This window comes from Hibiscus syriacus, unplaced genomic scaffold, assembly GCF_006381635.1.
Source record: "Hibiscus syriacus cultivar Baekdansim isolate YM2019G1 unplaced genomic scaffold, ASM638163v2 tig00110123_pilon, whole genome shotgun sequence".
NCBI lineage: Eukaryota > Viridiplantae > Streptophyta > Magnoliopsida > Malvales > Malvaceae > Hibiscus > Hibiscus syriacus.
Genome location: NW_024062599.1, coordinates 1278131 through 1422309, shown reverse-complemented (window position 1 = coordinate 1422309; position 144179 = coordinate 1278131). Strand labels below are relative to the sequence as shown.

The window sequence follows — 144179 nt, the reverse complement described above, 5'->3', positions numbered from 1 at the left end:
GTGGGATTGAGCATACCCAACTTGTTTCCAAAACTATGTGATATTCAGGAAACAATTAACAATCATGCACCTTAAAACAACTGAATCAGCAACCAATTGCATTAGTATTATACGATTAAATATGTCATAATTAAAAGTCAATCTACAATCAATCGCGATTATTGCAATTTTAAGCAAAACATTCAAAAAAATTGCACACTCGCGAGAATAAAAAAAATATATCGGCAATACAATCAATTGAAAATAAATTAGAATTGCATGAAAACTAAACGAACCACAAATACTTTTCATACAAATACTAAAGTCATTAACTATAATTCACAATAATATCATATTAAGGCTCAATCCCACATAGTATTGAGAACAAGTGTGGTATGCTCAATCCCACATAGTATTGGAAACACTATTGGGAATAATATTTAAGGCTTGGCTTTCCCACTTCCTTGTTGAGTGATAGAGAACAAGGGAGACTCTCGCGCGCCGTCGCCGCCGTCGTCCGTCTCGTCTCGTCTCGTCTCGGGTCGTGGTCGTGGTAATACGTGTCTTTGACACGTCCGCGCGAATACTATCTTTTTAGAGAAAATTCTTAAGAGACAAATTTGGAATAAATCGCAACGCGAACTTCGACTATCGCAACGAACTTGGACTAGCGTTGCGAATCTGGAAACTGATTTGCGATACCGGAGATCGCGTTGCGAATTATCGATCGCATTGCAATTTAGTTGGTCATTTTGGCAAATCCAAAAAAAATTGGTTAAAATCGTATATTATTTTAAGGCATTTTTTGTCATTGAGGTTATTTTCTCTTTGAAAAATTAAAAGTTTAGGTACTAAAATGGACCAAAATTGATAGTTAAGGTACTAAATGCATTAAGTTTTTAACGGATCATACTAAAACGAATTAGATAGTAAAACATACCAAAACTGATAATTTAAGTACTAATGTGTAGTTACCCAAGGTTAAATCATTCGATCAACTCTCTAGGCTCTTTCATCAAAATACAATTGTTGAACCTATAGAGTGTCTTAGTGGAACACTAAACCAGCAAATTTCAAACCATCGATTCCTTCAGGAGATCAGTAATTATTTTATATCTACAGCATTTTTAATTATTTTTAACATAATTTTCTACTTTTTATTTAAAAATAAGTAGATAAATTAACTTGTCGAATAGATGAATGTTAAAGAATTTTGAAGAAGATGAATCTGATAAAAAAAGGTTGTTCGATTAAGTTATTGTTTGAAATAATCAATTAATAGGATTAAGTTAAAAAATACTAATCAAACAGATTGATTTAACGGTTTCCTCACATCTCGTTCTAAGAAAATTTTCTATTATTATGTTTTAGAGTTTTTTAAAATTATTAACAAAAAAAACATACACTTCAGATACGTAATTATTCGAATTCAAGACCTTAAGATTATGAAGAATAATACTCATTCTTACTATATCGGTCTATAAATTTAAAAATAATGTATTCAAATATATTCAAATAAATATTTAATCTTTCACTGATCGAATAAAAGGTCAACATTTTAAAATCTACTTAAACAATGACTTAACAGTTTTAAATATGCTCAAATAACCGTTGACTTGATTAAATTAAATGGTTCGATATTAGTTTTTTTACATAACATAAATTTAACTCCTAACATTGATCACTTTTGTCATGTTAGTCGTAATTATTTATTCATTGTTTTAACTCCTAATCTTCATTCTTATCATATCAAGTATGATTAGCCATCCAAGGAAAGAATCAAACTAATTGATGTGATGAGATGGTGGTTTGGGCGTCTTCCCTTAAATAGGGGATTTGATTAATAGATTTTCCTTAGATACAAAGATTTGTAATTAATAAGGATCATCTTAGCCTTCGATGTAAATAGATCTAGACCATTGATTTAGAGGGAGCTCAACTATAAATAGAGAGCCTCCCCCTCATTTGTAACATCTCATTTCATTCATTCTCTTGAGGGAGAAATAAAGTTCTGAGGCATTTACTCTATCTCTTGTGTATTTTGTTCTCAAGTCTCTTTGTGTTGTTGCCTCTCTTGGCGGCTAGGAGTAACCACGCTTGTGTTTGTACTTCCACACCATAGTCCAACCTTGGTAGTTTGGAGTAACCACGTTGGTGTCAAAGCTTCCGCATCCTAGAAGTCTTGAGGGCTTGGTTTCAACCTTGATGAGTTTGCATGCTCAATAGGCTTGGATAAGGCTTACTTAGTCGTAGAGAAGACCCAAAAGTGTCAAGAAGCGTCTAAGGTCGCACATCCCGTTATACCTTAACTTTGATATTGTAACAGTTTGGGCTTGAAGGTTCTGGGCATGACAATATAGATACTTAAAATGTATTGAAATATGTTTGAACGTCACGTAATAATCAAAAGAAATTTTAATTAGTAAGTACTAATTGCGTTGTCTACATATTCAACAGTAATGCCCCGCATCCAAATACTTCGTATAAAATATGAATTGCAAAATTGCAAAAGTGTTTGATCTACCTATAGAGTCTTTTTAATAATAATAAATTCATTTTTATTTTAATACAAAAAAAGTTAATACTTTATTATCTTTTTAAAAATATATATTTTATTTTTAATTTTACCTATAAATAAATCAATTTAAATATGTGAATAAAAAATATAAATTAACTGGTGTTAGGAGGATATGTTAATTGCGTACTAGAAGAGTAAATGAATTCAACGTTCGATGAATTGTTCGTGAATCGTTCGTATAATGTTTTTCTAGTTTGTTTATTAAGTTAAATAAAAAAGTATGAACAAATTTTTTTATGTTTATTTTATCATTTGAACGAACACATGTTATAATATCATAACGATTATTTGCAAATAAATAAATACAATAGAAAAACAAATAGCACAAAGATTTACGTGGAAAACTCAATAGGGAAAAACCACGAGTAGAGGAGAATAATTTCACTAATATGAAGAAATATGATTTTGGAGAAAGAAAAAAAATCTAACCCTTACCCTTAGTATCTATTTATAGGGATAAATACTTGATTACAAAGGAGGTTTATAAAGTTGAAATCTACTTAAAGTAGATTTTCTACATAAAAGGGAAAAAACAAAGTTTATACTTCTAATCAAACTAGGTTTCTTACCTTTTTAATCAATTTTGTGTTACTTTGAATTTAAGTCAAACTCTAACAAATCTTTACCTTGATGCGAATTCTAAAAGTGCGGTTTTGATATAAAACACTCAAATTCGATGAGACATACAAACTCAACAAAAACAATTCTTCACTTCAACAAATACATTCTCCGCCTCTTCGACAACATCCTTCAAAGGGAAATCTTTAGTAATGAACACCGACCGAATCCAAGTTTTTTTTAAGCTTGGGTTTAGTCTTCACATCGACATGGTTATCATAAGTGCTAACTTTTCTCACAAATGTATCAGCAAGGGCAATATCAAGCATAACACAATCTTGATTATCAATGATAATTCTATATTCAAATTCACATGCTCACGAAATTGAACTCTTTTCTACTTCACATAACCGTTTTGCCCACAATTATCTTGTTCAACAAAAAATATTTTTTGCTTAATTTAGTTAAGATGTTTTTACTAGTAACAAGTTATTTGACGTAGGGAAAAAAACATTGATTGCATAAAATTGTTAAACCATGTAGAAAATAAAACTTGACACTCTTTCTATAACATTTCATAACAAAAAGAGAGTCATTGCAAATTTTCATAACTCCACCTTCATTGGAGAATTTCTATCCTTGTGAATCAAGGATACCTAATAAAATTAAATTTCTGCTCAAATCTAGAATATGTTTTCACATTACCAAGTGTTCGCCATCAAACATCTTAATTTTTATTATGTTAATAACTGTGACTTTACAAGGGACATTTTTTCAAAAATATCAGCTGGAGATGCAACTTTATACGTCACAAACCAGACACGATTGTAACTTGTCACACCTCAAAATATGGGTCAAATTATAGGTTTTTGAAACTTATTGGCAGATTTAGAAAGTTACAAAAAATACAGGGACCTCATCTATAATTTGCCCATTTTCTGTTAATGGGAAAAAATAAATCGGTTAAATTTCCCCTGATTATTTCGTCGTCGTCGTCCACCTACGCCGCTACCCCAAATGATCGTCGCCTCGCCCTGACCAAAAGCCCTCTTACCCCTCACCCGAGATCAGCCGCCGTTCGATTGGATCGAACGTATGAAGATTCATCAAAACCTCGCGGCCGCTGCTTGGATTTGCTTCGATTTTGATTGCCTCGGTTGTCGCCTCACCTCAACACCGTCGCCAATGTGATCCCCGACCTATTTCGCTCAAAACCCGATCGGTGGGTCACGTCAACATCACCGGTTTCGTCTGATCGCCGACGTAGGTAAACTCTTCGAACTTATTTCCATTATTTTAAGTTGTTTTGGCTGAATTTTGATATGGTTTGTGTTTAATTTGACGTAGGTAAATGCACCAGCAGTGCGCTTGGGCTTACTCTATCTGCTCTGGAAATGTTCTAGAATCGGTCTGGACCAACCCAACCCGAAATGGTCAACCGACCAGTCTGCCTGACCCGCTTGACCCGACCCGAACTTATTTGACATGACCCGAACTGTTGACTGGTCTGACCGTTGATCGGTTATACCGTTGACTTTAACCGAGTCAACCCATTGATCGTTGATTTTGACTTTGACTAAAAAGTTAACTTTTTCGAAAAAGTCCTATCTTATGTTTTTCGACGTCCTAAGTCCAAAGTCCGTTTTACTAAATTCGCACCTGGTAAGTCATTTTTCGATGTTTTATCTTCGGATTCAAGTTGGTTTCTCAGTTAAGTTCAGTTTATAACGTAAATTTGTTTGCTATGTATCCGAGGAATTATTGGACATTGAATTAAAGTTTGAGGAAGATCGAATGGAGTTTGAATGGTCGATCGATTTGTCATAAAAATTGAGGTAATACTCTACTACCTTTTGTAAACATCCAAATTACTTTGGAAAACTCCGAAGTAATCAGGATAAACTTGACTACTAAAGAACTAAGTAACCTCAATAACTGAGGATTAAGTAAGTGGTTTAGATATGTCTGGAAACGCGGATGAACTTTCATGATGTACTATCCCTATGGGTTATAAACCACGAATCAAGTACATTGACATTTTTCTGATATTGTTGTAACATGAAAATGAAATAAAGACCATTGGGATATCTGTTCGTTTCCTTAAGATCTATCCAACGATGATTCTGAAGATGATATATGGAAAAGAATTGTTGGTATTAAATAGTAAATACCCTGGAATGGCAACAAATTGACCGATCGACATGCATTAGTTTCGTGAGTTGTTTAGCTCGAGTTATTCGATATTCCGATAGATCGACACAAATCGTAAATTCCGTTCTGAATCTTCGTTTCTACCTTATCAGCTCAAATTACTTGAATCCTCCAAGAATCTAATGCCCAAAATGATTATGAGTTTCCTGAATAATGAAATCATTATGGTCATACCTGAAAACACAAGTAACTCAAATGCAAAGGATTCTGAATACCTTTCTGATTATTTAGTGCCTCCGAAAAATGTCCCAAAACTATATGAGCCTGATAAATCACATTCTGAATAATTGATGATCCCGTTAGCTAATGAACTCTTTCAATAGTGATTTTAATTTCCGACATTCTATCAGTATACTAAAGATCTGTGTTTCTCTGGCCGATAAGATTATCCAGTATATCCGGATAACATCTGGAACCTCTAGTGTGTTCCCTGGTCACATGGATGTTTTCTCTGATTTCTGTTCTGATCTCTGCTCTGATTTTTGATATCTCTATTTACTGACTGAAAATGCTTTATTTGGGTTACTCTGGGATCTGGTATGAAGACTCTGACAGGTTCAGTTGTTGCGGGTTATTCCTTGTATAAGTTCTGCACTAACTGGTAATTCCAATCTCTGGCAAGTTCAGTTGCTATTGGTAATTCCTTTTATAGGTTCATCATCGACTGGTAATTCCTTAAGGACCTAAGGCGACCCATGGGTAGGCTCTGAGGCCCCAAGAATCTTTTTTGGGTAGGCTCTCAGGCCCCAAGGTGTTCCCTTAGGTTATGCAGTTCTGGGGAGATACATATGGCGTTCGGTTGGAGGGACTACTATGGTTTTGAAAACATGTTTTAAATGGTTACTGTTTTAAAAAAATCTATATATTTTCATTGGTTTTGTGAGAACACACCAGACACCCTATTTTGATCTCCTGAAACCAAACATCTGAAATATTTCCCTCTGAACTGAAAGCTTATTGTATATTACTACCTACGATATCACTGGGACCTCAGCTCAACATAAAAATTTGTATATGTCTGAATCAATAAAGAAACATATTATTATATGTTATATGCATGTTCTGTAGAATCAATTGGTAGTACTGTATTACAGAGTTTTCCAAAGCTCACTCTGTTACTCACTATTTCAGGTTAAAAGGATTGTACCAGTGCAACTATCGACATCGGTAAGGAAGTTCCACCGGCGTCGCTTTCGGAGTATGGCGTATGTGTTTAGGGGGCATGTAGGTTGTATTTTGTTTTTATATCTGAGTCTGGAAATCTGTTTTACTTTTAAATATTGGTAAATTGTACTTATATATTTATAAATGGTTTTATGACTTTATGTGTTTTAACATACATTTTAATTTTTTCGTGATTTTTACGGTGGGTCACTCCGGTGGCCCTAATGTGACACCCCGGATCGGATCGGGTCACCCGTATCAGTCTGAGGGAGTTACATGACTCATATGAAAATTGCTACCAGAGTCAAGTATCCACTCATCACTTGTTATAAAGTTGTCGTCAGTCGTATCTAAGAGTTATTTGTCATCGAACTCCTCCACTATACTAGTCTTACCAAATTTTTCAGTGTTTTACTCTTCAAATTCTCTTTCGATTTAACTCTGTAACCTATAACAGTCCATTTTAGTGGGACCTTTCTTTTTATAAAAGTGGCAAGTTTTACCAAGTAAGAAGATTTTGATATGTCCCTTCCTTTACTACCATAAGAACGCTCGTCTTTTCTTACACTATTTAAGCCAATTGATCCAAACACCACAAGACCCTTTAGGTTTGGAACCAAATACAAGATGTTTTATCTTTTCGAATGAGTGCAACACATTGTACACCTCTTCAAGAGTGAGTGTTTCGTGACTATACAAAATTGTGTTTCTGAAAGATGAGTACGAAGGATACAACAAGATTCTCCTATCCCGAGTCTTTTTTGTCATACTTTACTTCTAAGGTCTCTAGATCAAAGAATATTTCCTTGAATGCGGTCAGGAGCTCTTCAAGATATGAACCTTTTGCCAACTTGAATAAATAAAGATGTTGCTTTAAGTGTAACTTGCTTGTCAGTGATTTCTGCATGCATAGTTGCTCCAATAAGCATCTATTCTATTTTTTTCTTTCAATACACATACAAGATTTAATTTGATAAGTTTGAATATATCTAAGATAGGGCCTTATGATCCTTACGTTTTTCTTCGTTCATCCTATCTGAATATGTCTTCTTATCAAACTTTTTCAATGTATCATCTAAGTCCAAGTACTATTATCATACAACGAGAACTTCGTGTTTTGATCCAGCAACAGAATATCATATTTCATTATTGCTATAATCTTAAACCTAAAACTCTAATACCAATTTGTTATATTATCAAAAATGTCACACCCCCAAGTTAGGGCTCAAATTGTAAGCTTTTGAAACGTGTAGATCATTTTAGAAAGTTATAGGAAATTTGTGGATCCAACCATGAATTTGCCCATTTTTTGTTAGTAGAGAAAAAATATTTCCCCAATCTAAAATTGAACTAAACCCTAAATAAAAAAATCCCAAACTTATTAACTATCGGCGTTGCCTTCGTCGATCACTTACCTCCGGTCGATGGCGGCTAACACCGTTGCTAGTAGCAACTTCAGCATCACCTCATAAGCATACCCAACCGGTAGATCATCGTCATCGCTCATTGTTCGTCATAAAAGAAAGAATAAGTGTTCAAAACCCTAAAATCAATCTTAACCACTGCTCATCGCTAGGTGCCACCGTCTGTTCTATTCGAAGTGTGCCCTCATCCCGATCAAAACCTTAGTGGCCAAATATCGAAACTCATCCCCATTCGTTATGAATAGTAGATCGAACGTTCTATGGAAAACCTTAGTGTCACCTACTGTTTTAGTTGATTCCAGCCACCATGATCTTCGATTCATCACAATGCCTCTCTCGTTGAGTTCCCAGTATTCTTCCGACCAAAACCTAGGTAGACCCGTCGTTCACCATCGTTACAATTGCCGTTCATCGTTAAGGGTAGGCCGATTCATCGTTTCAATTGTTTTACACCATTTTGGATGAATATTGATATTGATTTGGATTGATTTTGGTGAGTGTTTAAACAGAGAGTAATTGGCCGTTTGAAACAACTTTCGTCGTCACCGTCACACATCACCGTACGCGCGTCGGGCTCTTCCCCATCCAAGGAAACCTTCTAGAATTAGTTCAGGTGGACCAAACGGGCCTAACCAAGTTTCAATCGGGTCTGCTCGACCTAAACCAGTCTGACCGTTAACTGGCCTGATCGTTGACCGGGCTAACCGTTGACTTTGACCTAAAAAGTCAAAATTTTTGAAAAGTCATATTTTATGTTTTTCGACATCCTAAGTCTGAATTCGAAGTCCGTTTCCCCAAATTCAAATCCAGTAAGCTATTTTTCAACAATTTACCTTTCAATTTGATATGTTTTTTGCAAATAAGCCTCATTTCTTATGTAATTTCTATTTATATGTATCCAAGATATTATTGGAAGTTAGATTCAAGTTCGAGAGTGACCGGATGAAGTTTAAATGTTCGATCAGTGGAGCACAAAAATTGAGTTAATACATTGATACCCTATGTATGCTTTATGGAACATGCTAGCATTGGTTAATGCATAGATGAATAAGTTTGGTTATATGTGTATAATTAATATATTTTTAAACTCGTTCCAAATGCGATGAAAAGTTATTAAACTGAATAAGACTCAAATTACACGTATAGGACACTATAATACTGACAAGCAATAGTTTTCAGGTTCAGTGATTAACCAATAAAACAATCAACCTCAGAATCTTTAAATTCTAATTATTTTCGTTAAAAGGTTTAATAGATGAATCATATGGTTAAGAAATTATAAAATTACCCCTATAAGGTAAAAATGAACGGGACTGACTCTAATAGTAAAAGTACCCTGAGAATTAATTTTTAATATGATAAACTACAAATTCACCTATTAAATTCTTGATCCTTTTAGAAATACGCTAATAATCAGATCTTAGCATCCGATAAGGTACAAGACTAAAAAATATTGATTTATTAGCAAACAACTAAAGGCTAAAACATCAGGAGCATTATTTATGTTTGAATTGTTCATAAAATTGAATTAAATGGAAAGACTAGATTGAAGGAAATGACTAAAATGCCCCCGAAGTGTAAAATGACCAAAATACCCATAAAGTGTAAAATGACCCAAAGTACCTCCAAGCCCTGGAATGACTAAATACCCTCTATCTCCGAAATGAATAAATCAATATCGAATTCTAAAATAACCTAGAATTTCTATTTCTTGAGCGAACACCCGGAGACTAAATTACCGAAGGTACTTTACATGTATGAATTTCTTGAAATGACTATATTATATGAACAAGTTGAAATGAATGGAAGTATTGTATGTATCTGAATTGTGGAAACGAACGAATTACTCTAGAAACTCCAAAGTGATTGTTATAAACTTAACTACTAAATTACCTAAGTACCTTTAATGACCTAGAATTAAGCGAATGACTTAGGTAAGTCTGGAAACACTGATGAACTCATATGTTGTACCTTCCATATGAGTTTTAAACCATGAATCAAGCACATCAACATTTCTTGATACCGTTGCAATACAAAAATGAAATAAATACCATTGGAATACTTGTTCGTCTCTCCCTAAGATCCATTCAATGATGATTCTGAAGATGATCAGTTTGACTAGTGATGTCAGTATTATAGTGTGAATATCCTTGAAGTGCATCGATTTGACTGATTGAAAGGTATCGTAGTTCTGGGATTTGTTCAGTTTGAGTTGAATCAATATCCTAATAAATTGACATGAATCTTAAATAGCATGAATCATCATTTCATTCTTATTAGATTAAATTACTAAGAATTCTCCTAGAACCCAATGTCCAAAATGCCTTTGATTTCCTGAATAATGGAATCACTCGTGTTATACCTGAAATCTCAAGTAACTCTGATGCAAAAGATTCTGAATATCTTCCTGATTACTTAGTGCCTCCAAAAAAAATCTGAATACTATATGATCTTGATAAATCACTTCTTGAATAAATGATGAATATGTTAGCTATCAAACCCTTTTTTTAGGGATATTGATTCTGAAATCCTATTAAATTACAAAGTTTCATGGTTTCCTACCTGATAAATACAAAGTAACTCCAAAGAATAAATTCATCCTCTAGTGTGTTCACTATCTGACATGCAATTGTTTTACCTGTTTTAAAATGTAAATTTCTAAAATTTTGGATTTATTGATGTTTTGATTTACTGTTAATGAACTATTGCTATATGATATGTGTTCTCTGATTACCTGTTTTCACTGGAAAAATATAATCGTTCTTGATTTATGGATCATGGGATCTATTGGTTACTTGAACTGTTTTATTGTGACATTATCTGGTAGGCTAGATTATGGAGGTTCAGCTCTGATCAAGCTGGTAATTCCTTACGGACCTAAGGTGACCTTGGGTAGGCTTTAAGGCCGTAAGGCACTCTTTTGGGTAAATCATGGGACTGCATATGGTGTATGGGTAGAGGGAAATTATGTGATATAAATAACTTTATTGTCACTCTTATGATATTCTATTGTATCATGATTTTGATATTAAAGTCATTGCTCAATCGGATTTCTACTGGGATATTGTACGGGTAAGATTATGGAGTATGAAGATTCAGCTCTGATTAAGCAGGTAATTCCTCACGGACCTAAGGATACCCTTGGGTAGGCCCATAGACCCCAAGGTATTCCCTTAGGGTGGTTCTCTTGCTATGTTCTTAGGGTAAGTCTTTGTGGATGTAATTCTGGGGAAACTACATAAAGGTGTTTGGTTTGAGGGTATTACTGTGGTTTTAAAATATGTTTTAAACTACTAACGTTTTTAAAGGATCTTTATACATTACTTGGTTTTGTAGGAACACACTAGACATCCTATTTTGATCTCCTGAACTTGGTCCTCTTAATGTTTCCTCTGAACTGAAATCTTCATGTCTTTTTCTAGAAGAAATATCAGTGGAACTTCAACTCATCCCGAAAACCTATAGACAGCAGAATAAATAAGGGAAATTTATTCTTTTTCATTTATTTGCATGTCCTTCAGTATCACTTAGTAGTTATGTATTACTAAGCTTCATAAAGCTCACTCTTACTCTACTTTTCAAGTTAAAAGAATTGATCCAGTGCAGATATCGACATCTGTAATGAAAGTTTCTTTGGATTAGGTTAAAGAGTACGGTACAAGTGTAATTAGAGGTCATGTATATCACATTTGATTTTTATACTAAGTATGAACTTGTATGATTTTAATTTTGTTTGTAATACATGAATGGTTTTTCTGAACTTGTATTTTAATTATAAATTATTTTATGATTTTATGCACTTTAATAGAATTTTTAAAATTTTCAGGGATTTTTATTGTTGGTCGCTCTAGTAGACCTAATGTAACACCTCAGATCAGATCGGGTCACCTGCATTGGTCTGAGAGTATTACATTTAGTGGTATCAGAGCTTAGGTTAAGTCAAGTTTTCTGGGTAAATCGACTGATCGACTGTTATAGGATGTCTGGTCTGTACATGCACGTAGATTATGAACGTACTCTTCTGAGCCAGAACTATAATGTCAATGAATCATTCTGTAATAATATACTAAAGTATCTTATCTGTTATGACTCAATCTATGCAAAAAGGGAATAATATCAATATTCGTTCTAATCTTGGAAGTTACCCCGCGAGTAATACGAGAGATTATTTGTTTGAGGATTTTGACTCGACTACCGACCTGAATTTTTGTTGTTATCCCCCCAAACACTATGTGATGATAAGCTTGTAACCAAACTTTATAAGTAAAGATTTGTTATCAAGATATGCTACCCAAGTAGATTAGAGAACAATGTATTTGGTCATATTTGGTCCAAAGTTAGATAAGATGTTTTTCCCTAAAAGGTTTTGCAATGATGTACTGGATTGAAGAATTTTTGGAACCATGTTTGTTCAAATTTTTTGAGTTTAAAACCAAATAAGTGATAAGCTTTATACCCCAAAGATTTGACTTGTATGAGATTAAAGGAAAATTTTTGTGTACTTGGTAAAACCGTAAATCTCGAGATGATTTCGTTACGTCTGAAAGAAAATGGTTATGTCTACATGTTGTACTGAAGTTAAGCAATATTTATGCTGATTAAGGATTGGTATTTCAGGTATGTTTGGTTTTGTAATGAGAATTCTATTCAAATTTTGGAATTTTGATAAGGAAGAGTTTTGTCGAGAACGCTTATTCAGCTGGTTAAAGTTTAATAGAGGAATCGTAATCCTGTAAAAGTTACATGGAGATATTCAAGAATTGAGGAAACCTTCATTTCTATATTTATGTGACTCAGGTGAATTTCAAGGAAGAAATTCTTTTAAGGGGAGGAGAATTGTCACACTCTCAATTTAGGGGTCAAATTATAAGTTTTTGAAACTTATAGGCATTTTTAGAAATTTGTAGGAAATTCGGGACCCAACTCTGAATTTCCCATTTTCTATTGGCAGAGAAAAAACTTATTTCCCCAATCTAAAATCGAGTTCAACCCTAAATCAAAAACAAATCCCAAAATTATTGACTATCGGTATTGCCTTCATTGATCACTTACCTCTGGTCTATGATGGCTTACACCGCCGCTAGCAACAACTTCAATATCACCTCGGAAGCGTACCACAACCAGTGGATAATTATCATCGTTCACTATTTTTCATAAAACAGAGAAGAAGCGTTTGAAAACCTCAACACCGATCTCGATCACCGCTCATCGGTAGGCGGCACTGTCTGTTCCATTCAAAGTGTATCCTCATCCCAATCAAAACCTTGGTGGCCAAATATCAAAACTTAATACCGTTCGCAGTGAATTGTAGATCAAAACTTTGATGGAAAACCATAACGTCACCTACTATTTTAGTTGATTTCGACCACCACGATCATCGGTTCACCACATCGCATCCCTCATTGAGTTCCCAGTGTTCTTCTGACCAAAACCTAGTTAGACCTGTCACTCACCATTATTGTAATTGCCATTCGCCGTTAAGAGTAGGGCTGATTCATCGTTTCAATTGTTTTACACCATTTTGGCTGAATATTGATGTTGATTTGGATCGATTTTGGCGAGTATTGAAATAGGGAGTAATCAACCATTTGAAACAACTTCTGTCATCACCGTCATGAGCCGCCACGCATCGCCGTACGTGCGTAGGGCTCTTCCCCAGCCAAAGAAACCTTTTGAAACCAGTTCAGGTGAATCGAACCGCCCTAACCTGGCCTGAATCGGGTCTGCTTAACCTAAACCATTATGATCGTTGGCCATTGACTGGTATGACAGTTGACCCAAAAAGTCAAAAAAATTTAAAAGACATCTTTTATGTTTTCGATGTCCTGAGTCCGAATCTGAAGTTCGTTTCCCCAAATTCAAATATGGTAAGTTATTTTCAGCATTTTACTTTCCGATTTGATCCATTTTATATAATTAAGCTTCGTTTCTGATGTAATTTCTGTTTATATGTATCTGAAATATTATTGGACGTTAGATTCAAGTTCGAGAGTGATCGAATATAGTTTAAATGATGTTCGATCGATAGAGCATGAAAATCGAGGTAATACATTACTACCTTATGTATGCTTTATGGAACATGCTAGCATTGGTTAATGCATAGATGAATAAGTTTGGTTACATGTGTGTAATTAATGTATTTCTAAACTCGTTCCAAATGTGATGAAAAGTTATTAAACTAAATAAGACTCAAATTACACGTATAATACACTAGAATACTGATAAGAAATAGTTTCAGGTTCAGTGATTAACCAATAAAGCAATCAACCTTAGAATCTTTAAATTCTAATTATTTTAGTTAAAACGTTTAATATCGGAATCACATGGTTAAAAATTATAAAATTACCCCTATGAGGTAAAAATAGATCAGACTGACTCTGATAGTGAAAGTACCTTTAGAATTCATTTTTAATCCGACAAACTATTGATTCACCTATTAAATTCCTGATTTGTTTCGAAAGATGATGATAATCAAATCTTAGCATCAGATAAGGTACAAGAGAATTATTGATTTATCACCAAACAACTACAGACTAAAACATCGGGAGCATTACTTATGTTTGAATTGTTCAGGAAATTGAATTAAATGGAAAGACTGGATTGAAGGAAATGACCAAAATGCCCATGAAATGGCAAATGACCAAAAGGCCCCTGAAGTATAAAATGACTCAAAGTACCTCCAAGCCTTGGAATGACTAAATGCCCTCAAGCTCTGAAATGAATAAATCAACCTCGAATACCAAAATTACCTAGAATTTCTATTTCCTGAGCGAACACCTGGAGACTAAATTACTGAAGCTACTTTACACGTTTGAATTTCTCGAAATGACTATATTATTGACCAAGTTAAACTGAATGAAAGTATTGTATGTATCTAAATTGTGGAAATGACCGGATTACTCTAGAAACTTCGATGTAACCGGGATAAACTTAACTACTAAATAAACCTAAGTACCCTCAATGACCTAGAATTAAGCGAACGACTTGGATAAGTCTGGAAACGCTGATGAACTTATATGTTGTACATTCTATAAGGGTTTTGAACCATGAATCAATCACATCAATATTTCTTGATACCGTTGCAATACATAAATGAAATAAATACCATCGAAATTCATGTCCGTCTCCCTAAGATCCATTCAACGATGATTCTGAAAATGACCAGTTCGACTTGTGATTTTAGTATTAAAGTGTGAATATCCTTGAAGTACATTAATTTTACTGATTGACAGGTATCAAAGTGCAAGGATTTGTTCAGTTCGAGTTGACTCGATATCCTGATAAATCGACATAAAGCTTAAATACCATTAATCATCTTTTTATTCTTATTAGATTAAATTACTAAGAATTCTCCTAGAACCAAATGTCCAAAATGCCCCTAATTTCCTGTATAATGGAATCACTCATGTCATACATGAAATCTCAAGTAACTCTGATGCAAAAGATTGTGAATAACTTCCTGATTACTTAGTGCCTCTGAAAAATATATGAATATTGTATGATCTTGATAAATCACTTCTTGAATAACTGATGAATCTGTCCCTATATGACATGTAATTTTTTTACCTGTTTTAAAACGTGAATTTATGAAATTTTGGATTTACTGATGTTTTGATTTACTGTTAATGAACTATGGCTACATGATATGTGTTCTTTGATTACCTATTTTTACTAGAAAATATAATCATTCATGATTTATGGAATATGAGATCTACTGGTTACAACTTGAGCTATTTTATTGTAACATTATCTGGGTAGGCTGGAGTATGGAGGTTATCCTCTGATCAAGCTAGTAATTCCTTACGGACCTAAGGTGACATTGGGTAGGCTTTAAGGCCTCAAGGCACTCCCTTGGGTAAATCATGAAACCGCATATGGTGTATGGGTGGAGGGTAATTACGTGATATAAATAACTTCATTGTCACTCATACGATATTCTATCGGATCTTGATTTTGATATTAAACTTATTGCTCAATCAGATTTCTACTGGATACTGTATGGGTAGGATTCTGGAGTACGGAGGTTCAGCTCTGATCAAGCTGATAATTCCTTATGGACCTAAGGAGACCCTTGGGTATGCCCTAAGGTATTCCCTTAGGGTGGCTCATTTATTGTGTGCTTAGGGTAAGTCCTTATTGATGCAGTTTTGGGGAAACTGCATAAAGGTGTTCGGTTGGAGGATATTATCGTGGTTTTAAAATATGTTTTAAAATACTAATGTAACACCCATATCTCGTATACCTTTCCGTACACTAGATACATATGTCACATAACTTTAAAAAACCTTTTGTCATTTGAAAACCCGTAAAATTTTGTTTCAATTTGAACAACTACAAAATATGATATTCATAATCAACATACTAAACTATCATTTAAGTACATTGCAAATATTTACTATAGTTTAATTACATGACAACTAAGTTCTCAAAATAAATAAGATTGTCATACTGTTACTGATGAGTCAACCTTTAATTGATGAAAGCTATTGCTGCATTCCTTACGCAACAAATCTTTGCCTTTACCTATGCGTGAAATCAACACACGTTAAGTGTTTACTTAGTGAGACATATATGTAAGGATATTACAATTATACTATAGTATCTTATGAATACTGAACGAAGAATTAAATTGTATCATTCATAAGGACCAGTTAAGCCCTTCTCAGTTAAACCATAATTCTTTCATACCATCATGAAAATTATTCCTAGTATGCTCATCACCAATCCTTTTGTATATTTTCCACGTTATTCTTTATTTGCTCTATGTACATTAATTTAGAACGTACCATACATGTATTGCACCAAAGTGCCAATTGATCATGTATCTTTTATAATCATTATGGGCAGCACCTTAACTACTGTTAATACATCATTTTATATTTTCATTTGGGCATCATTTCATACCCATTATTTATTGTTTACGTTTTTCCTTTATGACATACATTCATACCAATTATGCATTGTTGTACATTTTATACCTATATGACATCCTTTTATACCACTTATGCACATTTTATCCAAATGCACTGTAATTCCTTTACTATTTTACCCAAAGGCATTTAACTTTTCATCTAACTCGCATGACTTACACTTTTCTACCAAATGCACAGTTAGGCCATTTATCTTTTACTCAACAGTCTTTAACCGTTCAGTAAACTGGCATAATTGACACATTTCTTTCAATTGCACTGCTATGCCACTTATCCTTTACTCAACGATCTTTAACCGTTCATCTAACTGGGACAATTGACACATTTCTGTCAATTACACATCTAGGCCATTTATCTTTTACTCAATGGTCTTTAACCATTCTTCTAACTGGCATAATTGACATCTTTCTGTCAATTGCACATCTAGGCCATTTATCTTTTATTTTAGACCAGTTTCTACTATAATAATTATTCATAACATTAATTAACTCTTTTAAACATTACACATTCTATGATTTACGTTGCTAGTGCTATTACCATCATTTCTCAACCATTACTAAAACATGTGTGGTTTGCATACTCATTACCAATACCACTTCTTTATTATAAATTTCTTATGTTTATACACATATATTTCTCATACGGAAATTCATACACTTAGTATGAATTTCTTAACAGTTTTTCACACAAAGTGCCCAATACAGAAATTCATACACTTAGTATGAATTTCTTAACATTTTTTCACACAAAGTGCCCAATACGGAAATTCATCCACTTAGTATGAATTTCTTAACATTTTTTCATACAAAGTGCCCAATACGGAAATTCATCCACTTGGTATGAATTTCTTAACATTTTTGCACACAAATTGCCCAATACGGAAATTCATCCAGTTAGTATGAATTTCTTAACATTTTTGCACACAGTGCCCAATACGGAAATTCATACACTTAGTATGAATTTCTTAACATTTTTATGCACTTAGTGCCATTTGGTAATCACCATACATACATCAATAATTCCAACAATTATGGTTATTATAACATGTACGTTCATCATTAAACCCACTCACCTAGATTACCTCGTTATCATATCCAAAATACAAAGTTGATCACTATGATACTTTACCTTTGTCTTTAGTTTTGCTTTACTCGGGAGCTTGATTTCGATCTATTCAAGAATCTAATAACGACACGTACAATATCAATTGTTAGTATATTTCCTAACAATTATACTCAAACGTTAATCAAGAGTATATATTAGTAACCTTCTATAACAATTTCAACCTAATTGGTTGTTCCAAGCTCAATAGTATCGATACTACTACCCTAGTATCGATACTTATATACTATGGTACCAATACCCCTTTCTGGTATCGATACCAATTTTAGATTAGATGTTGTCTGGTAACGATACTCTTACCATGGTATCAATACTACCTCGTTGGTATTGATATTGATTGAATCAATATCGATACTACTTAGCTAATTCATCCCATTTTAGCCTATATTATCATTATTGTTCTATTAGTACCGATACCCTTGCCAGATTTTCCAGTTTTCAACCCGATTATTACATAATGGGGATAAAATTTAGTTATATTTACATCATACAATTCTACCAAACTCTTCTTTAACTATCCATACTAACATTCCTTCATTTTAATACTTAAAACATCTAGTACCCCTAAAGATCATTGGATTCTAAGAATCACACTAAAATTTCTAACTTGTTTTTAAACTCATCAAATGCTTCTAATCTCTTATTTACTACTTTGACAAGTCAATTCCACCAATGAACATCAATAAACACTCATATATCAACATATCATTTAAAAGCTCATTTTCTTAAAACTCTAATATTTCCTCCATTTCATAGTTTTAATCTCATATAACCTTTCCTTAAGCTTATCTATTACTTAAGGTTACAAGGACCAACCAAAATACCCCGAAAACATGAGCTAAATGAAGCTTACCTTAAGCTATGGGGGAGCACTCTCACCCACGGGAAAAAGAAAAAGAGAAATAAGTGTTTCACATTCCTCTTTTTCTTAAATCCCTAATTTAAATGGGTTTTAAATTCATTTCACATAAAAGACCAAAATACCCTTTCAATAAACTATCTCTTACAAATTGGTCTTACTTAAGCCATTTCTTATACTTTACCAATTACTCAATTTAGTCCTCCAAAATTTTAATTCATTTCAAATTAATCATTGACCTATTATTTGGGGTATTACAATTCTCCCCCTTAGAAAATTCGTCATCGAATTTAAAGACTTTATGCGTTTACCACAATACTTCAACCAAGGAACCATTTTTTTACGCGATTTTTGGCTTTCTTTAATCTAGATCTTTATTGATTCTTTTTCATTATTCAATTCTAATTGAATCTCTATTTTCCCTATGACCCATTTTTCTATTCATTAATCAAGATTGATTGAAACAATTTAGAAGATACTTGATGTTCAACTTTTCCTCTAATAGTGCGTCAGACATTCAAAGTCTCCCATAATACTATGAAAATCTATCGAACCTGACCTCCAAAAGTTCTTAATTTCTTTATTTTCTACTTATAACATTCTTATCCAAAAAAATTTCTTTTATTCCTTTGTAGTATAATCAATGATCACTTCATACATCTTTAGAGGTTTCGTACATCTTTACTATCTCATGTTCACTCTCTTCAATTTCCACAAGTATTTAAGGCTCGTGTGATTAGTACCACTATAGTACCACTCAATATACCAATAATGATGTCAAATCTTTTAAGGCAACTCTACTACTGCCGACTCTAAATCATAAGTAAATAATTACTCTTGATTCATTTGATATTAAATCATAAAAACATGTTCAATACTTTAATAACCAACAACCTTGAATTCCACCTCTCGATCTGGAGGTAACCAAAGATATTGATCTGAAAAGACATCTCTAATTTCCCAATTTTGATGAAATTATCAAACAATCCTACTTTTCTTATTTGAGTATCTATCACATTAACCAGACATCATTCTCTTCACAATCATTATCAATGTAACTTTAAGCAATGATCTTAACTCATCAATTTGTAATTCCATAATATTCACCAAGAACATAGCCCCTGGAATCTTCATTAATTATCTACTACCTTTCCAGTCACATTCATACCATGACTCATTAAGGTTTACGGCTATCATTTTACTCAAGATTGGTTCTACAGGAATTCCTCTAGCTTTAGCCAACCCTGTACTAATGTATGAGTGCATAGATCAAGGGTCAACTAATACCAATACAGGCTCATCAAAAGATAAAAAGTACCTGTTAAAATTTCTGGATCATCCCGATCCTCATTGGTCATAATATTATAGATTCTGGCGACTCCCCGAGTCTCTTGTCGTAATAATAAGTCATCTCGTCCCCTTGATCTTTTAGAGGTTGCCACATATCTTTTAGATTGCACTAAATTGTCCCTAGATTTCTTTGGAAAATTTCGGGCAAAGTGACTGGTCTCACCACATTGGAAGCAAGCTCCACTAAGAAGTCTGCATACTCCCTGATTCACTTTTCCACATGTCTGACATACAATTATTTCTCCAACTGCTCTATCTGAGCTAGCAATAACTGACTGGGACTGTTTTGTTTTCTGTGAAATTATAACAGAACCCACTTTGTCCAAATCTCTCAAACTTGAGACCTTGTCTCTCTTAACATAATGGGGAGTTGAATGCGTTCCTACCCTTTTCCCCATCTGCAAACTATGCTCTGCTGCTAATGTCTCATTTTGAGCTCTTTCGGTAGCTTTGGCTCGGTTAATAACTTCTTGCAAGTTAGGCAAACTCAAAGCCAACATTATTTCTTTTAATTTTGGCTTCAACCCCTCAATAAACCAATCGCATTGGGCCTTGTCATTTGGAACCACCTCTATAGTAAAATGGCTCAACTTATTATACTCAACCTCATATTTATATCCTATTCGATCACCTTGCTTCAAATTTAGGAACTTTAACAATGTTGCCCGTTTGAACTGTTCATCCACATACTTGTTCTTAAATTATTCAAGGAAGAATTACTAGGTCACTTTCTCGTATGGTGCGTACATCGTAGTATTTGACAACCAAACTCGAGCTGATCCTCTAAGTAAAGATACAACTCCATCTAACTTTTCTATATCCGAACAGTGAAGATTTTTTAGCATTAGTATAACATCATCCAACCATAAGTCAGCCTCCAAAGGACTTTCACCCTCTTCTCCCCGAAACGCTGGAGCTCCCAAGCCCTTTAGCTCTTTTGGGATTAACATTCTCGATATTGGAGGAGTAGGGGGAGGCGGAGGAGGTTGAAAATAGGTCAACATAACGTTAAGAGCTTGCATAAAATCTCCATACTCTGGTACCATCATCCTTTGATGTGCAGGCGTACTAGCATTTTTCAGATGGAATCGGTTACTCACTATTAGTTTCGTAACTTTCGCTATCAGTCCTTTCTTTTATCTCTTATTCCCTTGCTCTACGCGAGTTAGAGGATTCTGACATTTATTAGAACATACATAGTAATAACATTTATTAGAACATACAAATTAAAAACATTTTAGATAATAAGGAGTGTCATCAATTACACTTTAATGACACAATATCAGTAACCTTGACAATCTTAATGGCATGTAATCTCATTTCTCTCATTTCAATTGAACTCAGTTTCGGCCGAGAATCGGCTAAACCTGTAGCTCTGATACCAATAAATGTAATACCCATATCATGTATACTTTTCTGTACACGAGATACAGAGGTCACATCACTTTATAAAACTTTTTGTCATTTGAAAACCCGTAAAATTTTGTTTCAATTTGAACAACTACAAAATATAATATTCATAGAATCAACATACTAAAACTATCATTTAAGTACATTACAAAATATTTACTATAGTTTAATTACATGCCAACTAAGTTCTCAAAATGAATAAGATTATCATAATGTTACTGATGAGTCAACCTTTAATTGATGAAAGTTGTTACTACTGCTGCACTCCTTACGCAACTAATCTTTGCCTTTACCTATGCGTGAAATCAACACACGTTAAGTACTTACTTAGTGAGACATAATATTGTAAGAATATTACAATTATACTGCAGTATCTTATGAATACTGAAAGAAGGATTAAATTGTATCATTCATAAGGATCAGTTAAGCCCTTCTCAATTAAACCATAATTCTTTCATACCATCATGGAAATTATTCCTAGTATGCCCATCACCTATCCTTCTGTATATTTTCCCTATTATTCTTTATTTGCTCTGTGTACATTAATTTAGAACGTACCATACATGTATTACACCAAAGTACTAATTGATCATGTATCTTTTATAATCATTATGGGCAGCACCTTAACTACTGTTAATACACCATTTTGTATTTTCATTTGGGCATCCTTTCATAACCATTATTTACTGTTTACATTTTTCCTTTATGACATCCATTCATACCAATTATGTTTTGTTGTACATTTTATATCTATATGACATCCTTTCATACCACTTATGCACCTTTTATATCCAAATGCACTATAATTCCTTTAGTCTTTTACCCAAAGGCATTTAACTTTTCATCTAACTTGAATGATTGAAACTTTTCTGCCAAATGCACAGTTAGGCCATTTATCCTTTACTCAACGATCTTTAACTGTTCATCTAACTACATAATTGACACCTTTCTATCAATTGCATAGCTAGGCCACTTATCCTTTACTCAACGGTCTTTAATCGTTCATCTAATTAGCATAATTGACATCTTTCTATCAATTACACAGTTAAGTCATTTATCTTTTACACAATGGTCTTTAACCGTTCATATAACTGGCATAATTGACACCTTTTTGTCAATTGCACAACTATGACATTTATCTTTTATTTTAGACCAGTTTCTACTATAATAATTATTCATAACATTAATTAACTCTTTTAAATACACATTCTATGATTTACGTTGCTGGTGCTATTACCATCATTTATCAACCATTACTAAAACCTGTGTGGTTTGCATACTCATTACCGATATAAAAATCCACTTTTTTATTATAAATTTCTTATGTTTATACATATATATTTCTCATACGGAAATTTATACACTTAGAATGAATTTCTTAACATTTTTGCACACAAAGTGCCCAATACGGGAATTTATACACATAGAATGAATTTCTTAACATTTTTTCACACAAAGTGCCCAATACGGAAATTCATACACTTAGTATGAATTTCTTAACATTTTTGCACACAAAGTGCCCAATACTAAAATTCATACACTTAGTATGAATTTCTTAACATTTTTGCACACAAAGTACCCAATACGGAAATTCATACACTTAGTATGAATTTCTTAACATTTTTGCACACAAAGTGCCCAATACGAAAATTCATACACTTAGTATGATTTTCCTAACATTTTTGCACACTTAGTGCCATTTGGTAATCACCATACATACATCAATAATTCCTACAATTATGACTATTATAGCATGTACGAACATCATTAAATGCACTCACATGGATTGCCTCACTATCATATCCAAAATATAATGTTCATCATTATGGTACTTTACCTTTGTCTTTAGTTTTGCTTGACTAGGAAGCTTGATTTCGATCTATTTAAGCATCCAATAACGACATGTACAATATTAATTGTTAGTATATTTCCTAACAATTATACTCAAACGTTAATCAAGAGTATATATTATTAACATTCTATAACAATTTCAATCTAATTGGTCATTCCAAGCTCAATAGTATCGATACTACTACCCTGGTACCGATACTTCTATACTATGGTACCGATACCCCCTTCTGGTATCGGTACCAATTTTAGATTCGATGCTGCCTGGTATCGATACCCTTACCATGGTATCGATATTTCCTCGTCGATATCGATACTGATTCAATCAGTATGGATACTACTCAGCTAATTCATCCCATTTTAGCCTATAGTATCAATATTGTTCTATCAGTACCGATACCCTTGCTAGATTTTCCACTTTTCAACCCGATTATTACATAATGGGGGTAAAATTTAGTTATATTTACATCATACAATTCTATCAAACTCTTCTTTAAATGTCCATACTAACATTCCTTCATTGTAATACTTAAAACATCTAGTACCCCTCAAGATCATTGGATTCTAAGAATCACACCAAAATTTCTAACTTGTTTTTAAACTCATCCAATGCTTCTAATATCTTATTTACTACTTTGACAAGTCAATTCCACCAATGAACATCAATAAACACTCATATATCAACATATCATGTAAAAGCCCATTTTCTTAAATCTCTAATATTTCCTCCATTTCATAGTTTTAATCTCATATAACATTTCCTTAAGCTTACCTATTGCTTAAGGTTACAAGGACCAACCAAAATCAACCGAAAACATGAGCTAAATGAAGCTTACCTTAAGCTATGGATGAGCACTCTCACCCACGGGAAGAAGAAGAAGAAGAGAAATAAGTGTTTCACTTTCCTCTTTTTCTTAAATCCCTAATTTAAATGGGTTTTAAATTCATTTCACCTAAAAGACCAAAATACCCTTTCAATAAACTATCTCTTACAAATTGGTCTTACTTAAGTAATTTCTTATACTTTACCAATTACTCAATTTAGTACCTTCAGATATATAAAACTTGGTTTGAATTGAAGTAAAGAAATAGGAAAAATAATTCGATCATTTTTTATTAGAGACACCATTTGAAAAAGGAAAAAAAACAACTATGAAAGTAACAACGGAAGTTATTAGATTCTTTAATATATCATGTCAGTTGTCATTAATAATTTAATGATCTAATAATTTAAATGAAAGTTTTTTTTTCTAATGATAATAACATCAATAGAATAAATTCAATTTTGATGAACAAAGTAAAAATGTTCTAAAATTTTAATAACTATTAGTGTAGTTTATCCTTTTTATGATGAAAAAGGAAAGGTTTTTTTACACTTTTAGGGGGCGTTTGTTAAAAAAATCATTGTCAATGGGTATGACTTTTTTTCGAAATTGTATTACATGTTTAATTTACGGAAAAGATTATTATTAGATAATAACATATTATCAATAGTAACATTTTTTGGTTAAAATGATGGTATCAATAGTATCATTTTTGGGTTACAATGGTGGGAATGTCATTACCTCTAAATTCTTAGGTAATAAATAATTCCCACCACTTTGGATACAAATGTCCATTAAATAATAAAATTTTTCATATAGATATTTCTCAATTCTTATTATTCGTACTTCACTCAAAATTATAAACTTAATAATAAAAATAATACACAAAAAAGTTTAATTTAGTAAAATATTGATAAATTTGAGTAGTTATAATTGTTTTATATTTTTAATATTTATTATTTTAATTATTTTATAATTTTATAATTTTATGAGGTGAAAATATTATTATTGTAAAAAATGTAATTATTTAAAATAATATTTAATTTTGAGTTATTAAAAATATATCTTATATACTAAAAAATAATATATTTGTCCACTCGAGATCATAATATTATTTTTTATATTATATTATATTTTATATAAATAAATATGATACTTATAAAAATTATTTACAATTATAAGTTTTATATACTAATTATATCAATTATATGTTAAATGTATTTTTTTCTTTAAACTTAGATAATATAATAATTAAAATATTTTATAAATTTTCATTTAAATATTTATAATTTAATATTAAAATTTTAATTGTTAAATATATATATATATCAAGGATAATTTGGTAAAATATGAATCAAAGTAATCCTATATTCTTTTAACTAAACGCTATAATTTTACGTTTATGGTAAGCAAACTAAACATGATAATACAACATTCACAAAGTAATATTACATTCCGGTAATTTTATTTCAAAACTTAATTTTACATTCTATGAACCAAACATATCTTTAGATACTTAAAGTACACCTCAAATTGATTTTTTAATATCTAAAATAATTTTCGTTAAAAATATGTATCTAATGTTTTTTTTATACTTTTAAATATATGCTGTAAGAAAAATAGTTAAATGATATTTTAATATGTATTAAGCCAAAAGAAAACATAAATACTGTAACAAAAACTGTACAAGCAAGCAGCTAACAGATGGAAACACAATCAGCCAACAGATACGCAGATAGAGAAAATATATCAACGACACTTGTACGAAAGGTGTCGGCACCGAACGACAAAATCCCATTTTGTTTTTGGCTTAGTGACCCTCTATAAGTCTCTCTATTTCCTTCTTCCTTTGCCAGCTGCAACCTTTTTCCTTCCGCCATGACCGCCATAGCCAATGTTGGTGCTTTGTTTCTGCCAGTATCTTTAACAAGATCACGCTACATTACTTCTTCAACAAAGGTAGTGCTTTCTTTCTGCTTTTAACACGGGATTAGTTTTGCACCAAGGAAAAACAGTATGTTGAATCTATCTCAATCTGGGATTTAAGTTTTAGTTGTGATTAGAGTTTCAGTTGCGGACATAATACATACTATTACGGTTAGTACAATCGTATAATAACGATCTTAATTAATGTTATTATTATTATATAACGGTCATTATTCTGATAGTTTAGTGAACTGATATCTAAATCCTTATTTAAATCCTTGATATCAATTGTATCTGCTTTGCTCTTCCAGCAACATATACAATAATAGATTTTTATATTAAGTTTTAGGAGCTAAATATCAATGGTATTTGCTTTGTTCTTCCAGCAACATATACAATGATAGATTTTTATTTTAGGTTTTAGGAGCTAATATATTTAGGGTCACTTTATAACGATTTTGAAAAGTAATTTTTAAAAGTGCGGTAGAATTTTTTTTAAAAGTGTTGTTTAAGAATACAATTAAATTTAAACGGTTTGAGATTATTATTAAAAAAAATGAGTTTGAAAAAAATGTCAATTATAAAAATTATTTTTAAATTAAAATATAAAATTTAAATTATATTTATACTTATTAATATTATGATATATAAAATATATCATTTAAATTATAATAAAAAATATAATTATAATAAAAATATATTTTATAATAACTTATTATTAATATTTCAATATATAAATTATTAACATTTTAATATATAAATAATATATTTTATTTATTTTTAAATAATTAAAATAAATTATTAGGTAATAAATCATTTTCAAGGATTTTAATATTAAATTATTAAAATAAAATATAAATACATAATTGTGTGGATTTCATACATTAATGAGGGTAAAATTATAATTTGTTCTCAAACATAAAGTTGAAAAATGGAAAAGTTATAAATTCTAATTTTTGTGATTGGTTTGAAATCGTCATTTCATATTGATTTTACGGTCAAAACGAAATTTTTACTAAAAACTGCTTTTAAAAAGCCATCCAAACGACACCTTTGTTTGTTAGAATAGAATAGAGAGTAAATCTTTTCGAACAAGTTTACGTATATTTGTTTTTAGTTTATTGGATATAATACTATTTTAATCAAGATATCATATTATATTTTATCAATATAAAAATATATAATAAGTTTTACACTAATAAAATATCAACTCGTAAAATCATAATTTATATTAATTCATAAATAGAATTACAAAAACACTTAATTTTCTATATTGATAACACTATTACTTATAAGAGACTTGAACATTTTTACTTTGTTATTTTTTTAATACCAGTTTTATAAAAAAATCATTTATAATGATATAAATTTTAAGAAGGTATAAAAGTAGAAATTTCCATAATAGTCTAAATATAAACAACCAAAGCCTAATTCTTAATCACTATATTTTTTTTATAAATTTTAAATTTAATTCTAATCCTGCCTAATTTTTTTAAAATTTAATAATAATTCTACTTAGAAAAGACGAAAAAGAAAAAAAAACTCTAAGAAAAAAAAAGAATACTACTCTCGTCGTGAATTTAAAATCCATAACCTGATAAGATAAGAGATAATAAATACGATTAGTTTGACCAATCACTCAAATATATGCTTACTCTAATCTCTACAAACTTTTATATTAACCGCCAAAATAAATATATCATATATGTTTTAAAAAAATATCATAATAACAAAATAAAATAAATTATCAACCACCAAACTCACTTCTTAATCACATACAAGTAAATAAATACAAGCTTTAATATTAGTTGTGCATTTTATCCCATTGAAATGGCTTGATCCAATTAGAGGATGACACCTGTAATAAAAAAAATAAAAAATACATATTTAAAAATCCTTAAAATTCTTTTTTTGAAACTCAACTTTTTATAATTTCTGATTTTCTCATTTTTATGACTTTTACGTTTTTAATGACTTTATATGTTTTTATATTTCAAAAATAAATTAAGCATAATAATATTTTTTTTGGGAAATATCAATTCAAAAAATCAATTTTGTAAATTAGAGTTTGTTGCTTTTAATTTTTTTTTTTCTAAGGTTTTTTCATATTTTAGGATTTTTTTACTTTTTAAAATTTTAAAATTTTTATTATACATAGCACGTTTGATTGGGGTTACACATATCTTAAATTTAATAAAATAAATAAATAAAATGATAGTAAAATGGTCAAACTTATGAAAAATACTACAGGGTCAAATACTGAATTAGACTAAAGTATATTAGAAAAGGGTAAAATTACTTGATCTATGGCTTATAATTTGTGGTTGATTTATTTCAGGGCATTAAAAAGGGGTTTAGAGTATTTGCTGTGTTTGGTGGGAAAAAGTAGCTTGGGGAACAGGAGGAGCCACCGGGAAACTATCTTTGATGTCGAGGATCCAAGGTCTAATGCTCCACAATGTAAAGGGGAGTTCATCGATGTTTATCTGGCACTGGAATGTGTTGGATACTATATTCGGTATTGCGATTGGCGGGCTCGCCAAGATTTACTCACAATCATGCTTCTTCATGAGAAGGTGGTCTTCAATCTCAACATGTTTATCTTACTTCCTGAGCACTTTGAACTTGTGCAAGTTGTGTTATTAGCTACTTTACCTGTGTTTTCAAACGATTGATTTTGCTTTTAGTTATCAAGAAAACCGTGTGTTGTAGGTAGTGGAAGTGTTGAATCCTCTAGCTCGTGAATACAAGTCGATCGGAACCATGAGAATAGAACTTGCGGAATTGCAAGGAGAATTAGCACATGCTCACCAGCAGGTACATGAATCAGCATTTAATTAAACTGTGATTTGTATAATTTACTTACTAGTATGCATTGGTTGTTATTGACAAAGGAGTAACAAAAAGAGGTCCTTATTTTGATATCACCCAAATTTGATTCTGATCCAATAACAGGTATATATAACTGAAGCAAGGGTTGCTGCTGCTTTGGGTAAACTACCTTGCATGGAGGAATTGGCTTATGATAAGCTGTTCGAAGATAGAACCGCAACAGAGTCCAATGTAGCATCCACTTCTAGCACATCAAAACAATCTTTGGATACTTTGAAGAGGAAGTCGCCCCGAGGAAGCTTCGATGTGTCGGGTCCCGTTCAACCATATCACCCGCGCTTGAAGAATTTTTGGTATCCCATTGCTTTCTCCACTGATCTGAAGGATGACACTATGGTAAAACATATTCAAAAGTATAATATTGCTTATCATCCAATTCCACAGCACATTGACATACTAATTCTAGATTATGATGATATTCATTATTTCTACATTTGTATTCGGCTTATCAAGCAATATCATATAGCTATCGATTTCTACGGACGGTAGTGAGTTCGCACCCTTTTTATCAGTGTTTCTATTACTTCTCATTGCAGATTCCAATTGACCTCTTTGAAGAGCCATGGGTTCTTTTTCGTGGAAAGGATCGGAATCCGGGATGCGTCGAAAACACATGTGCACATAGAGCATGTCCTCTTCATTTTGGTTCGGTTAATGAGGGTCGAATCCAATGTCCATACCATGGTAAGTATGAGTTTAGGAATTGTACATTTTAAAAGCAAGACAGATATCAGTGGATGATTTAGACCTAGTATATCAGGCTGGGAATACACAACTGATGGGAAATGTGAGAAAATGCCGTCAACACGATTACTTGACATGAAGATAAGATCATTGCCATGTCTCGAGCAAGAGGGAATGATCTGGATTTGGCCCGGTGATGACCCTCCTTCAGCAACCCTTCCTTGCTTACAACCTCCTGGATTTGAAATTCATGCCGAGGTATGCTTTCTTTATAGTAATTCAGCGAAAACAATGGACAACTTTTAGTAATAATCTGCACTATCTCTCATCATATGCTTATAAATGCCAGTTTGCCATGGAACTTCCGATCGAACACGGAATTCTTTTGGACAACCTCTTGGATGTCGTTCATGCACCTTTTGTTCACACTTCCACATTTGCCAGGGGATGGACAGTTCCAAGGTTTGTTTTAGCAATCAATTTGGAACATGGTTTACTGCTGTGTGATTTTGATCTTACTTGCCGTGTGCAATGTGGACATCGCAGTTCGGTGAAGTTCTTGACGCCTGCATCAGGTCTCAGAGGTTACTGGGACCCATATCCGATCAATATGGAATTCCGGCCACCTTGTATGATGCTATCAACCATCGGGATATCAAAACCGGGAAAAATGGAGGGACAAAGTACCCAGGAAAGCGCAACACACCTTCACCAGCTTTATGTATGCATACCTGCAACCAGAAATAAGACGAGACTGTTATATAGAATGTCACTGGATTTCGCACCCGTGTTGAAACACATTCCTTTTATGCATTATTTATGGAGGCATTTTGCAGAGAAGGTCCAAAATCTTTAATGTCCACTTTCCTCTGTACTACCATTTATAGTTTTTTTAATAATTTAAAGTAGTATTTATCTTATATGTTTGATTGATCGGTACAGGTGTTGAACGAGGACATGCCACTCATAATCGGGCAGCAGGAACGTATGTTTAAGGGGGCAAACATCTGGAATGTGCCGGTGGAATATGATAAGCTGGGATTTAGGTACAGATTATGGAGAAAAGCTGTTGAACAAGGAGCCAAAGAATTTACCCTTCAACCAGCCTACGCAAAATTCCAACTTTAACCTCTCACTTTCGTTTCTTTATTAATGCGGTTTCTTCATTTTTTTCCTTTTCAAGTGCTATAAGTTTATTCGAAATTTTATAAATTGTTTAGTAGTTTTATGTCGTTTTCGAGGGCTTTCTGTAATTTTATTTTGTTCATATATTTTTTTTTTCTTTTTGGCTACCACTCCGTTAATTGAAGTTTCTTGCTTTTGATTTTTTTATATTTTTTATATTTTTAATTTAAGATAAGTAAGATTTATTTAAAATTTAATATCATTTAAATAATTTATTCTAACAAAATATGATAAACTCAAAATACTAAGCTTATGTGAAATTATATTAAATAATTTATAATTTATTGAATTAATGTTATATTTCATAAACCAGAGACTTCCTTGATATGTATTTTAATATTTTTCAATAATTTTTATTATTTACAAATATTTAAATTGATTTACACGGTACGCTTTTTCATATTTCGATTAAATCTAGAGTAAAGTATACATATAGTTTTCGAATTATATGATGATATTATTTTACTGAGTCTCATGGTTATTAAAAGTTATAAAATGATATTTGATTGTAGAGCGTTTCTTTGTTGAGTTTTTCGATTGTTAAAAATTACAAAAATGGTTATCAAACTAATCATTATATTTAAATCTTGTTTTTTTTGTTAAAAAATTGAAGATCGTCTAAAGTGAACGTTAATATGATGATTGAGATATGATAATCGTTTGAGATTCTAAGATCATATTTTATCATATCTTACTTAGTAGATTTACGTTTAGCTTCATATATCGTTAATTTTTTTTAACGAAAATGATGAATTTAAAACACAATTAATTGTTGAGCGATCATTTTTTAACATTCAAACAGTGTATTCAAAATAAGTTTAGATCAAAATCCTATAATAAAAAAAAGGTAAATATAACACTTTTAGAAGGGGAGCATCTGACATTGACAATCTATATGACAAAACAAAAAAACAAAACTAAAATTATTTAGCATTCAAACGTTGTGTGGTAGAGAGAATTTGACAGAAGAAAATGAATAGAGTTATAGAGAGGAGAAGGAGAACAGTGCGGCAGCAAAATAAGAGAAATAAAACGAATAAAACTAATAATATAGTTAAAATATCTTGGTCAGGTCAGAGATTTTTTACTCTAAGCCTGACTCGAAATTAAAAATTTTACATAATAAATCCGACTCAACTCGAATTGAATCCGATTTTTTTTTAAATGATTCCTATCAAGTCGGAATATGTCGGATACAAATTAAATTGTCATCCCTAACTTTACCCTTAATCTAATTGATGAATACATTTAAAAGACAATTTGTATAATAACCCAAGAATGTGATCATGACATTGTACATATAAGTGTATTCATATTTGCATACATAACTTGAAAATTGTCTTAGTATATTTTCTAAGAAAATCATAATATAATAAAGGCTAAAGCATATAAATGATCCCTCGACTACATGGAATTATTTTATTAAGTCCCTCGACTATTAAAAGTTACAAAATGGTCACCCAACTATTCATTATATTCTAAGCTCGTCTTTTTATGTTAAAAATTAACGATATTATAAGATAAACGTTAACATGTTGACTGTGATATGATAAAATATGATCCCAAAATCTCAAACGAGTATCATATTTTAGTCATCACGTTAACGTCCAACTTAGACAACTGTTAATTTTGTAACAAAGAGGATGATTTTAGAATATAATGAATAGTTAGGTGACCATTTTGTAACTTTTAATAGTCGATGGACTTAACAAAATAATATTCCATAGTTAAATGAGTATTTTATAACTTTTAATAGTTGATAGACTTGATAAAATAGTACCCTATAGTCGGGGACCGTTTGTGCACTTTACCCTATAATAAAATATAAATGTGGTGATATTAGACGTGTATGGTCCAATAAGAAGTTAAGAGTAAATTTTTAATATAATCGAAAGAAATTATAGTTTTTAATATAATCGAAAGAAATATTTGTTTTTTAAAGTCTTAATTCACACTTAATGTTTTTTTTTTTCTAAAAAAATCTTAATTTAATATATCATATAATGATACCATGAATCAAAATAAATTAATAATTTTGAAAACAGTAATATTAGAAAAAATAATTATTCCATGAATGGATATTTGAGCAAGTGAGAGTCATCGTTCATTTAAAAAATTTAAATTTTAGATATTTTAAATATTTTTTATATTTTCGATTGAATATTTGTTTTCGTCTTTTTAAAATAATATAAATTTATTATCCTTAAAATTTTATAAATTCATCATTAAATTTTTATAAATTTATCCTTTAATATAAACGTATGTGTATGTACTAATTGATTCTAAATATAATTAAACTTACTTTAATTTCTAAAGCACATTTCAATATTAGCAAATAGTGTGTGAATTCTAAAGTCAACACTCCAAGTCCTCCCCTGGTTGCTTAATCCCTAAGTTGAAGACCAAAGACCCACCAACTTCATCAAAATAAAATCAAAACTAAAATGATTTTCAGTAATTAATATGACAATATGTATAGTTTTGTCATGTTCATGATTTATGCTGTTTTATATACTTTTTAAAAAATAAATTATATTTAAAAAAAATAAATTAGAATAATTATCATAAAATTTTAAAGTAGTTCTATTTTGATTATTAAAATTGAAAAAATTACTAAAGTTATTGAATTGTTAATTATTAACCACAATTATCCTAATATGCAAACATATTTTTTAACAAAATAATATCACCCGATAATATGATAAGACGTGTAAGCATCTTATTAATAGAAAATTAAGTTAAAAAATGTGCGTGCGCGTTCAATGAGGACAAAACCTAGGATTTTTATGAAAAAATATAAAATTACTAATCACTTGGTCAAGTAAAAAATGTTATACTATCACCAAAAAATAATATTTAGTTTAAATTAGGTTTGAAATTAATTTTATTCATTTTATACAAATATATTAATTATAATATAAATTTCAAAATAATATGAGAAAATTTTTAGCATCAATTAGAATAAATTAGTTTTATAAAATTTAAATTTTAAGGTAATCTTATATTATAAAATCTTAAAATATATTTAATTAGTTATTTTTATAATAAAAACACAATAAATAAAATAAAAGGTTGGTACATTTATTATAACAAATATTTTATGGCTGCAGTGGACAAAATTTTCAACTGATAAGCTTTTCCGCGTGGAGAAACGCGTAAGGCCTAAAGCAGTTGAATTGAAAGTTTGAAACTACCAAATCCCTAAATATTCCTTACGCCCTTTCTAAATTCTCTCCCTTTTTAATCTTTTTAATCCTAAAGAAATCATTTTAAACAAAAAAACTGAAAAGAGCGCGCGTATGTAGTCAGCCTCAACAAAGTCGCATTTCGACCCTTCCTTACCAAGTTCTTCAAGACTTTTCAATGGTTTATTAGGCACCCTTTTGCTCTCTCATTATTAAAATTCCATTCTTTTTCTCTAAGTTGAAATGGCTAGGCAGGAACTGAAAGAAAGAGGAACAGTGTCATTGATGATCAACGTGTTGATCTTTCAGGTTGTTCTTTGTGCATCTTTACATGGCTGTTTTGCAGCAATCGGTCAAAGCCCACCTCCTAGGAAGAGATCCACTGTTCACCCAACGGCTGTTAATTCTCTTGGCTCCTCTGTTTATCTTCCTGTTTCTGGCAATGTCTATCCTCTCGGGTACTGCTTTCCTTCTTTCTTTAACCCCCTTTTTTCTTGCTCTTTTGATTTGATGGGTTTGTTTAATTTCTTGGATTGATGGGTTTTATCTATTTACTGTCTTTGTTATGATTTTTTTGGCCAAATCACCAATTTCCTCGTTATTAAATTGATAGGTTTCTTGGGGTTTCTAGTTGTTTTGCTAATGGTTTCTTTGAAATTCATGGAGTTTCTGTTTATAATCAATCATCAGGCATTATTCTGTGACAGTTGGGATAGGCAACCCACCTAAGCCATTTCAGCTCGATATTGATACTGGCAGTGACCTCACTTGGGTCCAATGTGATGCTCCTTGTACTGGTTGTACCTTGGTAAAATGTCTTACTATGATCTTGCCATTATTGATGATTCACAGTGCTAGGTTGTTATGATGATTTTGATCTTCGTTTTTTTTTGGTAGCCTCGTGACCGACTTTACAAGCCGGCTAAGAACAACTACGTGTTTTGCAAGGACCCCATATGTGCCGCGCTTCAATCTCCGAATCCACATCAATGCCGGAACCCTAATGAAAAATGTGGTTTTCGGGTTGAGTATGCTGATCATGGTTCGGTTCTTGGTGTCGTTGTCACGGACACCTTTCCCCTACGCCTTGTCAATGGCTCGGTTTCTTATCCTCATTTGGCCTTTGGGTTGGTATTTGGAAACAACTTGTTAATTCCGATATCAAACTGAAAAAGTCTGGAAGTTTGTATAATTTGTGTATTATGTTTGTATGGTACACTCACTTGTGTTTCCCTCATCAACAGTTGTGGATATCGTTTACAAAATCGCGGTCCGCACCCTCCTCCTGCCACTGCCGGAGTACTCGGACTTGGCAGAAGTAAAGCGAGCATCTCGTCACAATTGAGTAGTATGGGTGTAACACGAAATGTGTTTGGCCATTGTTTCAATGATAAGGGAGGGTTTTTGTTCTTCGGAGCTGATTTCGTCCCTAAATCGGGAATGACTTGGACATCGATGTTATCGAGTTCCTCCGGGTAAGGCGCAATCAGTCAATATCTTCTTCTACCCTCGTTTAACAATTCCTTGTTAGCTCTTAAAGTATATTTCTTTCTTGTTCAATTTCATTTCAGTAAACATTATTCTTCCGGTCCGGCACAACTATTTTTCGGTGGGAAGCCTACTGGTATTAAGGACCTCAATGTTATCTTCGATACGGGAGCTACCTACACTTACTTGAATTCGAGGGTTTACAAGAATGTTATTAATCTAGTGAGACATCAACAAATATAAATGCATAAAACCTTATGAATGCAAACACAGTACATGGAATTGAATCTTTGCTTTGTTTTTCAGATAAGGAAAGATCTCAGTGGAAAGCCACTACAAGAAGTGAAAGATACAGCTCTTCCAATCTGCTGGAAAGGCAGTAGGCCCTTCAAATCCGCGCTCGATGTTCGGAACTATTTCAGTACGTTCACGTTGAGTTTTATGGGCTCGAGTAACGTTCAGCTACAACTACCACCTGAAGCTTATCTCATTGTCACTGTAAGTAACTCCGAAACCCTGTACAAGTAATAGAAACAAACTGCAGTTTCAGGAAGTTAGATGATAGAATTCGGAGAATGCAAATGTCATGAGCTCACGCTTCTCAGGGACATGGAAATGTATGCCTTGGAATTTTGAGTGGCGCCGAAGCGGGACTAGGAACTAGCAATGTGATTGGAGGTAAGCGTGTGTAGATATATGTATATATACTCATTCAGATAGTTAATTTTCTTCTTAACTTGGCGTTGTTTGCTGTCCAGACATTTCATTGCAAGGAAAACTGGTGATATATGATAATGAGAATCAGAGGATCGGATGGGCTTCTGCGGATTGTAGTCGAAAGTTTGGCTGATTTTGAATATCTTTTCATGTAATATGGAATGAGAACTTTTATGCAGATAAACTAAATAATACCAAAAAAAAAAGCTCCTTTCTTTACTAGAGGTGTACATAGTTTTTGTTTATTTATAGAAAGCCTCTCATTCCCATGATTCATCACTGTTTGGTCATTTATAAGGTGAAGAAATGGAGTTATTTATCAGATATATATCAATTGTGGAATTTGTAATGTGCATTGTTATATTTTATGCAGCAAAGTGAGGTGAAATTCCCATGTCATTCGCTGTAAAAAGTGAACCTTGTTGATTGGCACATGCTTATCCATTGTGATCAAAGTAGAGGAATTCTCTGTTTTGTGGCCACCTCAAAGGCAATCAGCCAAAATGTAAAGCGGATGTCATGCTTGAAGTGAAACGAATCAGATTCATTTTAATTCAAATACAATGACCCATCCACAGCTAAAAAATGATCTGGGTAAACTCGATCCCATTTTAACCAAAAGCTCTCATTTTGATTCGATGTAAATATTAGACGGTTAAAATTCAATCGATATGATGATGTGAATGGATCTTTTGAAAATTAACTATATATCTTCGCTCTGGTCATCTTCTCCAACAATCAGCGACATCGTAAACTCTCGAATTTCCCTTTTAATCACCCAAAAAAAACCATCCATGTCATCACCGAGCTAAACTCTCACTACCTTTCACCCGTAATCATCATCGTCCTCACTAATTAACCATCCACCAGAACATAAACCCAACAACCCTACAACAAAACCCAACAACCCTACAACAAAACCAAAAAGCAAATTTTATCTCAAATATGTAACGTCCTAAATCATATGACATTCAACTATTAAAGTGATCCAATTTTTTTAAATCAATACAAATCAAAATATCATATTAAAATGGTGCTACAAAATTAGAAACTTCTTTAATTTTTAAAACAACGTTAACAATAAATTATAAGTTGACCCAATACCAAAAATAACTCTTACATGTCCACTTAAATAATCATTTATTGTACTTGATATTTTCACTGAGACCGTTCCGATGATGCTATTGTCCCATCACAATCCATAAAACATGTAGTCTATACACAAAAACAATCTGAACGCTGAGCTAATAAAACTCAATGGTACGCATTTACTCTACTATATTTAATGAAGTTTATAAGTAGGTACATCATATATAAACATAAAGACACTTGGTATAATATATTTCTTTCCAAACTAGTTATATCATATGTCATAACATTACCATTCTATGGATATAATATCATCAACGTTCATCTTAAACTGCTCAAGAGTATTATCAATCACCTACTAATTCATGGCCCTATAACTTATTCTCATAATCGTTTTATTAACTATAAATTATATGGTGTCCCCTAACGCCAGATAAAATTAATTATAGTACATGATCTTGCCTAACATCAAATGCTAGAATTCATAAGGGTAAATTACATGATTGATCACTTTCGTTTAAATTTTGTACAATTTTTTTCATTGAATTCAAAGAATATAATATTTTATCATTTTCGTTTTTATTTAATTAAGATTTTGTTACTTTCATTTTTATTAAATTAAGATATGGTCATTGAATATTAATTGTTGTTAGAATTTTAACGGATTGTTGATGTGGCACAGTGAATTTATAACATTAAAATGGTAAACTACACAAATGATCATTAATGTTTAAGTAAATTTTTATTTTATTCATTGAAGTTTCAAAAATAATAAATTAGTCACTAAAACATTAAATACTTAAGTACTCGTAGGCTACTACTCCACTACTCCAAATCATGGTCATCATAACCTCTATCTCCACCATCACCTCCATAATTTCCATCTTCACCAATATCATATTCTATCTCATCTTCATCATCATCATCATCATGTACCAAGACTTTATGAGAAGAACTACGCTTTTTTCTTTATCAAATCTAGAATGTGATCTAGAACTTTCGTCATTGATCCTTCATGCTCTAGTTAAATAACTAGGATCATGGGGTTTCGAAAACTCTATCAATTTGATTCCATGTCCTACCATCACTATCATCAAACACAAATTCATCTTCATCATCAGAAAAGTTATTCTCCATTTTTCCAAGTAATCACTCATTGCTTTCATCAATATCCTCCAAGCGAATAGAATTAATGATGTCTTTCTTTGATATTGACATCTCAAAACACGATTATATTTCACAAGGACTAAATCATTCAATTGATCTTGTATTAATCTATTTCTCTTATTTTTATGAAGCTTTGATAAGTAAAAATTTAAATAAATTATTAAAAAAATTGTTATGGTACAAAGAAAATATAGAAAAAAAATTCTTACAAGCTGAAAATTTTCTCAATTCCTCTCACATCCAATAACACTACAAGTAAGACTAAGGACTATAATAGCAAACTTTTGGAGGTTTGGAGTTGAAGATCCAAATGAAAATCACCACTCCGTTGTGAAAAAAGACAAAATATTACGAACTTGTAAGTTAATAATTTTAAGCAAAAAATATAAAATAATATTACAAATTGTATCATAACTTTTAATACCTGGAGATTAAGTTTTCTTTAGGCTAATTGCCATCGGTAAGCAAAAAGATCCTGAGTATTTCGATATATATATCGATTTTTGTGAGGATTTTTGTCTTGAATTTCAATCTTCAGATTCAACCTTGCAATGCATTTATATAAATCTTTCATAACTTCTTTACAAAAGATAAAGTCTCGGGATTATCATAATGGAACTCCGGGTTTAAAAAATAGCCGATAATATGCAAAGGTTGGTGAAGTTGACAAACCCTTCTTTTATTGATATATTAAAAAAAATTGTAATTCTCCTCCTTCATTGCAAAGCTCTTACAAATAATCTCTTTAGCTCTCTAGCCATGACTTCATAAATGTATCCCACAAGCGGTTTCTTCTCTGTATCAACTATTCTCAAAACCTTAACAAGATGTTCCGTTAACTTAAGCGTATAGAGTACATTTCTCCAAAAGGTATCTTGTAGAATGCCACCTTTTTTTCTTCCGCTTTCTTTGGCCACTTAGATTCGCTCCATTCTTCAAAAAAAATAATCATCTTTCTTATATTATTTCTTTGTTTATAGAATTGGACAAGCGTGGTGAAAGATGTCGTAATTCTAGTGACTCTGACCTATGCAAATTTCTCTAATTTGTGAACCTTCTCATCATATTCACAAGAGAAATGTGATTATATATATAGCCATTCATGAACATAAACTTTTTTATAATCCCCTAGACATGACCTGAACGTTATGTCCAAATCTAGGCGGTCACATATTGCATTTAGAGATTCTTTTTGTATTTAAAACAACGTTAAAATTCATATAGCAGTATAATATGAAATTTATCCATAATAAGGATTCATATGATAAACATATATATACATATATTATAAAATTGTATAAAATATTTATGGAACAAGATACTGGTAATACATATATATATCAAGACGGTAGTAAAACACGTGTCACCAAAGTATAACAAAGGCATATAGAGATATACATTAGTACAAAAGTATGAGAAGTCGATCCTCCTGATGCCAAGTCTGCTATTATCTGAAAAGGTTAAAATTTACGAAATGAGCTAAAAAGCTCAGTGTGTTCCTTACGATGTATAAAAATATACAAATAAAATACCTTAGTAAAAATTAGTTCATCAAACATGCTTTAAAACATGAACACTCTCCCCGTCCGATCACCAGAATGTGTAGGTTCCCCAGAACCATACACCCACCTGTACACCCACTAAGGGCTTACCCTATGCACAAAACAGAGGAGTCCGCGGTAAGGTCTTATCCTGTGTACAAAGTAGAGGAGCATGCAGAAAGCGGTAAGGTTTTACAAGTCATAGACTAGGCTTGAGATACTTCTTCCAATAAAACTCCCAATGACAGAAATAACATGCATGTAGTCGAATGAAAATGGTAGTTTAATCCATTAAAACATGAAAATATTCCATTTTCAGAAATTAGATACAAAAATACGGTAATCCAGAGATCATATAAAAAATATACAGTAAAATAGATATCATATAATGTCTTAAGAAAATCATGTATTGTGTCTTAAAAATATTTAGTATTATCATAAGCCTAAAACAATTCAAACAGATAGTTGAAAATAGTAATGTAACACCAACAGGAAACGCATCTGTACCGGTCTGGTAATCTAATAAGAAAGCTTATTAGTGAGTCTGTCAATCACGATCAGCGGCAGCGCTAGATCATACGAATCGGAAAATCCAAATCGAAATCGTAATATGAATAATATCAACCTCTATTTAAACAATTTACAAACACTTACAAGTAACTCTCGAGGAACACAGATCGTGTAGATCTGACCAACGAGAAACACCGGATCTAATCAACCCTCGGTCGGGTGAAACACGAGTATCTTCATAAAAATATATTCTCGAATCAATTCCATAATCAAATCCTAAAAAATTAAACAAAATGCTAAAAACACTAAGCATTTTAAGATTAATGGCCTTAATTCGGGGCTTTCGGGTCAGAATTTGGCAAAACAGACTTTTGAATCAGACTCAGGAAGTCGAAAAACATAAATTATGACTTTTCAAAAATTTTAACTTTTTGGGTCAAAGTCAACGATCAACGGTCAACAGTCGAACCAGGTTGGGTCGGGTCGAACACGAGTCAGCGGGTCAAATTAGTGGGTCGGGTCGAGTTTGAGCAGGCAGGTCGGGTTCGGATAGAATCTAGAAACCACCAGACGGTGGGACTTCCCCATGCACAGGCGGCGGCGCGTGGGGCACGTTAGATGACATACAGGGTCGATTTTAAAAAAAAATCCTAAATCTATTTTAAGGGGTTTTGAGACACTTACCAAGCTTGGTTCACAACGATGAATGGTGGAGAGCTCGATTTTGAAATTTCAAAAGCTTTATCTTCCTCACCCCTCACACGATGGCGACAACGGAGACAAGAATGACATCGGTGGACTCGGGATGATGGAAAGAACACGATGGTGCAGGAGGTGTAAAAAACGAAGCAACAATCAGTGAAGAAACGATGATCAAATATTTCTTTCTAAAAGAGGAAAATATGAAAGAGATAAAATAAAATAATTTGAAATTTTTCCAGATTTTTTGATATTTTCTGAATTTAGATTCGAATTTAATCAAAATTTCACTTTAATCCCCGAATTTAATTTAAAATTTTAATTTAGTCATCGGAAAATTTTAGGCCCTGATTTAGGGTGTGACAACTCTCCCCCTTAAAAGAAATTTCATCCACGAAGTTTACCTGATGGAGATAGATATGGAAATTGAGCCTTCATCGACTCCAATGTCTTCCATATAGCTTCTGAGGGTCCATGGTTACTCTATTGAACTTTGACCATTGGTTTATGCCTATTCCGAAGAAATCTCTCATCAACAACAACAAAAACAACAAAACCCAATTCCCATATGCAATGGGGTAAGGGGGAGGTAGGGTAGTAGGCTGCCCCCAACGCCAGGTTGAGAGTAGCTTCCATGGAAGACCTCCGGCAGTCAGAAAATTAAAATATAGATAAAATGCAAAGCATGTATAAATAAATACATAAATACATAGTTGAACAATATTCATATGCAGTCATAATATCATTAATATTATATGCGCGTTTGAAATGGGAAGTAATCCCTGTAAATAAATCCCTGCAAATAAATCCCTGCGAAAAAATCTCTGCATATAGATAGAAACGTAAAACCCGACTAAATTTAAAAGTGAAGAGAATATTACACAGAAGTCCACGATAGCAAGCCCAGTTCTAAGCCTTCATAAATACCAATAACAGAAATGTATAAAAAGTAGAATTCATGGAAATTACTACAAATGCATTAAAAGAAGACAGAGATGATACACCCTAGAGATGTGACCCACACTACTTGACTACCCTAGTCTTTAGTCTCCATACTTTCCTATCAGAGGTCATGTCCTCGGTAAGGGCTAAATCCATCAAATCAGATCTCAAGCAGTCTTCCCACTTCCGTCTTGGTTATCCTCTCCTTCTGGCACCGTCGACTGTAATCGACTCTACCCTCCTGACCGCATCCGATGGTAGTCGCCTAAGGACATGCCCAAACCACCGTAGTCTTCCCTCCCTCAATTTTTCAGAAACAGGCACCACCCCCAAGGACATCCTAATAGTAGAGTTTGTTGTCATATCCCACAGAGTCCTACCGCATGTCCATCGAATTATTCTCATTTCTACAGCCTCTATCCTCCTTACATGATCCTTCTTGGTTGCCCAGCATTCTGATCCATACAACAACGCTGGTCTTATTGCCATTCTATAAAATTTTCCCTTAAGTTTTAGAGGCACCTTCTTGTCACACAAAACTCCAGTAGCAGCCCTCCACTTTAGCCATCCCGCCTTTATACGGTGTGTTACATCATCATCTACACCCCCATCTTTATGTATCATAGACCCTAGGTACTTGAAACAATCATTTGAGGGAGAACGTGTCCTTCTATGCATACTTCTACATCTTCATCGTTTAGGTCCCCACTGAAGTTTGAACATAAATACTCTGTCTTTTCAATATTGATCCTTAGACCTTTTTCTTCCAAAGCAGTCTTCTAGGTAGTCAGTCATTTTGTTTCAGCAACTAGGACAATGTCGTCAGCGAAAAGCATAACCATGGTACACCGTCTGGTATCACACAATAGATGTCGTCCATAATCAAGGCGAAGATGTAAGGACTAAGAGCCAACCCCTGGTGGAGTTCGATTTCCACCGGGAATGCCTCGGTGTCGCCAACTGTAGTCCTGACGTGTGTAGTAGATATACAATACATATCACGAATCGCCCGGATATAAGCAGTTGGGATCCGTCTCGTTTCCAAAGTCTTCCAAATCATATCTCGGGGAACACTATCATGAGCCTTCTCAAGGTCAATGAACGCCATGTGAAGATCTCTAGACTTTTCCCTATATTTCTCCATGAGTCGTCGAAGTAGATGAATCGCCTCCGTGGTAGACCTGCCTGGCATAAATCCAAATTGGATACATGAAAAACTTCATGAATGCGACTGAGCTGGGGAGGAAACTCAAGCTGATAAGCACATGTATGACTTTTTTCAGAATACGGTATGACCCAATAAACCTCGGACTCAACTTACCCTTATGTCCAAATCTCAGCACCTTCTTCCACGGAGATACCATGAGAAAAACTTGATCCCCAACCTCAAACTTGATATCCTTTCGTCATTAATCTGCGTATGATTTATGTCTATTAAATGCCTCTCTCAGGCAATCACAGATCAATCGGACTGTAACATCCAAAAACCAGGTTAGTGACTAAAATGTAAGTTTTTGAAATTTGGTGATCAATTTAGAAAAAATTAAAAAGTTCAAGGATTTAATTGGGAATTTATTTAGGAGAACTTAATAATAAAGTTTGAAAGATGAGATGGTATAATGGTCTTTTTATAAGAAAGATTTTTATTTTCCTTTTATGGGATATATAAACGTGGCGATGTGAGGAAATGAAAGAAAAGTCTGGAGACTCTTGGTTCAACTATCTTCTTCTTCTCTTCCCGTTTAACCATGAATAAGGTAAGTTAGTCTCCAGCTAAGGTTTCCTTTCATTTTTAAGTGGATTTTGATTCTGGAGATTATAGAAAAGCTTAAAGAAGCTTAAAGAGAATTAGAAACTAAAAGATTTACAAGTTATGAGAGATTAAGTAAAAGGAGTTTTAAGTGAATTGTTGGGAGAGAGTTTATATGTGGATTTTGAAGTTATATTTGATTTGTCAAGGGTATAATTAAGAAAATTGAAGTAGTAGAAGTGGATCAAAAACATGTTGAATAATTGGTATGATTTTTGGTTCCAAGTGTTCTATGAGAATATTGGATGTTAAAGTGTGTTAAAGTGAAGTAAGTTAGTCTGGGAGTGTATAGTTGAGTTTAAAGGCTTTATAGAAGAGTAAAATGGGGAAAATAACAAAGTTTTGGTAATTTTTGGGTTAAAAGAAGTGTAATATGGGATAGTAATATCGGTATTAGATGAGTAAGTACCGATACTACAATGCAAAAACAAGTGAAAATTTGGTATAGGTATTGATAATGCATAAACAGTATCGATACCATAAGGTAAAATTGGAATAATCTTCATGGGGTATCGATACTGAGGTGATAATATCGGTATCATAGGTATCGATACCAATGGGAAGGTATCGGTACCATTTTGACGATGAAATTACAGAATCCCGAATAGGTATCGATACCGTGGGATGGTATCAATACTACAAGAATGGAGGTATCGATACTATAACTGTAGTACCGATAGTACTTAAGTTGGTATTAAGAAATTAAGCTTTGTTTAGTTTATATTAGTAAGAATCTTTTAGAGTAATTTGGATCACGATATTTATTGGATTGTATATTCGTGTAGATATCGATCGAAATCGAGTATATGATGAGTCAATAAGAAAAGATCGAGCAAGAAAGAGATAAGCACATGACTTGGACTAGTGAGGCTAAGGTGAGTGCATATTAGTTAGTATATGATGTTTAATGGAAATGAGACTTGCGACAAGTCTATTTCCTATATTAGAATGCATGAACTCATGAATATAAATATGTGATTGATGAGTATATGTGTTATATGTTATTGTACATGTGATATGATCTGTGTGAATGCATATTATATGATTATGATATAAATCATGTAATAGGAACTATGTGAACATATGAAAAGTGAAATAAGCTAAATAATATTAACCTAGGTGACTATATGTAAAATGGTATCAGCTGGGTGATTATAAAAGTATGTGAATACATGTTTATGAGATAAGCCATGTGATTATGAGCTACATGATATGATACTTATATTGTAACAACCCGAATATTTACAAAATAATATTTAATTGAAATTGGAGGTTAATTGTGAAAATTGGTGTAAATTGGGGACTAAATTGAAAGATATTAAAATTTGGAGCTTGTTTTAGAGTTAAAGGAAATTCAGGGACTAAGCCCTGAATTTACCCAATAAAATTAGGTAAGTTTAGTTTTAGATGATATATACGTGGGGTAGTTTTCTGTTTTAAAACAGAAAACCACTCCCCAAATCCCTTCCCCCTATGCCGGTTTCCGACTTAGATCCCGACGCCATCCGAATTTCGAACGTCGTTTTGAAATCACCATCGTGTTCGTTATTGAGTCAGGAACAATCCCTTAAATTAATTGAAGTGAAACGCTGCCAAACGTCAGGAATTTCAAGTCAAAGCATCGACTTTTTTTTAGCTCTATCGCCGGGAAAATCTCAAATTCACCGCCGATCGTTGCTCGTTTACGACACCTCCTGCACCATCGTGTTCCTTGTGCCGTTTCGAGTCCGCCAGTGTCAACCTTGTTCGCCGTCAACGGCGGCGTGTGAGGAGGTGGAGCAGTTATAGATTCGGCCGAGTTAAAATCGAGCTCTCCGCCGTTAAAAAATTTGAACCGATTGTTGTAAGTATCTCGAAATCGCTCAAAATAATTTTTAGAAATTTTTCCGTAATTTTTAGGGCCCCGGAAGACGTCCAGGCGCCACACGCGCCGCCGCAGAGAGAGTGGAGAGCTAGAAAATCGGTCTGACAGGTTTTCAACCGGTTTTGACCAGTTCAACCGGTTTGACCCGACCCGACCCGACTCGACCGACCGACCGCTGACCCGACCCGACCGTTGACCGTTGACCGCGACCGTTGACTTTCTTTGACCAAAACTTAAAATGGCATTGACCGACCCTTAAACGACCGTAAATATTTTCCGAGTATACCTATCCTGATAGTTTTCGACGTGCCGAATCCATTTTCGTAGTCCGTTTTGCCAAATTCGAACCCGAAAGCCTCCAAATCGATGGTCAAAGTGGTTGACTTTGACTTTGACCAAGAATCTGAATTTTCAAAAAGTCATACTTTATGTTTTTCGATGTCCTGATTCCGATTCCACAATCCGTTGGCCAAATTCAGACTCAAATACCCCAAAATGATAGTCAAACCCAAAAATGCTTATATACTTAAGAATTCTAGCTTTGAACAATTAAGTAAGATTTGGGGCTGATTAATTATTATTGTTTGAAGGTACAAGAGACTCTCCGGATCGTTCGACAGCTCGACCCATCTCTTCTAGATCAGTTAAACCACGTATACCAGTATTCACCCGTTCAAACTGTAACAGAGCGTGGTGAAACCAGCAATCAGTAGATCTACTATTGAACCCATTATCGAGGTGTGTTCCTGTTTACTACATAATGGTTTTATATGTTTTGAAATATGGTACATTGAAATCTATGGTTTATTATTGTTGGTACACTGATTTATTGTTTATGATTTATGGACTTGATGACTGTTATATGGATATTGATTTTGGGATGGATTGAACTACAATTGTATAGCTCTGATCAAGCTAATAAACGGGCCTAATGTGACTCTTGAGGGCCCCAAGATGTTTCATTAGGTCGTCTTTCCTTTGTTGTGTGCTTAGGGTAAGCTATATGGACTTATTGACTTAGGCTTAAGGATACAAGCTTCATAGCCTATCCTTAAGTCGGCTTTCTTTTTGCTATGTGCATAAAGTAAGCTATATGGAAAATAATTTTGGGAACTACTGATGGTGTACCAGAAAAGGGTTTAAACTATGATTTTCAAAAGTTAAACTCTTTACGAATTTGTGAGATTTACTGGACTATGATTTGTTTAATGTATCTATTGTGATTTTATGGTAATGTTAGAACACACTGAGCCTAGCTCACCTTTCGAAAATGTTTTTCCTCTTTCAGATACTGTTGGTTAGATACCTCGGTTCGAGCACTTGGAGGATCAATATATCTCTTGAAGTATATCTTATTGTAATGTTTTATCTTGCAAGTTGACTTTATTTTGGTGACATGGACCTTATTTTAAAATATCGGATTTTTATAATGATGACACTTTTGCTATTACTGTTTGGTTTATCGTGATTTTGAATTTGAAGACATGTTTTAAATTAATTTATTACTTATTGTACTATATTTATGAGTTAGATTTTGATAGTATAATTTGTTTATAATTTCATGTTATTTATAATGTGATTTTTATTAATTGAATAACGGTTTTGGAAAAATGTCTTTAATAATTATAATGTGATCCACTAGACTTAGTCGAAACGCATAGGTCGGGTCTAGGGTTACATTTATTGGTATCAGAGCCTTTGGTTTTTAAATCTCGGACTGTGTATGAGTCCACATTGAAATACGATTTTGAAATATTTTACAAAACAAGTTACTAAGGCCATGTCACAAAGTTATTAAGATTTTAACTGTGTTCGAGACTCCAATATCTAACCATAAGTTTTATCTTTTGTAGTAAACTTGAGATCCATCAAAATGAGTGCTAGACGTAGTCGTCGAACTACCCGTGGACGAGGTCGAGTGGCTAGATTTGCAGATCCGATTGATGAGATACGGGTAGATCCCCCACCTCCGATAGGTGATCCTGCTCCTACGACCCCAACGAATCTGCCTCATGCCGCTGGTATTGGCATGACTACACCGATCATAGGAGCGACCAATATTGAGTCAGAGTCTACCGGAGTTGCTTTGGATGAGAATTTTGGTAGATAGTTTCTGCAGTTGATACAGGGAGCGTCAGAGCTACTGGTGTTGTATCAGAGATTCCTATTTCGCAGACTTTGATTGTCAATGGAGTTAGAAATTTTGGGGGACAGATTGGTGGAGCTCCTACTGAAGCTGAGGATTGGCTCTAGGATCAGTTGGGTTTAGACTCAACTAAGAGATATTAGGGTGCTGTGGCGATGTTAGATGGCAATGCCTACACTTGGTGGAGTCAGTGACCAGTAGTGTTCCTACCGATCGTTTGACCTGGAATTTCTTTAAGGATCGCTTTCGGAGTCGTTTTCTGGGAGAGCGCTACTTAGCTCAGAGACGTCAGCAGTTTCAAGACCTGGTTCAGGGAGATATGACTGTTTTTGAGTATGAGATCGAGTTCTTGAAGTTGCTGAAGTATGGATTCAGTATGGTACCTACTGAGAGAGATCGATGTCGTAAATTTGCCCTTGGACTCATATACGAGCTGCGTAGGCAAGTTGTAACCCATCAGGATGAGATATTTGATGTGCTGGTGGGCAGAGCCAAAGATGCTGAAGAGGTGGAGGTTTTATCTTCTGGTAGAGAGCGTGTTGAACAGGAACAATCTAAGAAATTTTAGGCCCGATGGAGTCATCAGCACAGTCCGGGAAAAGGACTCGTACTTCAGTCCCTCAGAGAAGCAATACATTTCAGGCCTGCAGCATCCTCACCGTTAGTTGGAAGTCGAGGCGGTTCCTCGTCGTATTATCATGGGTTCCTTTATGAGTTTTGTGGTAAAATAACACACAGAGAGTGTCGTAAGAAGATGGGTCTTTGCTATCAGTGTGGATCTAGTGGTCATTTTTGGAGGGATTGTCCTCAGCTAGCTTTGTTTGAGCAGACCGCTACTCAGACTCCTGTGTGTTCTCAGACTAAAGTACAGACTCCAATTAGAGATCGTAGCCAAGTAAAGGCTCGTGGTTCAGCGTCCAGGACTGACAGTAGAGCCCGACCTCAGCAAATAGAGGGCCAACAGTTTCTGAGGCTAGACACCACTTTGGTTTATGCCACTAGACGTCGGGACAGAGATGAGCCTGAGGTTATTGCATGTACATTTACTATTTATTCTATCCCATACTTTGCATTACTGGACAATGGCTCCACTCACTCCTATGTATCGAGCTCGGTATCTCGAAACCTTCAGATTCCGATCGAGAACACTGAAAATACTGTTATAATTACGAGTCCAGTAGGACAAGCAGTATTAGTGAATAAAGTATTTCGGCGTTGTCCTCTCGAGGTTCATGGAGAAATTTTTCTCGCTGATCTTATGGAACTTCCTTTAGAGGAGTTCGATCTAATTCTTGGGATGGATTGGTTGAATAAAAACAAGGTAAATCTGGATTGCGAATACAAGCGGGCTACTCTAAATACTTCAGATGGTCAGATCGTTGTGTTAATCGATGGAAATTGATCGTATGATACGGAAGGGGTATGAGACTTTCATTGGTTGTATTTTGAACACTAAGGTTCATTGTCCACGATCGAAGAGATCCGTACAGTTAGCGAGTTTCCTGATGTCTTTCCAGAGGAGTTGCCTGGTTTACCTCCTGATAGAGAGGTAGAGTTCGAGATAGAGACTTATCCGGGATCTACACCTATTTCTATGGCACCTTATCGCATGGCTCCAAAGAACTTAAGGAGTTGAAGGTCCAATTGCAAGAATTATTCGATCAAGGATTTATTCGGCATAGTACTTCACCATGGGGAGCTCCAGTTCTGTTCGTGAAAAAGAAGGATGGGTCGTTAAGATTATGTATTGACTATCGGAAGTTGAATCAGATGACGGTCAAGAATAAATATCCACTACCTAGGATTGATGACTTATTTGATCAGTTGCGAGGAGCTACTGTATCTCTAAGATTGATCTTCGTTCGGGTATTATCAATTGAAAGTTAAAGGATCTGATGTTGCAAAGACGACCATTCGCACTAGATATGGTCATTATGAATTATTAGTGATGCCTTTTGGTTTGATGAATGCTCCTGCAGCTTTCATGGATTTGATGAATCGGGTGTTCCGACCATATTTGGATCAATTTGTGTGGTATTTATTGATGATATTCTGATCTATTCTTGTACTGAGGCAGAGCATGACGAGCATTTGAAGATCGTTCTGCGGACTTTGAGAGAGCATCGTCTATATGCCAACTAAGCAAGTGTGAATTTTGGCTTCAAGAAGTGTCGTTTCTGGGGAATATTATTTCTGCGCGAGGTATTCAGGTCGATCCAAGCAAGATCGAGGCTATTGTGAATTGGAAACGACCCAAGAATATCTCTGAAATTCGTAGTTTCTGGGCTTGGTTGGTTATTATCGACGTTTTGTTGAGGACCCATTAGATGTCTGAATGGCGGTGGTCCATATGATATGTTATGCTATAGTCGAGTCATACTGATCACGTGCTCCGTCATTTGGTTTTGTATAATCTATTCTGAAAGCACCTAGAATCTTGACGATATACATATCATCGATAGATGGGGCAAAAAGAATTTCAATTATTCCCTTTATTTATTATTCTTCTCTTTACTCTTGATATGCCCCCAATTATTTATGTTTATCTTTGGAAACTTGATTCAAAATGCCCCATCTTGTTTTCCTCACGGGAAGATTCACGTATAAACATACATCTCATTGTCATGTCTTTAGGTTTTATTGGGGTTGAAAAAATGTGGTTTAGCTTATAAGAATGCAATAGTGTGACTTTGAAGTCATATATTTGGAGAAAGGTAATGATATGGAAAGATCAACTCTACCTGAGAAGGTAAGAGTTTGAATTTAGTGCCTCGGAAAGGATATGGTATGAAATAAAGAAATAAACAAAAAAGTTCAAACAAGATAAATGTTTTTTCATGCAAGTGTAGCAAAGCTTCACGATGGATGCAATGACTCTATTCAATTAGAATGCCCCATTACTCATTGAAGGTCCATGCCCTAGAATCAATCAAATTTTGAACCTTACATTTCAATGCCCCACAATTCTCAGTAGTGTGATCTGAGCTTCCTATGGTAATTAAAAACAATATTTTCATAATAGCCATGACCAAAATGGTTTGGCATTACTTTCAACAGTTTCGGAGTAAGGTATAGACTTTTAATCAAGTAGGGGTCAGAACCAATTCAATCAAAAACTTTATCTTATTATTCGATGTTTTATTAAATGAATGAATGTTATAATGCTTCGATAAATGTAATACATATAGATGTAAGTACAGAGATGCAATGATGTGAATGCAAATACAAAGATACAAATGCAAATGACATTAATCCCAATGATGAATATCATAGAACAAGTTCCATTAGAGATTAAAGTTTTTGCTTTACAAAGTAGCCCATTTTACAGACATGCCTTTACTTGAGCACTTGGTCTAAGGTATGTCGATGCTTCATCCTAGTGCTTTGTCTTCAAAGACTAGATCTCTCAAGTGCTCCATAATCATTTGAGCTTGTGAAGAGGTTTCATTAAAATTATGGCTCATCGCGGATGATGTCAACTCTGACGCTTGATTCTCCAGGTGATCTTTCTCATTGTTCTCTTTAAGCTTCTCTTAGCCATCAGTGCATGTCTGTGTATGTAACTACTTGATTGAGAACTTCTTTCTCCCTTTGAAACATTTTCACTTAGATATTCAATTACGGATCACACCTTTGCATCATGTGATGATGTTATTATGCAAAAAGGTAAAAATGAAAAAAAAAGAAATAAGTTAGTACAAGAAAGGCAATCGATAAAAGTAAAAAAATGATATTCAGAGATGAATTTAGCACCTAGCCATCAAGGTATCTGCCCAACATGGTTTATTGAAATAGGTCCTACCAGACATGTTTTCTACCCGCCAATGCTTTATTTGAAGAAATTAAACCTAACCGCATGGTATCTAACTTTCATGCTTTCTATGAATTTAAAGTAAATTGTAATGGTTTAGAATTGTTCCTCCTTTGTGAACACCTATTTGGTACATACTAACGGATAAAGGTTCGGTATGGCTCTACCTAGGGTGACCAGTCTATGGTTCACTATATGCAGGTTTTGGTTCTATAGGAAAAGATCCTTGAATTTTCCTTGATGTCGGTGCCCTTTGGGTTGCCAAACCTTCGATCATCACCCATCACATTCTTCAAATGGAATGAATTTAATTTTAGAAGATCCACCTCCTTGTACCCATAGGAGAGAAAATAAATTCCCACGGAGGTACAAGGTATGTATCTCATAGGCTAGTAGCTATAGCTCATACGGGAATAAATTCACCATGAAAACATAACATTCATCTCTATTTAATCGGGACAGAGCTCGGGTATAAATATTATGTCATGTAATGCAAATGAAGTGTCTGAGAATAACATTCAAACCTTTGACCAAACATAAAACAAAGATAAACACTTTTTGAAATGAAAATTCAATTAATCCGTAAACATGAATTTAAACATCAGTACAACTATTTACATAAATAATGAAAAATAAAATAATCAATGTTCAATGAAAAGGACTGCAAGCTAATTTTGGACTCGAATCCATAACTTCCATGACTAAGACAACATACAAGACATATAACACCCATAGACCGATACGAGTGACTCGATCCGATCCGAGGTGTAACATTAGGGCCACCATAGTGACCCCAGTAAAATCCCAGAAAATTTAATTTTTTGTTAAAAACATGTAAAATCATAAACCATTTAAAACACTAAAGTAAAATTTAAGAATATTCAGAAATAAAACAGATTCCAGACTCAGATAAAAACAAAATACAAGCTACATACCCCCTAATCACATGCACGGTTTATTGAAATAGGTCCTACCAGACATGTTTTCTACCCGCCAATGCTTTATTTGAAGAAATTAAACCTAACCGCATGGTATCTAACTTTCATGCTTTCTATGAATTTAAAGTAAATTGTAATGGTTTAGAATTGTTCCTCCTTTGTGAACACCTATTTTGGTACATACTAACGGATAAAGGTTCGGTATGGCTCTACCTAGGGTGACCAGTCTATGGTTCACTATATGCAGGTTTTGGTTCTATAGGAAAAGATCCTTGAATTTTCCTTGATGTCGGTGCCCTTTGGGTTGCCAAACCTTCGATCATCACCCATCACATTCTTCAAATGGAATGAATTTAATTTTAGAAGATCCACCTCCTTGTACCCATAGGAGAAAATAAATTCCCACGGAGGTACAAGGTATGTATCTCATAGGCTAGTAGCTATAGCTCATACGGGAAAATTCACCATGAAAACATAACATTCATCTCTATTTAATCGGGACAGAGCTCGGGTATAAATATTATGTCATGTAATGCAAATGAAGTGTCTGAGAATAACATTCAAACCTTTGACCAAACATAAAACAAAGATAAACACTTTTTGAAATGAAAATTCAATTAATCCGTAAACATGAATTTAAACATCAGTACAACTATTTACATAAATAATGAAAAATAAAATAATCAATGTTCAATGAAAAGGACTGCAAGCTAATTTTGGACTCGAATCCATAACTTCCATGACTAAGACAACATACAAGAGACATATAACACCCATAGACCGATACGAGTGACCCGATCCGATCCGAGGTGTAACATTAGGGCCACCATAGTGACCCACAGTAAAAATCCCAGAAAATTTAATTTTTTTGTTAAACATGTAAAATCATAAAACCATTTAAAACACTAAAGTAAAATTTAAGAATATTCAGAAATAAAACAGATTCCAGAGATAAAAACAAAATACAAGCTACATACCCCCTAATCACATGCACCGTACTCCACAAGCAATACCGGTGGAACTCCCTTACAGATATCGATAATTGCATTGGTTCAATCCATTTAACATGAAATGGTGGTAACATAGTAGGCTTTGGGAAACTTAGTAATACAATAATACCAAATGATACTAAAGAACATGCAGATAACATGTAAGCATAAAACTTCCTTATGATCTAAACGTCTATAAGTTTTTGGAATGAGTTGAGGTTCTAAGGATATTTATTTGAGTAACATGCATGAAGATTATAATTTAGATGAAACATCCAGAGAACCAAGTTCAGGAGATCATAAAGGGTGTCTAGTGTGTTCCCGCAAAACTTGTGAAAAAATATAAATATTTTAAAACAGTAACAATTTAAACATATGTTTAAAACCGTAGTAAAACCCTCCAACCGAACTCTATATGCAGTTCCCTAGAAATGCATAACCTAAGGGGAGCACCTTGAGGCTTGAGAGCCTACCCAAAAGGTTTTGGGACCACGGGGCCTACTCAAGAAAGATCTCAGGGCCGTAGAGCCTACTCAAGGGTCGCCTTAGGTCCATAAGGAATTACCAGTCGGTGTTGAACCTATACAAGGAATTGCCAGCATGATTGAACCTAGCAGAGTTATTGAGTTAATCAATTGACGGAATCGGCCAAGAGGAGGGTGAATTGGCAATTAAAAATTTGGTGGAAGCTTTTGCAGAAAATTGAAAGTAATTGCAACGATTTAGAGTGGTTGGACTTTCTCAACCAAGTCTACGTCCACTACCTTAGCTATCCACACTAAGGATTTTCCAACAAATTCACTAATTTGTTCTTTCTTTTGAGGATAAAGAGTAACCTTAAAAACCCTCAAGAGTTATACCCCAAATTCTTGAGAACACTCTCTCCCAAAGAGAACAATACAAATTTTGCAAACTTACAAGAAAATCCTCAAGACAAGATGTTTGCACAATTCTAGAACAAAGAAAGAACACTCAAGAATAATACAATTGAGAATAGTAAGTGTCTTGAAAGCAAAGATGAATATTGAATGAAATTTGGTTTGAAATTGCTCAAACTTGAGGTTTGATGATTTCTCTTTGATTCTTTCTTAATTCTTGTTGATTGTTTCTTGTTATTGATCAATGGCTTCTAAGCTTGTTTAAATACTCCTTCAGTTTATTCTGAACGTTGGGGATGATTAGTGGAGTCAATGGGTCGTTTAAGTATGAAAACAATTAATAAAATTAGTGGGAGCGTCTGGTGCATCGATGCATAAGGCTAGTGCATCCGTACACTATGTGTAAAATTCAAATATTTCGACCGTTGTACCCTTAGTGCATCGATGCATAAAATGCATTGGATGTTTTAACAAGCCAGAGTGCATCGATACTGGTCTGTGCATCGATACATAAAATGCATTCGATGTTTTCATAAAACTTGAGTTCATCGATGCATGGTAGTGCATCGATGCATAAATTGCATTGATATGGTGAGTGCATCAATGCATCAATGAGTGCATCGATGCATCCTTCCCAATTTTGATTTTTGGCTCGTTTTTGGTTCAAAATACTTTGTGAAAATTGTTTCAAAAATATTTTAAGTATAAAACACAATTTACACATTAGTAAGGATTGAAATTGAACTTGAAAGACTTGGAGTAATATTTTGATATTTGAGTAATTAAATCGAATATACTTAGAAAATCATTGTAAAATCTTAAAATTCATTTAACTTAATTGTTATATCGAAACATCAAAATGTTTTCAACAATCTCCCCCTTTTTTATATAACAAAATATTTTAGTAGTTTTAAGATTTTCTAATAAATTTTGAAATCAAGTTTGAAAAATTACTCCCCCTTACTTTAACACTTCTCCCCCTTTTTGTTAAATCAAAAAGACTTCAAAACTCTTTAAACAAGGTTGTGAAAAACATATCCAATTGATTATACTAAGATCAAAGATCAAGAGAAAGGTTAACCATTAGTTCATAGTTCAATATTCATAATAAAATGTGAAATGACATAATTGGTCATAATGCAACTAATATGTAAATGATGCAAAAATTAATAACATTAAGATAAAAAATAAAGTTAAAACCAAACCAAATATATATATAACAAGTTCAAACATCCAATCATCCAAATCATAAATCCAAACAAATTCAAACACTCAACAACCAAAGTAAAACATTCCAAAAGCATTCAAAATGTTTAAAACAATAAGATCTAAGTTTTTATCCAATAAAGCTAAGAAAGAAACAAGATCTAATAATCCATCAGTGGATCAGGAGGAGATAAATGTGTCCAGATCTTGGTCACATCACGTGAAAGAGCATCGACCCTCCCGTCCAAAGTGTCGAAATGACGGTTCATCGTCTCGTTGGTAGCAGTCAGATTAGAATCGATGGATGCGAGCCTCATATCAAGATTCTCCATAAATGATCAAAAGTATGGAGACATTTGATCTTCTTACTGTACTGGTTCCGGAGCAGGCTCATCGTCTGGTACGTGATCGTTAATATCTTGCATAAGCTGTTGAAGCTCGAGATCGTCGTCAGCAGCCGGTGCCGGAGGAGGAGGAGGAGGAGGAGCACGAGAAGAGCTAGGAGCTGCTCGTGAAGAACTTGCTCCAGGAGTTTGCTTATTGGGTCGAAAGACCCATTGACCAGTTTCCTTGTCCTGTTTCCATCAGCTTTCTTCAAGGAAGTGAGATTGATTTGATTTTGAAGAGGATTGGATTATCGATAGAAACTCTAAGACCAAGTTTGATAAAAAGATTATTAAGTAGACATCTATAAACTAAAGTTTGACATGTTTAGAAGGGACAATATTTATGGTATCTACTAGTTCACTAAAAATGATTTGTGGCAAATTTATCTTTCTATTATGCTAGATACAATGCATCCATCATAATCCCGGACACAAAGAGTGGAGTACCTACCTCTGATGGTCGAAACCACCAAGAGATCTTAAATGTAGAAAACGATCGTGATATGTACGTAAGGTACTAACACTAGCATTAGGAAGATAGGGATATGCCACAGTTTTCTCATTGTATAAACCATTGTCATCTAGCCTAAATTGTTTAGCTAAAGTCTCGGAGTCAATAAGAATATATTGTCCTAAAAGGTAGGATCTAATTCCGATCCCACATTGACTCGTTTTGAATACATATTGATTAGAGTAGAAAATGGGGACCAGCTGATGATAGACAATAGGTTTAAGGTGAAACAATTTATCAAACTTCCAAGACTTGAGAGTCGGTAGGTATTGAAAGTTGATATCTACCATGGCTTGAACAGAGGGAATACGTTCTTCCCGAATTTTATAAGATTGGAAGGAATCCATGTACCTATGGTAGAGTTCTTCTCTACGACGCTCAGGCATATAAAACATGAGTTTAGAATGGTCATATTGGGATCATTTGGATTTGGAGCTTGAGGAGGAATAGGATTAGGAGGTCGGTTAGAATGATTAGAAGAAGTCCTAGGGTGTTTAGGGTTTGACATGGTTTAAGAAATCGAAATTGGAATGTAACTGCATTTTAAAACACTGTATGCACAATAATCAATCCCAAAACTCAATTGAGTCCGTAATAATTCAAGGTTCTCTAAATCGAATCCTAATGGGCATGTTTTTGAAAACTATTTGAAAATAACATTGGAATATCATATACATATAGTTTTCATGAAAACATACAATTAAATCAAAAACATCAATAATTTTCGAAAATAATTATATTATTATTATTATTTCGAAAATTCAAAAATAATGGTGAAAAAATTGTTTGTTTTTGACGAATTGATTGTAAAATCTAGTTTAGAATAATACTATAATCATGCCCGATTTAATGTTCATCCTAGAACTAATCTAAACTTGTTCTAAAATCAAAAGAGGTTTTTGGAAAATACCTTGAAAATTCAGATTGAGTGGAATATGATGATGTTTTGCACGATTTAATGATGTTAGTAGGATTTGGAGATGTAGTATGAATGATTTCCGATCAAAGATGAAGGATTTAGAACAATTTTGAGAGTGAGGAGAGGGAGAGGAGCGGCGACCTTAAGAGAAATTAAGAGAGTTTTGAGAAAAAGAAGAAAAAACAAGGTTTTTATCCAAAAACCCGATAGATGTATCGATGCATGGCCTGTGCATCGATGCACAGTCAAGGCGTGCATCAGTGCATCTTCATGATGTATCGATGCACATTCAAAGGGATGCATCGATGCACTGTCATAGTTATCGATGCATTATGCACCAAAATGTCAAAATTCGTTTGAACACTCAAAATGCTAAATTAATTAGCTCTAGTGGTATTGGCAACTCATATATGAAAATTAATCATGTTCAATCAATCAATTTAATATTTAAACTACATTTGAACATAAAATTATTTTCACCAAAGAACATAAACTCCCCCTAACTAATAGCATGAAATGCAATAAATAATTATTATTATAAATTTTTCATTTATTCTTAAAAGTGCTAAAAATTATTTTAAACACTAAGTGAAGATAGGTCAGTTAAACCTAATTCTCTTCTAAGTGTCCAAAATCTTTCTTTGTCTAAAGGTTTTGTAAATATATTTTCTAATTGATGCAAGTATCAATAAATTCTAGATACATCTTCCTTAGTGACATGATCTCGATGAAGTGATTTCTAATTTCAATGTACTTAGCTCTAGAGTGCTGGATGGGATTTTTTAGTGAGACAAATAACACTAGTATTGTCACACTTGATAGGAATGACACCTACTTCAATTCCATAATCAAAAAGTTGTTGTTCATCCATAAAACTTGTGCACAACAACTACCGCTGAAATATATTACGCTTCAGTGGTAGATAATGCAACACAATTTTTTTTCTTTGAAAACCAAGAAATCAGCATATTTCCAAGGAATTGGCAAGTACCAGAGGTGCTTTTCCTATCTAATTTGCATCCTCCATAATCGCATCAAAGAAGGCATGCAAGCTAAAGCTAGAGTCTCTAGGATACCAAAGTACTAAACTAAAAGTATCCTTAAGGTATCTAAAGATTCTCTTAACAGCTAGTAAATGGATTCCTTAGGGAATGATTTAAATTTAGCACATAAGCAAACACTAAACATAATGTCTGGTCTACTTGCGGTTAGATAAAGTAAAGAGCCAATCATTGACCTATATAATTTAACATCCACACATTTACCTCCTTCATCTATGTCAAGCTTTGTCGATGAGCTCATTGGAGTGTCATGAGGTTTCCCATTTTCCAATCCAAACTTCTTGAGCATATCATTGACGTACTTAGCTTGATTGATGAAGATGTCATCTTTTCTTTGTGATTTGGAGTCCTAAGAAAAATTAGAGCTCCCCCATCATGCTCATCCGAATTCACTTTTCATTAGCTTAAAATTCTTGGCAAAGAACATCATTAGTAGAACCAAATATTATAATATTATATCATCAACATAAATTGAACTACTAATAAATCTTTACCTTTATGCTTAAAAACAATGTAGTGTCAACCTTCCCTTTTGAAAAACCTTTTTCAATTAAAAAGTTTGACAATCTTTCATACCAAGCTCTAGGAACTTGTTTTAAACCATAACGTGCTTTTGTCAATTTAAGAACATGATTTGGAAATTTTGAATCTTCAAAACCAGGGGGTGTTCCATATACACTTCTTATTTATAAAACCATTTAAAAATGCACTTTAACATCCTTTGATATATTTTACAATGGGGCCTACTCAAGAAAGATCTCAGGGCCGTAGAGCCTACTCAAGGGTTCGCCTTAGGTCCATAAGGAATTACCAGTTGAGTTGAACCTATACAAGGAATTACCAGCAGTGATTGAACCTAGCAGAGTTTTTGAGTTAATCAATTGACGGAATCGGCAAGAGGGGGGGTGAATTGGCAATTAAAAATTTGGTGGAAGCTTTTGCAGAAAATTGAAAGTAATTGCACAACGATTTAGAGTGGTGGACTTTCTCAACCAAAGTCTACGTCCACTACCTTAGCTATCCACTAAGGATTTTCCAACAAATTCACTAATTTGTCTTTCTTTGAGGACAAAGAGTAACCTTAAAAATCCTCAAGAATTATACCCAAATTTTGAGAACACTCTCTCCCAAAGAGAACAATACAAATTTTGCAAACTTACAAGAAAATCCTCACAAGGCAAGATGTTTGCACAATTCTAGAACAAAGAAAGAACACTAAAGAAAATACAATTGAGCATAGTAAGTGTTTTGAAAGCAAAGATGAATATTGAATGAAATTTGGCTTGAAATTGCTCAAACTTGAGGTTTGATGATTTCTCTTTGATTCTTTCTTGATTCTTGTTGATTGTTGTTTCTTGTTATTGATCAATGGCTTCTAAGCTTGTTTAAATACTCCTTCAATTGATTCTGAACGTTGGGGATGATTAGTGGAGTCAATCTAGTCATTTAAGTATGAAAACAATTAATAAAATTAGTGGGAGCGTATGGTGCATCGATGCAAGGCTAGTGCATCCGTACACTATGTGTAAAATTCATATTTCGACTGTTGTACCCTTAGTGCATCGATGCACTAAGAGTGAATCGATGATAAAAGCATTGGATGTTTTAAACAAGCAGAGTGCATCGATGCATGGTTAGTGCCGATGCATAAATTGCATTCGATGGTGAGTGCATCAATGCACATGAGTGCATCGGTGCATCCCTTCTCAATTTTGATTTTGGCTCGTTTTTGTTCAAAATACTTATGAAAATTGTTTCAAAAATATTTAAGTATAAAACACAATTTACACATTAGTAATGATTGAAATTGAACTTTGAAAGACTTGGAGTGATATTTTGATATTTAAGTAATTAATCAAATATACTTAGAAAATCATTTGTAAAATCTTAAAATTCATTTAACTTAATTTGTTATATCGAAACATCAAATATTTTCAACAATCTCCCCCTTTTTGATATAACAAAACATTTTAGTAGTTTTAAGATTTTCTAATAAATTTTGAAATCAAGTTTGAAAATTACTCCCCTTACTTTAACACTTCTCCCCCTTTTTGTTAAATCAAAAAGACTTCAAAACTTGGTGAGTGCATCAATGCATCAATGAGTGCATCGGTGCATCCCTTCTCAATTTTGATTTTGGCTCGTTTTTGTTCAAAATACTTTATGAAAATTGTTTCAAAAATATTTAAGTATAAAACACAATTTTTACACATTAGTAATGATGAAATTGAACTTTGAAAGACTTGGAGTGATATTTTGATATTTAAGTAATTAAATCAAATATACTTAGAAAATCATTTGTAAAATCTTAAATTCATTTAACTTAATTTGTTATATCGAAACATCAAAATATTTCAACATCTCCCCCTTTTTGATATAACAAAACATTTAGTAGTTTTAAGATTTTCTAATAAATTTGAAATCAAGTTTGAAAAATTACTCCCCCTTACTTTAACACTTCTCCCCCCTTTTTGTTAAATCAAAAGACTTCAAAACTTTTAAACAAGGTTGTGAAAAACATATCCAATTGATTATAAATAATATAGCTTAAGCTGCTAATATAAAGATCAAGAGAAAGGTTAGCCATTAGTTTCATAGTTCAATATTTATAATAAAATGTGAAATGGCATAATTGGTATAATGCAACTAATATGTAAATGATGCAAAATAATAAACATTAAGAAAAAAAGAAAGTAAAACCAAACCAAATATATATATAACAAGTTAAATCATCCAAATCATAAATCCAAACCAATTCAAACACTCAACAACCAAAGTAAAACATTCCAAAAGCATTCAAAATGTTTAAAACAATAAGATCTAAGTTTTTATCCAATAAAGCTAAGCAAGAAACAAGATCTAATAAGCCATCGGTGGATCAGGAGGAGATAAATGCGTCCAGATGTTGGTCACATCACGTGAAAGAGCATTAAATGATTTGTGGCAAATTTATCTTTCTATTATGCTAGATACAATGCATCCATCATAAATCCCGGACACAAAGAGTGGAGTACCTACCTGGTGGTCGAAACCACCAAGAGATCATTAAATGTAGAAAATGATGATATGTACGTAAGGTACTAACACTAGCATTAGGAAGATAGGGATATGCACAGTTTCTTTCTCATTGTATAAACCATTGTCATCTAGCCTAAATTGTTTAGCTAAAGTCTCGGAGTCAATAAGAATATATTGTCCTAAAAGGTAGGATCTAATTCCGATAGTCCCACATTGACTCTCGTTTTGAATACATATTGCATTAGAGTAGAAAATGGGACCACTGATGATAGACAATAGGTTTAAGGTGAAACAATTTATCAAACTTCCAAGACTTGAGAGTCGGTAGGTATTGAAAGTTGATATCTACCATGGCTTGAACAGAGGGAATACGTTCTTCCCAATTTTATAAGATTGGAAGGAATCCATGTACCTATGGTAGAGTTCTTCTCTACGACGCTCAGGCATATTAAAACATGAGTTTAGAATGGTCATATTGGGATCATTTGGATTTGGAGCTTGAGGAGGAATAGGATTAGGAGGTCGGTTAGAATGATTAGAATAAGTCCTAGGGTGTTTAGGGTTTGACATGGTTTAAGAAATCGAAATTAGGAATGTAACCTGCAATTTTAAAACACATGTATGCACAATAATCAATCCCAAAACTCAATTGAGTCCGTAATAATTCAAGGTTCTCTAAATCGAATCCTAATGGGCATGTTTTTGAAAACTATTTGAAAATAACATTGGAAATATCATAATACATATAGTTTTCATGAAAACAATACAATTAATCAAAAACATCAATAATTTTTTAAAATAACAATTATATTATTATTATTATTTCGAAAATTCAAAATATGTTGAAAAAATTGTTTGTTTTTGACGAATTTGATTGTAAAATCTAGTTTAGAATAATACTATAATCAATGCCCGATTTAATGTTCATCCTAGAACTAATCTAAACTTGTTCTAAAATCAAAATAGAGGTTTTGGAAAAATACCTTGAAAATTCAGATTGAGTGGAATATGATGATGTTTTGCACGATTTAATGATGTTAGCAGGATTTGGAGATGTAGTATGAATGATTTTCGATCAAAGATGAAGGATTTAGAACAATTTTGAGAGTGAGGAGAGGGAGAGGAGCGGCGACCGTAAGAGAGTTTAAGAGAGTTTTGAGAAAAAGAAGAAAACAGGGTTTTTATCCAAAAACCCGATAGATGCATCGATGCATGGCCTTGTGCATCGATGCACATTCAAGGCGTGCATCAGTACATCTTCATGATGTATCGATGCACATTCAAAGGGATGCATCGATGCACTTTCATAGTGTATCGATGCATTATGCACCAAAATGTCAAAAATTCATTTTGAACACTCAAAATGCTAAATTAATTAGCTCTAGTGGTATTGGCAACTCATATATTGAAAATTAATCATGTTCAATCAATCAATTTAATCTTTAAACTACATTTGAACATAAAATTAATTTTCACCAAAGAACATAAACTCCCCCTAACTAATAGCATGAAATGCAATAAAAAATTATTATTATAAACATTTTTCATTTATTCTTAAAAGTGCTAAAAATTATTTAAACACTAATTGAAAATAGGTTAGTTAAACCTAATTCTCTTCTAAGTGTCCAAAATCTTTGTCTAAAGGTTTTGTAAAGATATCCTCTAATTGATGCAAAGTATCAACAAATTCTAGAACTACATCTTCGTTAGTGACATGATCTCGAATGAAGTGATGTCTAATTTCAATGTGCTTAGCTCTAGAGTGCTGGATGGGATTTTTAGTGAGACAAATAACACTAATTGTCACACTTGATAGGAATGACACTTCAATTCCATAATCAAAAAGTTGTTGTTTCATCCATAAAACTTGGGCACAACAACTACCGGCTCAAATGTATTACGCTTCAGTGGTAGATAATGCAACACAATTTTTTTCTTTGAAAACCAAGAAATCAGTATATTTCCAAGGAATTGGCAAGTACCAGATGTGCTTTTCCTATCTAATTTGCATCCTCCATAATCCGCATCAAAGAAGGCATGCAAGCTAAGCTAGAGTCTCTAGGATACCAAAGTACTAAACTAAAAGTATCCTTAAGGTATCTAAAGATTTTCTTAACAGCTAGTAAATGTGATTCCTTAGGGCATGATTGAAATTTAGCACATAAGCAAACACTAAACATAATGTCTGGTCTACTTGCGGTTAGATAAAGTAAAGAGCCAATCATTGACCTATATAATTAACATCCACACATTTACCTCCTTCATCAATGTCAAGCTTTGTTGATGAGCTCATTGGAGTGTCATGAGGTTTCCCATTTTCCAATCCAAAATTCTTGAGCATATCTTTGACGTACTTAGCTTGATTGATGAAGATGCCATCTTTTCTTTGCTTGATTTGGAGTCCCAAGAAAAATGAGAGCTCCCCCATCATGCTCATCTCGAATTCACTTTTCATTAGCTTAGAAAATTCTTGGCAAGAACATCATTAGTAGAACCAAATATTATATCATCAACATAAATTTGAACTACTAATAAATTTACCTTTATGCCTTAAAAACAATGTAGTGTCAACCTTCCCTTTTGAGAAACCTTTTTCAATTAAAAGTTTGACAATCTTTCATACCAAGCTCTAGAACTTGTTTTAAACCATAAAGTGCTTTTGTCAATTTAAGAACATGATTTGGAAATTTGAATCTTCAAAACCAGGGGGTTGTTCCACATACACTTCTTATTTATAAAACCATTTAAAAATACACTTTAACATCCATTTGATATTTTAAATTCATGAAACATGCAAATGCTAATAACATTCTAATTGCTTCCATCCTAGCTACAGGAGCGTATTTCATCATAGTCTATGCCCTCTTCTTGAGTGTACCCTTGAGCAAAGTCTAGCCTTATTTCTCACTATTACCACTTTCATCAAGCTTATCCATAAATACCCATCTAGTACCTACAATAATTTATTACTAGGCCTTTCAACTAATGTCCATACTTTACTTCTCTCAAATAGATTTAACTCTTCTTGTATAGCGATAATCCAAAGTCATTTAATGATTCTTAAATATTCTTAGGCTCTATGCATGAGATAAATACAACATAATTACAAATATTTCTAAGAGAAGATCGAGTTGTTACCCCTTTGGATGGATCACCTATTATTTCACCATCCTTGACATAATTGTATTCTCTTGGGTAAGATACTTCCCTTTCTTCAATGGTTGGATTCTCAAGAGGATCATGAGTTTCCTCATATTTCATTTCTTCATTTGATGATGGTTTTCCAACATCATGTCTAACGTCATTTGTATTTATAATACCTATATCATCATTCAAACAAGAATCTTTCCTCGGAAGGGGATTATCATCGAAAACAACATGTATAGACTCTTCTACAACTAAAGTTCTTTTATTAAATACTCGATAAGCTTTAGAATTTAAGGAATAACCCAGAAAAATTCCTTCATTACTTTTAGCATCAAATTTGCCAAGATTGTTTTTACCGTTGTTTAAAACAAAACATTTACATCCAAAAGGATGAAAATAGCTAATATTAGGCTTTTTATTTTTAAAAAGTTCATATGGAGTTTTATTCAAATAGGCCTAATCATTACCGATAATAACATAACAAGCTGTATTTGTGGCTTCCGCCCAAAAATATTTTGGCAAATTGTTTTCAAAAGCATGGTTCTAGCCATTTCTTCTAAGTTCAATTTTTCCTCTCAACAACTCCATTTTGTTGAGGGGTTCTAGGTGCTGAAAAAATTATGGCTAATACCATTAATTTCAAAATTCAGTAAATCCAAGATTTTCAAATTCAGTTCCATGATCACTCCTAATACTAGTTATAGAGTAACCTTTTTCGTTTTGGATTACTTTTGAAAACTGATAAATTTTTCTAAGGCTTCATCTTTAGTACTTAAGAATAGAACCCAAGCATATCTATAATAGTCATCTACCAACACAAATGCATGTTTTCCACCCAGCTAGTAGTTCTAGATAGCCCAAAAAGATCTAAATGGATCAATTGTAATACTCTACTAGTAGATACATCGTTAATGGATTTAAAAGAAACTCGCTTTTGTTTTCCTTTAGCACAAGCATCACAGATTTTATCATTATCAAATTTTAGATTAGGCAACCCTCGAACTAAATCTCCTTGAATTAACCGTTGCAAAACACTCATACTAGCATGTCCTAGTCTCCTATGCCATAACCAATTATCATGCTCATCTTTAGCAGCTAGGCATAAATTAGTCATATCTATGGAATCTAAATGCACCATGTAAATGTTTCCTATTCTATTACCAACAAGCACAATCCGATTAGATGCAATGTCAATGACTTTACAACCATTAATATCAAACATGACATTGAATCCTTTATCACACAATTGACTAATACTCAATAGATTATGCTTTAATCCATTCACATATAAAACATTCTTAATTTGTATGGAAGAGGTATTACCTATAGTGCCTATACCTTCAATGTGACCTTTTGAGTTATCACCAAAAGTCACATCTCCTACATTTTTGGCGTTGAGCTCTATGAACCGACTTTTGTCACCGGTCATATGTCTTGAGCATCCACTATCAAGGTACCATGAGTTTGAATTTGTTTCTCGTGCCTTGTAGCAAAGCTCATTTTCTTACAAACATAGATTAATTTTTGATTTTTTGGTACCCAAATTCTTTTGGGCCCATATTCATTAGTTTCCAAAATCCTAGTCCCCTTAGGTATCCATTTGTATAGGATATCCTTATCTTTACTAGTAATGAGTTCTTTAGGAACTCATATACTTCTAACGATTTTTCCATTATGGGACCTCTATGATTATAATTTCTAAAACTTTTTCTAACAAAGTTGGTTTTTGAATTTTCTCGTTTTTCAAAACGTTTTGATCCACTTATCAAAAGAAGCTTTAATATCATCAATTTCCTTTTGATGATCATCATTGACTCTTGAAAGTAAATTTTGCAAATAAGAAATTTTCTTTTCAAACTCTTCTAGTTTGATTTGTAAATCTTTGATTTTACTTTCAAGATTATTGTTGGTCTTGGATATGAGATTATTTTTATTTTTCAATTTTCAATTTTGAAATATCATTTTTGTTTTAAAAACAATTTCTCATAATCCGAAGCCAACCCATTATACTCCTCTAATAACTCATCATAAGATAAATCATCTAAATCAAATGAGTTAGAGGTTACCTTAGAATCTTCCCCCAATACCATCAAGCACAAGTTTGCTACTTCTTGTTCCTCTTCATCGGAACATTCTTCATCACTCCATGTAGCCATGTGAGCCTTGTGCTTATTCTTTGATTGAACATTTCTCTTCAATTGTGGGAAATCATATTGACATGTCCCGGTTTCTTGCATTCGTAGCAAATGGGTCCTTCTCTTTTGGTTCATTTTTGAAGCCTTCATTTCGTTTGAATTTTCTTCCTTGATTTGGCCTCATCATTCTTCTGAACCATTTGACAAAGAATGCCATCTCCTCCTCATCATCATCATTTTATCCGAATCACTCTCATCTTTTGTTGATTTAAGAGAAACTCCTCGTTCTCTTCTTTCCGTCTCTTTCTTTGGCTTGTCTCTTTTCTCAAGGTCTTCCTCTTCTTTAAGCATCATTTCATGTGTGAGGAGAGAGCCAATAATCTCATCGAGAGTTAAAGATTTTACGTTCTTAGCCTTTATGATTGTCTTCTTCTTTGATTGCCAAGCTTTTGGAAGAGAGTAAACTAACTTCCTTTCAAGCTTGTCATTTGGAATGATTTCTCCATATGACTTGAGACTATTGACAATCGTGGAGAATCTATCCATTACAGCTTTGACATCTTCATCTGGTTTCATCCTGAAATTTTATAGCGTCCAAGAGCACAAAAGATAATATGGATAGCTTTGGAGTTGAGGTGGAACATTCTTGTCTCTCATTCACTCCACAATCTTGGATGAGTAGAGGGTTTGATGTATCTGTCTTCTATAATATTCCATGCTCCCATGTCACTTGCTTGAATGAAATACATCATCATATTCTTCCAATAAGCATAATTAGCTCCATTGAAGAAAGGAGGCTTGTTGACAGACAATGAATCAAGACTAAAGTCGGAGTTTGAAGTAGAGGCTATTGATGACTTGATTATCGATGTAACTCTTCCCGAATTGACTCAAGAGGCGATTAAACCTTCAAATGAGTGAGACTCTGGTACCAATTGTTGAGTTAATCGATTGACGGAATCGATCAAGATGGGGGTGAATTGGTAATTAAAAATTTGGTGGAAACGTTTGCAGAAAATTGAAAGTAATTGCACAACGATTTAGAGTGGTTCGACTTTCTCAACCAAAGTCTACGTACACTACCTTAGCTATCCACACTAAGGATTTCCATCAAATTCACTAATTTGTTCTTCTTTTGAGGACAAAGAGTAACCTTACAAATCCCTAAAGAATTATACCCCAAATTCTTGAGAACACTCTATCCCAAAGAGAACAATACAAATTTTACAAACTTACAAGAAAATCCTCACAAGGCAAGATTTTTGCACAATCATAGAACAAAGAAAGAACACTCAAGAATAATACAATTGAGCACAATAAGTGTTCTTGAAAGCAAAGATGAATATTAAATGAAATTTGGCTTGAAATTTCTCAAACTTGAGGTTTGATGCTTTCTCTTTGATTGTTTCTTGATTCTTATTTCTTGTTGTTGATCAATGGCTTCTAAGCTTGTTTAAATACTCCTTCAATTGATTCTGAACGTTTGGGAAGATTAGTGGAGTCAATGGAGCCGTTTAAGTGTGAAAACAATTAATAAAATTAGTGGGAGCGTATGGTGCATCGATGCATAAAGCTAGTGCATCGATACACTATGTGTAAAATTCAAATATTTGGACCGTTGGACCTTTAGTGCATCGGTGCATTAAGAGTGCATCGATGCATAAAATGCATTCGATGTTTTAAACAAGCCAGAGTGCATCGATGCATAAAATGCATTCGATGTTTTCATAAAACCTGAGTGCATCGATGCATGTAGTGCATCGATGCATGGTAGGCATCGAATAAATGCATTCGATATGGTGAGTCCATCGATGCATCAATGAGTGCATCAATGAGTGCATCAATGCATCACTTCTCAATTTTGATTTTTGGCTCGTTTTTTGTTCGAAATACTTTGTGATAATTGTTTCAAAAATATTTTAAGTATAAAACACAATTTTACACATTAGTAAGGATTGAAATTGAACTTTGAAAGACTTGGAGTAATATTTTGATATTCGAGTAATTAAATCGAATATACTTAGAAAATCATTTGAAAAATCTTAAAATTCATTTAACTTAATTTGTTATATCGAAACATCAAAATGTTTTCAACAAGAGTCTTCAGTCATACCATAGTCCCAGAGTACCCCGTATAAACATAATTTCAGTCAATAAATAGAGATATCAGAAATCAGAGAAGATATCAAAACAGAAATCAAAGAAAACATACGTATGATCAGGGAACACACTAGAGGTTCCATATATTATTCGGAGGTACTCGATAATCTTATCGGACAGGGAAACACGAATCTTTAGTATATTGATAGAATGTCGAAAATTAGAATCACTATCGAAAGGGTTCATTAACTGACGGAATCACCAGTTATTCAGAACATGATTTATCAGGATCATATAGTATTCAAACATTTTTTGGAGGCACTAGGTAATCAGAAAGGTATTCAGAATCCTTTGCATCTGAGTTACTTGTGTTTTCAGATATGACATGAGTGATTCCACTATTCAGGAAATTAGAGGCATGGGCACTATGTTCTTAGATAATTCTTAGTGATTTGAGCTAAAAGGGAGAAATAAAGATTCAGGGCATATACGATTTGTGTCGATCTACCAGAAATCGAGTTAACTAAAATTATACAAGTCTCATAAATGATACCTGACAACCGTCCAAATCGTTGGACTTTCAGAGTATCAATTTTTAATACTGACAATTCTTGTCGAATTGATCATCTTTAGAATCATCGTGGAATGGATCTTAGGGAGACGAACATGTATTCCAATGGTCTTTATTCCAATTCGACATTGCAATGTTATTAGGAAATGTCAACGTGCTTGATTCATGGTTTAAAACCCTTATAGACGGTGCAACATATGAGATCATCAGTGTTTCCAAACTTATCCAAGTTATGCACTTAATCATAATTCATTAAGATACTTAATTCAATTAGTATTCAAGTTTATCCCGGTCGCTTAGCAGTTTTCTGAGTAATTCAGTCATTTCCGCAAATTCAATTACATAAATTACTTTTATTCAGTTCAACTTGATCATAATATAAGTTCTCATATCGTATGCTTATCATAGTCATCCATAATCCTTTTTTACATTTTAAGGGTATTGTAATTTCATTCAATTATGTCAGTGGCATTACTTCGGATAACTTAGGCTTGAAAGTATTCTAGTTCCTTTAGAGTTTAGATTACTTTGTTCATTTGATCATTGGATGTTATTTTCACTACTAGGGGATGTCTTGGTCCTTTTACAATACAAGGACATTTTCATAATTTTACCCCATAGTGCTATTTTATGTATTTTCTTATCCAAATATTTCCAACATTTAACCTGTAACGAGATTAATCAAAATTTACGCATTCTGAGATTAATTGATTTACTGATTAAATCATTCAACTAAAATTTGTTTTCGGTCAGTCTACCATTTCTTTTTCGAGTCGTCAGAGTCTTATACAATGTTTCGTCTTTATTCCAATTTTTGTCCGAGTCTAATGATCATTAACTACACCTAATGGACCAATCTTTTGCATTCATGCATTTACCATTTATCAGTGAGTTTCGAAATGCATACAAAAAGGAAGGGCTAGAGTTTATTAGTATAAGAAGAGTACATCTCTTAGGTTCAAGTGTAAACATCAAGAAAAGGCAAGCCAATAATATCTTGATGCTCAGTTCCTTATCACAAGATAAGTGGATTATTTCCCTTCAAGGACATAAAGAAGGTTTTTCCTTGACATGTAAACTTTTTCACTCCTAAACTGGTATTATTCAAAATTATGATACAACAAACCCGGAGCTTAGCTAATTGCTTCATGCATCCATCATTAAGAGGTGAAATATAGGTTTAAAGTTAAAATCCGGACATTTGCAATCCATCCTCTATCCCCAGGGTGCAACCTCTATCATACAAAAAACTCCTTTTATTGTCGTAACTCACAAGTTATTCTTTATTAATCAATTTCTCTCCTGTTACATTTTTTAAAAATTAATTATAATTCCAAGCTAATCAGTGTAAGTATTTGGCTGTATAAAACATAACTAAATCTTCCCACTTCTCCCATTAATCTTAAGAACTAAGCTGACGACCTGAAATGTTGAAAAGAAGAAAAATCTAACTTAGCCAAATATCAAAGGTGTGATGGGGGGATTTAAACAAACCTTTTCTTGTAAAGAATAGCTGAAACAAGGTTAACAAAAGTCTCAGGTTTCATGTCCCTTTCTCCTCTTAGCTGATACAACTTGTGCCGAAAGACAAGCCTTTGGTACCTTTCAATTAGTATTATTGAAAAACCTCAAATATTAGTATATATCGTTGTTTTTTAAAGGGGAAAAGAGAAAAATAAGGAAAGCGTAAAAGGGGGGAGAGGGGAATACAAGGTTTGAGCATTTGTGGCGAGGCCAGAGAGACCGAGAAAGAGCTGATCATGGATTTTAGAAATCCTCTGGAAGTCAATGGCGATAGTTTGGAGTTGAACTCCGAGTCTCCGATCACTGGCAATGGCGAAGCAGTTCTTTCCTACCATGGCTACTAGGGCACTCCCATTGTACTCGAAGATCTGCACCATCATCCACAATTAAAACAATAAGGTTGTCCCTTGTTCCCATATGTAATGGGGTAAGGGGAGGTAAGATAGTAAGCTGCCTCTAACATTAGGTTGACAGCAGCTTTCGTAGGAGATCTCCAAATTATGAAATGCCCTCCATGGGACTCGATCTCACGACCTCAAGGTTAAGAACCTTGTGCTCTACCAACTTAGCTAGATGGTCATTTCCCACCATTAAAACAATAATTCTTTTTAATTAAATTTGGGTTTCAATAATTTAATGTTATCATTTGACAATTTTTTTTCGTTATTTGATAATACTGTATTTATGTGACAATTTATTGTGAAGACGTAACAATCTATTGTACTATCGTATCAATCTATTTATCATATTTGAGTTATCAATTTAGTTCATCTGTCATGCTATCCACCACGTTATCAACCATCGTGGACTATCACATCAACACTGTAGATTGTCACGTTAGCACCGTGAACTATCACGTTAGTACTGTAACAGTAAACGACAAAAAACGTTGATCATATTGTCACATTAAACTTATTTTATGATTTAGAAGGTCTCATTAAATAAAATATAATATGAGAATTATATTGAGTTTTTTTTAAAAGTACATAGACATATGATGTCTTTTTTAAAAAGGTTTATATAACAGATAAATACCTAAAATATGTTCTTTTTTCATTTAAGTAATTAAATTATTTTTTTATCAAATAAGTACTTAAAGTTATTTTTTAGTAAAAATAAGTATTTAAAATATTTTTTTTTAATTAAAACAGGTACCAAAAGTAGTCAATTTTTTAATCTAAGTACTCAAAGTATTATTTAATTAATGTCATAAGTAAATTGTTTTAGAACTTACATGAAAAAGTTTGAATAATTTATACACCTATCTTGATATAAAATACTTTAAATATTTATTTTGATAAAATATAACTTTATGTACTTATTTTGATAAAAAAAACCTAAATACTTATTTGTGATATAAATCTTTTAAAAAATAATAGAAGAAGGCTTTTTACTTTTGGATAAGTGTTGAGCTTCTTCTCTATCCTTAGGCCTCGCCCAATACATATGTTGGGATCTTTAAATAGTTGAATTACCTTTTTATTGTTATTGCAACAATAGTAATATTTTTTTAATTTTAACAATATAAGAATTGAAGTCTCCGTTTGTTTCAACAAAAACTAAAAAAATATTTTCATAAAATAAATTATATTTTTAAAAAAGTAATTTTTAAAAAATATTTTCAGTGCGTGGACGATGATGTATACATTATTTTCTACTGATTAATATCTTTTTGAGAAATTATTATTATAAACATCGAATATAAAAAAATAATATTATTTATGTTACTCTTTTAGTGAGGATGTTCGCTATCAACTTCTCGTAATCATAAACTTGATCCATTATATATTTATCATATATCAAAATAGAGTTTCGACTCGAATATACATTAAGTCTATAAATAATGCATGCCCACTAAAATATCCAAGATGTACTCTAATAGCTCAATCCAAGCTGAAATCACAATCTGACGATAAGTTCCTCGATCCGTCCACCTAAGAACCTACTGACAAAAATATATATCGAACGTTAAACTAACAAGCACAATGTCATACAAATAACCTTATTGTACTACATGCATTCATCATATGTGCATACTAACATGTATATTCATGAACACAAAAAACAATCAAGCATACAAACATGGGTAGGCATCATGGTGTAGAGCAGGGTCAATTAGCATTCGGGATTCACACCCCTTTAGCCTACCTAAGGTACCTATATAAGATCCGAGTCACATACATCAAAATCTTCATCTAGAAAGACCCTCATTACCTAATACTTAGGGTGAGATCTAAGTCACTTAGCATCAGAAACGTACACCCAACTAGTCTACTCCCCATGAGTATCTCTAGAAGAATTTGGACATATCTAGATATGAATCAATCAAACAAGATGATCATCACATACACATAAGTAACTCAGGTGTCTTGAATATTTCCTGAGTATCAAACAAAGGCATAAGTTTTATGGCATCTCACCTCATATTGTTCTTATGCTTATAACATAATTATTCAATATTTTCACTTGTAAGCTTTATTGAGAGGTTTTGGTGGTCCTTGACACCTTTATGAGCCCTTAAACTAAAATAAGACTTCTTGCATTTCTTAGTCTGATAGTATCGATACTAAGCCCTGTAGTATCAATATTGTCCCTTGAGTATCGATACTCACCCTTGGTATCGATACCATTTTCACATTCGATGTTTTAGAAAAACAATATAGTATTGATACCCTTATAAAGAGTATTGGTACTATCCTCTTGATGTATCGATACTACCCCTAAATATTGGTACTGAAATTGTATTCGATGTTTGAAAATTTTAACCCATTGTTGTGTATGTAAATGTAATGCGCAAACTATTAAGTATACATGCCAATCAAATAATAAAGTGATGAGTGAGACAAAAATGTTGTGATTAAAGTGTAACAAGTGTTGTGGCAAAATTGATGAGAACTAGGATTCACAAGACAAAAAAACAAAACCTCACACATATTGAGTTTTAAAGAGGAATAAAAGGTTAGGTTTACTATGAAATCATATGTTTTTTCTTAAAGAGATGCCTAATAACTTCCATTAATGCATTGCTCGATAGAGGTTACTATTATGCCTCTCCACTATTCCTAGTAAAAGATTGATAATAAAAAGCTACAACTATATATTCTTACCTCAACCCTAGCAAGTTACTATCCCTTAAACTCTACTCTTTTTAGTAATTGAAACTCTTTTCTTATTCCTAAGGTGAGTTAGGGTTAAGCTTTCCAAGGCGAGTTATGATTAAGCTTTCCAACTCAACCTCATCATTCATGTAAATCTAACTTTAACTCATCCGATCATTAAGCATGTAACTAGGTTAAGACTAACTTCTGAGAGCTCTTACAAACCTAAACAAGTAAAACAATGAACGAAGCATGTATTAAACAAAAAAAATGCTTAGACATTCATTCAAACAAAAATGTAATCATCCAAAATAAACTCAAACCAAGTTAAATCAGTTAATGGCTAGGAAAGAAACATCCATAGTTAACAAATATCCTAAGAGAAATGGTAAACAACACAATAAAAAAAAACAAAGGTAAGAAGAACTCTTGTGTTACCGTGAGCTGATCCAAGCCTTGAAAGCTTCTTTTGAGAGTTGGCGTGATATCCTTTGAAGCATCCAAAAATGAAGGTCGTCCCCACAAAGAAGAATATAAGAAAAGAGAGAAGAGCCATATTTTCTCTTTGCTTATCCCATTAATTCTGACTTGGTTTAAATGTGAGTTTTCTTTTCATTATATAGTAAGGACTCCTAGGATTTTGTTCCCTTAATTCTTTATTGTGTGCCTTAGGGAAATATTCCCTTCATGTGTAAGGATACGACAATCTACTACTTCTCGTCCTTCCTTGTCGACCTACACAAAACATCACCAAACAATAACCAAAGTAAAAAGGTATGAAATATACCCTTTTTATGTGGTTACACTCCCAAGACTTAAGTTATTGTTTATCCTCAAATAATGAGAAATAATCAATAGTACAAATTCTACGACATAGTTTATCTCAAAACAAGCTATGAAAAATTTCTAGTCCTTATAATAATAGGCTTCAACATGCTAAACATATCAAGATTCTAAGAATTTTCCTAAGACTAGGATCTCTGCATGTGTAGCGTAATTACATCTCTATGTTTAATAGGGTTATAAAATTTCTGAGCAAGTTCTCTAGTCTAACTTAGCATTTTGTTAACCATTAAGCACACTTTTACTCTCATTAATTTAACAAAATTTAGCACTGTTTTGTTGGGTCTTCAACTTATCACACCTATTATCCTAGACTTGAAGATGAAGTGGAGCATACACCAATCTTTAAGACTATTTAAGTAGAGTCATCCTGTGAAGACTTTTATTCACTCATGTGCAATTGTTGTCATTTATTCAAAGGGGGTTTCTTGGCAAGCAACGCAGAAAGGAGTGTCCCTAAATAATTTATGCTATTGATATATATTCACCATTCATAAAAAAATTCAATAATCATAGGGGAGTTTAAGTTAAACCTTTTATGCTTTCATTAAGCATTAACGCTCATTAATTTATTTCATACTAAGGAATGCAAGAGTTCTCATAAAAGTTTCCTAAAATTCTTAAGCATAGAGAACATATAATTGTATCGGTACTGGAAGAACAATACAAAAAATGTTCTTCAAGTGTTGTAAACAAAGGGGTTTTGGGCTATAAATATCGATATTCAAGAAATGAGTATCGGTACTGTAGGTGAGGTATCAATACTCGTAAGGTGGTATCGATACTGAGTTCACCTAACATATTACAATGTATAATTTTGGTACCGATACTCATGGGAATATCAATAATAGTACGATTAGGGATGGGCACGGGACCCGAAGCCGACGGGTTCCAACAAGATCCGAACCAATCGTGTTAGATTTATTTAAAAAATTTGGGTTCGGATTGGGTTTTTTAGAGAATAGTTTTGGGTTCAACCCGAATCGACCAAAAAAATAATATAAAAATACCTTATATATTTAGAGATAATTACAAGAATACCCCTCTTTATATTATTTTTCAATCAAATCCTTATTTATTAAATAAATAAATAGTTTTATATTATATTGGGTCAGGTTTTATCTCAAAAGTCAAGTTGGGTTTCGAGTTGGGTGGAATTACTCTAAACTAAGGTCGTGTCAAGTTTCAGGTGGAGGTATAAAAATTTTGGGTTGGGCAGGGTTAGCCGAAAACCTGACTTGACCGGACCCTACCCAATCTATGCCCATCTCTAGCACCGATACTCCCAATAAGGGTATTGATACTTAGGTATTTTTCAAAACGTCGGAGCCAAATTTAGTATCAGTACCCAGGGAAGTATCGATAACACAAACCAAAAGTATTGATACTCAAGAAGGAGTATCGATACCAACCTTTTGTTATCATCCTTCAATAAGTTAATAGTATGGATACCCAAAGGTTAGTATCGATACCCAGAGGTCAATATCGATACTGAGGAGCTTAGTATCGGTATACACGAACAATTTTGGGTATGAAACCCAAGGATATTAAGGGGTAGAGTTGAGGGACCTAATTATACTAGAATGCCATGAAATAAGATTGCAAGTGAAATAGTAATGAACTCAGAACAATTAGAAACTATAACAACTAGGATAACATAAAACTAGTCTTATTTGATGCTTGGGACATAATTAAGACACTCGAGTTACTATAGCAAATACGATCGTACATTCAGATATCTAGCTAGTTCCAAAATACTTCAATCACCAGTTGGGCGAAGATGCCCCAAGACTCGACGGAGTAAGCTGGTCGGGTATACGTTTCTGGTGTAGCTCCAGATCTCTTATAAATACCTAAGGGTATTTTAGAAAGGTTAGTGAGGTGTGTGAACTTTAAGATGCAGAACCCTGTCACACCATGATACATATATCATCATGTTAGATTAATATTTCCATGTCTTTATACTTGTTCCCATAGCATGCACATGTAGTGAATGAATGCAATATAGTACAATTATTAATGAGGCACTGAGCTCCTAAGCTCAACATTCGAAATGTGTTTCTGTGCACAGGTTCTTAAGAGGCCGTCCAAGGAGCGTTATCGTCACTAGATATTCTAGCATAGTCGAAGAACTAAAGTACATCTTGATTTAGTTTAGATGACATGTGCTATTATAGACCTCTTTGTATTTATATGTAAAATTATTTTGATTTTAAATTCAATGTATTTATTTTAGATGATTTGGGAGCTCCCCCATATTTTGTAAACTTTAAATTATCACATTTTATTTTATTTTACTTAAGATGGATTTTATATGGTATTTTAAAGAAAAAGTTTGGGTTAGTCACTCTGGTGGTCCCGTGTTACATTATGATCCAATGATCTTCAGGTCAGAATGGATTAGGGTATCATATTTAGTGGAATTAGAGTGTCGGGTTTAGTTTCTAAGACCCCACGAGTTAAAGTTAGTCAGTGTCTACATATGTACATGCCTCTAGAGAGTTAGGAGTACTATATAGATTGGAATAAGGATAATAACTTTTAATTATTTCTAATTTTAGAGAAAACCCATGATAGACGACCAACATATAGTTAGGATGGAAGAAATGAGAGTCATGCCTTATTAGCAGCCGACACAGGTAATAAGTTTATCCTAGATACAATTTAGCAAGATATTTTAGTAGATGTGGAAGTCGAGGATGCATGATTCTTTGGGGACCTTAACTCTTTCCTGAAGCATATAGTCAGGGCTATACCCAATACCTCAACTACACCACCTCTCCCAACAGCACCTCGAGCCCAGCCGCACCTCGAGCCCAGCCTATAGTAGTGCATTAAGAGTCGATAGTATAGAGGCTCCGTAGATACAAGACCATTGAGTTCTTTATTTTAGGGGATGGTGATCCCATATTAGGAGACCAGTGGCTTAGGGAGACTCTCTGCTCCCTCAGACAGCTACACCTTAACCATAAGGTAAGCTTGAGTGCGTCACTGCCCTGTTCAAGGGTGACACTATAGATTGGTGGGAGACTATAGAGTTGGCGCTAGAGACAGAGAGCTTATCTTGAGAGTATTTCATAGTTGAGTTCTGTAAGAAATACATCAATGAGGCTCACAACTGATGACTTGAGGGATCAATTCCTACACTTGACTTAGAGGGACATAATTATAATGGAGTACGAGAGGGAGTCCCTCAGGATGAGCATATATGCCCCAGAGTTGGTATCGATAGAGGATAATAGCTTTCGTAGGTTTAGGAAGGTTCCTCGACATTCTTTTTTACCTTACAACCGACCCTCCCAGGGTCTTTGTCCAATTGTCTCAACAAGTGAAGGTGGTGGAAAGGGTCTTGAGTAGGAGGGACAAATATTCTAGGGAGATTGTGGGAGAGTCTAGGAGGGTTACTGAGACAACAAGGACATCTTAGACTTTGGCCAAGAGGGCCAGAGATAGTCAGGGTTCATGGAGACCTCTAGCAACACAACCTCGAATCTAGGGTTAATAGTTTTGGGTTAACCTAATATAGAGTTTAGACAAACCATTAGCTTGTGGGAAACCATGAACCAAGTTTTAGTGGATTTGGGCTTGGTTTGAGCCCAACATGAGTTCAAAAAGGCGTTCTTAAGTGGTGACTAAAACTTGAAGGACTAAAAGAGCTATTATACCAAATATTTTTTACAAAGGATGAAATCCATTAAAACTTGATGATCTCACGTCTACACCTCTCTCATATCTCATTTTCATCACCCTATTTTTTCTTCTCGTTCTCAATTTCAAAAGCTCTTAGCCTCCATTAGCACTTAGAGAGAAAAGTGGGAACTTTACATCATTGAGACCATAGCCATAAATCTTTAAATAAGAACCTTAATAGTCTCTTCTAAACTTTCATTTAAGCTCTCAATGATAAGTTTTGGTCATGTTACCAAAAATGGGTTTAGTGGGGGGTTTTAGAAGCCTAGGTGATTTCAACTTCTTTTTGAGATATTCAAGCCTCAAGAAACATTCTAAACTCCTTTATAAGTTTCCTAGCAATGTTAGTAACATTTATGCTTGATTCTTGTCTAGTGAGAGAAGTTACAGAAAGCTCCAAATCTAGGAGAAAGGAGAAGATCACTATTGGTTGAACCTTGGGTGTTTACAGCAGCTTAGAAATCCCAAATAACTCACTTTTAACTCAAATCTACCACATGTAGGTCATTGGATGTATTTTGGTAGGTTACATGAGTTATGAAGTATGTTCATGGTATATTTTAGTGTTTTGGAGTTTTAACATGTTTATAACCTTATTATGACTCCTATATTTATACTTAACCCTCTATTAACAATTAAGGACCTCAATAGAATGTTTAGGAGTGTTAGAGAGGTATTTTCGTGCCCAAAACATAGTATTTATGGGAACAAGTATCAGTACTAAAAGAAAAGTACCGATATTATTCTTTATATGTCAAAACAAAGGGGTTTTGGGCTAGAAGTATCAATACTCAAGCAATGGGTATCAATACTATATGTGAGGTATCGATACTCGCATATTGGTATCGATACCGAGTTCACTTAGAAAATTCCAGTGTACAGTTTTGGTATCGATACTCCCAATACAATATCGATACTTAGGCATTTTTCAAAACATCAAAGCCAAATTTAGTATCGATACCCAAGTAAGTAATATCGTAGACCAGAAGTATTGATACTCAATAAGGAGTATTGATACCAGCCCTTTGTTATCATCTTCCAATAAGTTAATAGTACAATACCAGATGTTAGTATCGATACCCAAAGGCCAGTATCGATACTGAGGAGCTTAGTATCGGTACCCACAAACAATTTTGGGTAAGAAACCTAAGAAAATTAAGGGGTATAGTTGAGGGACCCAATTATACTATAATGACATGAAATAAGATTACAAGTGAAATAATAATGAACTCACAACAATTAGAAACTATAATATATAGGATGACATAAAACAAGCCTTATTTAACGCTCGGGACAAAATTAGGATACCCAAGTTACTCTAGCAACTATAATCATATAGGTTGGATATCTAGTTAGTGCTGAGATACTTTAGTCACCAGTTGGGTGTAGATGCCCCAAGACTCAACAGAGTAAGTTGATCGGGTGTACATTTCTGATTTAACTTCGTATCTTACCCAAATACCCAAGGGTATTTTAGAAAATCTAGAGGGGTATGTGAGCTCCGAGATGTATAACCCTCAGCCACACCATGATGCCTATATCAACATGTTAGATCAGAATTTCCATGTCTTTATACTTGTTCCCCTAGCGTGCACATATAATGAATACATGTAGCATAGTATAATTATTAGTGAGGCACTGATCTCGTAAACTCATCGTTCAAAATGCGTTTTCATGCACAGGTTCTTAGGAGGTCGTCCGAGGAGTGTTATCGTCAACAAATATTATAGCATAATCGAGACACTAGAGTACGTCTTGATTTAGTTTAGAGGGCATGTAATATTGCATACCTCTTTGTATTCATATGTAACTCTATTTTTTATTTTAAACTTAATGTATTTATTCTGGATGATTTGGCAGCTCCCTATATTTTTGTAAACTTCAAATTATCACATTTTATTTTATTTTACTTGGGATGGATTTTATATGGCATTTTACAATTTTTTTTAAATATGTTAGCCACTTTGGTGGTCCCGTGTGACATCATGATTCAATGATCTTTGGGTCGGACTTGATTAGGGTGTTATATTTTCTTTAAGGGGGATCATCAGATTATATTAAAGGGTTGTCAGGATAGTGTTATTGTAAGGGTGCTCAATAATAATAAAATGCAAAAATTAGCGGCTAAGGATCCAAATTTGAATGGTGTAATGTTTATGTTGGAGGGTGTTGAAGTGGAAAAAGATATTCCTCAGGGAATTTAGAAGTTTTTGAACTACAAGGATGTCTTTGCAGAGCCTACTGGGTTACCACCAGTAAGGAGCCATGACCATACATTACTTTGAAGCCTGGATCTGATACTGTGAATTTGGGACCCTATAGGATGTCTTTCCATCAAAAAATTAAAGTGGAGAGATATGTGGTTGAGATGTTGGCTGCTTCCATCATTTAGACTACGAAGATTACTTTGCTTCCATCATTTAGTATTGTTTCATGAAGAAGATTGAAATGGAGAATTGTTGGTGACATGTAGTTAAATTCCTTAACTATAAAGAATAACTTTCCAATTATATTGTGGATAATTTGTTGGTATAGTGGATGGTGAAAGTTTTTTTTTTCTAAACTAAATATAAGATATGGGTATTAACAGATAGGGTTAATCTTGATGACATTCCTAAAAAAGCTTTAGAACTCATCATGGGCTTTTTTTTAAGGTGAGCCCTTTGGGTTAACTAATACTCATGCTACATTCAGGCTTTGATAATGATCTTTTTAGTACTTAATTGAGAAGTTTTTCTTGTTTTTTTATGAAATCTTGATTTATAGTCATGATATGGAGGAGTCATGAGCATCATCTAGGGGTTGTTTTAGAAATTCTTTCTAGAAATCAATTATTTGTCAAAAGGAATAATGTTTTTCTTAAGGTGAGTATTTAGGCCACATTATTTCGGAGTTGCTACTGATCCATCTAAGATTCAGGCTATTCAATATGGCCTTTTCCAAAACTTTGAAGTTTTTAAGGGAATTTTTTAGACTTACTAGTTTTACAAGAAATTTAAGGGATATACGGAGACCAGTAGACCCTTGACTGCTCTAGGGGGATTGGTGTTTTTCTTTCTCAGGATGACAGACCAATAGCCTTCCTTAGTAGCGCTTTGAGTTCTAAACATATGGATTTGTCCATTTATGAGAATGAATACTTGACTATTTTGATGGTTGTTTCTAAGTAGAGGCATTATTTTTAGGGGAGTCCTTTTGTTATTAAGACAGATCATGAAACTCTAAAACATTTATTAGAGTAGAAGTTGACTACTACTATTCATAAAAAATGCTTAACTAAGTTGTGGGTTGGATTATGTGATTCATTATATGAAGGGAAGACATAACTTGCTGCTGATGCTCTTTCCAAACAATTTGAGGATGATTCTTAGTTATTTCAGATGATTTCTACCACAATTATTTCTGCTTGGGTTATGGAGGTAGAGGGTAGTTATAAGGAGGATTCTCTTACTAATAACTTGATTCCTATGTTGATTGTGTTACAACAGATTGTGGAGGACTGGTCTTATGTTAAGGAAGTGTTGAGGTATAAAACAATGTTTATATTGGGGGTATTGGGTCTTTGAGATAACATATCCTTCAAACACTTTATGAATCACTTCAATGTGGTCATTCAAGGATTAATTCTACTTATCACAAAGTTAAATTGTATTTTTATTGAAAGGTATGAAAACATTATACAATAGTATATATAATAGTGTGATGTGTGTCAAACAATTAAAGGGGAGCATGTTTTACAGCATGGGTTATTACAACCCTTGTTTATTCCTCAATAGGTTTGGTAGTTTTTCACCAAGGATTTTATTGAGGTTTTGCCTACTTCTGAAAGATACAATTGTATCTTAGTGGTAGTTGATAAGTTTACTAAGTATGGGCATTTTTTTGCCTTTGGCTTATCCCTTTACTGCTACTACATTTGCTAAGGTTTATTTGGATACGTGTATAAACTGCATGGTCAGCCTTAACTTGCCCACTTCATCGAGATAAAATTTTTACTAGTGATTTTTGGACTAAGTTGCTTAAGTTTTTTGGTATTACTACCTTATTTACTATTGTTTATCACCTGGAGACTGATGGTCAGACAGAGAGGATGAATTAGTGTTTGGAGTAGTATTTGAGGAGTTTTTTATTTTATTTTTAAGCCTACTGCCTAAGCTAAATGACTATCCCAAGCTATATGGTGGTACAATACCAGTTTTCACTCAGCATTGGGCACTACTCCATTCCAGGCCCTCTATGGTTATACACCACCTACCATGACTTGGGGGACTGAGTCACGAGTAGCTGATGTTCAGACTCACATGCATGAACGAGAACACATTAGCAGTTTGTTACAAGAGTTAACAAAGGCTCAACAATGTATGAAGCAATATATAGATCTCAATTACAATGACAGAGAATTTTAGGAAGGGATGAGGTTTACCTTAAACTTCAGCTTTATTGGCTCTTCGAAATAATTTGATGCTTGCTGCAATATTTTATTGACTCTTCAAAGTTCTTCAGAAGATTGGGTAATACTTATAATTGGATTTGCCCTCTCATTTGAAGCTTCATCCAATTTTTCATGTTAGTTTACTGAAGAAGAAAGTAGGGGATTTAATGGTTACCTCACAAGATCCACTAGATTTGACTGTTGATGGATAAATTAGGGTTTATCTTATGATTATATTAGATAAATGGATCGTTAAATAGGGGAACAAGGCAACAACGCAACTACTCATTCAATGGTTGAATCTAGGGTAAAAAACACCACTTGCGAAGATTTTATAGTGTTGAAGTCTTAGTTCCCTGACTTCGATCTTTGGGGATAAGCATCGACTACTGGAGGGGTATTATAAAAAACACCACTTGCGAAGATTTTATAGTGTTGAAGTCTTAGTTCCCTGACTTCGATCTTTGGGGATAAGCATCGACTACTGGAGGGGTATTATCATGGCCCAAGATGAGGAATTGGGATGTGACTAGGAAATGGATAGAGATTTGATGGAATTGGGAATTGGGGAAGAGGTTGGGAAGAAAACTTCTCTTTACAATTTGGTAAAATTTTTGTATCTATAATTGAAGAAAATAAATAATTTTCATTAATTAAAACATTTGGTTTTACAAAATACTATGAGAGCATATTCAATACAATTCTCTTAGTATATGCCAACTAAATATAACAAGGTACACATGATTCAAAATTCTTTTCTGATCTGAACTTCGTAAAGGAGTGGCTAACCTGTCTTGCTCCTCTTAGTTTCTCTTCTTGCTTCTCGGAACCTACGTGTGAAACATTCACACGCTAAGTCGAAGACTTGGTGAGGCATTAAACTTATAACGAAACTCTAACTACTTCAACATATATGAACATATCATCTCATGATGTCACAAAAAACAATATATCATTATATATAATGTAATGTACACATATACACATCACACATTATTTTCATCACTAACCTTATTCCACTATCAATATTATTATCATTTATATCTTTTAATCATATCCTCTTGTACCTAACCTTTATAATCAACATATGACTTTTTTAACCAAACAATGCACACATCATCATATAAATCTTATAATACAATTCATATCACAAAAACATATACATCACATGTAATATGTTTATTGTTATCTCTTTGTTAGCCCATGTACACATGTGAGAACTAAAGATATGCGAGTACATAGAGGTTGTGCACATATGCTGTCACCACAGCTCGTAGAATTCCCACTAGGGGCAAGTAGAATTTGTCCCGAATGACCACTATGTCCCGAATGACCACATATAACACATATCACATATGTCTCGAAGGACCACTCCTTAAGAACCATATGCATATTCCAATGGACCAAATATGTGTCTCAAAAGGCCCTATAAATGCTTTAAAGGATACATATATGTCCCGAAGGACCACGTAGAACCCTTGACTCTTGGCATGCCAACTATACCTCTAGCTCTCCTGACACATAACATGGGCATTATCTTTCATATTTATCATATATTCACATAGTCACGTAGTTCACTTACACGTAGATCATTTTCATATAATTCACATGTCACATATATCACATAGCTCATCATATGTACTTTCTTTCATATATCACATGTCACATCTCATATCTTGTAATCATACCAGCACATTTCCTATTTTCATATAGCTTATTATTACATGTTATATATCAAATATACTTATATAGTTTAATATCATTGAACTTAGTTCACTTCCTCATGTTATCACACATACATATAATCTTCAATGAATCCTATAAGTAAATACTACTTATCTTATCTCATTTTCCCTTTATTCCAGTTTACATGATTCATTATACTAACCCATATGATAAAATATAACTGAAATTACTTGTCTCACATTATTTTTAAATACTAGTTTACTCTATTTATTTACTACAGTTACACATATTCCTATAATCTTCTTATAGGGTTTGGTAGTTCTTTATTCTATAACTCCTATATTATAGTTTCCTTTAAGTATATATCTCATCCCTATATCGTTTATCTTATAGTTTTGTATCATCATTTGTGTTTGTGTCCCCTAATTTATATATTATTCTCATAAAGTCTCATAACCTTTCTCGTGTAATCACTTACACCATATAATATAACTTATACTTGGTTATCTTATGTTCTCATATCTATCAAATGATTCTTTATCTTATATCTTATGTCACATGTTCCTTTCATTCCTTATGTCCTTATCACATAACTTATTTCATATTCTTATATAATCATATAAATAATTTGTACTATTTCACATAACTTATCACACTAACATATATTTACACACAAATCATGTAACATACACACAATATATCAACGCATATAAATCATAACAATCATATGCTTATATCTATGAACTCATACATTCTACTGTAGGAAATAGACTTATCACAAGTCTTATTTCCATTCATCATCATATAATAACTAATATGCATTCACCTTGCCTCACTAGTCAATATCAAATCTTTATCTCTTCTTGATGACTGTTACTTGACACCTTGTCAGGACATTGCTCTCGATTGATATCTACACAATCACGTATAATATACATATCATCATTCCACTTGGCATACTCTAATCTTTCATTTCTTAAATTAAAAGAAAGATCTATTTTCATTTTCCCTTTGAAATGTATCGGTACATCCCTTCATTTGTGTATCGGTACATCCCTTCACTGGTGTTTGGTACATCCCTTCACTGGTGTATCGGTACACAGCCTATGTATCAATATACAAATTACAGTAAAAAAATTTCATTTCAAGGAGGTATCGATACACTGCCTATGTATCGGTACCCTCTGAATATCTTCCTGAATTTTACTCTTGAGGTATCGGTACCTGTTGAATGTGTACCGATACCCCCTTGCCCAGAAATCACTTCTTAAGCCCGAAAATTCACTCTTATTCACTCAAACCTTTCATACTTTAATCCCATTCATATTCTTAACTCAAATATACATGTTTAAATCCATTTATACTCATCTAACACATCTTTACCTTTAAAATTCTATCCACCACATGAAATTCAAAAATCATACTAAATTTCCAACATGTTTTAAATCAAATTCTAACACTTCATATCTCTTAATTCAACCATTGACAAGTCAATTTTAGTTTCAAATTCCACTTATCAACTATATTCCAAGTTTTCATTCAAAAATTCTTAATCTTGAATCTCTCATAACTCCATCTTATGATTTTAAGACAACCTAAGCTTTTTTTAAGCTTATGTATCACCCAAGGATCATAACCCAACTTAAAATTCAACAAATAATCAATTAAAATCAAACTTACCTTGTTGCTATACCAAACGAGAGGAGGAAAGAAGGAAGAAAGATTCTGGATAATTCCCCCTTTTTACATGTATATCTCTTAAAAAAGGAATAAAAATATCTTTTTAACTGAAATTACCATAATGCCCTTCACTCTTTCCATAATCATAATTTAATTCAATTCTAATATATTCATTCTTAAGTCCCTAAACATTTAACTTATTTCAAAATTGAGCACAAAGTTTCTAAAATTTACATTTTAGTCACTAGTTCTGATTTTGGGATGTTACAGGTCCTGTTGTGAATAAATAATAAATGTGACTGTTAGCTATTGTGTGTAATGTTTTTTAAGGGTGCTAGGTGTGCTATCAGTTGAGTCAGCTTATGTCATATATGGGGATTGTAAAATATTAACAACCGTGAATGAAAATGTCGAATTCTTTTCTTCTAATTTCCCTCTCCTATTCTTCCTATTTTTCTCTCTAGATTCCTTCTTCGTTCTCGACATTTAACATGAAATGTTAAGGTTGTATGTGATCATGAAGTATTGTGGGAATTCATGAACGTTGTCTTCAAGGCGCTGCTTTACCTAAATCTGGAAACTGCCGAGTGGGTACGCATTGCATCAGCATGATTTGGACCTGTCGAGTCACTTCACAAATCAACTCAGTGTTGCTTCTCCTACGGCTAACAATAACATCGGCAACAACAGGCAACATGTAATGTCAACCTCCGCAACAACAGGCAACATGTTGCCCTAAACATTGTTACTCTGTTTCTGCACTTCGAAGAGAACAGGATACAAGTTACCTGAACCAGTGTTTAGGGCTTGTAACATCATCTACTCTTATTATATTATCAACTATATAGAACACAAAACAGACGAGGAAAATATCAAATACAAGATTTGGTGCACCAAAGTGTTCTCACCATACAAATTTACAATAATCCACATGCATATTTATATTCCTTAATGTTATGCAAGAAAAGCTTAGAATCATACACCACATTGAGGCTTGGCTAACCCTGATGGTTCAACCTTGGTGCTTCGGCTCGGCATTTCATTCAGCCAATGACAATCCTCAAAAGCACACTCAGTCTTCTTCGGCCACTCCACGTCGACCGTGTCGATGTAAAACGGAGACCATGTAGGGGTACCATCTTCGTAAGAATTGTAGGTCAGCCTCTTCAAATCAGAACCATCCAACTTGATGGTGTAAATCTCACCATAGGGTTGATAGTGGTGTGGGAGTGAGATTGGCTCAGCTGATATTCCTCCATAATCTGTTGTAAATGCTATTAACTTTCCATCCGGACTAAATGTCGGGTGGTTGGTCCGGCCGGATGACCCACTGCTTATCAGCTTTCTTAGTCCGGTACCGTTCGGATGGATCAGATATAGTTCAAAACTACCCGAATCTGGATTGTGTCGATCCGAAGCATAGGCGATCCAATCACCGTCAGGTGACCAATCACACATTGTGTCAGTCCATGGACCCTCTGTTAGTCTTTCAATCCCGCCTATCTCCCCTTTGATTGCATCCATTATATATAGATTCTTGTAACCCGATCGACTAGACCTGAACACGATCTTTTTTCCATCCGGTGATGGCGAGGGAAATGCATTATTTTTACCATCTAGGGTCAACCTTTTATAATTCGATTGACTAAGATCATCAACGTCAACGGCTACAATATCAACTTCAGTAGTCACACTCGTAAACTCCGGTCCGGCACTTGTGTATACAATTCCTTGCCGAATCGGGTCCCATGCGGTTGCAAAAGCATTCAAGGAGAAAACCTGGCGTAGGTTTGAACCGTCCCGGTTCACAATATAAATACCAGGGAACTCCACGTAGGCTATTCGGTCGCCCGTTGGTGAGAAACTAGGAAATGAACCCTCGACTCTAAAAAGAGAAAGATTTGGCACTAGGCTTGCAACGTTTTCAAGCAATAATTGGGAAGATTTTCCTCCGTTACTTCCTCCCCTACACTTATGGTACCCAACTCGGGTTGAGTCGGGTGATATAAACGGGTTTAAGTGATGACTTGTAGGAGAAACATGCCGAGTTAGCTCAATGAACTCGTTCTTAACAGTGTCAAATAGCTCAATGTGGCGAAAACTATAATTGGGTCTTCTTGTAGCTACTGCTATGAAATTATAGTTACCTGGAGAAGTAGCTGGGGTGAAAGCGTGGAGACCCGGTGGTGTGACGCGTTGAATTGTCACTGCCTCGATCGAAACCGGTTTGTGTTTAGGTAAAATCGCTTTATAAACACTTATCCACTGGTCTTCACTTCGCCTATGGAAATACAGAGTTGAGTCATCAACCCAGCAAGGCCACCCACCATGTTCAACAATCTTGACTCGGTGACTCCCATCACGAGTCAAGAAAACATATACATCGGTACTCAGTTCTTCCACTTCCCCATCCCAACCATCTCTCCCATACGAAGCAACGGCTGTCCAGACCCCAGACGGAGACACAGCGGGGCTAAAATCGGCGATTCCGTGAGGAGTGAGTCGTCGAGTCAATCCGGTTCCTAAATGAGTGGAGTACACAGCAGCCCAACTCGTCCTGGGTTCACCCGGATCCTCATGATTTGACACGTAAATCAAATTCTCCCCACTCAAACTCGGCTTATCTTTCATCGAAACCCGATTCCTGTTTTCTTCTAAACTCAACAAAGGTGCCTGAAGTCGGACGGGAATTTCAAGTGCCGATCTCGATCTAGTACTTCTCGGCGTACTGTAATAAAGCGCGTCATAGTAAATATTGGACGTACCGTTGCGTTCCGTCACATAGATGAGCTGAAGCGCCGGCAGCGGAGCTGTTGGGGCTTGAATTAGGCTTCGGTTGTGCAACAGCGAGATAATAGAGGAAGGTGAGGACGAGGGGAAGTGGCCATTGAAGTTAACGGATTCACCGTCGGTAACCCGGAGTTCATTTGAAGGACTTGGTGGGTCGGAAGTTGGAAGCGTGAAGATGTCCCAATCGTAATCCGGTCGGCCAAGTGTCGTAAAAACGATGGTTCCCCCGTTGATCGAAGCTTCATTCTCTGGCGCCGCTGTGCACAGCAAAGCGAAGAAGAAACGCAGAAGAACGGGGGCGTAAAGTGATTGGGGTTTCATAGCTTAGCTTTACTAGCACTGAACTGCCTTTCCCCAGTGGAGATGGGTTTAGTGGCGTTTAATTCCAAGGGAGATCTTTTAATGTGATAAGGGATGACATGGTTTCTTCATTCATAGACACGTGTCAGTACACTGAATCATTAGATTAAATTAGTGCTAATCTTATTTTTAAATTTTTGTTTTTATTTGTTTTGTCAATTTTTATCCAGAAGATGCAATCAGTATGATGTTAATGTTCTCCTTTTTTGCCCCCGAAAAGAAGACCTTTATTTTTTTTGTGGGTCTAAATTTTTTTGGGTATTTGTTGATTTCTTTAACATATATATGGAATTTTCTCTTTTAAAATTTTTTAAAATCACGAGTTACGTTGTTTCTACAACATTCTGCATACAATTTTCAAAAAATTCAAAAACTATACTGAAATTTAGTGTGTAAAAAATATCAGACATACATTATTTGATCCGTTGATTTACTTATTCAGTTAAATATTCGAATTTAAGGGTTTCGTTATTCTTTTTGGATTTTCAGATCTAATTTGAGTCACAAAATTTGTCTTAGTCGAGTACCCGATTATTCAATATTCAATTTTTTTAATTTTTAATTTTATATAAAATATATCGCTCTCCATTTTTAAATAATTTCACATCAATTTTTAAATTATTAATTTTTTAAATCATTACATCAGAATATTTGATTTTTTTAAAACATTTTAAATTTAGTTTTATTTTTCGTTCTACTTTTATATTTTAAAAGTATATCTTTATATTATGTAATCTGAACTTTTGGATTTTGTGTGGATTATATAATATATATTTTAAAAATTTAAATTTCATATTTTTCTGTGGGTTTTTTTTATAAAAAAAACTGATATAATTTAAAAGAGTATAAATTAAATATGAATTAGATACGTGATTCAAAAATACCGAGTTCTGTAAGTATCATTCTTCCGGATATATAGAGTTGAAGGGCAGGATGATACTCAAAATTTCCAATACCAAACATTTCAAATATCCAAAAATGTGGACACCCGGTTATAAATATCCCTACAAAATCCACATCCTTCTTTTGAATCGGGTTAATAAAACTCGAATCGATTATAAAATTTGATTTTTTGAATTGAATCAATTAAAAAAAACTTGACTTGAATTGATTTTAAGTCTTAATTTTATAAACTCGACCCTACTCGAAAAAACTTCAAGTTTAAATCGAGTTGTACTCAAATAATTCGGATAGTAACTTAAATTTTTTAGTAATTAATGGATTGATTTTCAAGTTTTAAGCTAGCCCCTTAACTTTGTATATCACATATATATAAAATATGAATATATCTATATATCTATATATATATATAATGCATATGTTTATAAAAATCATTTAAATTGAAATCAAATAATATCATAAATATTTATAATTAAATTTAAACATAAACTTTAAAATTCGACTCGAATTGAATTTTATAAACTTGACTTGACTAAAAAAATTTTAAGTCAACTTCGAGTTGTAAAATATGACTCATAAACTCAAATAACTCGAAAATGTTTTACTCGACTTGACTAAAGTCGATCATACTCACCCCTACCTTCCTCCAACAGTAGAGAGCTTATCTCCCATTCCATTATGTCCTGAGTTTAATACCTAATATAATAAAAATAAAAATAAATTACATGTTTAATCCTCAATTATTATTTTTGTTTCGTTTTAGTCATCCAATTATTTTTTTTAAATCATCCTTTTCAGTTACCCATAATATAAAAAACAACTGCAATACCGAAGTGGGCAATATAAGGTAATGACACGTCATCATTAAAAAATAAAATGTCACTTCAGTAAATTTATTAATTTTTAATGGTAGGTGACCAAACTGAATTAAAAATATAACATTAGGTATTATTTCGAAAAAAATAAGTGGGGGACTAAAATGAAACAAAAGTGATAGTTGGTGTGTAGTTTATCCTAAAAATAATAATATCCCAAACCATATGCGGTGTTTCCCACTGCTCTATTGTCTAAATGAACAAAGCTTGAACGAACAAGGTTATGTTATTTTTGAAGTTGTTCATGTTCGATTCGTGTTCGTGTTTTATTGTTCATGAACATGTTCATTCATTTAATGTTTACAAACATGTTCATTTGTAATTTCACGAACATGTTCTTTTAGCGTTAGTTTATATGTTTAATTTTTAGTTTACCCTTTCATTTGTAAGCTAAAGAAAAATGATAAAAATTACACCACCAATACTTAAAGTCCTTAAAATTCATAATTTAAAATTTAACTTTTATCATGTGTTAAATTTAGTCCCTACCTTCACTAATATAAAAAGTAAAAAAAAAGGAAAAGGAGAACTAGGTAAACAAACTTTTACATGTACATAAATGAACGAGTCAATAAATGAGCTCATAAACGAGTTTGTTTGTGAACATAAATGAACAAGTCGATAAACGAGCTTGTACGTGAACACACTAGTGGAGATGGACTATAACAGGGTTGTCATACAACACCCCAAAATTTTTTGGAAAAAGAAATATATATAAATTTAATATAAAAATATTAAAAAAATAAAATTAATATATTTTTAAAAGAATATTGACAGAAATGACCATCCAGCTCAGTTGGTAGAGCACAAGGTTCTTAACCTTGAGGTCGTGGGATTGAGTCCCACGGAGGGCATTTCATAATTCGGAGGTCTTCTATGGAAGTTGCTCTTAACTTGGTGTTGGGGGCAACCTACTATCTTACCTCCCCTTACCCCATTACATTTGGGAATAAGGGACAATCATTTTTAAAAGAATATTGACACTCTTAAACATAAATTGACACATATTATTCATTTTTATTCACTTAAAAAAATCTTCATATAATTTCTAAATTTGACACCCTACAATTAATTTTTTTTCTAAATTTGACACCAAAAATAAATTTTCTAATTCTGTCATGCGTGAACATAAATGAACGGAACACACCTTTGTTCGTGTTCATCTATTTATTAAATGAACATAAAATATTTTGTTCCTACTCGTTTGTTTAGCTTAACAAACAAACATGAACGAACGTCATTGATATGATTTCGATTGTGTTTTTACTGAATCATATGATGTTGCTCTATCGTGATTCTAGTAAGTGCTTGCACTTGCTCGCTTAGAACCTGAAATTATAACTTGTAACATGATAAATAAAGATAGAAATGTAAACGATGTTGAAGGATTGGTGATGTGATGGTTATAGTAATTTGGAAATAGTGTGGAAGGTAATAAACTTGCTCCAATCCTAAACATGATGCATCACATTCAACTTCAAAGATTTTAGTAAAATCAGGTAAGGTAAGTAAAGGGGCATGAGTTAAACAATCTTTAATGGAATTAAAGGACTTCTCTTGATCTTCACCCAAAAGAAGTTGAAATTCTTCTTGATAACTCCCGTCAAAGGGGTGGATAAGGTGCTAAAATTGGGTATGAAACGACGGTAGAAGCTAGCGAGTCCGTGGAACTCCTAAGTTAACTAATGCTTGTGGGTCATGGTCATTGTTTAATTGCCTTGACCTTCTCTTGATCCACTTCTAATTCTTTAGAACTCATGATAAAACCTAAGAAAAGAACTTTGTTAGTGCAAAATGTACACTTTTGTAAATTGGCATAAAGCTTTTATTTCCTCAAAACATACAAAACTGATATGAGATGTAGAACATATTTATTCATAGATTTGTTATATATGCTAATATAATCAAAATATACCACAAACAACTTACCCAAGAATGGTCTAAGGACATGATTCATTAACCTCATGAATATGTTTAGTGCATTAGTTAAGCCAAAAGGCATAACTAACCAGTCATAAAGTCCTTGCTTTTTCTTGAATGCAATTTTCCACTCATCACCTTCTCGCATTCTTATTTGATGGTAACTACTCTTAAGATCAATGTTACAGAAAATGTTAGATTCACTAAGTTCATCCAACATATCATCTAAACGTGGAGTAGGATGACGATATTTTACTGTGATTTTGTTTACTGCACGACAATCTACACACATGTGCCATGATCCATCTTTTTTGGCACAAGTAGAACCAACACGACACAAGGACTAACATATTTCCTCACATAGCCATTTTCCATCAATTTGACTGCTTTCCTTTGCAACTCTTTAGTTTTTTCGAGGTTACTTTGGTAAGCTGGTGGATTCAGAATGGTAGCTTTAGGAACAAAATCAATTTGATGCTCAAAACCATGAATAGGTGGCAGCCCACTTGGAATCTCTTCTGAAAATAAGTCTTCAAATTCCTGCAATAGTAAAATAATAGAATAAGGCAAATTTGGGTTAAGGTCATTAGTGTTTAAATAGTTTTCCTTGTACACGAGTACAAGTACCATCCTTTATGAAAAAAATCACTTTTTATTTCCTTTCCCCTCGTAAAGATACTGATTTTCTTTCCCTCATCTTTTTTATTCTCTTTTCCCTCGACTTTTCCCTCACTCTTTTTGGCTTTCCCAACACTATCGCTCAAATGGATTTGGTCTTTGTGGACTTGTTTTGGTGAAAGTGGGGCTAAGGTGGTATTCTTCGCTTAATGAGTGAATGTATATCGATTGCTATATCCATCATGAATCACTTGTCTATCAAATTGCCATGGCCTTCTGAGTAGTAGATGACCAACATGCACCGGAACGACATCACATAACACCTCATCTTTGTATTTTCCAATGGAGAATGAAATGAGAACTTGCTTGGTGACTCTAAGTTCCCCTTCATCATTAAGCCATTGTAGCTTGTAAGAATGTGGATGCTTTGTTGTTCCTAGGCCAAGTTTATATACCATCAAAGTACTAGCAACATTAGTACAACTACCTCCATCAATAATGACAAATCATATATCCCATTAACATGGTAGCTAGTATGAAATATATTCTCGCGTTGTTCATCCCCATTTAACGACTTGCACACTTATGCTCCTTTTGACTATAAGGGCATCTCATTCAACAACATAATCTAACTTTTATTCTTCTTCGTCTTTGATGGGAATGTCTTCTCCTTCATCCTTCTCTTGGTCTGTTTCAATCTCCCCATCATCTCAAAGGAGCATAGTATTGCGGTTTGGGCATTGGCTAGCAATGTGCCCTAGCCCCAAGCACTTAAAGCATTGTACATCACAGGACCAAGCGGGATTGGCCGGACTCTTTTCTTTGCTTGTTTCAGAAATAGGCTTGTTTCTCTTGGGTGGTCCCTCTATTTCATTAAAAGGAAATAGAGAACTCTTTTGTTAGGGCTTTGTCCCCATTTTAATGTAAAACTCCCATAGGTAAGTGAAGTCCTCTTTCTCTTGAGTTGTTTCCCCACCTTCATGGCCATATGCACCATGTCTTTAATCTCCACATAATGTTGCAACGCCACAACATTGGCAAAGTTAGGATCAATACCCGCTAGAAATATTGCCATTGTGGCTTCTCAGTCTTCGTCTATGTTGTTGGGATTGCCGGTACACCCCATGATGCAACGAAAAAATTATCAGACGATATCACCAGTGATTCAACTACAAAAAATCAAATTTGGGAGGAAATGATGCGAAATTCACCTCGGGTTCCTGGAATAACATCAAACCAACAATCATGTCACAAACATATCAAATCCTAAGCCTCCACGAAAAAGTGTCTCAGCCTTTACTCAGTTCAGCGGATTGAGAGCAAATTTTTCTTTTCCGAAAATTGTTATGAAGAAAACAGTGTAAATAGTAGAAACGACTGCTAGGCCATTCTTTTTCTTTTTATAATGTTGTTGCCCTAATCCTTAGGGTTTAATTTTGAATTTTATTAAAAGAAGTATAATTACTCTAATTATATAATTTTAATATTTTATTTAACATGTTAAGTATAATATATATATATATATATATATATTAATGTCAATCATACATTTTATTTATGTACAATAAATTTGTACATGTATAACTCATTTATTATTTGCTCATCTCAACTCTAGGGTGTGACCCTATAGGTTTCTTTATTAGTAGTAATATTAGAACCATTCTAATATTACAAACAATGTGTAAGATCTAGCAATATATATTTGTTGTCTAAGTTACAAGAAGTCATGATTCTATGTAACCTCTTCGTGACTAACTTATTTATGTATTATATCATTTTATTCTTTATATATAAAATAGGAACAAGTCCTGGAATAATCACACGTGTATAGCCATTTAATATTTCTTGATATCTAGAGTAGATTACAATAAACGAACAACTTATGACATCTCATATCAACCTGTTCGAGCATGGTCATGTGTTTATAGTCTCACTCAATCAAGTGGCCTGTGATATAACTCCTATTACGTAAGATGAATCCTATCTTTATCATTCAAACCCCACTACATATATCATGTATGTTCAACATCAGTCTTTATAGTGCAACCAATTATGGAGCGAGTTTGACTGTATCAAAACACACGACTATATATGTTGAGATAGTAATGATCTTAAGTCTGAAGATATACATTTAGTCACCACCATTAGCAATGTTGTGACTGTCACATCATAATCCAATAAATATGCTTATAACGGGTCAGTCAAATATGTTATTCTCTAACAACATAGTCTTGCATCGATTTTGACATCTCTATGTCAATGACAACTCATTCTCATCAATCAACATGTTAGCCTTAAATGTATTATTATTGTCCATGCCCATAATAATACTTGACTAAGGACCTTTCAATAATAATCATATTATTATATGGACGTTATTATCTTTTATTTTATTTACTACATAGAAATATAACTAAAGAAAATTAAAATATTTCTTTATTCAATAAATCAGGTAAAGAAAGTATATCAATACAATCATCACATGATTGATCTTTGAGCATACTCTGACATATGTTAGCATGAATCATGGCCACCTCCATCTATTTGTAATAGTCTTCCACGTTCCAATTTCCTTGCGTGAGATTTTGAAGCATATTGAACAACTCACGATGATAGTGGGTTAGAATGCATCACCACTTTCTTCTTATTCCAATTAGAGATAAAACATTCTCCATTTATCCTTCAACTAGTACTAATTTGATCCCACCAAATTAGTGCATAATCCGTAAACTCAATAGCAGCGAGTTTGACCTTCTAAAGTTCATAATAGTTGTGGCACTCAAAGATGTGCTCAGCCTTATTTTCCCATGCTAGGTAAGCCTTGGGATTTGTCTTGCCTTGGAAAGGTGGAATGGAAATCTTTATGTTGCTAAGGTTGTCATCCATTCGTGGATGAAACCTTTGAGGTCTCACACCTTGATTTCCTTGTAGTGAGGTGTGCTCTACTTCTGGCCCTCCAACTTCTTCTTGGTAGGCATCATCTCCTTGATCTTGCCTTTGCCTCATTGGAATTTTTTTATCTTTAATTCGATCTATTATTTAATAAATTGGCTTCAATTCTTCCCTCAATAATTTAGTCAACTCAGGAACCATTACTTGCATTTGTAGATTAGGTACACCACCATCAATTTGGTCGTCATCTTCTCATGAAATATGAAAAGTGTCTCTAGAATGGTGAGACATGATTAGTAATAAAAATGAATAATAGCCTCCCCAACACAAAACCTATCCAATTCACTCCAAAAGAAAAGTCACTCCCACTCGTGTTTCACTCGGGATGGATTTTACCCTTGATGTGCTCTCTCGCCTTTTACCACTCTTGCTCAGTTTTCAAGTCCTATAGGAACTTCCTCAAGGCTTGACAATGCCTCTTTTAGAATTCGACTGAAACAAAATGGTTAGTTAGTACGAAGAAGTGTGTAGGGAAAAGAGTGACTTTACTTTTTGTATTTTCCTTTTTTTGAAAATTCTTTTTTTTAATTTTTTTACTAACCCGAGAGAGAGAAAATCGATCTTACCGAGTCTTTGTAGCTCTAATACAAAATGATATGATTTTGGTTTTATTGTTACTGAATCATATGATGTTACCATGTTGTGATTCTAGTAAGTGTTTTGCACTTGTTCGCTTAGAACATGAAATTGTAACTTGTAAAATGATAAAGAAAGATATGAATGTAAACGATGTTGAAGGATTGTGATTTGATGGTTATAGTAATTTAGAAATAGTGTGGAAAGTGATGGAAGTTGTAGTTTAACGAAAAGGAAAGATGGTGAAGGTGATGGATGTTAATGGCGTGGAATATGTAGGGATGAACGAAAGGTGGATTGTGACTCACTAGCTATATGGAGCTAGGAACCAACAATATAAAATGATGGTTTGAAATAGTAAGGGATGGAACGTGACCCTCTAGTTATAAAAAAGCTAGAAACCAATGTTATAAACAAATGAAATGGATAAAGACCATAAGAACAAACTTGAACACGATAAAGTTCTTTAAAAGAACTAGAAAGAAAGCAACTCTCAAAGAGGAGTTTTATATATCAAAGTTGTGTGTTTTAAAATGAAGAAATGGTGCCTATTTATAGTGTTCAAGTCTTAATATGAATACTCCAAAAGAAAATGAATGCTTTATCTTAATGGTGATGAATGCACTTAAATGGCTTGTCTCTTCTCTTCTTCCTTGATAGTCGAATATTCTAGAGAAAAAAAGATGAATTTGGGCATATTTTAGGTTGAATGTAGCCACATTTTTTTCCAAAAGGAGGAAGATTCTTGATCTTCCATGGCTTGCTTTCTTATGAAGGAAGAAAGGATGAATGTGGACATCTGAATAAATGTAGACAACCTCACATCTAAGGGGGAGTGTCTCTTGGAATTATATGCTCATCCTCATGCTAATTACCCTTATTGAATGTCATAATATTATGAATTAAGAAGGCCTTTATTGCATGTCCCTTTTTAGAATTTGAAAAGTCTCCAAAGTGGTGATAAAGAAAGGCTTGAATGATAGAATTGAATGCACGTCTCTCATGTAGAATATAAAAGGTGAATCTCATCCCAAAACGTCCATGTACCTAGACATAAGGTTAGTACACATTCAATCTTGAAAAAAATAAAATAAAATAAACATGTCATGCAAACATTAAAGGAGCTAGTTTAATTAATGAACCAATTTAATGAATGAACTAGTTTAATTAGTGAACTAGCTTTATTTAATGAATAAAATACTTGAGTGAAATAGTTAGCTTAAAGGAACTAATGCCTAATGAACTACACGCTTGCATTAAAGAAACTACATGCTTTACTGAACTATGTGCTAAATGAAGTACATGCCTGAAAGATGTAACATGTTTATTTATTTATATGAATTTATTTTATGCAAACTTAAATACTCCTGCAAGTTCATGCACGAGTAAAAGTTGGTAGTCCTCCCTTAAACATGGTGTTTTCTTCCTCACGACCCAAGCTTGGCAAAATAAAATTTCCATGCCTAATAAATATTGTTTACATAGAATTGAGAGTTAATATGGAGAAAAGGCCCATTGATATAGTAGGTTGTAAAAATCGACATATTGTTTAATAATTTTATAAAGATGAAAGGTGAGATCCTAAGCTCGAGCTCCTGTTGTTTTTCATGAGTCGTCTCTGATAGAAGTGTGGTTTAATAAATGAAATTGATTTGGGATCATGGGTTTTCGACGAGGACTTTTATAGGATGGAAAGAGGGTTTCTCAGCCCATCCAAAAATATATTCCAACTCCTATATTAATGTGGTTATCAATAAATATTATAATAGGAACAATAGGAGATTCATTGGAAAACTTGATGATCACATGAGAGGAGAGTTGTGAGATCTTTTGAGACAACTAGAGTAGAATCTGTTGAAACTTTGTAACTTTGACATGGTGGTTGGAGGTTGCCAAACGATAATAGTCAACAGAGTGAGAGACCATCGACTATGGGTTGCTTAAAGGGTTAGGGTTTATTTTCAGAAAAGTTAAAGAACAAAGCGTAAACGTTAAAAACCAATTCAAATTTTACTAAATGAAACTATCAAGTACCATACGCGACCCGTTACATTTGTGGCTTTTGTAACTCAATACCATTAAATTGTAATTGACTCAACAAACTTCTAACTGCTTATTCAGCAAATTAACTAATTCATTAACAATCCAAATATTTTATTTATCTAACATTCACCCTACTTCTTCAAGTTTCTTTTCTTTAGGCATCAACCATACTTGATGCCAAACTCAAAACATGAAATAACAACCATGCATGATAGTAAACCAAATCAGTCAAATATGAACCAAAACATGAACTGAGTTGAAGAACTAACAAATTAACAAACAAAAAATACACTTATACTACAGCTCTCTCTGCTCTCAAGATCAACACTAGCAACAAGTAACTTTCAACAACAATCATAACAAACTAAGGTCACCCGTAAAAACAAATTGCAACTATGTGAATGAACACGTGCATCAAACATCTGCATATCAATAAGAAAATATCCAAATTCTCTAAGGTAGTTTCTCAACAAATTCACAATTAGTACTATAGGAGTTGATCAAGAGGGCATTAATCCATAAGCTTGAATTGATGCAAGATTTGACATGTGAGCCAACTAAACCTTATTACTATCTAATTGTAGATTCGAGCAACAACTTACTACCAATATTCACAAAGGAAAATAGTATTACACTAAAAAACAGACGCGATAAGTCTCACCATAGAATTGCACTGAAAAATGATACGACTGTGAAATTTGATGTAGCGAACCTCTAGGTTTGTAACATTATCCATGTACACCAAATTAACGTATGCGAAATCGAAATTTGAAGATCTGAGACTCTAATATAAAATAGAGAAACTATGAAAATAATGGAGATGACATTTTCGAAAGAGACAACATCATACCAGCCCGTTGAACGACGTTAAAAGCATCATCTCAAACATAGGTAAACGATGAGTGCAAAACAAACAAAAAAGAGTTCATCGTCGTGATGCATGTGTGCCTCAATAACTGGAGCAAAATAGACAAACAAAACATCAATCGACGACGAGCGAAGCATGAACAAACCACTCTCAAAAGACAAATCAAAGATGTGAAGGGCAATGATGATTCGATGGAAGAAACAACAATGACCGAATTAATTTAGAATGGCAGAAGATGAAAATAGCGGCAGCGAATGAAGAGATTATTTGATTGAGAAGAAAATAGTGACAGTGAATTAAGGTAACATTCAATTAAGAAGAAAATAATGGCATTGGATGAAGGCGAGAAGGAAAAACAATGAAGAAAGAAAAAATAGCATCGGTATCTTCGACAAATGATACCATGTTTGAAGTCAATTTGCCGAATGCACCAGTGTCTGATAGCTTCTATTGCCAGAACTATCCGAATTGTAGTAGCTCGAACAACTGGGCTAAAGGTTTCTTTGAAGTCACTACCCGCCTTTTGAGAGTACCCTTTAGCAACCAATCGAGCTTTGAGTCTATTAACAGAACCATCAGACTTTCTTTTTTACTTTAAAAGCCACTTATATGCTACAAGCTTTCTATTTGAGGGTAAGTATTCCAGCTCACAAATTTCATTTCGTGAAGATTATCATACTCTTCTTGAATGCCTATTTCCAATCAAGATGTTTGAGAGCCTTGAAAACATCACCAGGTTCTTTGTTTTCGACTTCAGTGATAAACACCTTTGACATAAATACTCTTGCTTTCCCCCTTGTAATCATAAGATGATTTTTTGAACGGTAGTTTGTTGAGAACGCATAAATGAAACAATTTGATGAGAATATAGAATTAGAGGACAAGAAGATGATGATGGAGAATATGGTGAAAAATCAGAAGATGGTGAATGAGATTGTATTGCAGAAGTTGATGATGGTGGATGTAAAGGTGATGGAGAAATTGATGATGATGATGATGATGGATGTAAAGGTGATGAGGAAGTTGGTATTGGAACATTGAGAAGATAGTAAATAGAAGAATAATGATGAGATGGTAGAAAAAATTATGTGGAAGCATTAGTGGGTGGTTGAACAAAAGGTGAACTAGGTGAAGAACATAATGTATGAGAGTCATGCACATGTTAAACTATTACTGCTGGTAAGGATGGTGAGGCATGTTGGGCTGTTAAGGGTGAATTAGGTGGCTGATGGGAAGATATTGGCTGATAAGAAGATGTAGACATAGAACTTGACAACAATAAGGGGAACACGTCTAGGCAAGCTATGATTATTACTTGTGATGGGAAAGGCAATACATTTTTTCAAGTATTACCAATGTTTGACTCATGTTGAGGAGATGCAAATGCCTGTTTAGCACAAAATGGAAAGACATTCTCATCAAACCTAACATGTCTTGAGATATGAACACCTAGATTGTCTAAACATATATACCCTTTATGAAAAAATGAATACCCTAAAAAAGTACACGGCTTAGACCTATATTACAGCTTGTGTTTGTTGTAAGACATAAGTAAGGGATAACACAAGCACTCAAAGTTACAAAATCAACCCCATCATTTGATTGTAGTACTATTTTGAGCTGATGTGTAGGGGTAGGATAGTCTGTGCACTATGTCTTATTCTTTGAAATACCCTTGTAAAGCTACAAAAACAACCCCACCATTTGATTGTAGTACTTTGAGCTTAACTCCAAGTTGCCTTTCCACTTTCTAGTGAAATTGAACAAACACACTTTTGACTTATGATTTCTGCTTCAAAATATAAATCTAGGTACACCTTGTGCATGCATCAATAAATGCAATATAGTAAGAAAAACGTTTTTAATAAACAGGAGCAGCTCCCCAAATATTAACAGTAACTAACTCAATAAGATTACTATACACTGTAGATGAAGCAGAAAATGATAGTTTATGCATTTTTCCAAACTGACATGCTTGGCAAAGATGTTCATCTTTATTTCTAGCAACATATATATTATAGTGTTTAGAGAATTCAATAAGGACACCTTGTGAAGGATGATAGAGTCTTTTATGCCATAAATTGAAAGATTCTACATGAGCATCAGTAAAAGAATAATTTTGGACACTACTATATTCATTAGACTTATTGATACTACTATAGTAGCAGAGAAACAATAATTATGCAGATTGACATGATCAACAGACTTATTATTGTGACCAATAAGATTATATACACCATTACACTTAACACCTTTGAGCATTGTTTTCTTTGTGTGCAAGTCTCTTACTTGACAGCATTTGGGAAAAAACTCAAGAAAAAGTTGATTATCTTGAGTAAACTTAAATACAAAAAGAAACTTTTTAGCAGTTCCAGGAACATATAATAAATTTCTAAATTTAAATTTTTATCACAAGTAACAAGATAGACAATCCACTAAATTGTATAGGTAAGAGATTATAATTTCTAACTTGAATAATTTTAGAAGTAGAAGCAGTAGTTTCAAGTTGTAAGTTGGAGAAGTGATTTGTTAGGTCATGAGTGACACAAGAATTTGGATAAAAAATATTTTCATCCATTACTTCTAATGTTGCAATAAAAGGTTAAGGATTGATATGAGGTTGAGAGGATGTTGCTGCAGTGAGTTGGGCATTAGTTGAACAAAACCAGGTTGAGAACTAGTGGTGGATGGTTTGAAAGTATAACTGGATGAAACTAAATTGAAAGTCAGCATTAAATGATTGGCTTGAGTTATTATCTAAGTAAAGTTCTGTGAACTATTTAAAACATGAGTTGGTGAGTAATAAACAACAGTGTAGAGAGATGCAACAGTAGGAGAATTTGTACTATAAGAGCAATTATTACCTTGAACAACATAGTACTTCCTTTCACTATTATTTAAGTTGCTCCTAAATGATTCATTCCTAAAGGATTCATTTTTGAAATTCATATCGAATCTGTAATAACAATGTTCTACTAGATGACCCATCCTAACACAAAGTTGACAGTCATTATCTCTTTTAAGCTGATTAGACTTAGATTCATCATGAGTTTGAACATGCCCCATATTACTTTTAGAAGTCAAAACTTGTAAGGGCAGAGAAGAGAAAAACTGTCACACTTGTTGATAAGTAGCAATATGAGTAGAAGATACTATATGGCTACTCAAATTAGTTTGTCTAGTATCAACATCAAACAACACAATCCTAAAAACATTTACATTAGTGGGTACTGAACCAACAATAAGAACAGTGATAACAGAATCATACTCAGGTGGAAGTTCATTCAAGATGACAGTCACATACTCATGTTCAGATATACTCTGTTATCACCACTATACATTATGTATAAAGTACTCCATATCTTAGAGTCTGTATTGAAACCAATTAAATGAGTGGGTACTGAACCAACAATAAGAACAGTGATAACAGAATCATACTGGTGGAAGTTCATTCAAGATGACAGTCACATACTCATGTTCAGATATACTCTGTTATCACCACTATACATTATGTATAAAGTACTCCATATCTTAGAGTCTGTATTGAAACCAATTAAATGGGGTAGGACATTTTAACTCACAGTAGAGAAGAGACAAGTAGCTAGAGCTTCATTTTGTTCCTAAAAAAGACTCAAATTAATAATTGATTCTTAGTTAATTATAGGGGCATATACTGAGGTGGAGGAGACACTTTACTGTTTATGTACCTTTGCAACATATGAGTCTTAATAGAAAAACAAAAAAAAAATGTTGATGCCACAACAAGTAATTGTTGTTATCTAACACCATGTTAATTTTCTTTGTAGCAAGGAGTCTAGAAGCACTGTAACCCTTTAATCTAGCCTGACCAAAAGATTGATGGATTATGATCTCACACAAGATCACCGAAGTGGTTAACCTAAAATTTTTCTTTTTAAAATAACTACAAACCGTGATACCTAAAAATTCATCCATAGTAATATAAAATAAAACTGAGTTACAAGTACGGGGGAGCTCTTAAATCATCCAAATAATACAATATCTTTAAATCAAAATAGAGTTACGTCTGAATACAAAAAGAGTTTACAATAGTACAAGCCCTCTAATATAGATCAAGATGTACTGTAATGATCTTTGCTTAGTTAGAATATCCGGTGATGATAAAGCTCCATGAACGATTTCCTAAAAACCTGCGTATAGAAACACATTCCGAACGCTGAGCTTACGAGCTCAGTGCCACGCTAACAACTGTACTATAATACATGCATTCACTAAATTTGCATGCTATTTGTATAGGTAAGAAGAAAAGGAAATACTAATATGACATGTTGAGATAGGCATCATGGTGTGGCTGAGGGTTCTACATCTTTGATCTCACACACCCCACTAACCTTCCTATATACCATTGGGTATCTGGGGTGAGATCTGAAACTGCATCGGAAATGTACGTGCGATCAACTTACTCCATCAAGTCTTAGGGCTTCTGCGCCCAGCTAGTAGATGAAGTGCCTTGACACTAACTAGGATACCTGAATAGTATGGTAATTATATGCTAAAGTAACTCGGGTGTCTTGACTGTATCCCGAGAATCAGGAAAGGCTAGTTCTATTTCATCCTAGTTGTTATTGTTTGTAGTTGTTATGAGTCTATTACTATTCTCACTTGTAGTTTTATTTCATGGCATTCTGGTATTATTGGTTCCCTCAAAATTATCCCCTTAAAACTCTTAGGTTTCTTACCCAAAACTATTCGTGGGTATCGATATTAAGCCCCTCAGTATCGGAACTAACCTCTAGGTATCGATACTACTGACTTATTGAAAGCTGATAGGAAAAGGCTAGTATATCTTGGGTATTGATACCAAATTTGGCTTCGATGTTTTGAAAGATACCTAAGTATTGATACCCCTATTGGGATTATCTATACTATACCTCGATATCTATACTTCCAAAAGTACTGATACCAAAAATGGATACTAGATTCTTCTAGGTGAACTTGGTATCGATACCACCCTACGAGTATCAATACCTTACCTAAAGTATCGATACCCATTGCATGAGTATCAATACTTCTTACCTAAAACCCCTTTGTTTTTAGCGTATTAAGAACAAAATCAATATTTTTCTTCCATTACCACACTCGAACTTAGAAATACATTGTTTTGGGTATGAAAATGCCTCCCCAACACTCCTATAAGTCTTATTGAGATTCTCAAATGTTATTAAAGTGTTTGACATATTACAGGGGTTATAATAGGTCCATTAACATGCTGAGAAACACTAAATGTTGAATCTACCATGAACATGCTTCATAACTCATAGAAGCTAACCAAACGCACCTAATGTCCTACATATGGTATAGTTGAGTTAGAAGTGAGTTACCTTGGAATCTTAAGCTGCTGGAAACACTCAAAGTTCAACCAAACACTAATTTCTTCTTCCCCTAGACCTTGGAGATTTCTCCAACTTCTCTCAGTAGGCAAGAGTCAAACACTTGAGTTACTAGCTTGATTTAAATGTTAAAAAGAGTTTAAGAACACTTTCTAAGTCTTAAACTCTCTGAAAACGGATTGAAACACTTAATTTCCATAAACCCCCGTAAAACCATATTTGGCTACCTTAGTGAAATGAAGAGATTGAAGTCTTGATTGATTGCTTGGAGGGAGTAGATTAAGATTCTTACCTTACATTTTCCTTGTTACACCTGGAAATCAAAAGAGTTACTACCTTTTCTAACTTAGGCTTGAGCAAGAAGATGAAGCTTTTGGGAGAGCAAATGACAAAGGATGGGGGAAAAAATGTTTAGGTATGAAATCATCCCACATAAATGAGATTCAGCCTTTTAAATAGAGAATGTGTAAATCTCACTTTTGGTCATTCAAACTTTAGTCACACTTTAAAAACACCTATAATCGCCAATTTTTACCCCTATATATATTATCATTAATTATGATAAACTTAACAAAAAGAGGAAAAACAAAAATCAATATACAACTTCCAAGGCATTGAATGCCTGGGTGTTTCTGCCATATCTACTATGCTGTCATCAACAGTGGCCACATCTCCCTTCCATTATTGTCACTACTATCCCGATTCCTATACCACCACTTGCTCCAAAAACTCCAAAAAATCATATCAATGATGACACGCATGAAAGAAAAAAAGGAAAATGTAATATTTTATTTGTATGATGGGTTATTATATACCAAAACCAACCAATATAAAGGGATCCTCTCCCTTCAATTTTTACAGAGGAAAATAAATACAAAAAAGTATTTTTTTTTCATTTTCCATATTGGAATCTTCAAAAGAATAAACCAAAAACCGAAACACATTCGAAAACAAAAAATAAATAAAGAAAAGAAAAAGAAAGAGAAGCTACCTCTCGGTCGAAGTTTCACGACGGTGGGAATCTCTATCGGTTAATCTGAGCGGCGAGAAGGTTCTTCGTATCCCCAGGAGCAACATATTTCAAGATCGACTTGTTCTAAAGGTAGACAGAGGAGATCAGAGCATTGAAAGTTGAAGTGTTCATATCCATTTTCGTGGAGTTAAAAGTCGATTCTTGTAAAACCAAGGTTGGATCCATGTTGTCGATGTCAAGGCCAACCTCCCCGTGTTTTTTTTCCCAATGGTCATCAATGATGACGGCTAGTGATGCTCGATGCTACAGTAGGTGGCGATGCTCTCTATGTTTTTTGGAAAAAGAATAAATAAGGGTTGAGAGAGTTTAAGTTTTTTTAAGATTTCGGGTTGAAAATGAAAAAAAAGAGTTGGGCTATATACTAGGAGTTTAGGGTTTAAATACTCACAAGCCACTAAACTTTTACCGCCTATTTGCATTATAGTCCATGTTTTTTTAAATTCTATTCCAAATTTAATATCCTCATCCTATGATTTGCCCCTGTTCTTTTGTTTGTTGACATGATAGGTTAAAATGGAAAAATACATTATAGTCCCTCTACTTTACCAGTGTTTTACATTTAAGTCACTAGATCCTTTTTTATTTGCTTTAATTTCGAACAGATGTTTTGTGTTGTTTTAATTTAGTTATACCAATACACTTATATTAACCACATTATAGTCACATATATGGAAATAGGTTATAAACGTAAATATTATGCATTAGACATTTATACTATAGGATCTATACTTTAAATATAATTATGATAATTACATGGAATGCTATATTTTATAATATTTCTTTTATGTTTTAGTTTCCATATCTTTGTGTTGGGATTTTTAGATGAAGCTCAATGATCAACCAAATATTTTGCCAAGAGGGGTTGAAGTGGATTTGAGAGAAATTTAGGGACTAAAGAGATTTAAGGATGAGAAAAATGATGCACAAATATTTATAGTGGTTCGACTTTCTCAACCAAAGTCTACATCCACTACTTTAACTCCTTACCAAGGATTTTCTAACAAATTCACTAATTTGTTCTTTCTTTTTCAAGGACAAAGATATAACCTTTACAAATCCCTATCTTTTCAAAGGAAGATAGAACCACTCCCCTTTTACAAAAAATAAAATATGTAAACAAGAAAACCTCACAAGGTAGGTGTTTACAAAATTAAGCTCACTTAAAACACTAATATTTACAAGAGAAACGAAAAACAAAATGAAAAACTCTTCTCTTATGTTTGATTGCTTGAATAGGTGTTTTAAATATTCTTCAAGTGTCCTCAACTTGTTTTTTATAGGTTGGAATGTGTATATGGCCGTTTCTAGCCGTTGTGGATGATTTGGAGCTGATGAGGAATATTTTTCTGCAAAATAAAACTACCCAGAATAGGGAGCATCGATACTACTTTAATGAGTATCGATACTACCTTTATAATTTTTAAATCAACAAGCCGTTGGGCTTGACTAGTATCGATACTATGCTCATGATATCGATACTACAATGTAAAGTACAATGAATTATTTTTGAAAATTTCGAACAAATTCAATCAAGTCCAAAAACATTTTTCCTTAATTTGTTATATCAAAACATTATAAAACATGGTTCAACAATTTCCCCCTTTTTGATATACCAAAACATTTGAATTTTTTTTGGCAAAACTCGCCTTAATAAAGTATTTAATAAAAAAGAGCAATGTTTGGAAAAAGTTAATGCTCCCCCTTTTTCATTATTGAAATTGAATTTTTCAAACCCATACTTCTCCCCCTTTTTTGTTATATAAAAAATAATTCAACTTTAAAGTTAAAAAATAACAATGGAGAGTAAGTGGTAAATTTTAATAGAAAATCATTTGAAATCAAAAGCTCCCCCTCAATAAAATCATTCCAAACAAGAATTTTACTTTAAAGAGCATGACACTTAAAAAAATTGAATTTCAGCAATGATGAACAAACATGTAGTAGCATATGAAATTCAGTATATCCAAGTCTAATAAACTTTATGCAATACCAATTGTTGAATTTAAGTGCATGTGCATAAAGTTATCCAAAAATGTTATGCATTTGAAAAATTGATATCAATAATTAGAGAGATATTATTTGCAATGTAATCATATGCATAAGCATTTAAATTAAGATCAAAAATTAAAAATTCATAAACAAACAAAGCATTAAAACCAATTTTGACCAAAATGCATTATGATGAACAAACATTTATGAAAATCATTAAAACTTTAGAAAATGTTCATCACAATTCTTTTTAACATACATGAGATAAAAAATCAACAAAAAATCATTTAAGTTTAAAACCCATGTATGCTTAAACTAAATGAGCAACCAATTAATCAAAAACAAAAGCATTAAGCGTTGTTCCTTATCAAGTGTGGCTAGAGCATTTGAGTATCTTCACTTTCATCAACATTGCTCCCACACACCTATAAGACATTTAATTGGATTTTGGTATCCAAATTGCTTTGAATCCTTGGACGTTAGTTTAAATGTCCCTTATCCCCTTTATAACCATACTTGTTTGATTTTAAAATGTTTTCTTTTCTTTAAAGGACAAGTATGTTCCAAATGACCATGGAAATGACAATGTGAGCATTTTGCCATTTTTAAATATGATGAATATATTTGAGAAATTAATTCTTTTTCTTTTATTAAGATTTCAAGCTTAACTTTAAAATTAAGATTTTTTTCCAAATCATTGATTTTGATTTTAGAAAGATCAAAATCATTTTTCAAAATTTCATTTTGTGTTTCTAAATAAACTTTTTCTTTCAAAATCAAATCATTTTCAACTTTAAATTTTGAAACTAATTTCTTATATTTGGAATTCATGGTCTCAAATTCCAAATACAATTCATCATAAGCAATGTGTAGCTCATTAAAAGAGTAAGAATTTGGTTCACTAGAGCTAGAAGGTACCATTGAATCTTCTTCGATGGCCATGAGGCATAGATCGACTACTTCATCTTCATTATTGGAGTCATCTTCATCACTCCAAGCCGCCAAAATGCCCTTTTTCTTAGTTGGCCACTTCTTCATTAGAAGGGGACAATTATACTTGACATACCCCATTCTTTGACATTCGAAGCACACCGGGTGGCCCTTCTTTTTCCTTGATTTATGCTTCACTTCCTTAGAAGTCATGAATCTCTTGAATCTTTTAAAGAGCTTGTCTATCTCTTCTTCATCATCATCATCATCATCTACATCTTCACTTGAATCTTGATTGCTCTCATTGGTGGATTTGAAGGCAATGCCTACCTCCTTATTCTTCTTATTTTTCTTTTCTTAATATTCTTCTTCTTCCTTCACCGTCTACTCATGAGTGAGAAGAGAACTAATAAGCTCATCAATAGTGAGAGACTTTAGGTTCTTAGCTTCGATAACTGACATCTTCTTTGATTGCCAAGACTTTGGAAGAGAGAAGATCGTCATTCTCACAAGCTTCTCATTAGGGTTTACTTCTCCAAATCCCTTGAGACCATATCAAACACGAAAAATCTATCTGTCATAGCTTTGATGTCTTCATCCGGTTTCATCTTGAAATTCTCATAGCTATGATTACGAAGACTGATTTTGGTTTCCCCCACTTCACTGGTTCCTTCATGAGTGACTTAGAGCTTGTCCCAAATCTCCTTGGCATTAGAATAAGAGGAGACTATTCCATATTCATCCGGACCTAATACATAAAATAGAATGTGCATAGCCTTTGCATTGAGTTGGAAATTCTTCTTCTCTCCATCACTCCAATCATCCATCTCATCAGTTGGAATGGAGTATCCTTTAATGATTGAGTTCCAAGCTCCTAGATTGTTGGCTTGAATGAAGAGCATCATCATATTCTTTCAATTGGCATAATTTTCTCCATTGAAATAAGGTGGCTTGTTGACCGGTTGAGAGTCTTCAATGTAGTAAGAGCAGGAGGTTGAAGCAATCTTCTTGGTTGCATAAGGAATTGGTAGAACTTCTTTAAGGATCATCTCAAGGTTGTTAAACCTTCTAATGAGTCAAACTCTTATACCAATTATTGGGATTTTTAGATGAAGCTCAATGATCAACCGAATATTTTGCTAAGAGGGGTTGAAGTGGATTTGAGAGAAATTTAGGGTTTAAGGATGATAAAAATAATGCACAAATATTTATAGTGGTTCGACTTTCTTAGCCAAAATTTACATCCAATACCTTAGCTCATCACCAAGGATTTTCTAACAAATTCACTAATTTGTTCTTTCTTTTTCAATGACAAAGAGATAACCTTTACAAAGCTTTATCTTTTCAAAGGCTAAGATGTAACCACTCCCCTTTTACAGAAGGAATAAAATATGTAAACAAGAAAACCTCAAAAGATAGGTGTTTACAAGAGAAAGGAAAATAAGAATGAAAAACTTTTCTCTTCTGTTTGATTGCTGAGATATGTGTTCTAACTCTTTTTTCAAGTGTCCTCAACTTGTTTTTATAGGTTGGAATGTGTTTTTGGCCGTTCCTAGCCGTTGGGGATAATTTGGAGCCATTGGAGAATATTTTTCTGTAAAATAAAACTGCCCAAGACAGGGAGTATCGGTACTCCTTTAATGTGTATTAGTGCTACCTTTATAATTTTTAAGTCAACTAGCCGTTACTAGCTGTTGGGCTTGACCAGTATCGATACTATACTCATGGTATCGATACTACAGTGTAAAGTAGTATCAGTACTCCTTTGAGTATCAGTACCTATTTTGTATTTTGGAATTTGAATAATTTGGAAAGCATTGTTAGTATCGATACTGCCTAGAGAGTATCGATTGTAACACCCATAACTCGTATACCTTTTCGTATACGAGATACATATGTCACATCATCTTTAAAAGTAGTTCCTCATTTGAAAACCCGTAAAATTTTGTTTTTCAATTTCTTAAAACAAAACAATTTTTAATATATTATGAAGTTCTACTTGATTACAATTCAGAGAATTTTTAGTACTTTAATTACATACCAATTAAGTTTTTCAAAATAAATCAGATTGTCCTATTGTTACTAACGAGTCAAACTTAATTGATGATCACCGCTGCTATAGCTGCACTCCTTACTTAGCTAATCTCTTCCTTTACCTACGCGTGAAATCAACGCACGTTAAACATGTACTTAGTGAGACATAGTATTGTAAAGAAACAACAATGTATACATAAGTATATCATAGTTATTTGGTTTCACAATAATTCGTATCATCCATAAGGATCAAATAATTCCCTATATTTAAAATCAACTTTGTTTCATACTATCATCATAAACATTCTTTGTATATCCAACATACTTTTCTTTTTGTATATTTTCCCATTTTCCTTTAGTAATTATTTATTATTTTCATTTATGGCATGCTTTAATGCCTTACTGCACCGTTATACTTTTCATTTATGGCATCCTTTCATGCCTTAATGCACCATTATGCATTTCAATTATGGCATCCTTTCATGCCTTAAAGCACCATTATGCATTTCAGTTATGGAGTCCATTCATGCCTTAATGCACCATTATGTATTTTAGTTATAGAATCTTTTCATGCCTTAATGCACCATTATGCATTTCAGTTATGGCATCATTTCATGCCTTACTTCACCATTATGCATTTCAGTTATGACATCCTTTCACGCTTTAATGCACCATTATGTATTTCAGTTATGGCATCCTTTCATGCCTTACTGTACCATTATGCATTTCAGTTATGGCATCATTTCATGCCTTAATGCACTATTATGCATTTTAGTTATGACATCCTTTCATGCCTTAATGCACCATTATGCATTTTAGTTATGGTATCCTTTCATGCCTTAATGCACCATTATACATTTCAGTTATGAATTCGGTTTAGAGCAGTTCATACTCTGAACTCATTCATAATATCCTTTCCATACATATAATGATAACGTATTCAATACTATAAAATATACTTTAATTTAAAACATTCTAATTTGAATCATTATCAATCTTCTTCATCTCAGATAATTACAATAAATGTACTCACCTAATAATCCCCGCTAATAATATGTAGAGATGTCTGGTTAATCAACAACTTTATCTTTCCCCTTTTTCTTGCTAGATTCAGGAGCTTGGTTATGATCTACACAAGTATCCATTGAAGACATATATCATACCAAATGTTAGTATATTCCCTAACATTTATACTTTAATAATACTCAAAAGTACCATTATTTAAATTTCTATAACAATTCCAATCTATCTTAAAATTTCGGCTCAATAGTATCGATACCCCTACCATGGTATCAATACTTCTATACTATGGTGCTGATACCTTTCCCACAGTATCGATACTACTACACTATGGTACCGATACTTCCCTTTGTTAGTATCGATACCCTGTCAGCATCGATACCACTTACATCGGTACTGATACTGTTAGTCACATTTCTACCCATTTACGTCTATAGTATAGGTATTGTTCTATCAGTACCGATACCATTGCCTAGATTTACCATTTTTCATCTCGATTTTCACTTAATTTTTCCCCTCTAATCTTTTACTTTTATCTCCAACAATACTATTAAACTCCTTTTTACTTAACCCAACTAACTTTACTTCATTTAGCCTCCTATAACATCTAACATTTCCACAAAACATCTCAACCCAAGAATCATATAACTTTTTCTAACATGTTTTTAATCATATTTAATGTTTCTAATCTCTTATTCACTTCTTTGACAAGTCATTTCTACTAATAAACCTCAATAAAAACTCATATATCAACATATCATTCAAAAACCCATTTTCTTAAATCTCATATAAAACATTCACCACTTAGTTTTAATCTTCTTTAATCCTTCCTTAAGCTTACATATCACTTAATGTTACAAGAGCAACCCAAAATTTAAAGGAAGAACTAACTAATTGAAGTTTACTTTATGCCATGGAGAAAAACTCAACCCACTTGAAGAAGAAGAATAAGAGTAGAAATATCTTAACTTTCCTCTTTTCCTTCTTTAAAATCCCTAATAAGGAATATATTTTAAATTCATTTTCTCTTTTAAAAGACCAAAGTGTCCTCTTAATTGATTTGTTGTTACAAATTAGTCTAAACACTATTCCAAATCATTTTCTCATCTTTTACCACTTATTCAAATAAATCTTAGATTTTCAAATCTTTTTAATAAAGTCCCTGACCTGATATTTAGGGTATTACATCGATACTTCTCTTACTTTTGGTATTCGTACCACATGAACAATATCAATATTGTTTATGCAGTACTAATACCGTGAGAACAGTATCAATACTACATAACCAGAATAGCAATTTTGTGCTCAAATTCTATTTTAATGGACTTTGAATTATTTTTGAAAATTTTGAACAAATTCAGTCAAGTCCAAAAACATTTTGCCTTAATTTGTTACATCAAAACATTATAAAACATGGTATAACAGTTTGCATTGTAATCTATTATATTTTTAGTCTTTTGGTTTTTACCATCCGTAAATTACTTCATAAATTGTTTTAAAGTTAATTGATTTTGTTTTATTTATTTTTTCACATTTTCTCTTAATTTGACCGTTCACACATCATATTAATTCCTTTCCTTAATTTAGTTTCGATTTAAGCATTTAGGATTTGGTTGATTAATTTTTATTTGGGTTCTTTCCCATTCATTGTTTATCTTATATTTAGTTAACTTTAATTTAGTTTAATTTATTTTCTCCTTGTGTTAATTAACCTTTTTTTCCTTATTTGCATTTATTAAGTTTTTATCATTTACTCGTTTCATAAATTTGTTTTTTAATTTTAAATTACGATTACAAGTATGCTTAATTTAGTTCTTTGACACTTGACTTTAGATGAAATCATTTAGATTTAGATTCTTTTCAACGTAGTCCATAATTAGAGCCTTAGATTATAGCTTAAACCTATAGACTTAAATTTCTCACACCTTAGTTTTTAAACTTTTTTAATTTAGGGAACAATTTGAATTGGCCTCTACGTCTGATATGCCTGAAGTCTGATATGCCTGGATGGCCGTTTCGATTATTCGATTTAATAATTGGTCAAATAATTAATCAGGTTAATAATTAGCCTTAACCCTAGATTCTTCACAATTTAGTCCTTGAACTTTTAGTTAGATATTCATTTTGCATAAATAATTGGTTATTAATTAGAGCCTCCATTTTAAGATAGATTTCAATTTAGTCCTTTAATTTGGGGAGTAATATAAATTGGCTTCCGTATTTAACATGCATGTAAGACCATTTTGGGTTAATATTAGAGACCCCAGTTTTAGGTCTAGTGCTTTAGGTTCTTTAAATTTTATAATTTGACACTTTAAGTTAGGAAAAGCCTTTGATTAACTCATCTAGTATAATTAGGACTTAATTGATTGATTGGTTGCATTTTTTAAATTATAAGGCAATGTTCACTTATTAGGGAGTTAATAGTATATCTCCCACATTATGTTCAGGGGGTGACTACTAGTGTAACACCCATAACTCGTATACATCTCAAAGTACGAGTTATAGAAGTTACATTAACTTTTCAAACATTCCTTGACCATAAACGCTTAAAAATTTCTTTGTTCCTTTTTTAAACATTTTCCATTTCAACTTCAAACCTTTTTCCTTATTCCTATAAAATCATAAAATAATATTTAATCATTGAAAACGAAATAGATTTCAAGCCGTAATTATGCAGTATATTGTTGTTTCATAACTAAATAAAGCTGCCTAAATACTACTTAATTTAAAAACCATTTAAAACATAACTTTTATACTATTCATTCATAAATACGATTATAACTAAAATTTGCCAAAACTAAAAATAATCCTAGTTTACTATTACAAACCCTTTTAAAATAAATTCAATAAAGCATACCATAAGTTGTAATGTACATGCTACTAATAAGTCAAAGATATGATGTCTTACTGATTTTGTAGGTAGGTTTGACTTCTAAAAGATGCTCAGAAAGCTCCTTACTTCACGTGCTTTTATATATTCGAACCCACTCATGAAACTCATCACGCGCTAAGTAAAACTTAGTGAGGCAGTAATATAGGTAAAGTGATATAAAACATAAATTCTATAATGTATACAACATAAAACTGTAATTTAAATATAAACATTAAAACTTTCAAACTGAGCTAGTCAAGCCATTTTCCTCTTGAAAAAATGAAAATGAAAATCAAATATCATAAACAACTCATGTTCTTTTTATTTGAACATATTTCGAAACTTTCATTTCAATTACATATTCCTTTACTTCATATTCTTTTCATAACTTTCACATTTACTTTTATAGCTCAATGTATATGTAAGATAATGCAAGGTACGTGAGTTAGACGAGTGTGCATAATAAGCACTTCAGTGCTATCATCGTAATCATAATATGCACTCCAAGTGCATTCATATCACTTGCTCCAATTGTGCTACACATAATATACAAAAATATACAAGATCAAGATCATAATCGTAATCGTAATCGTAATCGTAATCGTAATCGTAATCGTAATCGTAATCGTAATCGTAATCGTAATCGTAATCGTAATCGTAATCGTAATCGTAATCGTAATCGTAATCGTAATCGTAATCGTAATCGTAATCGTAATCGTAATCGTAATCGTAATCGTAATCGTAATCGTAATCGTAATCGTAATCGTAATCGTAATCGTAATCGTAATCGTAATCGTAATCGTAATCGTAATCGTAATCGTAATCGTAATCGTAATCGTAATCGTAATCGTAATCGTAATCGTAATCGTAATCGTAATCGTAATCGTAATCGTAATCGTAATCGTAATCGTAATCGTAATCGTAATCGTAATCGTAATCGTAATCGTCGTCGTCGTCGTCGTCGTCGTCGTCGTCGTCGTCGTCGTCGTCGTCGTCGTCGTCGTCGTCGTCGTCGTCGTCGTCGTCGTCGTCGTCGTCGTCGTCGTCGTCGTCGTCGTCGTAATCGTAATCGTAATCGTAATCGTAATCGTAATCGTAATCGTAATCGTAATCGTAATCGTAATCGTAATCGTAATCGTAATCGTAATCGTAATCGTAATCGTAATCGTAATCGTAATCGTAATCATAATAAGATATCCTTCTCACGGTTCATAGTCATCGTCTAGAGAGGCTTCTCAATGGTACGATGTCGGTTCAACCTGAATTTGTAGTTGATATGAATGGTGTATCCGTTGTTAATGAGGCATTTGAAGATTTCATGGCACAAGATAGTGCTTTTGCCTCATGGCTTCTATCTACAGTTAGTGCTCATCTTTTGCCTTAGTTTGTTGGTGCTGAGTCCGCCGCAACTGTTTAGAGTACCGTTATTCAATTTTTGCCAACAAATCCACAATGATGGTGATGAATCTACACTACAAGCTTCAATCATTGAAGAAGGGTGATGATTTGATGTGTGTATCCCACTTGTATTTAGGAGGTTTACAACGTTCTTATGTCGTATGGTAGCCCAATGTCACAGATGGAGCACATTGTTAGCATTTTAAAGGGTTTGCTAAGAGAGTATCAATCATTTATGGTTATGATAACTACTAGCCCATATACACTTCATCTTGATTGGATTTACTCCATGCTGATTGATGCGAAGACACAATTGGCTGGTTTTGATTCTCGGACTTAGAATTTTCTTATAGTGCCAATGTTGTTTCAGGGAAAAGTGCACACCAGCTCTACAAGATCCGATAATACTCGTGATCACAAATAGCATCATCAAGCCTCGGTGCGTGGTGGATGATCTAGTGGTAGAGGTCGAGCACGACTACAGTGTTAGTTGTGTGGTAAGACTAGCCACTCGGTTGATAGATTTTGGTATTGAATTGATCATGATTTTTCATGTGTTCTTGTGAATAATGCTCGGTTACAATACAAGGACGAATCGAGTAATGCTAACTATGTTAGCCTTGACAATCTTGGTTGTGCATGTTGTGCCAGCAAGCATGGTGCTTTTTCAACACAAGCTGGTGGCATGCCTCAAGCCATCATGGCCTCGTCCTCTCGTGCTCAATGGGTTGTTGACTCGGGTGCTACGCATCACATGACTCCTGATGCTACCAATATTGCTAACTCGATTGATCTTGATGGTCCAACTAATCTCTTGGTTAGGAATGGAGTTTCACTTAATATGAATATGGTTGGTTGATCTATGTTATGCTCCTCATCTCAAGCTTTGTTACTTACTAATTTGTTACATGTTCCTAAAATCACTAAACATCTTCTCTCAATGTCAGATCTTACTATGGATAACTACATATTTTTCAAGTTTTATGCTAATGGATGTTGTGTTCTTGATGAGGTGACGGGCAAAGTTCTTCTTTAAGGTAAACAATGAGGTAGTTTTTATACATTTGCATTGGATAGTAAATCGAGTAATTGTAATAAGGAATAGGTTATTTCAGTTGGTACTTCTTGTAATTCTTTTGATCTTTGAAAGGAAGATTAGGGCACCCAACTTTTTCTTCTTTGAAATCTGTTTGTAAGTCCATTGATGTTATCATTCCATATAATGTGAATCAAACTTTTGTTGATTATTGTTTGGGTAAAAGTCACAAGTTTCCTTTTGTTGAATCTACCACAACTTATATTGTGCCTTTTCAACTTTTTTTACTGATCTTTAAGGGCCCTCATCGGAGCCCTCGGCTGGTTTTCGATATATATTATATTTTTAAATGCTTGTACGAGGCATAAATGGGTCTATTTGTTGAAGTACAAGTCACAAGAAATTGTTTCTTTTGTTATTTCAAAGCATGGTTCTGACTTAATTTTCTTTACCAATCAAAGCAGTGCAAAGTGATTGAGGAGGGGAGTACATAAATTGGTCAAATAAGTTAGCTCAGGTAGGCGTTTTGCATAGGGTTACTTATCCTCATACTTCTTAATAGAATGGGGTTTTTTAGCGTAAGCATCGACTTTGATCGAGTTGGCACTGGTGTTATTGGCTCAGACATCTCTCCCAATTTGGTTTTGGTCATATGCAGTCACTATAATAGCTCATCTAGTGAATAGGCTACTAACCAAGGTGTTAGGCGATATTTCTCTCTTTGAGAAATTGTTTACGAAGAAGCCAGACTATAAAGATATGCAAGTGTTTGGTTGTAGGTATTTCCTGCACCTTCGAGCTTTTCAACAGTACAAGTTGATGCCATGGTCTCAAGTTTGAACGTTTTGGATATAGCTCTCACCATCGAGGGTTCCATTGCCTTTACTCAAATGGACGTGTCTTTATTAGTAGGCATGTCAAATTTGATGAGCTTGTCTTTCTATTGTAGAGGAAACGTAGTTTGTGGATCATCGGGCTCCGCTCTCTCTACGGTCATCAGTACTTAAGGTTATTGTTGAGTACCGCAATGTGTGTCCTCAACTGGTGGTATTATCACATGTTACTACTATAAAAGCATCACAAGCAATTGTTGTTTTAGATGAAGTTGATCATGGTTCTATGATTACAGGTTTGGTTTGGGCGATGAAGTTGGTCTTCCTGCTATACCCGCTGATGTCCCTTCTCTAAGTACTGCAACAAACACCAGTGATGCTAATGGTAATGGAGTTGATCAGCCTCTTGTTGAAGAAATTAGTGCTAATAATAATTTAACGGTCATTAATACTCATCCCGTGATTACCAAAAGTAAGCATGTCATCTTCAAGCCAAGGGTATTTGTTGGTGAGTTAGATATTGTTATACCTGCTGATGTTCATCAGACAATGAAGTCTAGTAATTGGGCAGCTATTGTTCAAGATGAATTAGCTGCTCTATAAGAAAACGGTACGTGGTCATTTGTACCGTTGCCAGCTAAATGAATAGCAGTTGGTTACAAATGGTTATTCAAGATGAAGCAAAATCCCGATGCCACGGTTCATCATTACAAAACACGTCTTGTTGTAAAGGGTTTTTTTACAAGTGCCCAGTCAAGATTTTAAAAAAACTTTCAGCCAAGTGGTCAAGTTTTCGACCTTGAATATTGTTTTATCCCTTGCTGTCATGAGAAAATGGTCTATGCGACATATGGATGTTAACAACGCCTTCTTACATATCGATTTGAATGAGGTTATTTTCATGTAACAACCACCTAGTTTCGAACAATTTGTTGCGGACGGCACCAAACTCATATGTAAACTCCAAAAATCTTTTATGCGTTGCGTCAAGCACTTAGGAATTGGCATACCAAGCTGAAAGATAACCTCATGAAAATGGGGTTTTGTGCATCGACGACTGAAGCATCACTCTTTATTTCTCATGCTCAAGGGAGTATACATATGTTCTTGTTTATGTAGATGACATCGTTGTTACGGGGTAGTCAGTTGATGAAATTAAACGTGTGGTTCGTTTTCTTCATGATAATTTTTTGTTAAAGGATCTCGATGATTTGCACTATTTTTTTAGGAATTGAGGTTCAAGATTATGATTATTTTTTGTTTTTAACTCATAAGAAATTTATTTTTGAGCTGTTGGAGAAGACAAGCTTGTCGAAGGCTACACCGACCACCACTCTTATGATTCTCAATAACAAGCTCAGTTGTGATGACGAAAAACTACTAGAAAATGCTCAAGAATTTCAAAGCATGGTCGGAGCGTTGTTGTATGTATGCCACACGAGACCCCTTATTGTCTATAGTGTGAGCAAGATAGTTCAAATCATGTACGAGCCACGTGAGTGTCATTTTTTGGATTCCAAATGGATCTTGCGATACCTGGCTGCAACAACGGAGTATGGGTTGGCTTTTTCACCATCTAAGGCGGCATTGCGTGTGGTGGTATTTGCTGATGCTGATCGGGGTGGCTATATTGATGATTGAAGGTCCATGTTAGGTTATTGTGTACTGGTTGGTGATAATATGGTGTCATGGAATACAAAGAAGTAGAAGGTTGTCTTGAGGTCAACCATAGAAGTAAAATATCGTAGCTTAGTTGATGCTTCTACAAAAGTTTCTTGGGTTGATGTGCTGTTGACCGATCTTGGAGTGGTTCGACATGATCATTCCATCATCTGGTACGACAATACCAATGCAATTGCGTTGAACGAAAATCCAGTTCATCATGATTAGTCCAAGCATGTGGATTTAGATGTTTATTTTGGTTGGGAAAAAATTGTTGGAAATCAGTTATGTGTTAGCTATGTCCCTGTAGCTCATCAAGTTACAGATGAGATAATGAAACCGTTGTCCAAAGCAGCTTTTACAATGTTTCGTGATAGGGTGAACGTTTGTTTGATGAAGAAAGGAAAATAAGAAGCAGGGAAAATGTTATAAGATAACGTGCATGGTGTGTGCTAAGGTTCACGTGTATAGTGTGCATCTAGATGAGCTAAGCCTAGGGTTGGTAGGTTGTAAGTTCAACTGTTAGAGTGTTAAATCTAACAATTTCAGTAGTTGAGTGCTATAAAAAAGATGTAATGCAAATTTATGAAAAAGAGAAAATAATTAATAATTTCCCACTTTTTTATTTCTTTAACATAACCATATAAGGCACTCTGTCTAGTTCCATTTTTACAATTTATAGTGAATTTTCGAAGTTGACTTATAGAAGTTGTTTTGAACAGATTTTGCCGCTCTCTTTTCCGACCTATCATCGATTAAAAATTTATATCTATTTGTAAACTAATTGAAATCATTATCCGTTTGCTTTAAACTAAACGTAATACCCAAATTTTGTCTAGTGACTAAAATGCAATTTTTGAAAGTTTAACAGATAAAGTATAAACTTTAAAAAGTTTAAGGACCAAAATTATAATTTTTAATGTTATATATTTTAGCCATTAAATGAAAAGTTTGGTTTAAAACAATGATTTTTGTGGGAATTAGATTTTTTGTACGTGATTTATGTTAAAAGCTAAAAAACGGTAAAATTCAATATTGAAATCGAATAATCGGATCGAACCATAATTTTATGAAAAATTTAAGGATGTTATAAAATTGTTGGAAATATTATTTTCATAATTTAGATTAGATAAATTTGGTTCAGAACAGTGTAATTTTTCAGATTTGATCGAATAGTGGAATTTTAGTGACTAAAATGCAATTTTTGAAAATTACATGGTCAAATAAAAAATTCAAAGCCAAGTTGATTCATCTTTGACCAAGGAATATTTTAATGTAAGATAATATAATGACATTTAATAAATTTCAAGATTTATTAAGGGTATTTTCGAGATTTCTCATTAATTGAATTTTAAATTCAATTAATTAAATAAATGTCAAGTGTCTTATCTTTTAAGTACTAGAATAATCAAAAGAATTAACCCATTTTCAACTATTCTCCTTCATTTGGTCGAACGTCAAGCCCTCCCTATGTAATATTTTGATTTTGATTTTTGAAGTAATATACTTGATTTTTTTAATTTAGCTATTAGATAGAGAATTACTCTACATGAAATTCTTTATCAATTGATATAAATATTTCATGGTGAAGATGATTGTGTGATGAGATTTGATGATTAGGGTTTAAGGAGTGTTTAGTTATCTTGAAGAATTGATGAAGGATTTTTATGTTTTTGATGTTACTGATTATTTCTAAAGCATGTATGATGATTAAAATTAATTGTACATGAATATATAAGGTTTGTCTTAATTAGGGAAGTATTAGGATTTGGTTTCAATTTGATGTTGTGATGATTGGAAATGCATGAATTTAATCATAGGAGGTTGAATTCATGTTTAAATTTGAACAAAAAGTCCCCTTAGGTGACATGAAGTGACCATAGGAAAGAAATTGGGGGAAAAAGGTTGCAAAAGATTGATTTGGATCAATTTGGAACCTTGAAAGTGTAACAGGGCTATTGTGGGATATTATCATAAGATTGTAATATTTGAAGGATTCAATGTTGATTTTTTATATTTGTAATGCTTGAAATTAAGTTCGAAAGTTGTTTGGAAACCAAATTACAAATTTTGTAAAATTAGAGGTGGAATTCGAAAGGTCTTATAAATATTGGGGACTTGTTTGCAAGTTATTAAATGTAGAGGTACCATTTGGGTAAATTATTGAATACTGGAAAATGTATCAGTATGCTGAATTTTGAATTAAATATTGAGTTGGGATTAAATTATAAATTTATAAATTTAGGTGGTTGAAATCAAAAGTTTAGAAAAGTTTGGGGTGAAATTATAAATAAGTTTTATGAATGATTTTAGGTATGAACTGCCCATGTCGTGTTTTACGAATTTGAATTAAATATTTCTGATTCTGATATGATTTTTATCAAATGATTACGAAATTGAACTGAAAGCCCACTGTATGTTATATTCAGAGTTAAAGATACAATTGACATGCCATGAGGTGGAACGATTCTGATATACTGTACTGGAGTGTACACTAATATATATATATATATATATATATATATATATATATATATATATATATATATATATCCTATTTGAATGCACTTTGTGTGCATATTGCTATTTCATATGTGATAGCATTGTGTGTGCTTATCTGTTCCGATTCTGATAATAGCACTGAGATTTGTATTGCGCACACTAATCTAACTCAGGTACTTAAATTCTCTTAAATATACTTTGGTCTATAAAAATGAAATATGAAAGTTATGAAAAGTGTCTGACTATAAAGGAATGTTGACTGATTATTATGTCAGATCTGATTTATTATGATTTTGTGAAAATCATCAGATGATTCTTTTCAGGTTTTCTGATAAAGAAACAACATGAGGTATCCGATTTGAATGTTCAGAAAGTTTTGTTTATTTTATTTTAAATTTTTTTATATATTTTATACTTTATTTATTTATTCTCACCTTTACTATTACTGCCTCACTAAGTTATACTTAGCGTGTGATGAATTTCATGCGTAGGGTTTGATTGAGATACAAATGTTTTGTGAGGAGCCTCCCAAGTATCTCGTGCTTGTCATCTATAATACCATTATCAATAAGATATCATTGATGTTTCTTTTGATTAGTAGTGGCATGTATTTATCGGCATGCTATATCAATTATGACTAAATGGTCTGTAATAGCAAATTCGGAATGTTTTATTTGACTAGTTTAGTTTATCAATATTAATATGCCTAAAATATATAACAGATAAAATATTATGTTTTTAAATGGTACATAAGTTCAAGTAGATATAAATAGTTTTTAAAAGTTAAAAATAGGAATGTTTTAAAAGAAACAAAATTTTAAGAAAATATGAACAATGAACATTAGTCAGTTAGATGTAACATCTATGGCTCGTATTCTTAGATGTTTACAGGATATGGGTGTTACACAAAACTAGAATGGTATACTAATTCAAAATTATAAATATCATCCTCTAATCATTTCCGTATAATTTATAGTGATTTTTTAAACTTACTGTTTAAATCTTAAATTCTAGGCACTTTCCTTAATTAGCTTTATTAACCCATTCTATACTTCTATTGCTTACCGAATGAACATATAGGCTTGAATCACAATTACATAACATTAGGAGTCACTTCTTAACGTAGTAAATCTGACACTGGCTCATAGTAAGCCAATGTTTGATCGATAACATAAACACAAATTAAATGCACTCACCTTTGCCTCATTATCGAACCTTCTCCACTATAATCTTCTCAATCCTGCATCTTTTCCTTCCATTTTGAGTTACTTGGATCACTAGATTTATCATGGTTTGACGACATTATATAATAACATAAAATATTCAAACTATATGTTAGTATCGAACAAACATAATCTAAGATTAAATATTAATTCAATAGAAACAAAAATTGATACTTAAATCAACATAAAACTAAATCATGTTTTCCATCAAAATTTCAAACTTCTCGAAAATGTTTATTCAATTCCATAAATATTTATTTTCATCGTCCAATTTAATTCATAATGACCCTTCACCATTATGATTATTTTCACATAATTTTCTAAAATTTCCAGTACCTTAATAATATCTTCAACCAATACTTCAATGCTTAAGAACTTGCAATTTCATCCTTAAATACGACTAACATTAAAATCCACCAAAACAACTTTGCAATTCTCGCAAATTGATCCCAAACAAATATTTAAATTTACAATTTAACATCCAAATAATAAATTTCCAGCAGTGAAATATTTTAACCAAATGGTACTTTCACATTTAATAAACTTGTAATCGAGTCCTTAAAGTATCAAGACCTTTCCAATTCCACCCTCAAAATTTACCAATTTGTAATTTGATTCCCTCTAACTATCTAACTTATAAATTCCAGCATTTCAATATTAACTTCAACATTGAACACCCCAGATTAACACATTTATACAATAATTTCGCACAATTCTCAAAACTTGGAAAATAGTCATTTTCCTATATCAAGTTTCCAAATTGATCCAAATTCACCTCCAAATCACATAGAACACATCTAATGTCAATTCTAGACCATAGGAAGTTTTTCAAAAATTTTCCCATAATTTTATCTATGATCAAAAACCTCGGTCAAGTGTCTCCTGTAGTTATGCCTTTAACTCTTTGATCTTAGTCGGAGCCATTTGATAAGGGGCCATTGAAATAGGTACAATACCTTTACCTAAAAAGATGAACAACCTTGTAACGTGAACTTCGTTACCAATAATGCATATATCACATTAGGCAATAATTTTACCTTTTTCTCCAATTACTTTTATTTCGGAACCCTTCATAATTTTCAGAAACAATCATTTCCTGTGGCAATCCACCCAACCATGATACGAAAATAATCAATCAATGTCCATAATGTTCTCACACTTATCAAATTGCAATCTATAAAATTCGTTGGGAGTATCACCCCTTGAATCTTTATTAGACAATTTCTACTTATCCACTTTACTCTGACTCTAAGACCTAGCGGATTATTTTCTGTAAATAAATTCTAAGAAAATACCAATTTAAGGCAATCTTTTATTCACACAAATTATTCATGAATTCTTTTCTTAACTGTAAATTTCTACTTTACCACCTGAAATTATTCTACATATACTTTCACATTTCTATAACCTTACTCCAATTTCCATAATCGTGAAACCATTCAAGTCCTTCATATCAATAGATACTCTCTTTCAATTTCATTTTAAATCCTTTCAAAGGATATCATAATTGTAATTTGATTCACTAAAAACTAAACTTTCTTTAAACTTTAACAAATGATTTACTTACCTATAGACATTCCAAAATCATCGGTAAATTTAATAATCTCTGGATCCTTATCAGTCTCAACTTTTCTTGTAATCCTTTTAAACCTTCTAATAGATTCCTCCAATTCAGTTAATTCATTAAACGCTGAGGCATTTTTTCCCCAAATTGGAGAAAATCCCTTATAGCTCCAACCATCTAGGGCGAGATACTAAAGTCCTCTTGGGTCTATTTGGATCAACTTCAATCTCAATCTTCTTTTTAATATTATCAACTTTCTTAACCTTACCCTTGTTTCCAACATCGAACACATACATTTAAAAAATTACGTTAGTAAGAAGCAACATCATAAATAAAATCATCAAACCATATCAGATCAATAATTTTGACATCCCAGTGGCATGTACATATTTCTAACATAACATAGGCTCAGTTTAGGCCGAGAATAGGCTAAAAGTGCAACTCTGATACCAATAAATGTAACACCCATAACCGTATATGTCTCGAAGTATGCGTTATAGAAGTTACATTAACTTTTCATACATTCCTTGATCATAAATGCTTGATTTGTTTTTCTTTTTAAATATTTTCTATTTCAACTTAAAAACTTTTTTTCCTTATTCTTATAAAATCATAAAATAATATTTAATCATTGAAAACAAAATAGATTTCAAGCAGTAATTAGGCAGTTAGTGCTATTTCATAACTATATAAAGCTGCCTAAATACTACTTAATTTAAAAAACATTTAAAAATTAACTTTTATACTATTAATTCATAAATACGATTATAACTAAAATTAGCCAAAACTAAAAATAATCCTAGTTTACTATTACAGACCCATTTAAAATAAATTCAATAAAGCATACCATCAGGTTTAATGTACATGCCACTAATAAGTCAAAGATAGGATGTCTTACTGATTCTGTAAGTAGGTTTGACTTCCAAAAGATGCTCAAAAAGCTCCTCACTTCACGTCCTTTTCTATATTCGAACCTACACATGAAAATCATCACACGCTAAGTAAAACTTAGTGAGACAATAATATAGCTAAATTGATATAAAACATAAACTACATAAAGTGTACAACATAAAACGGTAATTTAAATAAAAACATTAAAACTTTCTAACCAATCTAGTAAAACCTTTTTCCTCTTGAAAACCTGAAAATCATCATCTCATGATTTTATCAAAAATTATGTAAATCAACATCAAATATCATAAACAACTCATGTTCTTTTCATTTGAACATATTTCAGAACTTTCATTTCAATTCCATATTCCTTTCTTTCATATTTTTGTCATAACTTTCACATTACTTTTATAGCCCAATGTATATGTAAGAGAATGCAAGGTATGTGAGTCAGACGTGTGCGCAATAAGAACTTTAATGCTATCATCGTAATCAGAATATACACTACAAGTGCATTCATATCACATGTACCAATGGTGCTACACATAATTTACACAAATGTACCAGATCATAATCATAATCACTCCACCTCATGGCATGTCAATTGTACCTACGACTCTCAATGCAACATACAATGGGCTTTCAAATTATATCTTATTTGTTTAATAATTAATATTTCAACTTAGAATCATTTTCCAATCATTCTTATAAAAATCATAATTTGGGTAGTTCATACCGTAAACATTCTTAAAACTTTATATAAACATTTATGAAAATAATTCGTATTTAAAATAGAAAAATTCTTTAAATAATGCGAGGTTGACTTATCACAAGTCATCCTCAATCAAAATAGATAAATAAAAAAATAAAAAAATTGCATTCACTTTGAAACTTTATTAATAAATCAAAATATAATCCTCACTAAGCTTTAAAATTAATCCTTTGTTTCCAAATGTTTCAACTACACAATTTATCAAAATTTCATATTCTGGCAGTTTGCACTACCTTCAAAGAAATATTATTTTGTATTAAAATAAATAATTAAAATTTATTCCACTCATACCACCAAAAATAGACTTGAATATAAATCAAACCATACAAGGAACTCCATCTAGTTCAACTAGTACAATTTATAGTGAATTTTCAAAGTTGACTTATAGAAACTGTTTTGAACAGATTCTGCTACTCTGTTTTCTGACCTATCCTTAATTAAAAAAATCATATCTATTTGTATACTACTCGAAATCTTTATACGTTTATTCTAATTGAAACTAGACTTATATAAAAATTTAACGGTATAAATATCATCCTCTAATCATTTTCGTATAATTTGTAGAGATTTTCTAAGCTTACTGTTCAAATCTTGAATTCTAGGCACTTTCCTCAATTAGCTTCCTTAACTCATTCCATACTTGTATTACTTACCGAATGAACATATAGGCTTGAATCATGATTCACATAATATTAGGAGTCACTTCTTAACATAGTAACTCCGAAACTGGCTCATCGCAAGCCAATGTGTTCAATAACATAAATACAAATTAAATGCATTCACATTTGCCTCATTATCGAACCTTCTCCATGATAATCTTCTCAATCCTGCATCTTTTCCATCCCTTTTGAGTTATTTGGATCACTAGATTTATCATGGTCTGAAGACGTTATATAATAACATAAAATATTCAAATTATATGTTAGTATTGAACTAACATAATCTAAGCTGAAGTATTAATTCAATAGAAACAAAAATCGATACTTAAATCAATATAAAACTAAATCTTGTTTTCCATAAAATTTCAAACTACTCAAAAATGCTTATTCAATTCCATAAATATTTATTTTCATCATCCATCCTTCTACTTTTGCCAATTCACAATCAAATCACTATTTATGAATTTTTTTTAGAATTCATAACTACTATTCAATTTAAATCATAATGGCCCTTCACCATTATGATCATTTCAACATAATTTACTCAAATTTCCATTACCTTAATAATATCTTCAAACCAATACTTCAATACTTAAGAACTTGCAATTTCATCCTTAAATACGAGTAACATTCAAATCCACCCAAATAACTTTGCAATTCTCGCAAATTGATCCCAAACAAATATTTAAATTTATAATTTAACATCCATATAATAAATTTCCAGCTTCGAAATATTTTACCCAAATGATACTTTCACGTTTAATAAACTTGCAATTGAGTCCCTAAAGTATCAAGACCTTTCCAATTACACCCTCAAAATTTACCAATTTGTAATTTGGTTCCATCCAACTTTCTAACTTAGAAATTCCATCATTTCAATATTAAATTCAACATGGAACACCCCAAATTAACACATTTATGCAATAATGTCTCACAATTCTCAGAACTTGGAAAATAGTTCTTTTCCTATTTCAAGCTTCTAAGTTGATCCAAATTGACATCCAAATTACATAGAACACATCTAATATCAATTCCAGACAATAGGAAAATTTTCAACATTTTCCCATAATTTTCCCCTATGGATGAAAATCATAAAGTATTTAGGGTAAACTTTCCATTCAATTTCAAGCATGAATTCAACCTCCTAACATTAAATTCATGCTATTCCAATCATCACAACATCAAATTAAGTCAAAATTCAATATACTATATAAACCCTAACCATGTCCTAACATGATTTAAGCTTCTACACTTGATTTTAATCATCATTCATGCTTTAGAAATTTTCAACAACTTTAATAACATAAAAATCTTCCATCAAATCTTCAAAATCAAACATGTTCTTCAACCACCCAATTCATGAATCTCAACATATAGTCATGATTTCCATAAAAAAACTTTTATACTAAATGATAGAGAATTTCAAAAGGAATGATTCTCTATCTAATAGCTTAGTCCAAAAATCAACCATAAATCTTTGAAAATAAAAATGAAATTCTCACCTATTTGGTTATGGAGCTCACAGAAATTGCTTGGGGAATATGCTGATTTTTTGCTTGATTTTATCAAGTAATTATCAATTTAAAACACTTGGCACTTTCTAATAAAATTGAATTTAGAATTCAATTTATGAGAAATTCTAATTTCACCCTTAATAAATTATGATAATTACCAATTGCCAATGAAATATCTCCCATTAAAATATCTCATACTCAAAGGTGAACCAATTTAGCTTTTACTTTCTACATTGAATATACAAGTTTTGAAAATTATATTTCAGTCACTATATTTTCCACTGTTTGGCCAAACCTGAAAAAGTACACTAATTTGAGATAAATTTCTCTTATCTAAACTATGGAAATAATATTTCCAACCATTATCTAAAATCCTTCAAATTTTTGAGAAATTTCGACTCAATCCAATTATCTGATTCATATATCGAACTTTATCACTTTATACCTTTTAAAAAAAATATAACTTTTAAAATTTCATTTTAGGTCCCTAAAATTTAATAAAATTTATACTCTAGCCACTAAACTTTCAAAACTTATATTTTAGTCACTAGTTAAAATTTGGGGTATTATAACTGGTAATTTCCAAAGTAGGTCAACAACCTTTTCAAAACCCAATAACATGATTTCTCAAACTTTAGGGCAATGTTCATTTACTTTTATCAATGATAAAACTTTCGTAGTACATGCTCGAAGGTGGTCGTTACCCGTAAACTAATATCATTTTCCAAACTTTGCATCCATAATGACTTTTAGATTAAATAAAATTTTGAAATAAAATTTATCAATTTTAAAATATAGGGTAATCAAATAGATACCAATTTCTATGCTTTGTGGGGGTGTTAATCCTTCCTCACGTAGAACCGACTCCTGAACCCGATTTATGGTTTTTGCATACCCAAATTTGGTTTTTTTGATAAAATAAAATGTTTTATTAAAACTACCCGATTTTAGGTGTTTCAATAGCACTTTAAAAATGATTGGTGATGACTCCCAACATTTGATTTTAAAATCATTTCAAAAACCCATCTTTTTCAATCTTTTCAAAAACCCATCATTTCTCAAAAGTTGAAATATTTTTACCTATATGGTTAAAAAAACGATATCGACAACACCCTTTTTTATCATCCAATGAGCCCAATTAAGCCTAAACCAATGTTTTATTGAACCAAGTCTCCCCTCCTAAAAAGAAATTTGTCCTCAAAATTACCTAAATAGAAGAGGTAAGGATATTGAAGCTTCATACCCTCATCGGTTTCCCAAGTTACCTCCTCAATGTCGTTGTTCCTTCACAACACCTTTATAAAAGGAATCTTTTTTTCCTTAGTTCCTTTACATCTCTTCCTATGATTTTGATCGGCTCTTTCTTATAGGTAACGCCTAGGCTCACCTCGATCTACTCTAGGGCTATAACATGAGAAGAATCAGAATATCATCTCCCAAGCATTGATACATGAAACAGATTGTGGATTTGATCTAGCTCAGGTTGTAAGGTTAACTGGTAAGCCACTGGTCCAACTCTCTCTAATACCTCATAAGGTACTATAAAGCGTAGGGTCAACTTCCCTTTTCGACCAAAACGAAGCACTTTCTTCAATGGGGAAACCTTGAGGAAAATGTTGTCCCATATTGCAAACTTTATGTCCTTGTGTTTTAAATTTGTATATGGTCTCTGTCTTTCTAAGACTTCTCTCAATCGACCTTTAATTAACCAAACCTTTTTCCTTAATTTCTCTAATCAAGTATAGACCCACTATCTTACCCTCACTGAGCTCTATCTAACATAGCAAGTTCTACAATTGTGCACATACAAGGCCTCATATGGAGCCATTTGAATGCTCGACTAAAAACTGTTATTGTACACAAACTCCACTAATGGAATGTGGTCCTCCTAACTACCCTCAAGATATATGATGGTGCACCTAAGCATGTTCTCTAAGATCTTGGTGACACGTTCTGACTGGCTATCTTTATGAGGCTGAAAAGCGGTATTGAAATTTATTTTAGTGTCGAGCGATTCATGAAGGGCTTTCCATAATCCAGAAGTGAATCGAGGATCTTTATTAGATATGACCTGTGCAACCTCACTATCTCATAGATGTACAACTGAACTAACCTCTATAAGGTATAATCCATCCTAATTGGGAGGAAATGGGTTGATTTGGTTAAACTGTTAACTACAACCCAAACGGCATCATGTCTCTATCTGGTCATGGGTAACTCAGTAACAAATTCTATAGTCACTCTATCATTTCCATTGAGAAATATGAATGGGCTGAAGTAATCTTGAAGGAACATGGTGTTCTACTTTAACCTACTGACACACTAAGCATCTGATACTTCTCTTTTCATGTTCGACCACCAGTATAACTATCAAAGATCTTGGTATATTTTATTTTTTCCTGGATGAGTTGAGAGTGGACTGAAAAGTGCCTCATGAAGGATCTTACTGTGCAACTGGGCATCTGTGGGTATGTACAATTAACCCTTGAAGTACAAACATCCCTATCACGTAACTCAAAATCTGGTGACTCTCCTTGGTGAACCTTTTCAACCCAAGCCTTTAATCGCTCATCTTATCTCTTCAGTCTCTTGATCTCGCATACTAACTCTGTCTCAACTTGCAACTCAGCTAACAACCCACCTTTACTAGTCATGCTCTACCATGCTAGGAGAACTCATAACTCTGCCATCAACTTCTTGATCAAGGTGTATGCCATAATATTTGGTTTATCTATAGTCTTTAAACCACCCAACCCATCTACGTTGCCTCATGTTCAACTCATTATATGTTAGTAAATACTTTAGAATTTTATGGTTGGTGAAGATGTGACATTTCTCACCTAATAGGTTGTGCCACCAAATCTTTAAGGCAAACACCACAACTTCTAGCTCAATGTCATAGGTGGGGTAATTATGCTCGTGTGGTTTAAGCTAACGGAATGTGTATGCTTCAACCTTGCTTTCCTGCATCAAGATACATCCAAGACCATTTAATGAAGAGTTACTAAAACTTATGAAGTTCTTACTCGAGTTTGGTTGAGTCAATACTGGGGGCTTGAGTTAAGATGGTCTTTAACTGATCGAAGCCCTTCTATCGATTTTCATCCAACACAAAAGAGACTCATTTATAAAGCAATTTGGTTAACGAGGAATCTATCATCGAGAAATCTTGAAGTAATCAACGATAGTACCCGACTAAACTCAAGAAACTACGAACTTCTGACTACCCATTCTTAGGTAGTTTTGTCCAACTATGGACTAAATCTTCTGAGGGTCGACTCAGATGTCTTTTGCTGAAATGACACGACCCAAAAATGAAACCTCTGGCAACGAAAACTCACACTTCCTAAACTTGGCATACAAATGATGGTCTCGAAGTGTCTACAAGGCAATGAGATGGTGTTGATCATGCTCCTCTAATCAAGAGTACACAAGGATGTCATCTATAAACACCACTGCAAACTACTCTAGTATGGGTGAAAGTCTCGGTTCATCAAGTTCATGAATGTCATCGGAGTGTTGGTGAGTCCAAAAGCCATTACCAAGAACTCATAATAACTGTATATTGTCCTGAAAGATATCTTTGCCACAACGACATCCTTCACTTTCAACTTATAATAACCTGATTGCAAGTCGATCTTGGAGAATACATATGATCCACTTAGTTGGTCAAAGATATCATCTATCCTAGAAAGTGGGTAACATTTCTTGATGGTTAACTTGTTCAACTACTTGTAGTCGATACACAACCTCATCGACCCATCATTTTTCTTAAAAAAACAAGACCATTTCTCCCCACAGAGAGATGCTTAGTTAGATGAAGCCCTTCTCTAACAACACATCAATATGAGTCTTTAACTCCTTCGATTCTGTCGGTGGTATGTGGAAGGGAGCAATGGACACCGGAGTTAAACCTGGTATTATCTTGATGCCAAAATCTAGTTCATGATCGAGTTGTAAACCCGATAATTCTTTTGGGAACACATCGGGGAAATCTCGCATTGTTCGGATATCCTCGGGAGTTGAAACTGAAATTCGGGTGTCGACCACATGAGCAAAGAAGGCTTCATATCCACATTCGATCATCTGTCGAGCTTTTATAGCTGAAACGATCATCGATTGGCCTGACTTATCACCCGTTATCACTAACTTGGTACTATCATCTACATTTAGCTTAAGTTATCTGGCTTTGCATTTCAAACTATCTTCGTGCTCGATTAACAAATCCATACCCAATATCATGTCAAACTCTCTAAAGGTAACTCCTTCAAGTCTGATAGGAAGTTTGACCCTTAATTTCTAATAGGCATCATCGAAGAATCTTGTCTACTAGGACATCTAGACTTAGAGGGCTTGATACTCAAACTCCTACCTCTAAGTCTTCGACTGGGATTTTTTTATCTTGATTTAGGTTTTAGTAGATATAGGAGTGGGTGGAATTGGTATATATCAATGCAATACCTAAATGGAAAATACTATGAATGTACCTAATATCACGTCTGTTGCATCACAGTCCTCCCGAACTCTCATCGTATAATGTTTGGAGGCTACCCTCGACTCTGCACCAGCCACTGATATGGTTGTCCCTCTATTTGTTTTTATCTAGATACAATAATACCACCCCTCACTATTCCACATCCCTTATGCAAAGATAACACTAACCTCTGGACGTTGTTGGAGTTACTCTCTAAGCCCTCAGACAACCTCTAACAAAGTGGTATAAGAAGCCACAGCTGAAGCAACTCCTAGATCCCTGCTGGCATGTCCCTAGTTGTCTCCTTTCGCATTGAGTACAAATAGAATAAGCTAACGTCACTAGAACTTTCTCTAGAGGCTAACGTCAAGGGTCTCCCCCTAGGCTCAGATCTACCTCCTCTATTCAAACTCTACACAACTTTCCTTGACTTCACTGCTAGGGGTCTCCATGAACCCTGGCTATCTCTGGCCCTCTTAGCTGGAGTCTATTATGGCCTCATTGACTCAGTAGCTCTCTTGGATTTTCACGTTGCCTCGCTCGACTGTCGGTCACTTTCTTTGAAGAGAAGATGGAGACCACGACCACCAACAACTAAAGCTTTTTTGGATTCTCCGATGAAGACCCAACACACTAAGAACGAAGCTCGAAGGCTCTCTTCGACGTCAAAACCTCCACGACCAAGTAACCTACTCTTGAACTCACTAATTTCCTCGAGATTTATACTAGAGAAGAACGATACCTTTGAAAAAGAGGCCCCCTTTTTTTGCTTCGTGTTACTCTTCGAGATTTATACTAAGCTACTCTTTTAAAAGACCTTGTTTTTTATCTGAAAATCCTCTCCCTTTCTAATGGATGAATCCTCTTATAAAACGACCCCTCGTGAAGATACTGCCAAGCACCAGTGAGAGTTGTATGTCCTATTCAACAAATGGTCTGACAGAGGGTACCGAGGGGATCACTACTTCACATGATTTTCCCACTATGGCATGAGTAAGGAAAAATTTCCATAGCTGACATGGAGAAAGATGGCAATTAATGTTGGAACTGGGACCATCGGTACGTGTGTGAATATCTCCTAGTTGAACCTGGATCGTTCGATCCAAACGACCATTGGCGGCGGATAAAGGCAGATGCATGCTAGTGTTATAATTGATACAATCTCCTTGTGGGCTAGTTTTTAATTGGGTTATTGTAATACCTACAAATAACATAAATAAAATAAATAAATATTAGTTACATAATATTACATGTAATTAGCTTATATTTAGTGTTTTATAACTTTATAACCTATATATTTAGAATCTAATTAATACCAACACTTTATATATAATCATTAATCTAACAAAAATAACAACAAATAATAATAAAATAAACTACCAACATAAAATTAATAATGAAATAAAATTAAAATCAAAGGGAGGATGAAATTCAGTGTTTAGAGTTGCCCTCTTTACTCATTGTTATGTAAACAAAAATGAGTAAAGACAAATAGACACGAATTTTCGTTCAATTGTGACTAGTGTTGGAATATACATGAGAGGTAATCTGTTCCACTGCAACTTCAGGGTTGATTGGATTTGATCTATTTCGCTGCTCTTCAGGGAAGATCAGATTTGGAAATTTGGTTTCACTTCACTGCATTTTAAGGAAGATTGAATCTATGTAGATTTTCTTCGCTGATCTTCAGTGAAGATCAAATCTAGAAATGGGATTTGTTCTGCTACTCTTTAGGGAAGATCATGTCTAGAAATTTGATTCAATTCACTGCTCTTCAGGGAAGATTGAATTGAGGTTGATTTGCTTAACTTCTCTTTAAAGAACATCAAATCTATAAGAAAAAAGATATCCTCCTCTACTCTTCAGGGTATATCAAATCTAAAAACTATTATTTATTTCACTCCTCTTCAGAAAAGATTGAATCGAGGATAATTTGCTTCACTGCACTTCAAGAGAGATCAAATATGAAAAAAGGGATCTGCTTCGCTACTATTCAGGGTAGATCAGATCTGAAAACTTTGTTTCACTTCACCGAAGGTCATTATTCAATAAATCTTTGAAAATCAATTTCTTGTATGAAAGTTCATCTCTGATCCAACAGACATCAAGCTCTACCTTGAATCTTGTAACTTTTCACCTTCTTCATCTTGAAGGCTTTGAACTAATTACTTTTTTTGGTATCCTTCATTTTTAAATTTGAATTTCTTTCATGAGGTCCTCTTGTCATAAATCTTTAATTTTCTTAAAAAAAACTATAAAATGTTCGTCTTGAAAGCACAATGTATTTACTATCTGAATAATGCTCTGATAAATGCGGTAATGCGATTCATTCATATCTTTACTCCTTTTAGAGTGTCAAAAGGTCTTTAAGAAAGAAAAAATTAGAATTTTCCAGGAAATGATCTCAAATAGACAAAGTTGGTTTCTAGAGAAACAATCTTAAAAAATACAAGAGCAAGATAAAATTGAGTTTTCTAGGAGATGTCCTAAGAAAATCAAGAAAGATGTTCCTTGGGAAATAATCTTTAGAAAGACCAAATTGAGGTTTCTAGGGAAACGATCTTAGGATAAACTAAAATGATTCTCTAAAGAAACGATCCTAAGAATGACTAGAGTGAGTGTTCTAGGAGACAGTCCTAAAATAGTCAATATTGAGGTTACTAGAGGAAATATCTTTAGAAAGATGTAATTGAGATTTCCAAAGAAACGGTCTTAAGAAAGACTAGATTGAGCTTTCTAGGATACAAGTCCTAAGAAATCCAAGATTGATGTTTTTAGGGAAACAATCTTAAGAAAGACTATATTGATTTTTTTAAATAAATTATAAAGATGTCCTCATAGGAGGAAAAAAGTTTTTTTTCATGCCTTAATTCCATGATGAATGTTTAATTCTCATATGCAAGTTCATGTAAAATGCATATAAATTATGTTGATGTATGTTTTATTGATTGATGGCCACAAAGAGATGTTCAAGAAGTCCTTGTTCTTGTCTTGACTGAATCTTCTTCATTTTCTCCCATCAAGGTGTTTCTTCTCGATTCTTTGTTCCTAATGGTATGTTCTATATGCCCCTACAAAATTTTGCCCCCAATTTTTTATTTTGAGGTATAAAGTTAGAGAGATCCTTGTCCAGAGCCTCTTTTTTGTCCTTTCTTTCTATCACCTCATTGTATAATCTTAGCAGAAGTGCTTTCTCTTTTGATGAACACCTGACTTAGATGCTTACTGCGGCTAGTTGTATGGTCTTAATGCTCTTTATGTCTCTACCTTAATTGCTCAATCAATGTTATTTCTTAGGACTTGTCTGCCAACTGAAGCATGAATATTTATTTCTCAAGGTACGCCCTACTTGTCTTCATATTGTTCCATGTTAGTTCAAACGAGGAAACTTATCTTCAGTGTCTTCTTGATCTGATTCTTGTTATCTCAACATGATCAGGGATTTTGGAAATGCCCTAATATGAATATTTCGCGGCTCTTCTTTATTTGACTGCCAAAATTTCAGTCTTGAATAGTCTTATTCTTTTACCATTTATAAAAAAAAACATGCTATCAACTTGTGAAGACATAAATGCCATCAGATGATATTATCTTTTTCTTATTCTGATATACTAGTTTAAGGGTTTCTCTTTATAAGGTTTCATAACCAAATGGGCACTAAAAAAGTAATCAATACTTTGAACAGGAATGCCTTAAATCTTTGCTATAAATTGAGATATCAGAAAATCTCAAAATAAGTCATGCCCATTGTTATTAAATTAATTGTCTGTTGCTTGATCGATTATTAATGTTGATAACATCACAAAGAAGTATGAGAAGTTCTATCTTCAATTCTTCTATTTGTTCAAACTTTATTGTTTGAAAATCAGATAATGTTTTTGATGCTTTTGCTTTACCCATTCTTATTGCCTTAACCTTTATTTGTTGTCTCACTTCTCTATCCGAGGCAAAATAAGCCTTATCATCTTGAAGCACCTTCATCATTCTCGAGAGAGTGTCTTGTTTGAATTTTTTTTTCTCCTTTATATTATTTTAGATTCCAAAAGAATGAAAGAAATTTATAAAACAAAATGATGCCTCTTACTTCAGGCTTATAATTGAAATAAATCAACAATTCAATGAATATCAGGTAAATCAAGAATTGTTAATTATTTTTTAAATCATAGCCCTTTGACAAGTCTTAGGATTAATAGGTTGGTTTTTCTGGTTGGCTTCTTATTTTCTAAGGTTTCAATAATTGAGATATCGTTCCTTTCTTGATCCATGCAAACATTGTGACATGCCCCTTTATGTCTGCTTAACAATTCAATCGAATGCGAACAAAATGATTCAACCATAATACTCAATTGCTAGACTTTTTAGGGAATTTTTATTTCGGTTCTCTGAAATCTTCCATTTTTTCAAGCTTCATATACTCCTTTAGCAAAGGCAGTGAAAAAAATATCGGTCTAAAAACAAATTCGTGAGTGCTTGTCTGTAGTCAACTATAACAAGTAATTCTCAACTCCCTTAGTCCATTTTCATTGATACTCTTTATTAATATAAAACTTAGGCATTATTGCCTTTATTGCTTAAAATTTGAAAACTTCAAATTTGTTTTCCTTTATTTGGCACATCTGAATGATTCATCTCATCACAAAGTCTTCAACTTGACAATCAAAGTCGAGCAAACACCAAATTACCAAGTATTCGATCAGTGTCATGGTTTGAATGTAAACTATTCATAAAGTCAGAGATTTCAAGTTACCTCTATAACCAATTTCTTTAGTTAAATAGCTCAACTTATCTTATGATAACATTTTATTAACTTTCTGGGTATACAGATTCGATTTCTTAAGCTCATCAAAAAGAACATGTTATAGTCTAGGTGTCGCTAAGAGTTAGAAAATTTTATCCTTAGAGTTTAATTCCCAAGAAATGGCCTAAACTAAATTCATCTAATACACCATCCCATTTGTAAAAATTATAATCATCACTGAAAGTCCTCAATAGAAGTGCGATCCAATCAGTTTCTCAATGTCATACATAAGATATATCCCATTTTTTCCTCTCCTATACTTACCTGAAGGCCAAGTTCCTTTGATCGTCTCTTTGTGATACGAGAATGCTATTTTGGTCCCTGCAAAAAAATGGTATGACATTCGGGTGTATTTACTCAGCATGACCAAGGTTATTGTTTTACAAGGGTTCAATCTTGCCACTTTTCAAAAGCTATAAGGACATTTTATTATATTCACTGAAGTTCAAAAAGAAAATTGTTTCATTGCTCATAATGTGAAGAGTAACATATTTGTTTAAACATCTTTGAAGCATACAAGAAAGTAGAGAAATGACAAAAAAAATTCAAACAAAACAAGATGTTTTTATGCAAAGTGGGACTATGCTTGATGGTGGATGGAATCGTATCTTCTTAATACGTATCAAAATGCCCCATTACTCATTAAAGTCCATGACCCGAATCAATTAAATTTTGGACCTTATCCTTCAATGCCCCACAATCCTTATTAGTGTGTCTCGTGCTTCTTATGTGATAACTAAAGACAGTGTTAACATCGTAATCTTCAGGATATGGGTGTTCTTTCGGCTTGGACTGAATTGGAGTCATAAAGTTTTTCTCAGTTAGGATTGGGAGAAATTCTTCATACTTCATTGGAATCGAACTAATATGAGTCTTTTCTCGGATCACCCTTTGATATTTGGTATGATAGCCAACTTAATGAGATCCCACCATATTGATTTCAACATTCTTATCAGTATTAGTGCTTATAGTACTCCATATTTTTCCATTTTGGATAGCTATTTAAATTATGTCCCTGGATGTAACTAGATCAACAAAGCTTTTGGATGCATTCCCTATTAGATACCCTATGAAATAAACTCTTAAGTATTCAGAAAGAGCATTGTCATCTCTTCTTCAGCTGTGTGAGGGTGAACCTACATTGCTATATCCCTCCATCTTTGAGCATATTGTTGAAATCTCTCATTGGATTTTTTATACATTGCAATGTGAATCGAGTAGGCCTTGTATTCTTTATGTGTTTGTATTGCTCAAGGAAAGACTTGGCTAAATCCTTCCATGTTTTGATGTGAGTTCGGCTTAACTGCTTGTACCATCTTGAAGCAGATCTAATCATGTTGTCTTAAAAGAATTGAATCAACATTTGATCGTTTTCAGTATATCCAGATATCCTTCGGCAAAACATCATGAGATGATCGAGAGGAAAATGGTTTCACTATACTTCTCAAAATCATACATCTTGAACTTAGGTGGGAGCACTAGGTTAGGGACCAAACTTAGCTCTTTTAGATCTATCTCTGGAAATTCATTAATCCCTTCAGCATTTGAATCATTTCTTTCATCTCTTTCAATTGTTTTTCTTTAGGCCTTTCAATTTCAGCCCTTCCATTCAAGTTAGAGGCACTATTAAGGGAATGAGCAGATATGTTGGCTTGATGGATATGTACTTTTCAACAAGTTGGACTAGCTAGGGGTAAGGAGATAAGACTCGCAGTCGTCGGATTGATAATGGGTTCAGCACCTTTTACTCCCATTAAATGAGTAAATTTCTCCATTATCTCATTCTAAGACTTCAAGAACCTATCAATCGTCTCTTGTTGAGCCTTGGCCATCTGATCTTGTAAATTTTGCTCAAACTCATACAATCTTTCCTCCATGGTTTTCGTCATTCTTGATGTATGATAGGATGTCTATCACATAACCCTCTAGGAATTATTTCTCATGCTTTCATGATCAATGCATGTAAAAAATATATTAATACAACACGAAAAAAATGTAAAATGCAAATGCAAAAATGAAAAATTAAAATGCAAAAGGTGTTAATTTTAAAAGTGTACACCATTAGAAAAATCGTCATCGTCATACAAGTTCTCCTTAAATCAGATAGTCAAATTTTAAAAGCTTCATTTTCTTAGTGTCTTTGAGCTAGGTTTCTCACATGATCTGATGTTGTCCTCTATGTCAATGTTGGCCTAATCATGATGTTGAATCTCTAAGCTTCCACTTCCACGAGATTTTCCAAGGGAAAAATGATGTTCATGCCCTCGTGTAGGGTCTTTTTGTTCTTGATTCATCTAGGATCTGCCTCTTTGATATCATCTCAATTATTATGTCTTCAATTGACTTTGAGTTATTTCTCCATCGGTTAACTCTTTTTATAAGTTGTCGGTCTTATAGATTTGACTACCTGTTTATGGTACCCTTGAATCGATTTGAAAATTTCCACTTTTGGTAATCACTTTTTTGAATTAACACCTCTATGTCATGAGGATGAAAATGCAAGAAAAAAAGGAAATAAAAACAGAAACTCGGTTAGAACCAATAAGATAATTAATATAATAGTAAGAACTATCATTAACAAATAAAGCCTACCCTCACATGCTATCTACCCTTACATGGCTTAACAGGTCCTACCCAGACATGATTTCTATCCTGCGCTTTTATTTGGAAGTAAATCCTAACCGTATGCTTTTCTAGTTCTCATGTTTTTTTTTGTTGCAAAAACTAGATTTGAGAAAAGGTAACGAAATAGATCTATAAATGTTAAAGGTTACTAGTTCTTTTACCTTACATTCGGAGTACTACTTAAGACAAGCAAACACAACATGTTGGAAAGGCATAAAAATAGCTATCGGGCTACGATCACAAGTCGACCCTCTATTATTCTAGTCAAGTTGGAGAGGTATAAATCCCATTCGTTCCAAAAGTCATAGATAAATGGAAGGCTTAAATACTAAAAACTACAGAGGCATGATCTACTAAATGGGTAAGACTTGTTGTTCAAGTCTCACCTCTCCTTAATTAAACAGTGGTGGGTCAGGGAAGAAATCAGACTTAGCCTCTAGCTGGGCATGAGAAAGAACTCTCTATTGCCCATAACCAAATAAAAATGGTGAGGTAGCTGTGAACAAGAAGAGGAGAAGTTACCCAGTAAAACCCCATATTTGAATAAGGCAATTACCTACGTTCGAGCCTCTTTCAAAGCCTTATATACTTCTTCGCAACTAAGGAGAATCCCTTAGGGAAAGAAATAAGTTCTACTAAATTTCACAGCCTTCAATGAGTATTCTCGTCTGAGGTGGGGAAACCATTCCCACTGCAGATGTGATGTCTCCGGTTTAGACAAAGAAAATGTTTGTTAATGTCAGCGCTCCTGCACTATATGACTTTTTGGTGTCGCCATATCTTGCTAGAGGCAGATTTTAGGAAGGAATGGGACCTTTGGAAAAAAAAATGTGGTGATTGGCTTTTAACAAGCCCATCCTGATCATTAGACCAATCAAGCTATTTGATATGGATTTACTCGAAAAAAAACCTCACGTACTCCTGCTTGAAAGCCTATGTTTGCTGGAATGACTGATAGAGTGAGTTTCCCCCTTTGAAAATCTGGGCAGAGTTTCGACATAAAACGGGTAGAATTTCGGGCAGAGTTTCGGTACTTCTAAGGGTCCTCGAATTATCCTTATTGGTGCCCCCTTGGGCTTGCCAAACCCTCGATTCTCACCTATTACATCCTTACAAAACAAGTTCAATTCGAGAGGATGCATTTCCCTATGTTCATACGAGGAAACTCAATGTTTCCCTCGAAAAATAGGCCATATGTACATTGAACTAGGGATAAAGCCAGAAAACATAGGGCTTATGTCCCTTTAGATTGATGTGTTATAGCCATCTTATAAAGGCCCAAGCGAATAAATTTTTCTCTCACATAGGCGTAGCGTTCACCTCAATCTAAAGGGACAGAGCCAGTAAGAAGGCTCTAAATATTGAACGGTTATAACACACATGAGGGGAAACTCACAATCCTTTGCCTTTGATCTAAAACAGACAAACTCAAATTCATTGTCAGAAATTTGAAACCATGACAAATCACACATTAATACAACTATTTATTAATAAACAAATAAACATAACACACGAGATGCAAAATAAAAAATAAAATAAAAAAGAATCACAATTTAAATACCTTTCAAATTCACAATTTTCAATAATAAAAATGGTGTATAATCGGGTTACGACATGACTCTCTAACCATTCCTCAGTGGAGTCGCCAAGCTATTCGAACTGTCCTTAAGTTTTTTTTACTTGCTTAGATCAAGATCGATCCAACTTAATTTTGAAAACTAGGATTTTAGGAAAACAAATTTGGAGTCGCCATCGACCTTTAGGTTAGGTATGTCGAATACAGAAAATTATCTTTTAAAATAATTTATAGAAAAATTAAATTACATGATAAAAATGATATGCGTTTAAACAAAGACATTTTGAAAAGGGCTCGGGAGTTTATTACGTGTGGGAAAAGGTGAACACCCCTACAACGCCCAAAATTAGTACCTAACGATTACATGTCATCTTTAGATTTGAAAATTATAACTTCAAATAACATTTAAATTATGAGCCTTTTCTTTAAAATTAAAATTAAAAAATTAAAAATATATTCTTTTATATGAACAATTTTAAAAATACACTCTTTATCAGTTAAAGCATATTTTCACGGGTTCCCACGTAAAAGAATATTGTCTTAATTTTTGTATTAAAAAGGGGGACTACTACTTCACACGATTTTTCCACTATGGCATGAGTCGGGACAAATATCCTTAACTGACGTGGAGAAAGATGACCACAACTGTTGGAACTAGGACCATCAGTGCATGTGTGAAGATCTCCTGGTTGAATCTGGATTGTTCGATCCAAACGGCCATTGATGGCGGCTGAAGGCAGATGCAAGCTAGGGTTTTAATTGATACAATCAACTT

At 33.3% G+C, this 144179-nt stretch overlaps 5 protein-coding genes across 6 annotated transcripts; 2 read left to right on the top strand and 3 right to left on the bottom strand.

Annotated features, from left to right (window-relative positions):
* Nucleotides 1–28531: 28531 nt before the first annotated feature.
* Nucleotides 28532–30992, top strand: LOC120215535 (chlorophyllide a oxygenase, chloroplastic-like). The gene is made up of 8 exons (XM_039213195.1): nt 28532–28759; nt 28896–29000; nt 29139–29411; nt 29612–29759; nt 29836–30017; nt 30109–30221; nt 30306–30600; nt 30702–30992. Exons 1-8 carry the CDS (start codon nt 28742–28744, stop codon nt 30885–30887), a joined length of 1320 nt encoding a protein of 439 aa, XP_039069126.1. The 5' UTR covers nt 28532–28741; the 3' UTR covers nt 30888–30992.
* Nucleotides 30993–34213: 3221 nt separating this feature from the next.
* LOC120215584 (aspartic proteinase Asp1-like) lies at nt 34214–36606 on the top strand. 2 transcript variants are annotated; one of them, XM_039213229.1, is made up of 9 exons: nt 34214–34310; nt 34439–34587; nt 34820–34937; nt 35027–35256; nt 35374–35604; nt 35701–35839; nt 35924–36115; nt 36223–36295; nt 36376–36606. In XM_039213229.1, exons 1-9 carry the CDS (start codon nt 34308–34310, stop codon nt 36465–36467), a joined length of 1227 nt encoding a protein of 408 aa, XP_039069160.1. In that variant the 5' UTR covers nt 34214–34307; the 3' UTR covers nt 36468–36606. The 2 variants fall into 2 exon arrangements, with proteins under 2 accessions (XP_039069160.1, XP_039069159.1); XM_039213228.1 differs by lacking the exon at nt 34214–34310 and having other exon boundaries at nt 34327–34587.
* Nucleotides 36607–71241: 34635 nt separating this feature from the next.
* LOC120215568 (proteasome subunit beta type-3-B-like) lies at nt 71242–71689 on the bottom strand. The gene is made up of 2 exons (XM_039213218.1): nt 71483–71689; nt 71242–71374 (listed from the first exon to the last, which is right to left on the bottom strand). Exons 1-2 carry the CDS (start codon nt 71674–71676, stop codon nt 71257–71259), a joined length of 312 nt encoding a protein of 103 aa, XP_039069149.1. The 5' UTR covers nt 71677–71689; the 3' UTR covers nt 71242–71256.
* A 15895-nt stretch (nt 71690–87584) lies between these two features.
* Nucleotides 87585–89886, bottom strand: LOC120215583. The gene has a single exon (XM_039213227.1). It carries the CDS (start codon nt 89834–89836, stop codon nt 87701–87703), a length of 2136 nt encoding a protein of 711 aa, XP_039069158.1. The 5' UTR covers nt 89837–89886; the 3' UTR covers nt 87585–87700.
* Nucleotides 89887–93852: 3966 nt separating this feature from the next.
* LOC120215548 lies at nt 93853–95263 on the bottom strand. The gene is made up of 4 exons (XM_039213205.1): nt 95165–95263; nt 94822–94945; nt 94485–94624; nt 93853–94110 (listed from the first exon to the last, which is right to left on the bottom strand). Exons 1-4 carry the CDS (start codon nt 95261–95263, stop codon nt 93853–93855), a joined length of 621 nt encoding a protein of 206 aa, XP_039069136.1.
* Nucleotides 95264–144179: the final 48916 nt, after the last annotated feature.

Excerpts from the sequence above, each read along its gene's own strand:
- LOC120215535 (XM_039213195.1), top strand. Across the intron at positions 29,001-29,138 it reads TAGCACATGCTCACCAGCAG|GTATATATAACTGAAGCAAG; the intron begins GTACATGAATCA and ends ATCCAATAACAG. Across the intron at positions 30,018-30,108 it reads GATTTGAAATTCATGCCGAG|TTTGCCATGGAACTTCCGAT; the intron begins GTATGCTTTCTT and ends TATAAATGCCAG.
- LOC120215568 (XM_039213218.1), bottom strand. The coding sequence starts at position 71,676 with ATGATGGTGCAGATCTTCGAGTACAATGGGAGTGCCCTAGTAGCCATG. Across the intron at positions 71,375-71,482 it reads GCCACAAATGCTCAAACCTT|GTACCAAAGGCTTGTCTTTC; the intron begins GTATTCCCCTCT and ends ACTAATTGAAAG.
- LOC120215583 (XM_039213227.1), bottom strand. The coding sequence starts at position 89,836 with ATGAAACCCCAATCACTTTACGCCCCCGTTCTTCTGCGTTTCTTCTTC.
- LOC120215548 (XM_039213205.1), bottom strand. The coding sequence starts at position 95,263 with ATGGCAATATTTCTAGCGGGTATTGATCCTAACTTTGCCAATGTTGTG. Across the intron at positions 94,946-95,164 it reads TGGTGCATATGGCCATGAAG|GGCACATTGCTAGCCAATGC; the intron begins GTGGGGAAACAA and ends GCTTGGGGCTAG. Across the intron at positions 94,625-94,821 it reads AAAGACGAAGAAGAATAAAA|GAACAACAAAGCATCCACAT; the intron begins GTTAGATTATGT and ends AACTTGGCCTAG.
- LOC120215584 (XM_039213228.1), top strand. The coding sequence starts at position 34,373 with ATGGCTAGGCAGGAACTGAAAGAAAGAGGAACAGTGTCATTGATGATC. Across the intron at positions 34,588-34,819 it reads GGCAATGTCTATCCTCTCGG|GCATTATTCTGTGACAGTTG; the intron begins GTACTGCTTTCC and ends ATCAATCATCAG. Across the intron at positions 35,605-35,700 it reads ATGTTATCGAGTTCCTCCGG|TAAACATTATTCTTCCGGTC; the intron begins GTAAGGCGCAAT and ends ATTTCATTTCAG.